This window comes from Somniosus microcephalus, chromosome 33 (assembly GCF_052327205.1).
Source record: "Somniosus microcephalus isolate GS21.2 chromosome 33, FLI_Smic_1.0, whole genome shotgun sequence".
Taxonomy (NCBI): Eukaryota; Metazoa; Chordata; class Chondrichthyes; order Squaliformes; family Somniosidae; genus Somniosus; species Somniosus microcephalus.
In genome coordinates, this window is record NC_141019.1 from 32,030,541 (window position 1) to 32,151,007 (window position 120,467).

At 49.9% G+C, this 120,467-nt stretch overlaps 2 protein-coding genes across 5 annotated transcripts; one reads left to right on the forward strand and one right to left on the reverse strand.

The window, feature by feature from the left end:
- The first annotated feature begins 15,181 nt into the window (after nt 1–15,181).
- tsfm (Ts translation elongation factor, mitochondrial) lies at nt 15,182–43,273 on the forward strand. 4 transcript variants are annotated; one of them, XM_085972942.1, is made up of 7 exons: nt 15,217–15,548; nt 16,664–16,938; nt 33,024–33,179; nt 38,523–38,651; nt 39,852–39,974; nt 41,131–41,215; nt 42,747–43,273. In XM_085972942.1, the coding sequence occupies exons 2-7, from the start codon at nt 16,720–16,722 to the stop codon at nt 43,163–43,165; spliced, it is 1,131 nt and encodes a 376-aa protein (XP_085829068.1). In that variant the 5' UTR covers nt 15,217–15,548; nt 16,664–16,719; the 3' UTR covers nt 43,166–43,273. The 4 variants fall into 4 exon arrangements, with proteins under 4 accessions (XP_085829070.1, XP_085829068.1, XP_085829069.1 ...); XM_085972943.1 differs by having other exon boundaries at nt 15,217–15,397; XM_085972945.1 differs by lacking the exons at nt 15,217–15,548; nt 16,664–16,938 and adding an exon at nt 30,249–30,411.
- An 8,419-nt stretch (nt 43,274–51,692) lies between these two features.
- Nucleotides 51,693–115,084, reverse strand: avil (advillin). The gene is made up of 24 exons (XM_085972530.1): nt 114,997–115,084; nt 114,842–114,890; nt 114,660–114,739; nt 113,437–113,555; nt 113,059–113,166; nt 112,562–112,636; nt 102,717–102,913; nt 101,335–101,430; nt 100,175–100,283; nt 95,249–95,359; nt 94,642–94,847; nt 88,415–88,493; nt 87,920–88,018; nt 81,107–81,260; nt 79,843–79,943; nt 75,921–76,058; nt 65,657–65,815; nt 61,826–62,005; nt 60,439–60,584; nt 59,211–59,355; nt 57,451–57,639; nt 56,506–56,574; nt 53,999–54,118; nt 51,693–52,436 (listed from the first exon to the last, which is right to left on the reverse strand). Exons 1-24 carry the CDS (start codon nt 115,082–115,084, stop codon nt 52,323–52,325), a joined length of 2,931 nt encoding a protein of 976 aa, XP_085828656.1. The 3' UTR covers nt 51,693–52,322.
- Between the last annotated feature and the right edge of the window lie 5,383 nt (nt 115,085–120,467).

Below are 120,467 nucleotides of genomic sequence, written 5' to 3' on the forward strand. Positions count from 1 at the left end.
TACAGTGAGGGGTGTGGGGTATATCAGAGTGTTACAGTGAGGGATGTGTGGGGTATATCAGAGTGTTGCAGTGAGGGGTGTGGGGTATATCAGAGTGTTACAGTGCAGGGTGTGGGGTATATCAGAGTGTTACAGTGAGGGGTGTGGGGTATATCAGTGTTACAGTGAGGGGTGTGGGGTATATCAGAGTGTTACAGTGAGGGGTGTGGGGTATATCAGAGTTACAGTGAGGGGTGTGGGGTCTATCAGTGTTACACTGAGGGATGTGGGGTATATCAGAGTGTTGCAGTGAGGGGTGTGGGGTATATCAGGATGTTACAGTGAGGGGTGTGGGGTATATCAGAGTGTTGCAGTGAGGGGTGTGGGGTATATCAGTGTTACAGTGAGGGGTGTGGGGTATATCAGTGTTACAGTGAGGGGTGTGGGGTATATCAGAGTGTTACAGTGAGGGGTGTGGGGTATATCAGGATGTTACAGTGAGGGGTGTGGGGTATATCAGTGTTACAGTGAGGGGTGTGGGGTATATCAGTGTTACAGTGAGGGGTGTGGGGTATATCAGAGTGTTACAGTGAGGGGTGTGGGGTATATCAGAGTGTTACAGTGAGGGGTGTGGGGTATATCAGTGTTACAGTGAGGGGTGTGGGGTATATCAGTGTTACAGTGAGGGTGTGGGGTATATCAGAGTGTTACAGTGAGGGGTGTGGGGTACAGCAGTGTTACAGTGAGGAGTGTGGGGTATATCAGAGTGTTACAGTGAGGGGTGTGGGGTATATCAGAGTGTTACAGTGAGGAATGTGGGGTATATCAGAGTGTTACAATGAGGGGTGTGGGGTATATCAGTGTTACAGTGAGGGGTGTGGGGTATATCAGAGTGTTACAGTGAGGGGTGTGGGGTATATCAGAGGGTTACAGTGAGGGGTGTGGGGTATATCAGAGTGTTACAGTGAGGGGTGTGGGGTATATCAGAGTGTTACAGTGAGGGGTGTGGGGTATATCAGAGTGTTACAGTGAGGGGTGTGGGGCATATCAGAGTGTTACAGTGAGGGGTGTGGGGTATATCAGTGTTACAGTGAGGGGTGTGGGGTATATCAGAGTGTTACAGTGAGGGGTGTGAGGTATATCAGAGGGTTACAGTGAGGGGTGTGAGGTATATCAGTGTTACAGTGAGGGGTGTGGGGTATATCAGAGTGTTGCAGTGAGGGGTGTGGGGTATATCAGGATGTTACAGTGAGGGGTGTGGGGTATATCAGAGTGTTGCAGTGAGGGGTGTGGGGTATATCAGTGTTACAGTGAGGGGTGTGGGGTATATCAGAGTGTTGCAGTGAGGGGTGTGGGGTATATCAGGATGTTACAGTGAGGGGTGTGGGGTATATCAGAGTGTTACAGTGAGGGGTGTGGGGTATATCAGTGTTACAGTGAGGGGTGTGGGGTATATCAGGATGTTACAGTGAGGGGTGTGGGATATATGAGAGTGTTACAGTGAGGGGTGTGGGGTATAACAGTGTCAGTGAGGGGTGTGGGGTATATCAGAGTGTTACAGTGAGGGGTGTGGGGTATATCAGAGGGTTACAGTGAGGGGTTTGAGGTATATCAGTGTTACAGTGAGGGGTGTGGGGTATATCAGAGTGTTACAGTGAGGGGTGTGGGGTGTATCAGAGTGTGTTACAGTGAGGGGTGTGGGGTATATCAGAGTGTTACAGTAAGGGGTGTGGGGTATATCAGAGTGTTACAGTGAGGGGTGTGGGGTATATCAGAGTGTTACAGTGAGGGGTGTGGGGTATACCAGAGTGTTACAGTGAGGGGTGTGGGGTATATCAGAGAGTTACAGTGAGGGGTGTGGGGTATATCAGGGTGTTACAGTGAGGGGTGTGGGGTATATCAGAGTGTTACAGTGAGGGGTGTGGGGTATATCAGAGTGTTACAGTGAGGGGTGTGGGGTATATCAGAGTGTTACAGTGAGGGGTGTGGGGTATATCAGAGTGTTACAGTGAGGGGTGTGGGGTATATCAGAGTGTTACAGTGAGGGGTGTGGGGTATATCAGAGTGTTACAGTGAGGGGTGTGAGGTATATCAGAGTGTTACAGTGAGGGTGTGGGGTATATCAGAGTGTTACAGTGAGGGGTGTGGGGTATATCAGAGTGTTACAGTGAGGGGTGTGGGGTATATCAGTGTGTTACAGTGAGGGTGTGGGGTATATCAGAGTGTTACAGTGAGGGGTGTGGTGTATATCAGAGGGTTACAGTGAGGGGTGTGGGGTATATCAGTGTTACAGTGAGGGGTGTGGGGTATATCAGTGTTACAGTGAGGGGTGTGGGGTATATCAGTGTGTTACAGTGAGGGTGTGGGGTATATCAGAGTGTTACAGTGAGGGGTGTGGTGTATATCAGAGTGTTACAGTGAGGGGTGTGGGGTATATCAGTGTTACAGTGAGGGGTGTGGGGTATATCAGTGTTACAGTGAGGGGTGTGGGGTATATCAGTGTGTTACAGTGAGGGGTGTGGGGTATATCAGAGTGTTACAGTGAGGGGTGTGGGGTATATCAGAGTGTGTTACAGTGAGGGGTGTGGGGTATATCAGAGTGTTACAGTAAGGGGTGTGGGGTATATCAGAGTGTTACAGTGAGGGGTGTGGGGTATATCAGAGTGTTACAGTGAGGGGTGTGGGGTATATCAGTGTTACAGTGAGGGGTGTGGGGTATATCAGTGTTACAGTGAGGGGTGTGCGGTATATCAGTGTTACAGTGAGGGGTGTGGGGTATATCAGTGTTACAGTGAGGGGTGTGGGGTATATCAGAGTGTTACAGTGAGGGGTGTGGGGTATATCAGGATGTTACAGTGAGGGGTGTGGGGTATATCAGAGTGTTACAGTGAGGGGTGTGGGGTATATCAGTGTTACAGTGAGGGGTGTGGGGTATATCAGAGTGTTACAGTGAGGGATGTGTGGGGTATATCAGAGTGTTGCAGTGAGGGGTGTGGGGTATATCAGAGTGTTACAGAGAAGGGTGTGGGGTATATCAGAGTGTTACAGTGAGGGGTGTGGGGTATATCAGTGTTACAGTGAGGGGTGTGGGGTATATCAGAGTGTTACAGTGAGGGGTGTGGGGTATATCAGAGTTACAGTGAGGGGTGTGGGGTATATCAGTGTTACACTGAGGGGTGTGGGGTATATCAGAGTGTTGCAGTGAGGGGTGTGGGGTATATCAGGATGTTACAGTGAGGGGTGTGGGGTATATCAGAGTGTTGCAGTGAGGGGTGTGGGGTATATCAGTGTTACAGTGAGGGGTGTGGGGTATATCAGGATGTTACAGTGAGGGGTGTGGGGTATATCAGAGTGTTACAGTGAGGGGTGTGGGGTATAACAGTGTCAGTGAGGGGTGTGGGGTATATCAGAGTGTTACAGTGAGGGTTGTGGGGTATATCAGAGTGTTACAGTGAGGGGTGTGGCGTATATCAGGATGTTACAGTGAGGGGTGTGGGGTATATCAGAGTGTTACAGTGAGGGGTGTGGGGTATATCAGGATGTTACAGTGAGGGGTGTGGGGTATATCAGTGTTACAGTGAGGGGTGTGGGGTATATCAGTGTTACAGTGAGGGGTGTGGGGTATATCAGAGTGTTACAGTGAGGGGTGTGGGGTATATCAGGATGTTACAGTGAGGGGTGTGGGGTATATCAGAGTGTTACAGTGAGGGGTGTGGGGTATATCAGTGTTACAGTGAGGGGTGTGGGGTATATCAGAGTGTTACAGTGAGGGATGTGTGGGGTATATCAGAGTGTTGCAGTGAGGGGTGTGGGGTATATCAGAGTGTTACAGTGCAGGGTGTGGGGTATATCAGAGTGTTACAGTGAGGGGTGTGGGGTATATCAGTGTTACAGTGAGGGGTGTGGGGTATATCAGAGTGTTACAGTGAGGGGTGTGGGGTATATCAGAGTTACAGTGAGGGGTGTGGGGTCTATCAGTGTTACACTGAGGGATGTGGGGTATATCAGAGTGTTGCAGTGAGGGGTGTGGGGTATATCAGGATGTTACAGTGAGGGGTGTGGGGTATATCAGAGTGTTGCAGTGAGGGGTGTGGGGTATATCAGTATTACAGTGAGGGGTGTGGGGTATATCAGTGTTACAGTGAGGGGTGTGGGGTATATCAGAGTGTTACAGTGAGGGGTGTGGGGTATATCAGGATGTTACAGTGAGGGGTGTGGGGTATATCAGTGTTACAGTGAGGGGTGTGGGGTATATCAGTGTTACAGTGAGGGGTGTGGGGTATATCAGAGTGTTACAGTGAGGGGTGTGGGGTATATCAGGATGTTACAGTGAGGGGTGTGGGGTATATCAGAGTGTTACAGTGAGGGGTGTGGGGTCTATCAGTGTTACACTGAGGGATGTGGGGTATATCAGAGTGTTGCAGTGAGGGGTGTGGGGTATATCAGGATGTTACAGTGAGGGGTGTGGGGTATATCAGAGTGTTGCAGTGAGGGGTGTGGGGTATATCAGTGTTACAGTGAGGGGTGTGGGGTATATCAGTGTTACAGTGAGGGGTGTGGGGTATATCAGAGTGTTACAGTGAGGGGTGTGGGGTATATCAGGATGTTACAGTGAGGGGTGTGGGGTATATCAGTGTTACAGTGAGGGGTGTGGGGTATATCAGTGTTACAGTGAGGGGTGTGGGGTATATCAGAGTGTTACAGTGAGGGGTGTGGGGTATATCAGAGTGTTACAGTGAGGGGTGTGGGGTATATCAGTGTTACAGTGAGGGGTGTGGGGTATATCAGTGTTACAGTGAGGGTGTGGGGTATATCAGAGTGTTACAGTGAGGGGTGTGGGGTACAGCAGTGTTACAGTGAGGAGTGTGGGGTATATCAGAGTGTTACAGTGAGGGGTGTGGGGTATATCAGAGTGTTACAGTGAGGAATGTGGGGTATATCAGAGTGTTACAATGAGGGGTGTGGGGTATATCAGTGTTACAGTGAGGGGTGTGGGGTATATCAGAGTGTTACAGTGAGGGGTGTGGGGTATATCAGAGGGTTACAGTGAGGGGTGTGGGGTATATCAGAGTGTTACAGTGAGGGGTGTGGGGTATATCAGAGTGTTACAGTGAGGGGTGTGGGGCATATCAGAGTGTTACAGTGAGGGGTGTGGGGTATATCAGAGTGTTACAGTGAGGGGTGTGGGGCATATCAGAGGGTTACAGTGAGGGGTGTGAGGTATATCAGTGTTACAGTGAGGGGTGTGGGGTATATCAGAGTGTTGCAGTGAGGGGTGTGGGGTATATCAGGATGTTACAGTGAGGGGTGTGGGGTATATCAGAGTGTTGCAGTGAGGGGTGTGGGGTATATCAGTGTTACAGTGAGGGGTGTGGGGTATATCAGAGTGTTGCAGTGAGGGGTGTGGGGTATATCAGGATGTTACAGTGAGGGGTGTGGGGTATATCAGAGTGTTACAGTGAGGGGTGTGGGGTATATCAGTGTTACAGTGAGGGGTGTGGGGTATATCAGGATGTTACAGTGAGGGGTGTGGGATATATGAGAGTGTTACAGTGAGGGGTGTGGGGTATAACAGTGTCAGTGAGGGGTGTGGGGTATATCAGAGTGTTACAGTGAGGGGTGTGGGGTATATCAGAGGGTTACAGTGAGGGGTTTGAGGTATATCAGTGTTACAGTGAGGGGTGTGGGGTATATCAGAGTGTTACAGTGAGGGGTGTGGGGTGTATCAGAGTGTGTTACAGTGAGGGGTGTGGGGTATATCAGAGTGTTACAGTAAGGGGTGTGGGGTATATCAGAGTGTTACAGTGAGGGGTGTGGGGTATATCAGAGTGTTACAGTGAGGGGTGTGGGGTATACCAGAGTGTTACAGTGAGGGGTGTGGGGTATATCAGAGAGTTACAGTGAGGGGTGTGGGGTATATCAGGGTGTTACAGTGAGGGGTGTGGGGTATATCAGAGTGTTACAGTGAGGGGTGTGGGGTATATCAGAGTGTTACAGTGAGGGGTGTGGGGTATATCAGAGTGTTACAGTGAGGGGTGTGGGGTATATCAGAGTGTTACAGTGAGGGGTGTGGGGTATATCAGAGTGTTACAGTGAGGGGTGTGGGGTATATCAGAGTGTTACAGTGAGGGGTGTGAGGTATATCAGAGTGTTACAGTGAGGGTGTGGGGTATATCAGAGTGTTACAGTGAGGGGTGTGGGGTATATCAGAGTGTTACAGTGAGGGGTGTGGGGTATATCAGTGTGTTACAGTGAGGGTGTGGGGTATATCAGAGTGTTACAGTGAGGGGTGTGGTGTATATCAGAGGGTTACAGTGAGGGGTGTGGGGTATATCAGTGTTACAGTGAGGGGTGTGGGGTATATCAGTGTTACAGTGAGGGGTGTGGGGTATATCAGTGTGTTACAGTGAGGGTGTGGGGTATATCAGAGTGTTACAGTGAGGGGTGTGGTGTATATCAGAGTGTTACAGTGAGGGGTGTGGGGTATATCAGTGTTACAGTGAGGGGTGTGGGGTATATCAGTGTTACAGTGAGGGGTGTGGGGTATATCAGTGTGTTACAGTGAGGGGTGTGGGGTATATCAGAGTGTTACAGTGAGGGGTGTGGGGTATATCAGAGTGTGTTACAGTGAGGGGTGTGGGGTATATCAGAGTGTTACAGTAAGGGGTGTGGGGTATATCAGAGTGTTACAGTGAGGGGTGTGGGGTATATCAGAGTGTTACAGTGAGGGGTGTGGGGTATATCAGTGTTACAGTGAGGGGTGTGGGGTATATCAGTGTTACAGTGAGGGGTGTGCGGTATATCAGTGTTACAGTGAGGGGTGTGGGGTATATCAGTGTTACAGTGAGGGGTGTGGGGTATATCAGGATGTTACAGTGAGGGGTGTGGGGTATATCAGAGTGTTACAGTGAGGGGTGTGGGGTATATCAGTGTTACAGTGAGGGGTGTGGGGTATATCAGAGTGTTACAGTGAGGGATGTGTGGGGTATATCAGAGTGTTGCAGTGAGGGGTGTGGGGTATATCAGAGTGTTACAGAGCAGGGTGTGGGGTATATCAGAGTGTTACAGTGAGGGGTGTGGGGTATATCAGTGTTACAGTGAGGGGTGTGGGGTATATCAGAGTGTTACAGTGAGGGGTGTGGGGTATATCAGAGTTACAGTGAGGGGTGTGGGGTATATCAGTGTTACACTGAGGGGTGTGGGGTATATCAGAGTGTTGCAGTGAGGGGTGTGGGGTATATCAGGATGTTACAGTGAGGGGTGTGGGGTATATCAGAGTGTTGCAGTGAGGGGTGTGGGGTATATCAGTGTTACAGTGAGGGGTGTGGGGTATATCAGGATGTTACAGTGAGGGGTGTGGGGTATATCAGAGTGTTACAGTGAGGGGTGTGGGGTATAACAGTGTCAGTGAGGGGTGTGGGGTATATCAGAGTGTTACAGTGAGGGTTGTGGGGTATATCAGAGTGTTACAGTGAGGGGTGTGGCGTATATCAGGATGTTACAGTGAGGGGTGTGGGGTATATCAGAGTGTTACAGTGAGGGGTGTGGGGTATATCAGGATGTTACAGTGAGGGGTGTGGGGTATATCAGTGTTACAGTGAGGGGTGTGGGGTATATCAGTGTTACAGTGAGGGGTGTGGGGTATATCAGAGTGTTACAGTGAGGGGTGTGGGGTATATCAGGATGTTACAGTGAGGGGTGTGGGGTATATCAGAGTGTTACAGTGAGGGGTGTGGGGTATATCAGTGTTACAGTGAGGGGTGTGGGGTATATCAGAGTGTTACAGTGAGGGATGTGTGGGGTATATCAGAGTGTTGCAGTGAGGGGTGTGGGGTATATCAGAGTGTTACAGTGCAGGGTGTGGGGTATATCAGAGTGTTACAGTGAGGGGTGTGGGGTATATCAGTGTTACAGTGAGGGGTGTGGGGTATATCAGAGTGTTACAGTGAGGGGTGTGGGGTATATCAGAGTTACAGTGAGGGGTGTGGGGTCTATCAGTGTTACACTGAGGGATGTGGGGTATATCAGAGTGTTGCAGTGAGGGGTGTGGGGTATATCAGGATGTTACAGTGAGGGGTGTGGGGTATATCAGAGTGTTGCAGTGAGGGGTGTGGGGTATATCAGTATTACAGTGAGGGGTGTGGGGTATATCAGTGTTACAGTGAGGGGTGTGGGGTATATCAGAGTGTTACAGTGAGGGGTGTGGGGTATATCAGGATGTTACAGTGAGGGGTGTGGGGTATATCAGTGTTACAGTGAGGGGTGTGGGGTATATCAGTGTTACAGTGAGGGGTGTGGGGTATATCAGAGTGTTACAGTGAGGGGTGTGGGGTATATCAGGATGTTACAGTGAGGGGTGTGGGGTATATCAGAGTGTTACAGTGAGGGGTGTGGGGTATATCAGTGTTACAGTGAGGGGTGTGGGGTATATCAGAGTGTTACAGTGAGGGATGTGTGGGGTATATCAGAGTGTTGCAGTGAGGGGTGTGGGGTATATCAGAGTGTTACAGTGCAGGGTGTGGGGTATATCAGAGTGTTACAGTGAGGGGTGTGGGGTATATCAGTGTTACAGTGAGGGGTGTGGGGTATATCAGAGTGTTACAGTGAGGGGTGTGGGGTATATTAGAGTTACAGTGAGGGGTGTGGGGTCTATCAGTGTTACACTGAGGGATGTGGGGTATATCAGAGTGTTGCAGTGAGGGGTGTGGGGTATATCAGGATGTTACAGTGAGGGGTGTGGGGTATATCAGAGTGTTGCAGTGAGGGGTGTGGGGTATATCAGTGTTACAGTGAGGGGTGTGGGGTATATCAGGATGTTACAGTGAGGGGTGTGGGGTATATCAGAGTGTTACAGTGAGGGGTGTGGGGTATAACAGTGTCAGCGAGGGGTATATCAGAGTGTTACAGTGAGGGTTGTGGGGTGTATCAGAGTGTTACAGTGAGGGGTGTGGCGTATATCAGGATGTTACAGTGAGGGGTGTGGGGTATATCAGAGTGTTACAGTGAGGGGTGTGGTGTATATCAGGATGTTACAGTGAGGGGTGTGGGGTATATCAGAGTGTTACAGTGAGGGGTGTGGGGTATATCAGAGTGTTACAGTGAGGGGTGTGGGGTATATCAGAGTGTTACAGTGAGGGGTGTGGGGTATATCAGAGTGTTACAGTGAGGGGTGTGGGGCATATCAGTGTTACAGTGAGGGGTGTGGGGTATATCAGAGTGTTACAGTGAGGGGTGTGGGGTATATCAGAGTGTTACAGTGAGGGGTGTGGGGTATATCAGAGTGTTACAGTGAGGGGTGTGGGGTATATCAGTGTTACAGTGAGGGGTGTGGGGTATATCAGGATGTTACAGTGAGGGGTGTGGGGTATATCAGAGGGTTACAGTGAGGAGTGTGGGGTATATCAGTGTTACAGTGAGGGGTGTGGCGTATATCAGAGTGTTACAGTGAGGGGTGTGGGGTATATCAGAGTGTTACAGTGAGGGGTGTGGGGTATATCAGTGTTACAGTGAGGGGTGTGGTGTATATCAGAGTGTTACAGTGAGGGGTGTGGGGTATATCAGTGTTACAGTGAGGGGTGTGGGGTATATCAGTGTTACAGTGAGGGGTGTGGGGTATATCAGTGTTACAGTGAGGGGTGTTGGGTATATCAGAGTGTTACAGTGAGGGGTGTGGGGTATATCAGAGTGTTACAGTGAGGGGTGTGGGGTATATCAGTGTTACAGTGAGGGGTGTGGGGTATATCAGGATGTTACAGTGAGGGGTATGGGGTATATCAGAGTGTTACAGTGAGGGGTGTGGGGTATATCAGAGTGTTACAGTGAGGGGTGTGGGGTATATCAGAGTGTTACAGTGAGGGGTGTGGGGTATATCAGTGTTACAGTGAGGGGTGTGGGGTATATCAGAGTGTTACAGTGAGGGGTGTGGGGTATATCAGAGTGTTACAGTGAGGGGTGTGGGGTATATCAGAGTGTTACAGTGAGGGGTGCGGGGTATATCAGAGTGTTACAGTGAGGGGTGTGGGCTATATCAGAGTGTTACAGTGAGGGGTGTGGGGTATATCAGAGTGTTACAGTGAGGCGTGTGGGGTATATCAGAGTGTTACAGTGAGGGGTGTGGGGTGTATCAGTGTTACAGTGAGGGGTGTGGGGTATATCAGAGGGTTACAGTGAGGGGTGTGGGGTATATCAGAGGGTTACAGTGAGGGGTGTGGGGTATATCAGTGTTACAGTGAGGGGTGTGGGGTATATCAGTGTTACAGTGAGGGGTGTGGGTATATCAGTGTTACAGTGAGGGGTGTGGGGTATATCAGAGTGTTACAGTGAGGGGTGTGAGGTATATCAGTGTTACAGTGAGGGGTGTGGGGTATATCAGGATGTTACAGTGAGGGGTGTGGTGTATATCAGTGTTACAGTGAGGGGTGTGGGGTATATCAGAGTGTTACAGTGAGGGGTGTGAGGTATATCAGTGTTACAGTGAGGGGTGTGGGGTATATCAGAGTGTTACAGTGAGGGGTGTGAGGTATATCAGTGTTACAGTGAGGGGTGTGGGGTATATCAGAGTGTTACAGTGAGGGGTGTGGGGTATATCAGGGTGTTACAGTGAGGGGTGTGGAGTATATCAGAGTGTTACAGTGAGGGGTGTAGGGTATATCAGTGTTACAGTGAGGGGTATGGGGTATATTAGTGTTACAGTGAGGGGTGTGGGGTATATCAGAGTGTTACAGTGAGGGGTGTGGGGTATATCAGAGTGTTACAGTGAGGGGTGTGGGGTATATCAGAGTGTTACAGTGAGGGGTGTGGAGTATATCAGAGTGTTACAGTGAGGGGTGTAGGGTATATCAGTGTTACAGTGAGGGGTATGGGGTATATTAGTGTTACAGTGAGGGGTGTGGGGTATATCAGTGTTACAGTGAGGGGTGTGGGATATATCAGAGTGTTACAGTGAGGGGTGTGGGGTATATCAGGGTGTTACAGTGAGGGGTGTGGGGTATATCAGGGTGTTACAGTGAGGGGTGTGGGGTATATCAGAGTGTTACAGTGAGGGGTGTGAGGTATATCAGTGTTACAGTGAGGGGTGTGGGGTATATCAGAGTGTTACAGTGAGGGGTGTGGGGTATATCAGAGTGTTACAGTGAGGGGTGTGGAGTATATCAGAGTGTTACAGTGAGGGGTGTAGGGTATATCAGTGTTACAGTGAGGGGTATGGGGTATATTAGTGTTACAGTGAGGGGTGTGGGGTATATCAGAGTGTTACAGTGAGGGGTGTGGGGTATATCAGAGTGTTACAGTGAGGGGTGTGGGGTATATCAGAGTGTTACAGTGAGGGGTGTGGGGTATATCAGAGTGTTACAGTGAGGGGTGTGGGGTATGTCAGAGTGTTACAGTGAGGGGTGTGGGGTATATCAGTGTTACAGTGAGGGGTGTGGGGTATATCAGGATGTTACAGTGAGGGGTGTGGGGTATATCAGAGGGTTACAGTGAGGAGTGTGGGGTATATCAGTGTTACAGTGAGGGGTGTGGGGTATATCAGTGTTACAGTGAGGGGTGTGAGGTATGTCAGTGTTACAGTGAAGGGTGTGGGGTTTCTCAGAGTGTTACAGTGAGGGGTGTGGGGTATATCAGTGTTACAGTGAGGGGTGTGGGGTATATCAGAGTGTTACAGTGAGGGGTGTGGGGTATATCAGAGTGTTACAGTGAGGGGTGTGGGGTATATCAGTGTTACAGTGAGGGGTGTGGGGTATATCAGAGTGTTACAGTGAGGGGTGTGGGGTATATCAGAGTGTTACAGTGAGGGGTGTGGGCTATATCAGAGTGTTACAGTGAGGGGTGTGGGGTATATCAGAGTGTTACAGTGAGGGGTGTGGGGTATATCAGAGTGTTACAGTGAGGGGTGTATCAGTGTTACAGTGAGGGGTGTGGGGTATATCAGAGGGTTACAGTGAGGGGTGTGGGGTATATCAGAGGGTTACAGTGAGGGGTGTGGGGTATATCAGTGTTACAGTGAGGGGTGTGGGGTATATCAGTGTTACAGTGAGGGGTGTGGGTATATCAGTGTTACAGTGAGGGGTGTGGGGTATATCAGAGTGTTACAGTGAGGGGTGTGAGGTATATCAGTGTTACAGTGAGGGGTGTGGGGTATATCAGAGTGTTACAGTGAGGGGTGTGGAGTATATCAGAGTGTTACAGTGAGGGGTGTAGGGTATATCAGTGTTACAGTGAGGGGTATGGGGTATATTAGTGTTACAGTGAGGGGTGTGGGGTATATCAGAGTGTTACAGTGAGGGGTGTGGGGTATATCAGAGTGTTACAGTGAGGGGTGTGGAGTATATCAGAGTGTTCCAGTGAGGGGTGTGGGGTATATCAGAGTGTTACAGTGAGGGGTGTGGGGTATATCAGAGTGTTACAGTGAGGGGTGTGGGGTATATCAGAGTGTTACAGTGAGGGGTGTGGGGTATATCAGTGTTACAGTGAGGGGTATGGGGTATATTCGTGTTACAGTGAGGGGTGTGGGGTATATCAGTGTTACAGTGAGGGGTGTGGGGTATATCAGAGTGTTACAGTGAGGGGTGTGGGGTATATCAGAGTGTTACAGTGAGGGGTGTGGGGTATATCAGAGTGTTACAGTGAGGGGTGTGGAGTATATCAGAGTATTACAGTGAGGGGTGTGGGGTATATCAGAGTGTTACAGTGAGGGGTATGGGGTATATCAGAGTGTTACAGTGAGGGGTGTGGTGTATATCAGTGTGTTACAGTGAGGGGTGTGGGGTATATCAGAGTGTTACAGTGAGGGGTGTGGAGTATATCAGAGTGTTACAGTGAGGGGTGTGGGGTATATCAGTGTTACAGTGAGGGGTATGGGGTATATCAGTGTTACAGTGAGGGGTGTGGGGTATATCAGTGTTACAGTGAGGGGTGTGGGGTATATCAGTGTTACAGTGAGGGGTATGGGGTATATTAGTGTTACAGTGAGGGGTGTGGGGTATATCAGTGTTACAGTGAGGGGTATGGGGTATATTAGTGTTACAGTGAGGGGTGTGGGGTATATCAGTGTTACAGTGAGGGGTGTGGGGTATATCAGGGTGTTACAGTGAGGGGTGTGGGATATGTCAGAGTGTTACAGTGAGGGGTGTGGGGTATATCGGGGTGTTACAGTGTGGGGGTCAGTGATCAAATAAGATAAGGGAAAGTTATTGTTTTGAACAATTTCTGAATAAGTTGAGAGAGAAGCTATCGGTACTAGAATGCACGATTACAAATCACCAGTCTCCGAGACTGGAACAGGAGCAGGCCATTCAGCCCCTCGGGCCAGTTCCACCATTCAAGTATTGAACACTGAATAATTACAAAGTGAAGACCCTGGCAACACAAGATAAGACTGGGTGCAAGAATACAGGAACTTCAGAAGACTGGAACAGGGAGGGCAGGGAGGGCTGTAAGAACAGGCCTTCTGCACCAAAGAACAGCAAGTACAGGAAACTCTTTTTTATCCGGCACCAACGGGACCGGCGTGGTGCCGGTTGATCAAAAAGTCCGGATTACAGAGAGGTATACTTACCAAGGTACGAGAGCCCCGTACGCGGGCACAGATCCAGGTGTCCCTTGTGCAGGAACCCCGGTTACACGGCCACAGATCCAGGCGTCCCTGTTGCATGGCAACAGGTGCAGGAACCCCGGTTACACGGCCACAGATCCAGGCGTACCTGTTGCATGGCAACAGGTGCAGGAACCCCGGTTACACGGCCACAGATCCAGGCGTCCCTGTTGCATGGCAACAGGTGCAGGAACCCCGGTTACACGGCCACAGATCCAGGCGTCCCTGTTGCATGGCAACAGGTGCAGGAACCCCGGTTACACGGCCACTAATATGAAGTAAAACTTACCTGAACCTACTCCTGAATTTTGCCGGTTAAGAGAGATTTCCGGTTATTTAGGTGCCGGTAAAAAGAGTTTCCTGTAGTTACCTTAACATACTGACATTACCCTCTGAGGGCCTCAATATCAGACACAGCATGGGAGAGTACAGAAATTACACGGCCCATGTTTAAATGATGAATATTCCTAGAAGTGATATTCTGTTTACTTTTCAACGTAATACAATTTATGTGTTAAATAAACCAACAACAATCCCATCTACGATAGTTCATTTGAGTCCCGGCCAATACTGGCAGCTGTCCCTTGAGGTGAGTGTGCTCGGCATGCAGAGAACGTGATACAATCGGGATGTTACTTAGCATGATGTTTGATCACAGTCTGTACACCACCCCCCCATGGCAAGATTCCATTATAAATGTGGACATGGGAATTTGTAATGGAAATATAATATGTGGACAGAATGTATGACTTTAAAATGGGGAGGCTGAACTGCATCTGCGCGCCCAAGAACTCACATTTATATAGCGCCTTTAATGCAGTAAAACGTCTCAAAGCGCTTCACAGGATCAATTATCAAACAAAATTCGACACCGAGCCTCATAGGATGAGATGTTAAACTGAGGCCCCGTCTGCCCTCTCAGGTGGACGTAAAAGATCCCATAGCACTATTTTGAAGAAGAGCAGGGGAGTTATCCCCAGTGTCCTGGCCAATTTATCCCTCAATCAACATCACTAAAACAGATTATCTAGTCATTATCACGTTGCTGTTTGTGGGAGCTTGCTGTGCGCAAATTGTCTGCTGCGTTTCCAACATTACAACAGTGACTACACTTCAAAAAAAGTACTACATTGGCTGTAAAGTGCTTTGGGACGTTCGGTGGTCGTGAAAGGCGCTGGAGAAATGCAAGTCTTTCTTTCATAAGGGTTTATTAGGAAAGATGACCAAAACGTTGGTCAAAGAGGTAGGTTTTAAGGAGATCTTAAAAGGAGGAAAGAGAGGTTTAGGCCTTGGACCAATTATCTGCGCTCTCTAACCCTGCTTCACCTGAAGACTACACTCCATGGGCAACGCCAGGGGGGGGGAGGAGGTCAGAAACCTGGGCGATGGGGGCAGGAACTTGTTTGGGGGGGTGGTGGGAGAAGGTCTTAACCCGCGAAGGTGAGCCCTGCTGTCTGGAGTAGGCAGTCAGAATGGCTCGATTTACACGTTGCAAAGTGACTGATTACTTAGGCAGGGAGGATCGAATTACACATTCCAGAGAAACTGCTGGGCGTGTCTTTGTCCGCTAAGGGGACCAATCAGCAATCAGGACTTGTCCTCCAAGGGGACCAACTAGAACTTTGGTGTTGCAAATACACACGACCTTCTAGTTTGAGACAGTTTTCCGTCCCTCCTTCCCTGTCAATAGCTGAGTTGAGCCAGCCGTTTAAATTCTCCCTCCCTCCCTCCTTGCGGAGTGATTCGGAGGAGCGCTTGCCGGCGCTGCGAGGTTTGGTCGAGTTGGCGCTGCGTCGGTCAGCCGGCCGGCCATGGCGGGACGGTGAGGTGAGGGGTTGTTCGGAGCGGCGAGGCCGCCCCGCGCGGGCAGAGTACAGCGAACTCCCCCGCGGAAGACTTAATTGGCCAATGCCTCCCTCCCAAAAAAACCCCAAAACAACAACTACACCTGGAATGGGCATGACGCCGAAGTTGTGAGGTAAGTCGAACTTGAGGGGGGAGGGGGAAGGCGGATGATTGGCAGCAAGGCTGGCCAATCCGAAGAGTCGTTGGTTCCCGAGCTGTCCGCTGAATGGACGGATTGGGACGTAACCCCGCCCCCCAGCCGTCAGGTTTGCTTGAGCTCTGTGCTTGGCAACAACACTTCATATTGTTCAGTGACAAAGTTCAAAACTTCTCTGTGTTGTGTTCACAGAGTGTTAGGAGTGGCATTTATGATGCACGAGTCATCCTGATCTGTTTAAAGATATGAAGTGGTGTTTACTTTTCTGAATGATGCACAGTGCATTAAATCAAAAGGATTTATGGTTCTGAGCCTTCAGTGAGCAATCCTGCAAACTTTCCAACAAAATCTACCAGTTAGTGTGCATCCATCTCACTTCAAGGTGTCCTATTTAAAAAAGAAAGCCAGTCATTTCCTGCTGTTTATCTGACATTGGTCACCTGGCTTCCCCCCCGCCCCCGCAAAGAACAGAGCCAGGAATTTACAAGCAGCTGCCAATCCATAGGACTTTTCATAGAAACATAGAAGATAGGAGCAGGAGTAGGCCATTTGGCCCCTCGAGCCTGTTCTGCCATTCAATGCGATCATGGCTGATCATCCAAATTCAGTACCCTGTCCCTGCCTTCTCCCCATACCCCTTGATCCCTTTAGCCTTAGGAAATATATCCAACTCCTTCTTGAATATATTTAATGAATTGACCTCAACTGCCTTCTGTGGTAGAGAATTCCACAGGTTCACCACTCTCTGGGTGAAGAAATTCCTCCTCATCTCAGTCCTAAATGGCTTACCCCTTATCCTTAGACTGTGACCCCTGGTTCTGGACTCCCCGGCCATCGGGAACATCCTTCCAACATCTTTTCCCTCAACACTGTAGCCTCTTAAGTGCTTCAGGATGTGCTTGCTTAGATCTCTTTCTCGCAGGCAGTACCTGAGCAGTGGCCTTAAAGGGACAGGCACCTGAGCAGTTCGACGTAAAACCCCAACAACCCCTGTGGTGTTGCACGTGGGATCAGCTCGAATATTTTAAAATGTCTTCCCCCTTTTCACATTGCAGCGTTGCAAGTTTTTTCCCCTGTTTTCTTTTTCCCAGGAGGAAACAACCGCCAGCACTTGGAAGAAATTCATCCTGTGATCACAGAGGAGCCGATGGAAAGTACCCATCGATCAGTGAAAGAAAATTCAGAGAGAGAGAGAATGATGCAAGCCCAGGTGGAAGAGCATTTGTGCAGTGTTTTCCCCAAGGATGATGGCCTTTTTTCAGACTATTACACAGAGGAGACCAGTTACGAGTTTTGTGGGCATATTTTAAAGATTACCCAGAACTTCAGCGCTGATCTGGGAGTTGCTGCTCCAGTCTGGGATGCTGTAAGTCTAGTGGGCTGCAAATGCAATGCACAGATGAAAAACAAGCCAGTCTTTCATCTGCCACGCTGATATGTTAGCTTGGCTTAGTTGGCCGTATTTTTCCCTCCAAGTGAGAAAGTTACGGGTTCAATTCCCATTCCAGGACTTGAGCACATAATCTAGGCTGACATTTCAGTGCAGTACTGAGGGAGCGCCGCACTGTCGGAGGGGCAGTACTGAGGGAGCGCCGCACTGTCGGAGGGGCAGTACTGAGGGAGCGCCGCACTGTGGGAGGGGCAGTACTGAGGGAGCGCCGCACTGTCGGAGGGGCAGTACTGAGGGAGCGCCGCACTGTCGGAGGGGCAGTACTGAGGGAGCGCCGCACTGTGGGAGGGGCAGTACTGAGGGAGCGCCGCACTGTCGGAGGGGCGGTACTGAGGGACCGCCGCACTGTCGGAGGGGCGGTACTGAGGGAGCGCCGCACTGTGGGAGGGGCAGTACTGAGGGAGCGCCGCACTGTCGGACGGGCAGTATTGAGGGAGCGCTCCACTGTCCGAAGGATGGTACTGAGGGCGCGCTCCACTGGCAAGAGGGGCAGTACTGAGGGAGTGCTGCACTGGCAGAGGGGCAGTACTGAGGGAGCGCCGCACTGGCAGAGGGGCACTACTGAGGGAGCGCCGCACTGTCGGAGGGGCATCGCTGAGGGAGCGTCGCACTGTCGGAGGGGCATCGCTGAGGGAGCGTCGCACTGTCGGAGGGGCTGTACTGAGGGAGCGACGCACTGTCGGAGAGGCAGTACTGAGGGAGCACGGCACTGTCGGAGGGGTGGTACTGAGGGAGCGCCGCACTGTCGGAGGGGCATCGCTGAGGGAGCGTCGCACTGTCGGAGGGGCAGTACTGAGGGAGCGCTGCACTGTCGGAGGGGCAGTACTGAGGGAGCACGGCACTGTCGGAGGGGTGGTACTGAGGGAGCGCCGCACTGTCGGAGGGGCATCGCTGAGGGAGCGTCGCACTGTCGGAGGGGCATCGCTGAGGGAGCGCCGCACTGTCGGAGGGGTGGTACTGAGGGGGCGCCGCACTGTCGGAGGGGCAGTACCGAGGGAGCGCCGCATTGTCGGAGCGGCAGTACTGAGGGAGCGCTGCACTGTCGGAGGGGCAGTACTGAGGGAGCACCGCACTGTCGGAGGGGCAGTACTGAGGAAGCGCCGCACTGTCGGAGGGGCAGTACTGAGGGAGCGCCGCACTGTCGGAGGGGCAGTACTGAGGGAGCGCCGCACTGTCGGAGGGGCAGTACTGAGGGAGCGCCGCACTGTCTGAGGTGCCGTCTGCTCTCTCAGATAGATGTAAAAGATCCCACGGCCACAATTTGAAAAAAGAGCAGGGGAGTTCTCATCTCCTGGCCAAAATTTCTCCTCTTTACCCCGCCCAATGCTGCATTCATCTCATTGTTGTTTGTGGGAGCTTGCTGTGTGGAAATTTGGCTGCCGCATAAGAACAGTAGCTACACTTCAAAGTAATTCATTGGCTGTGAAGCACTTTGGGACATCCTGAGGACGTGATGAGTAGTTCTTTCTTACCTGGCTGCTGGGAGAGTGGTCTGGCGATAGCTGCTCCCTCGCCAATCGTCCCTTCCCCCCATATGGCAGTGTTTGAACATAGTTCTCAGCCGTGGCTCAGTGGGCAGCACCCTCGCCTCGGAGTCAGAAGGTTGTGGGTTCAAGTCCCACTCCAGGGACTGGAGCACAAAAATCTAGGCTGACACTAGTGCTGCGGATGAGGCGTTAAACCGAGGCCACGTCTGCTCTCTCGGGTGAATGTAAAAGATCCCACAGCACTATTTCGAAGAAGAACAGCGGAGTTCTCCCTGGGGCCAATATATATCCCTCAATCAACATCACTAAAACAGATTATCCAGTCATTATCAGATTGCTGTTTGTGGGAGCTTGCTGCGTGCAAATTGGCTGCCGCGTTTCCTACATTACAGCAGTGACTGCATTTCAAAAAGTACTTCATTGGCTGTAAAGTGCTTTGGGACGTCCTGAGGTGGTGAAAGGCGCTGGAGAAATGCAAGTTCGTTCTTTCTTGTGTTCTGCCCTCCGTGGCACCACCTGTTGGTGCTGCAATGCTTCACATCACGCTCTAAATGAATTCATTCTAACGTGAATGTGTGATGTTTTCAGGGTCTTGCTCTTTGTCAGTACTTTGAAGAGCAACAGACGAGCTTCTGTGGGAGGAAGGTGATTGAACTGGGTGCAGGCACTGGCATTGTGGGGATTCTAGCTGTTCTGTTAGGTAAGTTTAAATTGTCCAAGCAACGCTAACGCTGCAAATGTAATGTGAGAGCGCAAAACCGACAGTAATGCACATGGAATAACAACAGAAAATGCTGGAAATACTCAGCAACTCAGGCAGCATCTGTGGAGAGAGAAACAGAGTTAACGGTTCAGGTCGATGACCCTTGACCTGTTTCTCTCTCCACAGATGCTGCCTGACCTGCTGAGTATCTCCAGCATTTCCTGTTTTTATTTCAGATTTCCAGCATCCGCAGTGTTTTGCTGTAGTAATGCACATGGCATGTTTTGTGTTGATTGAGCGCGGGAGGGGGGTACAGTAAAGGAAATGTTTGCTTGCTACCAGACCGTTCCCCTCAGATGAGAAGCTAATTCTACACATTATTACCATCACTCCTCTGATGCTCAGGAGGCCAGAATTAGAGGAGCGCAGTTGGGTTGTGGGGCTGGAGGAGGTTACAGAGATCGGGAGGGGCGAGGCCACGGAGGAATTTGAAAACAAGGATGAGAATTTTAAAATCGAGGCGTTGCCGGACCGGGAGCCAGTGTAGGTCAGTGAGCACAGGGGGTGATGGGTGAACGGGACTCGGTGCGAGTGAGGACACGGGGCAGTGAGCACGGGGCGATGGGTGAACGGGACTGGGTGCGAGTTAGGACACGGGGCAGTGAGCACAGGGGGTGATGGGCGAACGGGACTGGGTGCGAGTTAGGACACGGGGCAGTGAGCACAGGGGGTGATGGGTGAACGGGACTGGGTGCGAGTTAGGACACGGGGCAGTGAGCACAGGGGGTGATGGGTGAACGGGACACGGTGTGAGTTAGGACACGGGGCAGTGAGCACAGGGGGTGATGGGTGAACGGGACTCGGTGTGAGTTAGGACACGGGGCAGTGAGCACGGGGTGATGGGTGAACGGGACTGGGTGTGAGTTAGGACACGGGGCAGTGAGCACAGGGGGTGATGGGTGAACGGGACTGGGTGCGAGTGAGGACACGGGGCAGTGAGCACAGGGGTGATGGGTGAACGGGACTGGGTGCGAGTTAGGACACGGGCAGCAGAGTTTTGGATGAGCTCAAGGCAGCGAGAGTCCAGAGCAAATGTACCAAGGCGAAAGAATCCCCCTAGCAGGCATCACTCCAGCATGCCTGCTCCAATAAAGTTGGCCGAAATGGAGCCTTGCACGGAAGCCAAGTAAATGAAACTAAAACGCAAAAACATTTTTGTTGATTCAGAAATGGAGGAACTGCAAGGGTTAATACAGAACTACAAAGGGACTTGTAAGCCTCCTAGGCTTAGCTGGTTACGTTGCTGAGCCATACGGAGCAGAAGGGTCCCAGATTCGATCTGTGGTCCCTGCTGAGATTACTGATCACAGCCAGGGATGCCACGGTGCCCCTGGACTAACAAAGGAAAATCAGCGAGGATTTCTGCTCCTGGTTGCTATCCAGTGTGGGTGAGGTGAGAACAGGGTACGCCCCTCACGCTCAAATAGCCTACGACAGACTCGCTGTCTGGGCTTGTACCTGAAGAATGGCCCGTACAGGTGTGAGGTACCGTAGGTTGTTTGGATCCATGACCCAGCAAGGAGTCTGCGCCTTCAAGAAAGGAGGCTTACAAATCCCTTTGTAGTTCTGTATTAACCCTTGCAGTTCCTCTATTTCTGAATCCCAAAAAATGTTTTTGTGTTTTAGTTTAATTTACTTGGCTTCCGTGTAAGGCTCCATTTCGGCCAACTTTATTGGAGCAGGCATGCTGGAGTGATGCCTGCTAGGGGGATTCTTTCGCCTTGGCACATTTGCACTGGACTCTCGCTGCCTTGAGCTCATCCAAAACCCTGCTGCCCCCGTGTCCCAACTCTCACCGAGTCCCGTTCACCCATCACCCCTGTGCTCGCTGACCTACATTGGCTCCCGGTCCGGCAACGCCTCGATTTTAAAATTCTCATCCTTGTTTTCAAATTCCTCCGTGGCCTCGCCCCTCCCGATCTCTGTAACCTCCTCCAGCCCCACAACCCAACTGCGCTCCTCGAATTCTGGCCTCTTGAGCATCCCCGATTTTAATCGCTCCACCATTGGTGGCCGTGCCTTCAGCTGCCAAGGCCCTAAACACTGGAATTCCCTCCCTAAACCCCTCTACCTCTCTCTCCTCCTTTTAAGATGCTCCTTAAAACCTATGACCAAGTTTTTGGTCATCTGTTCTAACATCTTGTGTCAAAGTTTGTTTGATAATTGACGTAATAAAACTCACAACGCACTTGGTTTGAGTATAAAGCAAGGCTTTAATCAACTTGTTTCAGAACATGGAGGTCTAGTTGTACTTCACTAGTTTCTTGTCTTACAAAATGTCCCTGACAAGTTGGGGCCAACGCCCGAGTATTTATACTCCTTGGACGGCGCCACCAGCTGGCTGTCCAGCATTATTTCACGAGTAGTTTCTTGATGAATGATGAGATTTATAACAATAATAATCACTGCTGTGAAGCGCCTTGGGACGTTTTACTACCTTAAAGGCGCTATATAAATGTAAGTTGTTGCCTGTGATGATACTTACCCCATAGCATTACCTTCTCCTGTAGAGCATCTTACTTTCTCTTCCCCCTGTGTCCACAATGGAGGATTAGGTCACTGACCAACCAGTGACTGCTACCCTCCTGGGGAGTTGCAGGATCTCGTTGGGGTGGCGATGGCTCCAAGATGACCCAGCTGGCAATGGAAGTCTGGAACCCACTCGACCCTCCCCGTGACAGACTTGTTGATGCAACACCTGAGCCAGGGAGGTCTGTCGTACTCTGTGGCACTGCTGATGATTGGCCAGCCAGCCTAACGGAACCTGAAAAAGGTAGATCTGTCACCGGGAGCTGGGATCCTGCCCACTCCGCTCCAGATAATCCTGCAAGCCAGCTCCCTAACTGGCAGGGTAGTCCTTGCTGGAGGAGCAGGGGGAAGCCTACCTGTGGTCCGTGCTGGTAGGCTGCACAGTTTTATCAGGTTGAACAGCAGCACGTATAAGCCCGGGGGTCTCTAAGCTTTGGCTCTGCGAAACCTACACCTCCCCTTTCTGGACTTGGCTAAGTGGGTGGTGTCCCCACAGGGAGAGAGTGTGCTGGGCAAACCGGAACTAACTCTGGATTTCTCTAGAATTCTCATTCTTGTTTTCAGATCCTTCCATGGCTTCACCCCCTGCCTCTCTCTAACCTCCTCCAGCCCTCCGAGATTTCTGCGTTCCTCTAATTCTGGCCTCTTGCACATCCCCGGTTTTAATCGCTCCACCATTGGCAGCCCTTCAGCCCATCAATCCCCTAATTATTCTGTCACGGACTCCCGACCAAACTACCTGTCAATCTCCTATTTTAAGCAACACAAAGTTCCTTCCCCTATCTTCCTAGTAAAAAAATTGACAAGCACTGTTAATATCCCTTTACCCCTCAACCCCACCTTCTCAACGGATGTCCATCCAGTTCCTTTTTTAAAGACGTCAGTTGACTCCAAGTCAGCTGCTTACTCTGGGACTGTGTCCCAAACGACCACTGCCCTGTGGGGCTGGGAGCTGCTTCAAATTGAATGAACCCCGATGTGCCGTTGAAGTCAATTTGTTTTGCGCCCCTTCCTTCTTCAAGATTCTCCGACCCCCGGTGAACTGGGAACTACAGGGTTAAAAGATTGTACTGACAATGTCTTCGCCTGTCTTCTGTGTCTTCCTTTTTCCTCAACCGAGGATTCCCCTCTACCGTGGTTGACACGGCCCTCGACCGTGTCCGTTCTATCTCCTGCACTTCTGCCCTCACTCCTGCCCCTCCCTCCCGGAACCACGATAGAGTTCCCCTTGTCCTCACCTTTCACCCCACCAGCTTCCACATTCAACGGATCATCCTCCGCCATTTCTGCCACCTCCAGCGTGATCCCACCACCAAACGCATCTTCCCCTCACCTCCCCTTTCAGCATTCCGTAGGGACCGCTCCCTCCGAGACACCCTAGTCCACTCCTCTATCACCCCCCAGCACCCCTTCCCCTTCGCCCGGCACCTTCCCGTGCAAGCGCAGGAGATGCAACACCTGCCCATATACCTCCCCCCTTCCCACTGTCCAGGGCCCCAACCACCCCTTCCAGGTGAAACAGCGATTTACTTGTACTTCTCGCAATCTAGTATACTGTATTCGCTGCTCACGATGCGGTCTCCTCTACATTGGGGAGTCCAAACGCAGATTGGGTGACCGCTTTGCGGAACACCTCCGTTCAATCCGTAAAGGTGACCCCGAGCTTCCGGTCGCCTGTCGTTTCAATTCACCGCTCCATTCCCACTCGGACCTCACCGTCTGCGGCCTCTTGCATTGTTCCATGGAAGCTCACCGTAAACTCGAGGAACAGCACCTCCTCTTCCGATTAGGCACTTTACAGCCTTCCGGACTCAATATCGAGTTCAACAATTTCAGATCATAACCTCGGCCCCTATTATATTTTTATATTTTTTATCCACACTTTTGGTTTGTGACTTTTCCTTTTTCTCTCTCCCACATGGCAGCTGTCTCTCACTCTGCCAGCGCATTTCACACTTCATCTAGAGCCATTGTTTGTTTCTTTACCTGTCCTATTACCATCTCGTCTCACCTTGAATATCTCTTAATGTCTCTTCTTTCATCCCCTCCCCCATTTCCCAGCCCCCAAACTGCCTTTTGTTTCATTTCCTGCCTTTTTTCTCCGTCCTGACGAAGGGTTTCGACCCGAAACGTTAACTCTGTTTCTCTCCCCACGGATGTTGCCTGGCCTGCTGAGTTTTTCCAGCATTTTCTGTTGTTACTGCGGATGCTGGAAATCCGAAATATTTTGCTATCGTTCTGTTCTTGTTTATTAGCTAGAGGGAAAGGCAAAGTACGACCCTTGGTGGAAGGCACGTTTCGGGCCTATCCTGACCGTACACATTGCAGATCCTGCATTAATTGAACAAGTCTTGCGACAGGAAGGGAAGCATCCAATCCGTTCTGATTTATCATCATGGAAAGATTACAGGCAGCACGGTGGCATAGTGGTTAGCACTGTTGCCTCACAGCGCCAGGGACCCGGGTTCGAATCCGGCCTCGGGCGACTGTCTGTGTGGAGTTTGCACATTCTCCCCGTGTTTGCGTGGGTTTCCTCCGGGTGCTCCGGTTTCCTCCCACAGTCCAAAGATGTGCGAGTTAGGTTGATTGACTATGATAAATTGACCCTTAGTGTTAGGGGGATTAAATACATGGGGTTACGGGGATAGGGTGGGATATGTGTTGGTGTAGGGGTTACGGGGATCGGGTGGGATATGTGTCGGTGCAGGCTCGATGGGCCGAAATGGCCTCTATCTGCACTGTGGGGTTTCTGTGATTTCTGTGAATACAGAGGCGCTATATAAATGCAAGCTTGTTGTTGACTTTTAAACATGGTTGACTCCAAAAGCTTCAGAGGAAAGTGTAAATGGAGAAATGTCATTCTTTCTTTCTTGTATTCATCAGGTGGCGATGTAACCATCACAGACCTGCCGTGTGCTTTGAAGCAAATAAAGAGCAACGTCTCGGCCAACGTCCCCTCTTCCTGGACACATCGCTCACGGGTCCGTGCCCTCTCCTGGGGCCTTGACCACAGTCGGTTCCCCACCGACTACGACTTTGTTCTGGGCTCCGACATTGTGTATCTCCCCGAGACCTATTCCTCGCTCGTCCAGACGCTGCGACATCTCGGTGCGCAGCGAGCCACCATTTACCTCTCTTCCAAAATGCGGAGGGAGCACGAGACCGTCTCTTTCTACGAGGAGATCCTGCCTCAGCATTTTCAGTGCCAACTCCTTCACCGGAACAAGGAGCAAAATATCAACCTGTACAAAGTGACCAAAAAGGAACCGAGTGCCGGAGAGCAGTGACTAACTTAGAGAGGGAAATCTGTCATTTAACACGAGATTCATGAGGGAGCCCTTCTGTAGGTGACCCATGTAGTAGCCAGTTTGAAGAATTGTTTTCTATTTTACTGTAAGGACTTTTTTTCCATTTCCTTTTTGACCCCCCTGCCCCCCACTTTTTTTCACCCCTTCCAATTCCTAATGGTGGCTTATCCTGGGATACAGTTCAATGTGTGCCAGCAACCTTCTGGTACCCTGGCTGGCTCGAGGGCGCTGAGGTTAAGTTGTAGTGTTGTTACTGCCTCCCCGGCTAAGATCAACCAGTAAGACCTGGCTCAGTAGCTCACCTGCTGGTGTAGTCATTCAGTGAGATGTCGGGTGCACGTTCTCTTTTTTTAAATAAATATACTGGTTTTTAAGCAGTGAGACGTCGCTGGGGGAGAGAGTTTGAGGAGGAACTCCTGCTGGGGGTGCAGGGCAGCTGAACGAACAGTCAGACAGCTGACATAACATTGTTTGAGTTGCCTGGGTTATTGTCTGTCTAACCGATGTTTATTCAGCTTTCTGACAATCACACTTCAGCGGAGACCAACCCAGCTTCTGCCAAAGACCAACACTCGCAGTACACAGAATATTTCAGCAAAAACGAGCATAAAAATAATTATTCTTCCTGTGCTGGAGGTGCCAGCCCATGCTGGGGGACCTTTCCATGTGCACAGGTGGCCCTCCAGTACCTCAACTAACCAGACAGTCTTAATGTGTGGGTCAGGCTATTTGGCTAAGGGAGCACCAGAGTTGAGCTTGAAGCTGCCCTCACCTGACACATCATCACACACACACACACACACATATATTTCCATTGCGGATTAATGGACAGTGATCAGGAGCAGGGACTCTGGTTGTTTCCCCCTTCCCTCCGCCACCCCCCCCCCCCCCCCATCCTAACCCAGAGACGCTAAGGCCACATGTAGTGTCCCCATCACTGCCTAGGTTGACTCCGTATTGACAATATTTTTTTTGAAGTATATGACACTTAAGCAAGGTACTAACGTTGGGACTCTAAGAATAGGAGCTGTATGGAAAACTCTGGGTGCAATTGTCATACAGGAAGGGAGATGGCAATGAGTTGGAATGCCTGGGATTTGTATCAGTTGAAGCCAATTGTCGGGTGAGTTTGATCAGATCTCCGCTGGGCCACTGGATGGAGTCATCACCCGTCGCCCTGCTTGAGCCGTGCCTCTCGCTGGACAATCTGAGAGCTGGCATTGACAATAATTATGTAGGAGATGATACCATCCTACATTGAAGGAAGACACATTTTGGATGGTGAAAAACTTTGAATGAAACAGAAGAATTATGTACATTGAATTTATGCCGCAGTGATGGGTGTCAGTGCTGGGTAACAGAATATTTTTCCACATTTTGCATTGATTGGTTTTTTTTTTCCCCAACGTGTGCTATGAGCTTTGGATCTTCGCTGGCAGCTCACATTCAGAGAATCGGCCGTCCAATGTTGACGTTGCGTGCTGGGAACAGCATGGATCAAATGTAAAGTTCCCCTTACATTACACTAACAATGTGCCTTAAATTCTGCCTCAGACAAGCACTCTTAATCCACCGGCTTGACTTTTCCTCAGCTTCACATCATTCACACTGGCCTTGCACTCATTATTAACTGGGTCAAGGCAGCCAGTGGACGTAGTGTATTTAGACTTCCAAAAGGCATTTGACAAGGTGCCACACAAAAGATTATTGCTTAAGATAAAAAATCACGGGATTGGGGGTAATATTCTGGCATGGATAGAGGATTGGCTATCTAACAGAAGGCAGAGAGTTGGGATAAATGGTTCATTCTCAGACTGGCAATCAGTAACTAATGGTGTTCCGCAGGGGTCAGTGCTGGGTCCCCAACTCTTTACAATCTATATTAACGATTTGGAGGAGGGGACCGAGTGTAACATATCAAAGTTTGCAGATGATACTAAGATGGGAAGAAAAGTAGTGAGTGAGGAGGACATAAAAAACCTGCAAGGGGACATAGACAGGCTAAGTAAGTGGGCAGAGATTTGGCAGATGGAATATAACACTGGAAAGTGTGAGGTTATGCACTTTGGCAGGAAAAATCGTAGAGCAAGTTATTATCTTAATGGCAAGAAACTGGAAAGTACTGAAGTACAAAGGGATCTGGGGGTCCTGGTGCACGAAACTCAAAAGGTTAGTATGCAGGTGCAGCAAGTGATTAAGAAGGCCAATGGAATGTTGGCTTTCATTGCTAGGGGGATAGAATATAAAAATAGGGAGGTATTGCTTCAGTTGTACAAGGTATTGGTGAGACCGCACCTGGAATACTGCACACAATTTTGGTGTCCATACTTAAGAAAAGACATACTTGCTCTCGAGTCAGTACAAAGAAGGTTCACTCGGTTAATCCCGGGGATGGACATATGAGGAGAGGTTGAGTAGATTGGGACTCTACTCATTGGAGTTCAGAAGAATGAGAGGCGATCTTATTGAAACATATAAGATTGTGAAGGGGTTGGATCGGGTGGATGCGGGGAGGATGTTCCCGATGATGGGTGAAACTAGAACTAGGGGGCATAGTCTTAGAATAAGGGGCTGCTCTTTCAAAACTGAGATGAGGAACTACTTCACTCAGAGGGTGGTAGTTCCATGGAATATGCTGCCCCAAAAAGCTGTAGAAGCTACATCATTACATAAATTTAAAACAGAAATAGACAGTTTCCTAGAAGTAAAAGGAATTAAGGGTTACGGGGAGCGGGCAGGAATTTGGACATGAGTCTAGGTTCGGATCGGTCATGGCCCTGTGGGTAGCGGAGCGGGCCCAGGGGCCGTGTAGTCTGATCCTGCTCCTATTTCGTGTGTCTAATTCTGTTAGATTCAGGAGATGGTTCTGTGACAGTGGATTGGCGGTTAGGATCAGATCAGCCATGATCTTATTGAATGGCGGAGCAGGCTCGAGGGGCCGATTGGCCTACTCCTGCTCCTATTTCTTATGTAGCCCCCAAGCTCATTCCACATAGGCCTGTTGGAGGGGACTTTCATTCCACCAGTCTGGGCTGGATTCAAACCCAGGTCAGAGGTGAAAGGCCAATTTTGTAACACACTGTGCTACCCACCTAACGCCTGCCAAAAAAATTACATTTTTGATCATAGTTATAGAGATCTTTTAAAGGTTTTTTTCTTGAATATAAATTGTGCCTCAAACCTAAAAAGCTTATCAAAGCAAAAGTGCCTCCAAGCTAACTGTGCCTGTTTCTCTGGACTGTATCATCATTTCTATGTACTTGGGGTTACCAAGTTTCTGTGTGATAATCACTTTTTATTGTGTTTATTTTAACTCTCCTCCTGAACCAAGAGAATGTATTGCATTGACCAAAGAAAAACTGACCAATTGCCAACGCTTTGACACTTGTTCCATATTTTTAATCTGTAAAAAAACGACCAAATTGATCATAAAGCCAAAAACTTTCAAATCGCACGTTGTCATTTTTTTCCCCCCTGAAAGAACAAACTTTCATTTCTACAGCGCCTTCCACAATCTCAGGATGCCCCAAAGCGCTTCACAGTCAATGAAGTACTTTTGAAGGGTAGTCATTGTTGTAATGAAGGTGCCATCTCTTGCCGAGGGTGGTTCCACAGATGTCAGAAGACCTCTGGTACCTTGCCCACGTGGTCATTCATGTGTGAGATGGGACCGGCTATTTAACTGTGGAAGACATCCTGGCTGACTGTTTTTTCCCTCCTCCCTAGCCAAGGGGTGCTGAGGCCAATTATAATGCTCATAGCACCCTGGGTGAGATTGGCTAATTCAGCACAGACTGCGGATCAAACCTAGGACCATCTGGTCTTTATGGTTTATTACCACAGCACGTGCTGCAATTACAAAATAAGCCATTGGAGAGGATTTAAATGTGGAGAAGAGGAGGGTATGTCAATTAACTAGAAATTAATTTAGAATAACAGGAAGAGTTAACATCGGTCATTTTATCTTTGATTAAAAAAACTTGATCATACACAATGTTGGGAAGTGTAGAATTGTAGCTAGGGTCTCAGAATAGCTAAATTCAGAATAATTACACAAGATAATTATGGATGAAGGAGTCCATTTGGCCCATCTGAGATCATCCAGAATGACTCGAAAGGCTCCCCTTTATCCTATCATCCAATTGTTTCTTAGAAGATTCCTGGGTTTTCGCCACCACAGCTCTTCCTGGGAGTCAATTCCATGTGTTGACCACTCTGTGTGAAGAGGAATTTCCTGACATCAGTCCTAAAGCTACCATTTACTAGTTTGAATCTACGTCCCTTTGTCTTAATCAGCAAAACTGTGCAGAATACACTTAACACAAATATGAGATTGACATATGACAGTCAATCGCTATTGCTACGAGTTTAGGAGAAAGACTGTTGGATTGCAAAAATACAATGAACAAATCAGTGTTTATCTTTTACAGTAAGGCAAGTACAAGATTGTTTATTTTGCTGCCTACAATTTTCTTCCCTCCTCCCAAAGCTGCTTATTTATGTAGGCGCGCACAGCAAAGTCCCACAAACAGCAATGAGATGAATGACCAGTTAATCTGTTTTTGGTGGTATTGGTTGAGGGAGGAATCTTGGCCAGGACACCGGAGGAAGAAACTGCTCTTCAAATAGTGCTACGAGATCTTTTTCATCCACTCGAACAGACAGATGGGGACCTTCATTTAGCATCTCAACTGAAGGACAGCACCTCCGACAGTGCGGCACTCCCTCAGTACTGCGCTGAAGAGCTGAGATTATGGGCTCAAATCCATGCTGGGACTCCTGACTTCTCTACCCCAGAGAGTTGTGGAGGCTCAGTCGTTGAGTATATTCAAGACTGAGATCGATAGATTTTTGGATATTAAGGGAATCAAGGGATATGGAGATCGGGCAGGACGGTGGAGTTGAGGTAGACGATCAGCCATGATCTCATTGAATGGCGGAGCAGGCTCGAGGGGCCGTATGGCCGACTCCTGCTCCTATTTCTTATGTTTTTATATAATATATGTTCTTATGCTGCCACCCAGCCAAAAGCTTTAATAATAAAATATCCCCTTTAACATTTGACGAGAGAAAAAAGACACGTTTTATTTTCTGCTGCTGCAATATTAGGTTTCAACCAGCAGTGGGAGCCATCAGAAGCTTTGGGCTGCAGAGCCTTCTCTTGGCGTTCTCGCGAACAGCCGCCGCTGAAGTTTGTTGGTGTTGGCTCCCCGTCGTTTGCTGTCCGCCGCCCGGCACCGAGCCGTCGATCCTGCACAGCGCCATGGCCGCTCTCTGCGCTCTCCGGGCCGCGATCTCCAGGGTAAAAACGAACCCTTTCCACCCGCTACCTCATCACCCATCAGGGATTTTAAAATCCCGGCGGAAAAAATCCTTTGAAGGCACGGGCCGTGAGGCGAAACCTAACTTGCTGGGAGGCGGGCGGGCGCGGGTGATTGACAGGACGGCTGGCCAATCCACAGAGGCGGGTGTGCCAGCGGCTGTTTTCTGATTGGAGCGATTGCGGTGTGACGCCGCCCTCAGCCGGCGAGTTAGGTTGAGCGAGTGGCGGCGGCCACAGGCAGGGAGAGCGGGAGCTTGTCCAGATCATTCTTCTCAACACAGCCCTTCCAACTCGCCTTCAGCACTGAAAAGGCATCGGCATTGTTTAATATGCACTTGCCTTATTATTCAGCTAATTGAAATACAAACCGAAAATGGCAAGAGGGCCGGTAACCAGAGGATACAGAATTAAAATAATTGGCAAAAGAGTCGGGGTGGGGGCAGAGGAGAATGTTTTAGCAGCAAATTGTGATGATCTGGAAGGCGCTGCCTGAAAGGGCGGTGGAAGCAGATTCAATAGTCACTTTCAAGAGAATTGGATAGATACTTAAAAAGGAAACCATTTGCAGGGCTATGGGGAAAGAGCAGGGGGAGTGGGACTAATTGGAGAGCTCTTTCAAAGAGCTGGCACAGGCATAACTGGCTGAATGAACATAAGAATTAGGAGCAGGAGTCGGCCATTCGGCCCCTCGAGCCTGCTCCGCCATTCAATGAGATCATGGCTGATCATCGACCTCAACTCCACTTTCCCGCCCGATCCCCAAATCCCTCGATTCCCCGAGAGTCCATAAATCTATCGATCTCAGCCTTGAATATACTCAACGACTGAGCCTCCACAGCCCTCTGGGGCAGAGAATTTCAAAGATTCACCACCCTCTGAGTGAAGAAATTCCTCCTCATCTCAGTCCTAAATGGCTGACCCCTTATCCTGAGACTGTGCCCCCTGGTTCTAGACTCTCCAGCCAGGGGGAAACAACCTCTCAGCATCTACCCTGTCAATCCCCCTCAGAATCTTGTATGTTTCAATGAGATCACCTCTCATTCTTCTAAACTCCAGAGAGTATCGGCCCATTCTACACAATCTCTCCTCATAGGACAGCCCTCTCATCCCAGGAATCAATCTAGTGAACCTTCGTTGCACCGCCTCCAAGGCAAGTATATTCTTCCTTCGATAAGGAGACCAAAACTGTGCCCAGTACTCCAGGTGTGGCCTCACCAAGGCCCTGTACAATTGGAGCAAGAGTTCCTTACTCTTATACTCCAACCCCCTTGCAATAAAGGCCAACATGTCATTTGCCTTCCTTATTGCTGTCCCTGCATGCTAGCTTTCTGTGGCCTCCTTCTGTGCTGTATCATTCTATCTAAAATGCTGGGAATACACAGCAGGCCCTTAAGCTTCTGAAAAAGAAAAGGCCAGAACTGAGTAGGAGTCTGCCTTGAGACGTTACCCTGTCTTTTCTCTTTCAGAAGATGAAAGATCTGTGTATTTCCAGGATTTTCTAAATTCCAGTATTTACAGCCTCTCAGTTAACTGTTATATTTTGTATCAAATCAAATTAAACAAATGAAGGGTTTGTGACAATCCAAAGCTACTTCGGCCTGAATCCACATCCAATTTGCCTGCGCCTAGGCTGAGTTTTTACCTGTATAAAATTTGGACAGTCTGTGAATACATTTGAGAAGCCAAGTATCCCCCTGCCCCGAACTATGCCCTCATTATTATTATCTATAAAAATTTAAAAAATGTGACCATGAACTGGAGGTCCAGAAAACTTGTGGCTCTCATAGTAAGCTGAGAAATTAAAAATATATTTTTTATAGAAGGGTTTTTGACTTCCTAATCCACCATTATAATAACGGGAGGACCAATTTGGGTTGCTCAGTTTGGGGAAGGGTGCATAATGGGCATCAAACTCCTGTCAGAATGCATTTATGGTTATAAGTAGGGTTCTCTACCTGCACTGAGTTGCACTGTGGTTCCGACGATACAGTAAACCATATGAGGGAAGGTCGAGCCGGTCTGAATGCCAGCAGGAAAATGTGTACATCGCCTAAAACTTCATACCTAATTTCCTTGCTGATCTGTGTGCCGCTCAGCCTAGATTCACAGCCTGCCTGGCTGGGGGATTTTGACTGAGCTGGGATTCAGTGCTCTTCCCTCTCTTCTTGCCCCTCTTGCAGAAAAGGACAAGAGCGAGCTACTGGGCTCAAGGACCCTCCCTGCTCCCCTACAAGTGAAAGCCCTGTTAAAATGCCACTGTTTTGAACACAGTCCTGTCAGTTATTTCTCCTCTTGTGGGAAAGTGCCTGGCCTCACATGGCAGCTGCCCACTGCGGCATGATTGAAATGAGAAGCGCGCTGTGTGAATAGTAAGCACAGACCTACGCCCCTCACTACATGGTATTGAGTTGCAGCAATCCTGAGAGTGAGTCTCAGGCGAGACGTGAGTCGGGTTTGTGGCCTTTGACAGAACATTAGTGAGTAACACTGAGGCACTGATGTGTAAATGAATAGATAAAAACTGTGCAACTAAAGCCTGAAGCTTTGATCATGTTACGAAGTTCTCTGAGATTTCCGTCTGTCTTTGTTAGATCTTCTCTGCGCAACCAACCCAGTTTCTGCACTGTCCTGGGGTTAGATTGATGGCAGCTGATAAAGAGCTTCTCATGAAACTCCGGAAAAAGACGGGATACTCGTTTACAAATTGTAAGAAGGCCTTGGAAAAGTTTAACAGCAACCTTCAACAGGTAGGTGGAAATTGTAACTGTAAAGCTGAAGGGGACACCCCAGTGTTGTGTCAGCCGTGGCTCAGTGGGCAGCACCCTCGCCTTTGAGTCAGAAGGTAGTGGGTTCAAGTCCCACTCCAGAGACTTGAGCCCATAAATCTAGGCTGACACTCCAGTACAGTTGCTGAGGGAGCGCCGCACTGTCGGAGGGGCAGTACTGAGGGAGCGCCGCACTGTCGGAGGGGCAGTACTGAGGGAGCGCCGCACTGTCGGAGGGGCAGTACTGAGGGAGCGCCGCACTGTCGGAGGGGCAGTACCGAGGGAGCGCCGCACTGTCGGAGGGGCAGTACTGAGGGAGCGCCGCACTGTCGGAGGGGCAGTACTGAGGGAGCGCCGCACTGTCGGAGGGGCAGTACTGAGGGAGCGCCGCACTGTCGGAGGGGCAGTACTGAGGGAGCGCCGCACTGTCGGAGGGGCAGTACTGAGGGAGGGGCAGTACTGAGGGAGCGCCGCACTGTCGGAGGGGCAGTACTGAGGGAGCGCCGCACTGTCGGAGGGGCAGTACCGAGGGAGCGCCGCACTGTCAGAGGGGCAGTACTGAGGGAGCGCCGCACTGTCGGAGGGGCAGTACCGAGGGAGCGCCGCACTGTCGGAGGGGCAGTACTGAGGGAGCGCCGCACTGTCGGAGGGGCAGTACTGAGGGAGCGCCGCACTGTCGGAGGGGCAGTACTGAGGGAGCGCCGCACTGTCGGAGGGGCAGTACTGAGGGAGCGCCGCACTGTCGGAGGGGCAGTACTGAGGGAGCGCCGCACTGTCGGAGGGGCAGTACTGAGGGAGCGCCGCACTGTCGGAGGGGCAGTACTGAGGGAGCGCCGCACTGTCGGAGGGGCAGTACTGAGGGAGCGCCGCACTGTCGGAGGGGCAGTACTGAGGGAGCGCCGCACTCTCGGAGGGGCAGTACTCTGGGAGCGTCGCACTGTCGGAGGGGCGGTACTGAGGGAGTGCTGCACTGTCGGAGGTGCCGTCTTTCGGATGAGACGTTAAACCGAGGCCCGTCTGTCCTCTCAGGTGGACGTAAAAGATCCCATGGCACTATTTCGAAGAAGAGCAGGGGAGTTCTTCCCGGTGCCTTGTCAATATTTATCCCTCAATCAACATCACTAAAACAGATTATCCGGTCATTATCACATTACTGTTTGTGGGATCTTGCTGTGTGCAAATTGGCTGCCACGTTTCCTACATTACAACAGTGACCACACTTCAGAAAGTACTTCATTGGCTGTAAAGCGCTTTGGGACGTCCTGAGGTGGTGAAAGGCGCTATAGAAATGCAAGTCTTTTTTGCCCTTTTCCCCGTTCCCCACCCCATCCTGAAGGCTGGTTTATGGTTCCATAGGTGGCGGCAGCCCTCCGATACCTCGCTTCAAGGGAGCATTCTTCATATGTAAAGCTTGATTGTAAGTTTCAGCTGGCTGTTCGACTATGGGAGCATCACTAGCAAAACCGGGTCTATTGGATCGTGATCAGGAGCAGGGAACCCAGGCTAATTCTTTTAGCCACGCCTCCCTGACCCCGGGGTGTTGCAGCAGCCCACAGTTGCCCTGGTTGGGAGCGGGTAAGTTAGTGCAGACCAGAAAGCAAGCTGGGACCTCCTTGGTCTGTCGATCATTCCACACTGCATGGTGCATTCACCCACTGGGTCACAGGTGATGCTGTAAAAGCAAACTTTAAAAATTCTGATAAATAATGAAACCCGCATTTAAATTATTCAACGGTGAAATGCGTTAAAAAAAACTTCAAGTACACTGATACATTTATATTGTAGCCACTGCTGTTAATTGATGAGTCCACTGATGATGCCATGAGTTTCGTCTTGTGTTTCATACACAGCAGTCAGCCAATGATATATTACAGAGCAGTTCATCTGCAGTGAAGGAGCATATCATTTTAGCAACAACAACAACGTGCATTTATACAGCACCTTTAATGTAGTAAAACGTCCCAAGGCGCTTCACAGGAGCGTTATCAGTCAAAATTTGACACCGAGCCATATGAGATATTAGGATAGGTGTCCAAAAGCTTGGTCAAAGAGGTAGGTTTTAAGGAGCATCTTACATAGAAACATAGAAGATAGGAGCAGGAGTCGGCCATTCGGCCCCTCGAGCCTGCTCCGCCATTTAATGAGATCATGGCTGATCATCCAAATTCAGTACCCGGTCCCTGCCTTCTCCCCATATCCCTTGATCCCTTTAGCCTTAAGAAATATATCTAACTCCTTCTTGAATATATTTAATGAATTGGCCTCAACTGCCTTCTGTGGTAGAGAATTCCACAGGGTCACCACTCTCTGGGTGAAGAAATTCCTCCTCATCTCTGTCCTAAATGGCTTACCCCTTATCCTTAGACTGTGACCCCTGGTTCTGGACCCCCCCGCCATCGGGAACATCCTTCCTGCATCTAGTCTGTCTAGACCTGTTAGAATTTTATAAGTTTCAATGAGATCCCCTCTCATTCTTCTAAACTCCAGCGAGTATAAGCCCAATCGACCCAATCTCTCTTCATACGTCATTCCTGCCCTCCCAGGTATCAGTCTGGTGAATCTTCGCTGCACTCCCTCCATGGCAAGAACATCCTTCCTCCGATAAGGCGACCAAAACTGCACACAATACTCAAGGTGTGGTCTCACCAAGGCCCTGTACAACTGCAGCAAGACATCCTTGTTCCTGTACTCGAATCCTCTCGCTACGAAGGCCAACATACCATTTGCCTTCTTAACCACCTGCTGCACCTGCATGCTTACCTTCAGCGACTGGTGCACAAGGACACCCAGGTCTCGTTGCACTTCTCCTTTTCCCAATCTATTGCCGTTCAGATAATAATCTGCCTTCCTGTTTTTGCCACCAAAGTGGATAACCTCGCATTTATCCACATTATACTGCATCTACCCAATCACCCAACCTGTCCAAATCATCCTGGAGTTTCTCGGCATCCTCCTCACAGCACACACGCCCACCCAGCTTTGTGTCGTCTGCAAACTTGGAGATATTACATCTAGTTCCCTCGTCTAGATCATTAATATATATTGTGAACAGCTGGAGCAGTATTAAAGGAGGAGAGAGGCGGCGAGGATTAGGGAGGGAATTCCAGAGGTTTGGAAGATTCGAAATACTGGGTTTCATTAAGGGACCTATTCACTGCCAGAATTTTAAAGTACACTTATGCGATTTATTTCAAACTCGTGTATTTGTTGTAAAACAAGGCTGGTTTTACTAAGTTGTGAAATATTTACCACAGAATTATTTTGTTTTTTCAACCCAGTTTTTCCCCACCTGTCTTGATAACTGTTTTTAGGATTCTAAAGAAATTAGATAATGTCGACTCTGACAAACTATTTCACCGTGTCCAGAACAGTAGAACCAGAGGACCCGGCCTGCGCTTGAAGGGGGGGTAAATTCAAAGCGAATCTGTGGAAACAATGGCCCAGAAATTCGGGTCTTCACGGGTGAGTACGCACGGGGTACTCACCCGTAAGCCCAATGGAAGTGCCGGTTTCGTGCATGCACTGCGCATGCGCGGGAAACCGGCACTTCCGTTCCCCTGAACGAAGGGGTTCAGAGGTCGAACGCGTGCGCAGGAGAGGCAGCGCGTGCGCATCGAACTTACATTTTTTTTTACAGGTTTCTCCGGGAGGGTAAGTCTCCAGGAGTTACACTTTTAAAAAGCAGGCGTAAGGCCTGCTTTTTACAAGGTAAGTGGTGAATTAATTAAAATTAAAACATTTTTTCCACAGGTTTATTATTTTTAAATACTTTAAAGAAAGGTAAGTTTATTTTTAGCCCTGTTAGAAAATGTAATTAATTTTTTCAAAAATTTAAATTATTGTTTAAAATAGTTATTTCATGTAATTTATAGTTAATTTTAAAAATGTGATGGTTTTTTAAAATTTATTTGAAGATTTAGTGATGTTTTGGGGCTTATAGTATTTATAAGTTTGACCGGTCTTCCTGTCAATTTTATGAATGGGCATTCCCTGCTACCATTGGCTCTCCATGGCCCACGTGATCGCAGGGGACGCATCGAACTAACTGCGCCCCTGGGATACGCGAGCACTGCGCGCCGGCAGTTGGAGCAGGCCCAGGATCAGAATCCCACGCGGGCCCACAGCTCAATGGCCGGCGCGCAAGGTAAGTGCAGGTTGGGGGCTTGCACCCGCGGGAAGCCCCCAACCCGAATTTCTGGGCCATGATTTCAGTGAGCGAGTGGTCAATCCACAGGTGGAAGCAGTTAGTGTTGATTCATTCAAATGCAAATTAGATAGATTTCTTTCAGAAAAAACATTTGGGGATTCAGTATATGAGTAATTTGAGACATGAAGTGTGGTGAGTGTAGCGTGCTCGGGAGGAACAGGTAACTTTGGACCTCTGGTTCCCAAACTCTCCAGCACTGGGGGTTTTCCTCGCCTCATGTCAGGGTCTGTTGTAAACTCATTGATCGAGAGAATGGATTCACAGGGGCTAGGAGACCTCCGGTACCTCAGCCAAGCCACCATTCTTCGTGTGTGAGCCTAGATATTGAGTGCTGGTAGGCTATCCGAGGGCATCGTATATCAGCCCTATCTGTTACAATTTGGGATAATTCCCAATACATTTTACAAGCGCTCAACGCAGTCAGCTTCCACAGGCCAACCCCTGAACCGAGAGGGCATGTTCACGCAGCTTCTGGTATAGAACAGTCAAAGAAAATCAGCAAAGGATGTAATGGTAACATGCCCTGTTAATAATCAAATCTCCAGCACCTGCGGTACCCAGGAAATGCTAATGTTGACCCAAAAACAAAGACTTACATTTATATAGCGCCTTTCACGACCTCAGGACGTCCCAAAGTGCTTTACAGCCAATGAGGTACTTTTGAAGTGTGGTCACTGTTGTAATGTAGAAATACAGTGTGCATCTTTCCTAGCAAACAAATATGATATCTTCTAATCTGATCAATTAATAGATCAAACACTCTGGCCCGCTTTCTCTCAGCGAGCCTGACTCCATTTTCAGCTAGTGGTCTTGGGAGAAAAGACAGCTTTCTTGTAACACGAATACAATATTTCAGAACTTCACTCGCTGGTTCAGAAAATTCAAGTGCCTGTTCCCCATATATGTGATTCAAAAATACAGGAGAAAATGTATAATGCCACAATCAATTTTCCAGAGTTTGAAATATAAACAAAGAAAATAGCTTTGGTGGAGGGGGTGGGAGAGAGGCGTGTGGACTCCAAAGGGTTAATCAGGGAACTCTCACACCATCTTGTTCCCATGGATGTGAAAGGATTTGCTGCTGGCTAACAGGTAATCATGCTGACTTCTTTTCAAAGGCTGAAGCCTGGCTGCACGAACAGGCCCATAAGGAAGGATGGAGTAAAGCTTCTAAACTACAAGGCCGGAAGACAAAAGAGGGTCTCATTGGCCTGCTGCAAGATGGAAGTTCAGCTGTGCTGGTGGAGGTAAAGATGAGCAACTTTTGGATTGAAATGACCCTGTGTGGTACTGGTAACAAATGTGTTAAATCATTGAATCTTCTTAGGCAGTCCCTTGGAACCGAGGATGACTTGCTTCTACACTAAAAATGAGTTCTCGGGACCTACAGTCTCTGTCACAGGCAGGACAGATGGTGGTTGAAGGGGTGAGTGGGGTGCTTGGGTTGACGTGCACTCCTTGTGCTGCTTGCACTTGCTCCCAGCGAAGAGACTCGAGGTGTTTGGCGCTTTCCCGGATGCTTCTCCTCCACTTTGTGCGGTCTTGGGCCAGGGATTCCCAGGTGTCGGCACTTTTTGCAAGGAGGCTTTGAGGGTGTCCTTGAAGCGTTTCCTCTGCCCACCTGGGGCTCTCTTGCCGTGCCGGAGCTCCGAGTAGAGCGCTTGTTTTGGGAGTCTCGTATCGGGCATGCGGACGATGTGACCCGTCCATCGGAGTGGATCGAGCGTGGTCAAAGTTTCGATGCTGGGGATGTTGGCCTGAGCGAGAACACTGACGTTGGTGCGCCTATCCTGCCAATGGATTTGCAGGATCTTGCGCAGAAGGAGGCCATTCGGCCCATCGTGCCTGTGCCGGCTCTTTGAAAAAGCTCTCCAAATAGTCCCACTCCCCCCCTGCTCTTACCCCATAGCCCTGCAATTTTTTCTTTTTAAAGTATATATCCAATTCCCTTTTGAAAGTCGCTATTGAATCTGCATTCGTGTGAGTCATTGTGTATGCCATTAGAATGAATGTGTGAACCTGTTAGCAAGCTACGGTCTCTGTTAAAATAGTGGGCAGAGGAATTTCATATGAACATGTTAATATGGGAGGCACGAGGGTCGGAACCAGAGGACACAGATTTAAGATAATTGGCGAAGATCCAGAGGTGGGGGATGAGAATTTCTTTTAACGCAGCGAGTTGTTGTGATCTGGAACGCGCTGCCTGAAAGGGCGGTGGAAGCAGATTTAATAGTAACTTTCAAAAGGGAATTGGATAAATACTGGAAAAGGAGAAAATTCACAGGGCTACGGGGAAAGAGCCGAAGGAGTGGGACTAATTGGAGAGCTCGTTCAAAGAGCCGGCACAGGCACGATGGGCTGAATGGCCTCTTTCTGTGCTGTCTGATTCGATATACTTGTGTGAATAAAATGGTCTTTTTTGAAAGAAATGTTTTTCTTCCCCTCAGGTGAATTGTGAAACGGATTTTGTTGCCAGGAATGTCAAGTTCCAGCAGTTGGTGCAGCAGGCAGCCCTCGCCACGATGGCACACTATCACTCCAAGCGGGCAAACGGCATCGATTACGCCAAGGTTTGTTTGCGTTTTCTATTGAAAAAGGAAACTAGAATCTTTTCTTTGCCAGTAGATGCCCATCACCATTGTTTTGAGTCTCCAAACGAAACTACTGAGAAGTCTATATCTGCAGGGTTTCTTTTTGCGTGATATTAACACTCCCTGTCGGGGCACATCCTGCTTGCCCAAGTCCAGAGAGGTTGGCAGATCCTAGGTTTAAGGACTCCCCCCCACCCACCCCAAGTGCAAAAGGGGTACTGCTGGGGTTTAACCGGCTAAAACCCACGCAGCTTAACTGCTCAGAGCACTGGGTAAACCTCTCATTGCTGGTCCAGCCAGGACCACACTATCCATTAGGGCATTGTCTTGTAGGCTTGTTTGAAGCCAAGTTGGAAGAATCCCATCCTCCATTGACTGCTCAACCCCTTGCTGTTCCATTCGTGACTCAGACTGGCTGCGTAACCAGTTAACAGTGCCCTGGAGTGCTGGTTCAGATAGCGGATTACAGAGTCTGCCACAGCAGCTACCAGGAGCTCCTGTACACTACAACTCACCATAAGAGAATCAGCAGAGATGGTTCTTCTGTTTTCCATGCCCCATTACCGAGGACCAGTTGTCCTTCAGTCAGTGATTTCTCGCAATAACATGGCTTAGATCATGAAATCAGCAAGTGCAGCATTGCAGGAGCAGACACCCGGCTCCCCTGCCTTGTACCACCCTGTGGCACAGTGCCACCATGGAGTGGGGAGAGGTTTGCTCTCCCCTGTGAGTGCCCCAAAAGACAAGTTGCTGATATCTGCTGTACTATCAGGGTTCGACCACTTCTCCTTTTACCCCCTCCACCGGCCTTCCTTCATTTTGTATTGACGCAGAGCTTCAGATTGTTCAGTGTAATGTGTTGAAATGCCAGTGTGCTGGGCCACGGAACAACGGCGGGTGGTTTCATGCCCAGTGGAAGCCCAGCGCTGCCACCTCGGGAGAGAAGATGGGGAAATGGTGGCACAAAACATCCTGGGCTGCTGCGCTCAATAAAAAAATCCCTCCCTCCAGCGTTGTGTCTTGCAGACTCCGAATGAAATTCTTTGCCCAGAGGATGGGTTAAGAAAGTGTTTCTGATCAATAAATGGCAGCTTTATAATCGCACATATATTAAAGTTTCCCAATTACTTTGCAGAGTTCCCTTACGACTGAAGAAATAACACAGTTGAAAACCAGTTTAGACAGCTGTCCTCTTGCTGACCAGCTTGCCCTGACTATTGGTAAGATCGACAGTCCAATCCCAGACCAATGAGCTGTTTCACCTTCTTTATCTTTGGGGTGGCACGGGTATCGCTGTTCTTGGTAAAACACAAGGGCCTAGAAATTCAGTTGGCTGCGCCAGCCATTAGCGCCTTAGGAGGAGTAGATCTCGAGCGCTAGGCGCTTAGCGCCCGGGCGCAGCGCGATCTGCGCCTCGCCCCAACTTCAGTAGACATTTAGCGCCGGCGCAAAGTCTTTGCGCGCGCTCATCTGCGCGCGCAGATCATGACGTAATTTCCTCGTGCAACGCCCTTTGTGCGCCCGGAACCGGAACTTCACTCACGCCGGCCCATTGTGCGCCTGGCGGCCCGAGCGACTGTTGAGTCGAACGGTGCTCAGCCGATGCGGGCCGCGGGGAGCGCAAATTAAAGGGCACTCCTGCAGTAGAAAAGGCAGCCGTTTTGCAACACTCCTTCTTTGGGAGGAGGAGGAGGAGGAGGAGACCACATAACAAACTGCCCAAAAACACAAATACACTAGTCTCGGCCTTTCAAAAAAACAAATCCACCCTCCCCCTTTAAGAGCTCACCGGAGCCAGAGTGTCTGACGGCAATCAGCAGCTCGCCGCACCTGCCCTGCGCCCAACTTCCGGTGTTAGCGCCCCGGGCTGCCGGCTTAGCGCCTATTGATAGTCGTGCATCGCCTGTTTTAGCGCAGCAGCAACCTCTTAGGGCGATGCAACTGAATATCGGCGAAGGGGGCTCGACTTTGCGCCGGGCGCAAACTTTAGCGGCCGCCCGACTTTACCGCCCCAAAAGTGGCTATACTGAATTTCTAGGCCAGAGTTCTCCAATAAATATTTTTGATATAATCGATATGACCATCCCAGTGGTTTAGTCCAGATTATTGGAGGAAGGACTGAGGAAGGGAGAAAGAAAACACTTGCATTTCTCCAGCGCCTTTCACCACCTCAGGACGTCCCAAAGCGCTTTACAGCCAATGAAGAACTTTTGAAGCCTAGTCACTGTTGTAATGTAGGAAACGTAATGCAAGGCAGGCAAAGACTTTGGCAATTTTGAGATCCTGAGAGAAAATGAGTTGGGAGTAGGAGACTGCGATGAATCTTGATTTCGGCACAGTGCGGGTGCTGAGAGGAGGAAGAGTGTGTAGGACAGGGTGATTTGGAGTCTATGAGAAGCAAGAGAGGGAAGTTCAGAGGAGCAATGATCATAGCATCTATAAAATGGAGAGACACAATCGAGATTGTGACAGAGAGAGAGAGGCTAGAGGTAAAAGAAGGATTGTCTACGATATTGGGCTTTTTCACCTGGAAGCACTTGCTGCTGACACTGGGTACAAGAAGTGTTGAAATATCCATTGCTCAGCACTGAGCTTCAACTGGATTCACCCCTGCCCCTGCCTCTCCCCATTCACCTCAAATTATTGTATTCTAACGCTGGTCTCTAACTTACTGCACTCCAATACGTGCTCCCTTCCCAACCCTGGTTTTTGTAAACAAACTTTGACCCTCCCTTTGTTAATATTTTAAAGGTAACCTTGGTGAGAATATGGCTATAAGAAGAGCTGCCTGGGTGGCTGTGCCATCCGATTGGTACATTGGCACGTATGTTCATGGCATGCTGCCAGCGGACAACCCATCCCTCGCAAAGATGATGTTTGGAAAATATGGTGCGTTAGTGATCTATAGGCCCCTGGAACAGAATTCGAAAGTGAACCTCTCTGAGCTGGGCCGCAGGTTAGGACAGCACATTGTGGGAATGACGCCACTGTCTGTGGGCTCGATGGAGGACCCGCCTGGTGATGACACAGAGACCAAGATGCTGGCACAGCCTTTCCTACTGGACCCGGGCACGACTGTGGGGCAGTTCCTGCATACAAGTGGGGTGTCAGTGTTGGACTTTGTACGGTACGAGTGCGGGGAAGTAACTGAGGTGGCAGAGAAAGTATAGTTGCAATGTTGCAGTGCACCCTAAACAAAAAAGAATACACTGATTTTCATTGTGGAAACCCCTTTACTGATGTCAGAATAAAATAATGATCTCCAACACATTTAATAAGGGCAAATCACAGTGTCTTTCTTTCCTCCTCTGTTGAACTGTCCCTTCAAACAGGCTTATGATAAATTGGTTGTATCTTTTCCTTCTATCAGATCAATTGCTTCTGGCTAGGTTACAGTTTCACAGGTTTTATCATCACACTCGTATCTCATGCAAGTGACCATTCTTCATTGCGAGCCGCCTGGACGGGCTATTTAACTGTGGGGTGGGGTCATCACAGACAAACCCAACATCCACTTTCCAGCACAGGTCAGTGGATAGTGGCTGATTTTCCCCCACCTTAGCCCAGGGACACTTGGGTTAATTAGCAGTGCCCTCACCAGCACCCTGATTGAGATCAGCAAGCTCAGCCTGAACCAGGAATAGAAAGGACTTTCATTTATTCAGTGGCTTTTACTACATAACGACGCCCTCAAAGCACGTTACAGCCAATTAAGTTCTTTTGAGGTGTAGCCACTGTTGTAACGTGGCAGCCAATTTGTGCACAGTAAGGTCCCACAAACAGCAATGAGATAATGACCAGATCATCTGTTTTAGTGATGTTGGTTGAGGGATAAATAATGGCCAGGACACCAGGGAGAACTCCCCTGCTCTTCTTCGAAATAGTGCCACGGGATCTTTAATATCCACCTGAGAGAGCAGAAGGGGCCTCGGTTTAACGGCTTATCCGAAAGACGGCACCTCCGACACTGCAGCGCTCCCTCAGTACTGCACTGGAGTGTCAGCCTCTGGAGTGAGACTTGAACCCACAGCCTCGTGACTCAGAGATGAGAGTGCTACCCACTGAGCCACAGCGGAACCTGGGACCTTCCTGGATTGTATTCTTCAATTCCACACTGGACAATGTATTTACCAATTAAGTGATCAAACAAAGTATGGCTAACTGCCTTTATCTGTTTCAGTTGAGCAGTGTGCAAATATTTACATTTATATTACCAGCCTTCGAGTACAGTACTGGGCTATGGATCATGCAGCTGTGTCAAACCTGTGTTACCAGCACAGTTTATTATCTAATAGAAAATGAGTCTCAATGACAACAATCATGAGCCAAGCTTCTCAGGAAACAATAGGCAGCCAAATAAAGTCTGATAACAGGTGCACGCTTCAGACTCACTGTGGTTAACGCTGTATTAATTGGTCAAAGCCACTGTGTAAAAAGATGAATTATTTCGAGGGCTTGTCCATTCAATGCAGGGAATGGGTTGTTAATCCAGTCAAGACTGATGCGGTGAACGTCTCCTCGCTGCAGTGCAATCACAAGATGATACAACAGGTTCAGATGAAGAAGGCCCTGTCGCCAGGGCACAAACCCGATTGCCTTCGCATCCCGCTTTTTAAACGTCCACTCGAACAGGCGGAAAGCCACTTGATTTGAGTAAATGTCTCTTTATCTGTTAGTCTTCAGCTCTGCTGGAGCGTACACACCTAAAACGCTGCAGTCTGTCTTTTCTCTACAGATGCTGACTGACCTGCTGGTTTCATGTCTGATTTGCAGCTTTTTCTTTTTCCTTTTCATCGGTAGTTTCAACCCAGTTTCACTGTCGGAGGGGGAAGAGTCCACAGCGCAAAGCTGCCCATAATTGGCCACTAATTAGTAGTCACACTCAGAGAGCGTAGGGATGGCTGAGAAATGGAATCACCCTGGTGCAATCAGTCATTGTCGAGGGAGCCTGTACCCAACCCTGACCTCATGGTGCTTGGTACTGACACTGGGTGCAAAAACTGAGGCAAAATGTTCAATTTCCCAGGAAGGACATTCCCTGCTTTAATGAACAAGGCAGTTCTCTCTTTCTTCTTCCCCCCACCCCCTCCCAACTAAAGAAGCACCTGGAGCATGGTCACCAACCATTCTTTTGTTAATTATTAATACTTTACCATTACAGTGACAATTAAATATTCAACTACAATAACTTGTGCTGCATAGAACAGGATCAGAAGAACAGTCAAGTGTATGGTACTGACCACACCTGGCTCACTCAACTAGTCATTCATTTCCGCCCCCCCACTGAACTTTCTCTCCTGAAGGTATTGACTCCTTGTTGGGTTACGGGTTATAAGAACATGAGTAGAAGGAGCAGGAGTCGGCCATTTGGCCCCTCGAGCCTGCTCCGCCATTCACTAAGATCATGGCTGATCTTCGACCTCAACTCCATTTTCCCGCCCGATCTCCATATCCCTTGATTCCCTTAGAGCCCAAAAATCTATCGATCTCAGCCTTGAATATACTCAATGACTGAGCCTCCACAGCCCTCTGGGGCAGAGAATTCCAAAGATTCACCGCCCTCTGAGTGAAGAAATTCCTCCTCATCTCAGTCCTAAATGGCCGACCCCTTATCCTGAGACTGTGACCCCTGGTTCTAGACTCTCCAGCCGGGGGAAACAGCCTCTCAGCATCTACCCTGTCAACCCCCCTCAGAATCTTGTATGTTTCAATGAGATCACCTCTCATTCTTCTAAACTCCAGAGAGTATCGGCCCATTCTACACAATCTCTCCTCATAGGACAACCATCTCATCCCAGGCATCAATCTAGTGAACCTTCGTTGCACCGCCTCCAAGGCAAGTACATCCTTCCTTAGGTCCATGGTAGCAAGTCGCCCTCCTGTACCTACTTGCCCCAAAGGGCATTACCCATGTGTTATGTCTAAGCAGCAAGGGTCAGCTGGCCATTCAAGCGCTTAAGATATCGCAACCATGCCCAACTCTATCCTCACCCAACAGTTGCTTATAGTCAAGTTAATGACTATCCCTCCTTAGCACAGAGGTACTCGGGCCATTTGTACTCCCCCACCCGAGATTCATTAATGACACAGACCAGGGATGGAACCCTTCCCTAGAAGAATTTGGTGCAACTGTGTAAAGTGTTCATATAACATTCCACTGAGTAATTTCCAGGCTCCCCACTCATACCCTCCCCAACCCCAGAGCTCTGTACATATACCTTCAGATTTACATATATTTGCCTGAGGGGATATTGCAGAACAGAAAAGCATTAGAAAGAAAGATCTCTCACCACCTCAGGACGTCCCAAAGCGCTTTACAGCCAATGAAGTACTTTTGAAGTGTAGTCACTGTTGTAATGTAGGAAACGCAGCAGCCAATTTGCGCACAGCAAGCTCCCACTATCAGCAAGATAAATGACCAGATAACCTGTTTTAAGTGTTGGTTGAGGGATAACTATTGGCCCCAACTGTGGCAAACATCCCAGCTCTTCTTCAAATAGTGCCATGGGATCTTTTATATCCACATGAGAGAGCAGACAGGGCCTTGGGTTATTATCTCATCTGAAAGACAGCACCTCCAACAGTGCAGCACTCCCTCAGTACTGCATTGGAGTGTCAGCTGAGATTTTTGTGCTTAAATCTGTGGAGTGGGATTTGAACCCACGACCTTCTGACTCAAAGGCAAAGAGTGCTACCCACTGAGCCACAGGCTGACACTGAGCCACCAGGAAATGCTGACAGTCACACCAGGCCTCTTGTGCAACTACCAGGATCAATGTTGGGAGATGACATCCTTGTAACATTCACCTGTAGATGCTCTCTAGGCATTTGATAGAGAAACAACAGTTTAGAGGCGAGAGTTTGTGTGTTAGGCGGAGGGAAAGCATAAAGAACACATTTATGATTTTGCTGCATGTTGCGCAGAGGAGCTGGCCGTCACTCTGGGACCTCGTCCAAGTGGGCATGCTTCAGGTGCGAGCCCAGTCGGCGAGTGGTGGCAACGGTCGGAGGGAGGGTGAATGGGAGCCCAATCCGGCACCTCCCCTGCCATCCACACACATTCATTCTCCAGCAGGGGGAAATCATTGGCTCGCGATCAGGAGCAGGAACACGTGCGAGTATGGTTCAGCGCACTGGGCGGAGTTTACCCACTAAGCCAGCAGCTCTATGTAACGTGAACCTCAGTTTTTCCTTTTCTGACCTGCAGAAACTCTCGAGTGTCCCATGTCCAAGAGTGGGGTTTGAACCCACAATCTCCTGCCGCAGAGGTGAAGGTGCCTCTACACCAACTGAACTACTCTACAATGATACTTAATCTAGTTTAGTTATCAATGTGTTTCTTCTCTTGTAAAAGGCAGACCTGAGAGTGCTAGAGGAGACTGCTCTCTATCATGAGAAAGCAAACCCAACAGCTGGGCTGCGGAGAGAGAGAGAGAGAACTGTGAGTGCGCCGTCCATGCCCTCTTAGCCGCTTTAAATTGTGCTTATGCTTAGCGCCAAGTTGACACCTCAGGCGTATAACTTGTGACCGCAAATCTTACAGCTTGGACTTGGACAGCTCTGCTAAAAAATCTTAACCAGTAAGTTCAACTTAAGACAGGTCGCAACGAAGTGAACACAAAGACTAATCGGTGGCTTTGAAACAACTTTTATTTGTGACCGTTTGAGCGCAGCCTCAGTGGAAAGCGTTTCTGAAATCCCGCTCCCCAGTCGCTGTGGTGCGAGCTGCGCGTCACTGAATCAGCGCCCAGTTGATTCCTGAGAAACACGCCAGTTGCTTTAGCAAGAAATGAGATGCTTAGAGCAGTAATTTTGTAAGAGAATTCAAAAAAAAAGTCACAGCAGTTTGCGCACAACCCACCAAACTCACCCACATATCGAACTGAACACAACATATTTAACAAAAAATAAGGGGCTGGGTTACATAGGCGAAGGGATAGAGTACAAATCTGAAGAGGTTCCACTGTTGCTGCTCAGACTCCATTGTGTGCAGTTCAAGAAGAATGTTACTGTACAAACCACTTCTAACAAAATAAGAACATAGAAAATAGGAGCAGGAGTCGGCCATTCGGCCCCTCGAGTCTGCTCCGCCATTCAATAAGATCATGGCTGATCTTCGACCTCATCTCCACCTTCCCGCCCGATCCCCATAGCTCTTGATTCCCCTAAAGTCCAAAAATTTATCGATCTCAGCCTTGAATCTAAAATCTAACGGAAAATCCTTTATTGTAGAGTTGCTCCCTTGTACAAGCTGTTTCCCTGTTTTAACAGGATAAAAAAAAACCTTTGAATTAAATTGGTTAAGGCGAAGAATCCGATACTAGACTAAGTTTACCACACGGACTGCAGCGGTTCAAGACGGCGGCTCACCACCACCTTCTCGAGGGCGATTAGGGATGGGCAATAAATGCCGACCTTGCCAGCGACGCCCAGATCCCATAAACGAATTTAAAAAAAGAAAATCGAGGTGACTCATGCCCGATATAACCGTTTACTGCTCTCAGAGACTTGTTTTAAAGCGTGTTCAAATGTCCAGTGACTGGAGTGTATGTTTATTGTACAGCAGCTGCTGACTTCCTCCAACCAATGAGGGGCACAGGCAGCATCAGGCGGGTGGGTCTGAGGCAACAGTAAGACACTGGCAACTAATGAAAAATAAAGTAAGCTGGATTAAAGAAAACTCACATCCGTGTCCCTGGTTACAGGAATTTTGTTGAGTAGTTTACACTGCTTCCAGGTATCAGGAATTGAGGGATGGTCGAGGAAGAATGGCTTGTTTTCTCTAGAAAGGTGATTTAATTGAAATTTTCCAGATTTTGAATTAAATTGATCAAAATCTCTATGGCCTGAGCTGTGCTGCCAATTTCCTCCCCCAGATCTTGGGACAATAACACACATGCTAAAATATCGGCAGACCATTGAATTTTGAATTTGGTCTCAGAATTGGGAGCAGGAGTGTGACGGGATCAGCTTCTCAGTTAATGCGGAAGTCTCGGGGAGCAAAAGTGCGAGGATTCTGCCAGAAATCAGAATCTGACTGAGCTACCCCCACTCCTGCTGCCTGGGCCTGTTCTGCCATTACTCCTGATCCCACTGCTCCTGCCCTCCACAACCCGGGGATCTCAGCTCCATGTTCTGCTGCTGGTGGTTGCCTGACTGCGGGCTGACTGTAGGCTCATTGTGGGTTCACTAGCTGGCAAAGGGCTGCAGGGACTGGCTGGCTGCAGGCTTACTGGCTGGCTAACTGCGGACCGCCTGCGAGCTGTCTACTGTCTGCGTGCGAGCTGGCTGTGGACTATCTCCGAGCTTACTGGCTGGCTAACTGTGGACCGTCTGCGAGCTGCCTACTGTCTGCATGCGAGCTGGCTGTGGACTATCTCCAAGCTTACTGGCAGGCTAACTGTGGACCGTCTGCGAGCTGTCTACTGTCTGCGTGCGAGCTGGCTGCGGACCATCTACGAGGTGGCTGCGGACCATCTGCGTGCTGGCTGCGGACCGTCTGCGAGGTGGCTGAGGACTGTCTGCGAGCTGGCTGCTGCCTGCGTGCAAGGTGGCTGCAGACTGGCTGTATGCAAGCTGGCTGCGGACTGTCTGCGAGCTATCTGCGGGTTGTCTGCGTGCGAGCTATCTGTGGACTTTCTATGAGCTGGCTTAATGGTGACTGGCTGTCTGTGAGCAGGCTGACTGCTGCAGGTCTCTGTTCCGTGGTCTGTTGCTGGCTGCTCCAGGTCTGTGTTCCATCTATTGCTCCCCTCATCAGATGCTTTTTATAGTTCCAGGGCCTCTCTCGAAACTTGTGCTTTTTTTTTAAATCTAGAAATTGCTGTTTTCCACTTTTCTAAAGATATACATGTCCAGACAAATAGCAAAAGCGGTCAAACAATAAGGGACACAAGTTAAAATTAGGAAGATATAAGTAAGAACTTGCATTTCTCTAGCGCCCTTCATGACCACTGGATGTGCCAAAGCGCTTTACAGCCAATGATGTGCTTTTGAAGTGTGGTCTCTGTTGTAATGTAGGAAACGCAGCAGCCAATTTGCGCACAGCAAGCTCCCACAAACAGCAATGTGATAACCAGATAATCTGTTTTAGTGATGTTGGTTGAGGGATAAATATTGACCAGGACACCGGGGAGAACTCCCCTGCTCTTCTTCGAAATAGTGCCATGGGATCTTTTACATCCACCTGAGAGGTTTAACATCTCATTTAAAAGACGGCACCTCCAACAGGGCAGCATTCCCTCAGCACTGCACTGGAGTGTCAGCCTAGATTATTGGGCTCAAGTCTCTGGAGTGGGACTTGAACCCACAACCTTCTGACTCGGAGGCGAGGGTGCTGCCCACTGAGCCACGGCTGACAACTTGTAAGTAATAAGGGAAATTAGGTGGAACTGTCTTCACCCAAAGAGTAACGATAGACTTCCTGGAATCTGTTACCAGAAAAGGCAGTTGAAGCAGAGTATGACGAGGTAACTAGACCATTGAGTTCATTCAGGAGATGGTGAGGAGCTGTGATACAGCAACCCAGATACCAGTCAGGAAAAGCCTCTGTCACGTAGATTGCTTAACATAGAGCTTGAACGTTCTGAACTAGGTACTAGACTAGACTTGTACAGACTGCAGTTGCTTCCTGTCTGATCCACCTCCATCCCTTGTGTCTCTGAGATCCTTCTGGCCTCTCTGTGTCTCAGGTCTCTCTATCTGCTCCTTGCCTGTGAGGTCTCCCTCCTATCTTTGTATCTCAGAGGGACCCCAGATGACTCTGCTGGAAGCTAAATAGCCTGTGATTAATGGTACAGACTGTTTGCACATACAGTATGCCTTCAGTCCTTGGAGATTCTGGAACAAATGATATTTTATTATATTGCTCCCCCCCCCCCCCCCCCACCCATCTTCCTGTGTCCACATCATCCTAAGCCAGGATGACAGGCTGGAGACCTGCTGTATGGCCACAGTCACAGCCACTAAGAGATACACAACAGTGGCTCTAAGGATAGGACAGAGAGGGAAACTCCACCTTGTTTTCCCCTTTCCCTTCCTGTGAGGAGCTCCCTGGCATCTGTTTGGTGACAAAAACTCATCAAATGGGGCATCAGAGGAGCCAAACCGCACCTTACCAGCAGGAGGCCAGGGTTGAATTGTGGAGCCGGATAAATATTCAGGAATAACAACAGAAAATGCTGGAGAAACTCAGCGGGCTAGGCAACATCCGTGGAGAGAAAGTAGAGTCAACGTTTTGGGTGAAAACCCTTTATCAAGACTAAAGAGGCACAGGGAATTAAATAGATTAAGAGGCCAGGCTGGGAGAGAACAAAAGAGAAGAGACATTAAGAGGTATTCAAAACGAGACGAGATGGTGATAGGACTAGTGGAGACAAAAGACAGCTCTAGATTAGGTGTGAAATGCGCTGGCAGAATGGGAGACAGCTGGTTTTGTTTGATTACCAGTTAGATTAAAAGGGTGGGGTAGAGTCCATGGCACGTGTATGGTCTGTGGAATGAGCGGGGCTGATGGGCTGAAGGCCCTTTTATTGCTCCATGATTTCTTATGAGCTGGAGAGAGAAGGGATTGTGGGATATGAAGAGAATGCAGGGGAGGTGTGGTCAATGTATCAAAAAGACAACCTGGGCCTAAAGTGCTTCTCTACACCTACATTTTTTAATTTTATATAATTAGTTATGAAAATGTCTTTCTCTCTGGATACAAAAAAAATCAGACAAAACGGTAATTGTGTCGATCAGGGTTTTGTACTGAAATGTTAGGTTTGGATTAGGAATTTTATGGGATGGAGGGCTTGTCACAGATATGTATTTATCTGACATCAATGGCATTTTGTGTCATAATTTAAGTGGAATGCACTGCTGTGGAAGACCTTAGATAGAAATACTGAGGAAGTTAAAAGGGAGATAGATACTTGGGAAGAAAGGGTGTACATGGATATGGAGCAAGATAGAGCTGCCGTGACTAACAGAATGGTGAAACAAGCCCAATGGGCTGAATGGCCTACTCCTGTTTCTACGTTCTATGGTCCTCCCCCATGGCCATTGTAGTCTTTGCAATACAATGGCTCAGTTAATTTTAAGTAATTAAATGGAGATGTTTAATGTTTACCCTTTTTAATAATTGTGAGTAGTTGAGTGGTTGGGTTTCTGTTCGACCTTTTGCAGAATAGATGGCGCTGGTGTGTTTTCCTTTCCTGGAGGGTGGGGTTGTTTGGAGGCATTCCCTAAACAATAGCGGCAGGAAGGCGCGATGCAGCAGCGTAACTGATGCAGGCGGCAGATTCTCGATTGGCAGAGGAATGATATCCGGTTCTCCGTCACCTTTTAGAACATCCCTTTCGACTTCTTCATGCTTATCTGTTTCCAGATGGGCAGCGCAGTGAACACGCCTCTCGACAGGCCGAAAACCACTTTGAAATCCTGGTCTGTCAGGGCGTTCTGTGAAGGAAGTTCACCGGTTCAGTTTTAATCCTCGCCACAATTCTAGAACCTGCTCAGCTTTCACGCTGCAGCACCAGCCCGCTTGTAGGAATGGACTCAAATCTTTTTGGGTCCCTTCATGACCCGAATTTGACGGCCTCCACCGCCCCTCCCCTACCATGATTGAATTTGTTTTCCAGAAGCCCAAAGCCCCCCCCACCCCCCCCCCCCCCCATCAGCACCGAGTGTGAATCCCGCAGGACGATCCCTACCTACCACTTCCTTCAGATGAAGTACTTGTTGTTGGATCCCTGGACTCTGCTGAGTTGGCTGACCTCAGGCAGGGTGGCAATTGGGATGTTACTATTGGCCTCAGCACCTCTGGGCCAGGGTTCCCACTCCGGATTCCCAACAACCAGTGGTTCCCCCCTCTCCCCTCCGCTGGAAAATGTGCCTGTGTCAGCGCCAGGTGTGGACACCCACCAAGTATATCACTCCCTTTGTGTAACATGTACAGAATATTAGCTGTAAGAAACATGCAGCGTAGGGCGCGGGGTTACAGCATCAACACCACAGATTAGAAGGCCCCAGGCTCGTGCAGTGAACACTGGTTCGCTATAGATCTTCGAGAGAGAGATGGACCTGTTTTTGGCTGAGGAGATCACTTGGTACAAGAAGTAGGTGTCCTGCCATTTTAAGTCAGGGTCAATGTGATCTCCTGGATTAGTTTGGATCGCCTAAGGGTTGGAGAGGAATTTTCCAGACTTTTCCCGCTAATTGGCCTGGGTTTTTAATCTGTTTCTTCCGCCTCTCCCAGGAGATCACATGGTTCTGGCTGGGTGGGGAGTTTCTGTATCATGAGGCATCCCGACTATATGGGGCAGACTGGATGGACCAGTTGGTCTTTTCCTGTCCGACACTTTCCTATGTTCGTTTGCTTGTGTCTGCAATCTTCCACCAGCTGTTACGTTCTCAGCCTTGTACAGAGGCACTAAACAAGGGCCAAGCACCAAGGGTAGAGAGGCAATAATCAGAGGGAGCGCCAACACTGGGCTACACTCTTATGCCTCTTAGTGGCCAAGTTCATAGATCAGGGAGCAACTCTCCTCCCACCACACCCCCTCCCTGCTCTGGGCTGGGGATAGTCTGTGGGGTGGAGACCCAACGAGAGTACTCACCCCCCAAAACTCACTCTCTTAAGTCTCCGGCCCCCGTGGTTCAGTTAGGAAGTGCACTGTCCAACGTGGTACTAAGAGGTGTTGAACGATTCGTAGTCCGAGATTTCTGCGGGGCTATAATGCTACCAGTTCCTTAATCATTGGGTTTTTCACACTGCAGAATGCAGCTAATGGAAGGAGAGCCCCATGTGAGCTGTCAGCTGCTATTTGGATGATCAGCCATTATCGCATTGAATGGCGGAGCAGGCTCGAGGGGCCGAATGGCCTACTCCTGCTCCTATCTTCTATGTTTCTATCCTCCCATGTAAAAGGGCCCTCAGTCTCTTACAGTCCCATGGTTTCCATCCCAAGATCTGCATTAGCAGCTCAAAGTTACAAGAGGAATGGAAGAGCAGGACTAACCTCCCTTCTGACCAGGTCGACACCTTCAGGCAATTGATGTCTTTGTTTATTAATCAGTGCCTCTGGAGGGTAGCACTTGCAGGAGCACGCCTCGCTGTCCGACTCGATCCCATTCAAATCCTGCGTTAAATAAGATGTTATTAATCACTGGATTTGGATTTTTTTTAATGATACCGTATCATTAAAGACTTTTTTCTCCTTGTGTGCGTTTCCTAAGGCGGGTCTCTTCTCTTCACTTGAGGTGGCCCTGTCACATAATGTTAGGCTCACTGTGCCACCTACAGGTGCAATACCTTTGGCACACAGTGCCCGCGCACAATAGATTATACCGCGGAATTGGCAAAGTTGAGCTGGGCAAATTGTTCACTGTGATGAAGGGTTCAATTACCAGGGGACACAGGAAGTAAGAAAAGGAGAACTTTCTCACACAAAGGGTAATCGAGATGTGAAAAGAAAGACTTGCATTTCTATAGCACCTTTCACCACCTCAGGATGTCCCAAAGCGCTTTACAGCCAATGAAGTACATTTTGAAATGCAGTCACTGTTGTAATGTAGGAAACACGGCAGCCAATTTGCGCACAGCAAGATCCCACAAACAGCAATGTGAAAATGACCAGATAATCTGTTTTAATGATGTTGATTGAGGGATAAACATTGGCCCCAGGACACCGGGGAGAACTCACCTGCTCTGTCAGCTGGGGATCAGTGGGTAGCACACTCGCCTCTGAGTCAGAAGGTTGTGGGTTTAAGTCCCACTCCAGGGACTGAGCATATAAAGCTAGGCTGACACTCCAGTGCAGTGCTGAGGGAGTGCTGCACTGTTGGAGGTGCTGTCTTTCGGATGAGACGTTAAACCGAAGCCCAGTCTGCTCTCTCAGGTGGATGTAAAAGATTCCATGGCACTATTTTGAAGAAGAGCAGGGGAGTTGTCCCCGGTGTCCTGCCAATATTTATCCCTCAATCAACATAAACAGATTATCTGGTCATTATCACATTGCTGTTTGTGTGAGCTTGCTGTGTGCAAACTGGCTGCTGCATTTCCTACATTACAACAGTGACTACACTTCAAAAGTACTTCATTGGCTGTAAAGCACTTTGAGACGTCTGGTGGTCGTAAAAGGCGCTACAGAAATGCAAGTCTTCTTCGAAATAGTGCCATGGAATCTTTTACATACACCCAAGAGAGCAGACGGGGCCTCGGTTTAACGTCTCATCCAAAAGACAGCATCTCCAACAGTGCGGCGCTCCCTCAGTACTGCATTTCCAACAGTGCGGCGCTTCCTCAGTACTGCCCCTCCGACAGTGTGGCGCTCGCTCAGTACTGCCCCTCCGACAGTGCGGCGCTCCCTCAGTACTGCCCCTCCGACAGTGCGGCGCTCCCTCAGTACCGCCCCTCCGACAGTGCGGCGCTCCCTCAGTACTGCCCCTCCGACAGTGCGGCGCTCCCTCAGTACTGCCCCTCCGACAGTGCGGCGCTCCCTCAGTACTGCCCCTCCGACAGTGCGGCGCTCCCTCAGTACTGCCCCTCTGACAGTGCAGCGCTCCCTCAGTACCGCCCCTCCGACAGTGCGGCGCTCCCTCGGTACCGCCCCTCCGACAGTGCGGCGCTCCCTCAGTACTGCCCCTCTGACAGTGCGGCGCTACCTCAGTACTGCCCCTCTGACAGTGCGGCGCTCCCTCAGTACTGCCCCTCCGACAGTGCGGCGCTCCCTCAGTACTGCCCCTCCGACAGTGCGGCACTCCCTCAGTACCGCCCCTCCGACAGTGCGGCGCTCCCCTCAGTACTGCCCCTCCGACAGTGCGGCGCTCCCTCAGTACTGCACTGGAGTGTCAGCCTAGATTTTGAGCTGAAGTCTCTGGAGTGTGACTTGAACCCACAACCTTCTGACTCAGAGGTGAGAGTGCTGCCCACTGAGCCACAGCTGACGTAGAATAAATTACCTGGGAAAGGGATTGAAGTATTAATGGGTTCACGAGGCAAATGGACGGAGAGAAAAGGGATAGAGAGATGTGGTGAGAAGGCGGGAAAGGTGAGGTTAATCTATGGGGGGAAAAAGGTTTTTTTTTAGCCTAATTACCATTTCTGATCCTAAAAATTATTATCTACAACTCAGAAGTGGCTTGGGGCATTTTATAGTAACATACATCATGATAGAGAACAAGTCACAGGCAGAGGAGCGCACCGTAGCTCATTCTGTTTCACTAATACAGTTTGTGATTTGCAAAGACCCAGGTACGATTAGAAGTTCCCCATGTGGACCAGGCCCAGAGGGCAGGACATCACAGAGGGTGAAAGGAGTACGAGAGAAGATGAGGTCAATCAACAAGCAGATGAAAGTAAGTTTAAGTTTTAAAAGCCAGGAGATTGTAAGAGGAAGCAAAACGGAGGGAGGTCCATCGGGTTGAGGTATTGGGAAAGAATGGTTTCGAATAGAAGACGGTGAGAGTGCAGGGACGGAGAAGGTGGGGTGTCTGCAGACTAGGAGCTGTATAAAATGATACTTACAGTTGTGATTTGGACAATTGCTGTAGTGTCTCCAAGCTCTTTTTTCAACTGTTCATAAGTTTTACCTCCCTAGGGCAGACAAAAAGAATCAGTGAGTTGTATTATGGGCTGGGCGAGTTTGATTTTGAGCTGGGTAAGTTAGCGTTCTAGGGGGAGAAGCTTAATGGGCTGAAATGACCTTTTCCTGTCCTTGATTCTTTCTCATGTTTTTGAAATTGACCAACAGCTAGGCATTTATATAGCGCCTTTAACATAGTAAAGCATAATGAACGCAGTATGGTGAGGTCTGGTCAGCACACTATAGAGCCTTAGTATTACTTCTGTAGACTTCTATTCTCCTGTTCTGGTTATAGAGCCCAGCATTCTGTAGCTTTTGTAACTGCTCCACCACATTGTCTAGACACTCGACCTGACGTGTCCACTATTACTCCCAGGTCCCTTTCCAAGCTCCGCTGTGCTAATGCAATTCCATTCATCGTATACTTGCGTCTCTCAGTTTCTTTGGACAAATATACAACACTTTACATCAGTTTCATTTACCTGCTCAATGATATAACTGATCCAAATATTTTTGGAAACCTTTTACTGCCTCCTCTGTCTCTAATGCTCTCCCTGTGAGTTAGTTATTACCCTCCGCAGTGAACACTATAGAAAATATCCATTTAATATTTCAACCATTTAATCTTTAACCACCACCAGTTTTACTCCTGCAGCTTGCTCTCGAACTGTTCTTTCCCTGTTCTAATACTGAAAGGATGGTTTAGTATTCTGCCTAATGTCTCTCGGACACTGTACCTCCACCATCATTTTTATTCTGTTTAGTGCATCCCTACACTCTCACAGAACTCTCTCCTTTCGAACCCCTGGAGGCGTTGCACAGAGTGTTGCTCTCCCTATACCGCTGGGAGTCTACTATACAGAGGTCAAAGTTCAGAGGTTGCTTACACTCCATTTGTTTATGTCCCATGCCACAAACCAGCCGGTGAAAGTTGGTGGCTCGAAGCCCTGTTTGATGATGATTATGGGTGTGCCGATGTCCCGGTTGCTGGGGTGTGTCTTCAGATAGTCCTGCACTGTGATCAGCGACTCCTTCCTTTCCACCTCATTTGCCTCTTTGCCGATCCACATGAAAATCTGGAACAACACAAGGAACAACGAGGAGGAGGAGGAAGACAAGGAGGATGATGATGAAAGAGATGTAGTCGGACTCAAGTCCACGCGAGTTCCTGCAGGGAGCTCCAGCTTCGTACTCCTCTGCCCCAAATCCCCCCCCCCCCCCAGCTCACTCCGTGTGCCACTTGCTCCCTCCCTCCCTCCCACGCACCAGCTCAGATAGCGGTGGTGAGGACACAGCACTGGGTGACTCACAGAGCACGAGGGAGCAGGGGGAGGGCCAAGTGGGTGAAGGAAAAGGGGATGAAGGGATATGGGAACACGTGGAGGGTAAACGCCGGCATGGACTGGTTGGGCCAAATGGCCTGTTTCCGTGTGTTAACTTCTGTATATAAAAGAAAGATCAAAGCACTTGAGAAAATGTAAAATTGCAGATTTTTTCTGTTAACTCATTTGGTTGTTATTCTAAATAGTTCTTCCTCAGTTGGTGAATGGACTGCCTGGTGAAACAAGTGGACAAGGAAGGTCCCAGTTTATGCTGAATGAGTTAATCTCAGTCGGTGAGGTCATTGGGGCTACAGTTACTCTCGGAGATGGTGGGGGAAAAAAAAAAAGGGTCAGGCTTCTCGCTATCCAGTGACTCCCCCTCGAGAGGTGCGAGTGCGTGGGTGCCGGAGGGCGGTAGAATGGGGCTTGACTGTGGCGGCTCACACAGTTAAATAGCCACGGCTGCTCATTGTTTGCATTTGAAGATTGGCCACTTGGGGCGAGGTATTGGAGGCCCATTGCTGCACGAGGGTCTGTAACCCCAGGAATGAGTCTGTATCAGGAGGAGAGAGGGTAAAGGGAGAAAATCAAAGAGAAAAACTAGGGGGTGGGGGGAAATCGATCAGTCATGATCGGGGAGGGCAATTTGAACATCACACTGGATAATCAGTCTATAATTCAACCCTGGAATGGAAGACTTTTCTTTGACAGTCACTAATAGTTCCTTAGGGAATAACACTGGGAGGGCACCAAGCCAGCTTGCTGTGTCCCTGCTTACAGCACAATCGTTGATGGTTTCCATAAATACATTATTTAAAAAAATAAAATAATTTCTGTGCCTGAAGTGCCCACAGTGTGAGCATCGAGCACTCCCCTTGCAGTGACTGGTACCCTTCTTAACTTGTGTTAGGGTGCATTGTTGGTGCAGACGGGAGGGAGCTTTACTCTAAACTGGGAGCGTTGGATGCGGACACTGGGCGTTTTCTATTCCTCACCTGGATCAGCACAGAATTCCCACAAAAGCATTTTAAAAAGATGGTGAGGGAGGGAGGTGTTTAGTAAACAGCCAAGCGAGCGTGAGCGGCTCAGATGCTTGGTTCATACAGTGTGGACATTTGAATTCATTGCTGAGACTGGCACCTTTAACCAGCCCTGAGCCTCAAAGTGGGACAAGCTCAGGAAGAAGACTCTCGCCTCAGTGGGGAAAAACTGGCCCTCCATCCCTCTCATACTGCAATAAGCCGATCCCTGATTGGTTGAGACCAGCAAATTCATCTTCAGGTCATCACTTGACAACTGCGTTTCCATTGGCTGATTGTTTTTACCTGATCCCATGTGTCCAGGAGCATGATGTCATCTTCGCTGAGGTCATCCTGGGTGAAGTTTGTGATCTCGTTTACAATGAATCGCCCTGTTTTATTGGAGCACTCGAACAGACGAGACTGAAAATCCACATCTTCCTCTTGCAGCCTGCACAGGAATGGAAGAACTCTTCATCAGGGACAGAAACAACTTGTAGAGCAAGAGCACTGTCTATTTTCTTCCCCCAATTGTTTCCCTTCCTCTCCTGACAGCCCAGAAAATCTTCCACTGGCTGGGGGCTGCTACAAAGCCAGGTTAGTGTGTATTCCCAGGGTCTCATTGACTAGCCATTCCAAAGTGCCAGCCAATAAAATGAAAGAGCTCCCGTCACTGATATCGTGAAGCAGCCAGGAAGGAGGAAGAGCTGAAATGGGTGCCCACGAAATCTTGGGAAAAATGCTGGTGGCGATGACTCCTGCTGGTCTCCTGACCCAAATCCCTGACTCCTGCTGGTCTCCTGACCCCAAAGTCCTGACTCCTGCTGGTCTCCTGACCCCCACTAATCTCCTGACCCAAAGCACTGTCTCCTATTATTCTCCTAACCCAAAGCCCATACCCCTGCTGGTCTCCTGACCTGAAGCCCTGACTCCATTGGTCTCCTATCTAATGGCTTCACTCCTGCTGGCCAAGGCGCCCACTCCTTACCACTATGCATGACCCATTCTGCAAAGGGTCAAGTGTGGACAGTAGATAGGGACAGGATAGGACTTGGCAACGATGCCCACCCCATGGATGAACAGCCCATTAACACTCACTGTCTAGGTGGAGAATAGACACTTGGGCAAGGTAGCAGAGGACAGCCCCTAGAAACATAGAAGATAGGAGCAGGAGTAGGCCATGCGGCCCCTCGAGCCTGCTCCGCCATTCAATGCGATCATGGCTGATCATCCAAATTCAGTACCCGGTCCCTGCTTTCTCCCCATACCCCTTGATCCCTTTAGCCTTAAGAAATATATCCAACTCCTTCTTGAATATATTTAATGTATTGGCCTCTACTACCTTCTGTGGTAGAGAATTCCACAGGTTCACCACTCTCTGGGTGAAGAAATTCCTCCTCATTTCTGTCCTAAATGGCCTACCCCTTATCCTTAGACTGTGACCCCTGGTTCTGGACTCCCCAACCTGAAGAACTTTAGCTCAGCTTTGAAGAAGGGGTGTAAGGGGAAAATAGTTGGGGGAAATGGCCGTTACCTTTTGTCATTTGCATACGGTGCCTTTCCACCAAGTGTTTCCCAGAATTCCAGTGGTTCCTGGCCCTCAGCAATGAAGGTCTCATTTCCGTTAGCAACAATGACAGCCAATTCTCTTCCCATTGCACGTTCATCCCCACTGGATCCCTACATTACAGGAAGAAAGAGGAATATCAGAACTACGTCCCTTAAAGAACTTCCAGTGGCAACATTCCACCTCTCTGGCATTGTTTCATATAACAATGTCTGTTTACCTCTGAGAGATTGTGTTTGAATCTGGTCCAAAATATAGGACGAAGGCCTTTCCTCCTCCTGTGGCTGTTTGCTGTACAAAAGGAGATTTGCCCACCGTTCCAGCATAAAAATAGCCCCAACACTGAGCACCAATCAATAGTAATTCAACGAATCTCATTCAGTAAGGTCATGAGGATAGAGAGTACGGGAGATGGAAATGTTCTACTTGGGGAAGGTGGGGCAAGGGGACAGTTTGGTTGTTTATTATCTGGCAGGATTTGAATAAAAGTTGTTTTAGGGTAAACCCCACTCTCTTGTGCTCGCTGTGGGTATCCATACTTAAAAGGAGTCTGGGTTGAAGACAGGGCTACAACACGGTATCGATGTTTCTCTGACCTGCTCTCCCTTCGAGTACAGCTCCCGGCTGGGATTGCAGGATCGGTGAATATACCCTATTCACCCCGCCAATCCTCTCCTCTCCTCTCTTCAAGGAATTGGCTCTTTTTGGGGTACAGTCACCCTCCATTACCTCACCCTCCTCGGGTTTCCAACCCTCCAGGAATGCCCTGGAGTCTCCAGGAATTGAAGATTAATCTCCAAGGACACTGCTTCATTTTCGTTGAACACTTTCAACTTTTGGTTATAAAAATATTGGAGGGGGGGGAAAAAAGCTGTTTGACTGACAGTCAAGAATCATTCAATCGGATAACAAAGAGTCTTTTCACTGTCCAATTGGCGCGGGAAGTGGGTGTGCCCCGAAGATGAACATGTTGGGCGACCAATGGCGGGAGTGTGGGGGCGGAGAGGTGGGGAAGTCATGTGATCAAACCTCCAGGAATATGACCAACCAGAGTTGGCGACTCTGCCCCCACCCATGTGTGAATGAGTGTCAGCAGGCTAACACTTTTGTGAAAGGCATCACGGAAGGGCCTGCCCTCTTAAGAACTGACATCTCCAGCAGGATTCACTGGCTAGCGAATGCCCAGGGATGCTGCAGCCAATGACTCCAGCTGGGAACAGCCAACAGCACAGACCAGGGATTGAACGTCCAAACCAGGCTGTGCAAATGCCAACTGCGCCAACAGGGGGAGCGCTGAATATTCCCCATCTATACCTGACTGGTAGTGTGTCACTTGTGGTTTAAAGTCTTTTACCTTCCCACACCACAGGTAGCAATTTATATCGGTCTTCAGAAGAAAGACATCATTTGAGTTCAAGGATGAAGCGTAGGCCGGGACCTCGATTGCCTTGGTATTAGACTTATCGGAGCCGTGAACCTGAAAGAGTCTGATGGGCGGCTCGAGCTGGTTGCTGCTCTTCCTCGAAGTGCCACCCTAACAAACAAACAAAAGATACACTTTAAATAAGATACCCTGCATATTTATAAAGGGGCAGTCCCTCCATGCAAAAAGTGGCTGACAAACATTTAGTAACACGAGGCGCAGTTCAGCACCGTTTCCATTAGGGCATCACAGGCTTGAAGAAAAGATTCGCCAAATTTTTTTTGCGAAGACAATGTCCCTTTAAAAACCAGTGAGGTGAAATCACACCGTGTATGTTAATATCACACAGTGAGAATTCAACTCACAAATAAAACCATATAGCACAGATTGAGGCCATTTGGCCCATCGTGTCTGTGCCGGCTCATTGCTAGGGCAATCCAAAACTAATCCCACTGCCCTACACTCTTCCTGTAGCTCTGTATGTGAGAAAATAGAATTAGTGGGCATTCTACCCCACAAAGTAAACTTTCTTTCCTCCCATTTACTGTGAACAGCATTCTATCCAAATATTATCACATTAAACTGTAGGTTAAGATGAAAAGTTTAAATCATAGGATTACATCGGATATACGGCACAGAAACAGGCCATTCGGCCCAACCAGTCCATGCCGGTGTTTATGCTCCACTCGAGCCTCCTCCCGTCTTTCCTTATCTAACTCTATCAGCATAACCCTCTATTCCCCTCTCCCTCAGATGCTTGTCCGACCTCCCCTTAAATGCATCTATACTATTCGCCTCAACCACTCCCTGTGGGAGCGAGTTCCACATTCTCACCACTCTCTGGGTAAAGAAGTTTCTTCTGAATTCCCTATTGGATTTCTTGGTGACTATCTTATATTGACGGCCTCTAGTTATGCTCTTCCCCACAAGTGGAAACATTCTCTCTGTATCCACTCTATCAAAACCTTTCATAATTTTAAAGACCTCTATTAGGTCACCCCTCAGCCTTCTTTTTTCAAGAGAAAAGAGACCCAGCCTGTTCATCCTTTCCTGATATGTATACCCTCGCATTTCTGGTACCATCCTTGTAAATCTTCTCTGCACCCTCTCCAGTGCCTCTATATCCTTTTTATAATATGGTGACCAGAACTATACGCAGTACTCTAAGTGTGGTCTAACCAAGGTTCAATACAGGTTTAGCATAACTTCCCTACTTTTTAATTCTATCCCTCTCGAAATAAACCCTAGTGCTTGGTTTGCTTTTTTTATGGCCTTGCTAACCTGTGTCGCAACTTTTAGTGATTTGTGTATTTGTACTCCGAGATCCCTTTGTTCCTCTACCCCACCTAGACTCGACCCTCCAAGTGATAAGTGACCTCCCTATTCTTCCTACCAAAATGTAATACCTCACATTTATCTGTGTTGAACTTCATTTGCCAATTATTTGCCCATTCTGCAAGTTTATTAATGTCCTCCTGTAACTTGTTGCAGTCCTCCTCAGTATTGACTATCCCCCCCAATTTGGTGTCATCCGCAAATTTAGAAATTGTGTTTTTGATTCCAAAGTCTAAATCATTAATGTAAATTGTGAACAACAGTGGTCCCAGCACTGATCCTTGTGGAACACCACTACCCACCTTCTGTCACTCTGAATAGCTGCCCTTTACTCATACGCTCTGCTTTCTGTCCTGAAGCCAGCCAGCAATCCATTCTGCTACTTGTCCCCTGACTCCACATTCTCTGACCTTGTTCATCAGTCTATTATGGGGTACCTTATCGAAGGCCTTTTGAAAATCTAGATAAATTACATTTACTGCATTACCCTTGTCTATTCTTTCTGTTACCTCTTCAAAAAATTCAATGAGGTTGGTCAAGCAAGACTTTCCCTTTTGAAATCCATGCTGACTATTCATTATTATACTTTTCGTTTCTAGATGTTCTTCTATTTTCTCCTTTAGTAGGGATTCCATTATTTTTCCTACCACCGATGTTAAGCGGACTGGTCTATAATTCCCTGGACATGTTCTATCCCCCTTCTTAAATATTGGTATTATGTTAGCTATCCGCCAGTCCTCTGGTACTACACATTTTTCTAACAAATTATTAAATATGTGTAGTAATGCCTCTGCTATCTCTTCCCTAGATTCTTTTAAAATGCGTGGATGCAATCCATCTGGACATGGGGTTTTATCCTCTTTGAGTTTGATTAGTTTATTTAATATATCCCTTTTTTATTTTAAATGCACTTATCTCATTACTAATCTCATCATCCAATGTCATGTCCACCTGTTCTATCCCCCTGGTAAATAATGAAGCAAAAATAATTATTTAATATTTCTGCCATCTCTCTATCATTACCTGTGCTATTACCCTGTCTATCCCTTAATGGCCCTATTCCCATCCCAACCTTCCTTTTTTTATTGATGTGCCTATAAAATATTTTACTATTTTGTTTTATGTTCCTTGATAATTTAATTTCATATTTCCTCTTTGCCTCTCTAATTGTTTTTTTGACTTCTCTCCTAATCTTTTCGTATTCTCCCTTATCATGCACTCCCCTGCTGTCTATGTACTTAATGTATGCCTCTTTCCTTACCCTCAGTTGTTCTCTTATGTCTTTATTCATCCATGGAGTCTCATTGTTGTTTAGTTTGTTCTTTCCTTTTAGCGGAATTTATTTTTCCTGCACTCTGAACACTGTTTTAAATGTTTCCCATTGCTGTTCTACATCGTTGTTTGCCAATATTGTTGCCCATTTTATTTTCCCAAGTTCTATTCTCAGCCCCTCAATTGCTTATATCCAGTTTTATGTACACATCTGCGGCTACTGGTAGTTGGCCACCTAAGGCGGATGTAGTGATACAAATCAGTCAGAAGGTTAAAACTTTACAGTTGACCAACTGAGGTAGGTGAAAGTATACAATTCAGGCAATGGCAGGAGAAGGTAATAGTGGCAATCTGGAGATCTCTTTTGTGTCTTGTCTCTTTCAATTTTGTTCCCTTTTTTGCGCCTCCTCTGAAAGTGCTGGCACATGGGTCTATGGGCACCAGCAGGTCCTTCACTGTTTTGCCTATGTGTGCATTCTTCACGTGTGAACCTAAACAGTGTCAGTAGGCTAGTTGACCTTGAGGGGCATTACAGCCAAGTCTGACATCCACATACATGCCCTATTACCTAATTGCGATCGGGAGTGGAAACCTTGGCTGATTTTTCCATCAAAATTACAACACGGAAACAGGCCACCTCCCTAGCCCAAGGCCACTGAGAAAGGAAGACTTGCATTTATATAGCACCTTATGACTTCTCTCAGAAATATCTCCAAGTGCTTCACAAACAGTGAATTATTTTGAAATGTTTTTGTTGGGGATTCCCACAGCCAATCTGCATACGACAAGGTCCATCAAATGGCAAGGAGAAGAATGGCCAAGTAACCTGTTTTTGGTGGTGTTAGTCGAGAGAAGAACACTGGGAGAACTCTCTGCTCATCCTGTCGTGGGATCCTTAACACCCACCTGAACCACTGGAAGAGGTAGACAGGGCCTTGGTTTAGCATCTCATCTGACAATGCGGCACTCTCTCAATTGAGGCCAGTTATAGCACTGCAAACGAGATCAACTAATTTAGCACAGACTAGGGATCAAACCAGGGACACCTTCCTGTCCAGCCCCATGCCAGGTAGTGCATTTACCCACCGAGCTTCTGGGGGCACTGGTAATCTAAGGTATAATCCCATATTAGTCCACATTATACCAGAGACTTACTTCAAAGATGATCACTTTGCCCTTGAAGATGGTCATGAAGTGTCGTGGCTCCTTGCCCATGGTGACTCGAATCTGCACCGGTTCATCACCAAACTTCTGGTCCATCTGGACCGCATGAAGGGCTGAGGCAGCCAATTCATCTTGGGTGGCATGACGACCCTAGGAATGGAGGCACTAACCTGGTTAAGATACCAATAACCCAACTCATTCCCCCATGTGTCTAAGTCCTCAGTTAAAAAAAAACGCTCGATTTTCAGTGACAAGTAGCTCATGTCTCACAATATTCTTAACCTTCTCAGTGAGGTTGGCATAGTAACCATAGCCCCACTGACTCTAGTCATGCAACAGATGTTACAGATACTGTGATATTGGCCACTTCTTCCCATGAGGAGGTGGCTCCACGGGTGCCCTCAGACTTCTGGTACCTCAGCCAAGTGGCCGTTCGTCATGCGTGGGTCCAGACAGCGAATGCCTCAGGATATTTGACCATGGGGTACATGACAGCCAAGCCCAATCCTGTTGTTACCCGATCTCCAAGCACACCTTCCAGAATGAGTCGCTGGGAAGGAACCAGGAGCAGGAACCTCACTAGCACAGTTTCTGGTTTGACTTGGGAAATTGCTGAATTAACTCACGTTTAGAGCACACTTTTTGTAAAAGCAAAAATCACTTTGAGTTGGCAGTTTGGTTGCTATGCAAGGTAATAATTACTTTTCTCCCTAGTGTTTAAGATGCGGCCTACATGTTGGGGCAGCCTATACACATATCAATACAGTAGCTCACACTACAATCTGCTGGGAATAAAAGAAAAAAAGAAAAGACTTTTACAACCTCAGGACGCCTCAAAGTGCTTTACAGTCAATGAAGCACTTTAGAAGTGTAGTCACTGTTGTAATGTAGGAAATGTGGCAGCCAATTTGTGCACAGCAAGCTCCCACAAGCAGCAGTGTCATAATGACCAGATCATCTGTTTTAGTGATGTTGGTTGAGGGATAAATATTGGCAGGAAACCGGGGATAACTCCCCGGCTCTTCTTTGAGTAGTGTCGTGGGATGTTTTGCATCCACCCAAGAGGGAAGAGGGGGCCTCATTTTAACGTCTTATCTGAAAGACGGCACGTCCAACAGTGCGGCACTCCCTCAGTACTGCCCCTCCGACAGTGCGGCGCTCCCTCAGTGCTGCCCCTCCGACAGTGTGGCACTCCCTCAGTACTACCCCTCCGACAGTGCGGCGCTCCCTCAGTGCTGCCCCTCCGACAGTGTGGCACTCCCTCAGTACTACCCCTCCGACAGTGCAGTGGTCCCTCAGTGCTGCCCCTCCGACAGTGCAGCGTTCCCTCAGTACTGCCCCTCCGACAGTGCAGCGCTCCCTCAGTACTGCCCCTCCGACAGTGCAGCGTTCCCTCAGTACTGCTCCTCCAACAGTGCGGCGCTCCCTCAGTACTGCCCCTCCGACAGTGCGGCGCTCCCTCAGTACTGCCCCTCCCACAGTGCGGCGCTCCCTCAGTACCGCCCCTCCGACAGTGCGGCGCTCCCTCAGTACTGCCCTTCCGACAGTGCGGCGCTCCCTCAGTATTGCCCCTCTGACAGTGCTGCGCTCCCTCAGTACTACACTGGTAGTGTCAGCCTGGATTTTTGTGCTCCAGTCTCTGGAGTGGGACTTGAACCCACAACCTTCTGACTCAGAGGCGAGAGTGCTGCCCACTGAGCCACGGCTGACACCTTGAACATTCCTTCTACATATGATAGTTATTGGTTCAAATGATGGCAACAGCTCACACATGGGTATCTCTTCAGATGCGTGATATTCCATTGGTTCAAATCACTACAGTGATTTACATATACTTCGCCGAGCTACTCGTTTCTATTCAATTTCCTCAGACAATCTCCCACACCTCAGATAGAATGCAAAAGCCTAGCGCCTTGACAATGTGTGGCTTGCAAATCAGAAATCGACGGTGTAGCCAAATTGCCCACTTGCCCACGTGTAACCTGTGGTAAACCACTTTTATCGTTCACTATCGTTACACTATGGTTATCACTGTTTATATCGTTACACTATGGTTATCACTGTTTACACTGTTGTATCACTACACAAGGTCCCCTCTTGCCACGCTGTTATACCTGGGCTGACCACAGCTGACTCCGCCCATGGCTCCGCCTGCTTGCCCAGGTATAAAGGTGGTCGACTGGCTGGTATTCCTCCTTGTTGGATCCGATCACCCACGAGGGTGGGCTCTGTTATTTAGCCAATAAAAACCTATAGTTACTAACTTAACTCGTCGCTTTTCATGGACTGAATTGATAGGTATATCAATTTTATTGGCTAAATTTTGAAATGTCTACAACGGAGCAGCCAAACGACCAGTCAGACGTACAGCCCCAGCCAAACGGCCATCTACAACAGCCCCAGCAGCCAGCCTGGCTACGAGCCCTCCGGCCGCCGTACCTGGATCTAAACCCACAGGCTGCGAATTCAGCCCTCGACTTCGAACACTGGCTGAGCTGCTTCGAAGCCTACCTGAGAGAATCCGGCGTGCCTCCGGCATCCAAACTAAGAGTTCTGACCGCTCAGGTGAGCCCTAAAGTATTTGCACTCATCCGGGACATTGCCACATCCGAGGACGCCCTCAACCTGCTAAAAGAACAGTATCGGAGCCCTGTAAACTCAATGTACACCAGGCATCTCCTAAGATCCCGCTCGCAACAGCCAGGAGAGTCGGTTGATGATTTCTTACGGGCGCTGCAAATATTCGGCAGGGACTGTGACTTTAAAGCCGTAACAGCTGCAGAACATACAGATGGAAACATCCGAGATGCCTTCGTGAAAGGCCTTCGGTCAGACTACTCACGGCAAAGACTGCTGGAATCAAAGGACCTCGACCTGAAAACAGCTGCTATCCTCGCTCGCTCCTTGGAAGTGGCCCATCGGGACCTCGAGGCGTACTCCAGGTACTGTGCTGCGCGACCCTGGGACTCGGGCCCGACCCCGGCCGCAATACCCCTCGCACCGCCGCCTCTGGGACCTACCACAGCGTCGGTGTCCCGGAACCGATCGGGACCGCCACCCCCGGTACCGGCTGCGACATCGGAGCCCCGCGATCGGGCCGCCGGCTGCTTCTTCTGTGGCCAGGCGAAACACCTGAGGGCGCGCTGCCCTGCAAGAAACGCGACCTGCTCCGACTGCCACAAGAAAGGCCACTTCGCGAAGGCCTGCAGGGGGAAAGCCACAGACGCCAGCAGTGCCTCATGCGAGTTGTGGGGGCGGCCATCTTTCATCAAGGCCACAGATGCCAGTATCCCCTCGTGTGAGTCGTGGGGGTGGCCATCTTTGATCAAGGCCACCGACGCCGGCAGTGCCTCATGTGAGTTGTGGGGGCGGCCATCTTCTCCGCCATTTTATTCAACGTCGTGGGCGCCGCCATTTTGTTCACCACACTCGACCGCCACCTTGTCTCCAGACCTGACCACCGCCTCACCCGCAGACTACAGCAGCTCGCTCAGCCATACACTAGCCTCCGTCACACTTGACCAAGCTCGCCCGCATCACCTGTCCAAGTCCATGATGGACATCAAAGTAAACGGCCACGCCACGACCTGCCTGTTCGACAGCGGAAGCACGGAGAGCTTCATCCATCCAGACACAGTGAGCCACTACTCCCTCACTGTCCGGCCAACGCGCAACCGGATCTCGATGGCATCGAGGTCCCATTCTACAGACATCAGCGGCTACTTTGTTGTGACCCTGTCGGTTAGGGGCACGGAGTATAAAAATTTTAAACTTCTCGTCCTGCCCCAGCTCTGTGCTGCCATCCTACTAGGGCTGGATTTCCAATCCCACCTTCAAAGTGTCACTTTGGCATACGGTGGACCCCTCCCCCCACTCACAGTCTACAACCAGCAGCTTTTAAACCGCCCACCGCGTACCACCTGCGGTCTATCCACCCTCAAGGTCCCGCCCCCCTCCCTGTTTGCTAACCTCACCCGCGACTGTAAACCCGTCGCTACCAAGAGCAGGCGGTACAGCGCCAGGGACAGAGCTTTTATTAGCTCCGAGGTGCAGCGACTCCTGAAGGAGGGCATCATCGAGGGAAGCAACAGCCCCTGGCGTGCCCAGGTCGTAGTCGTTAAGACCGGCGATAAACACCGCCTGGTCATCGACTACAGCCAAACCATAAACCGGTACACCCAGCTGGACGCATACCCCCTTCCCCGCATATCTGATATGGTCAATCAGATTGCACAGTACCGGGTATTCTCTACCATCGACCTTAAGTCGGCCTATCACCAACTCCCTATCCGCCCTGAGGACCGCCAGTATACCGCCTTCGAGGCGAATGGCCGCCTCTACCACTTCCTTAGGGTTCCCTTCGGCGTCACCAACGGGGTTTCGGTCTTCCAAAGGGAGATGGACCGGATGGTTGACCAGAACGGGCTGCATGCCACGTTCCCTTATCTAGATAACGTCACCATCTGCGGCCGCGACCGGCAGGACCATGATGTTAATCTGGAGAAATTCCTCCGTACGGCCCAACGGCTGAACCTCACCTACAATAAGGAGAAATGTGTGTTTAACACCTCGCGCCTTGCCATCCTCGGCTGCGTAGTAGAGAACGGAGTCATCGGCCCCGGCCCCGAAAGAATGCGCCCCCTCATGGAGCTCCCCCACTGTCCAAAGGCGCTGAAGAGAACCCTGGGGCTCTTCGCCTACTATGCCCAGTGGGTGCCCAATTATGCGGACAAAGCCAGACCCCTCATGAAGTCCACCTCCTTCCCCCTGATGGCAGAAGCATGCGCAGCCTTCTCCCTCATAAAGGGAGACATTGCTAAGGCCACAATGCACGCGGTGGATGAGTCTATCCCTTTCCAAGTGGAGAGCGATGCATCCGACTTCGCCCTAGCTGCAACCCTTAACCAGGCGGGGAGACCTGTGGCCTTCTTCTCAAGGACCCTCCAGGGCCCTGAGATCCGACACTCTTCGGTCGAGAAGGAGGCCCAGGCGATCGTGGAGGCAGTACGACGCTGGAGGCATTACCTGGCAGGCAAACGATTTACCCTCCTCACCGACCAGCGCTCGGTCGCTTTTATGTTTAATAACAAGCTGAGGGGCAAAATCAAGAACGACAAGATCTTGAGGTGGAGAATCGAGCTCTCCACCTACGATTATGATATCTTGTACCGGCCTGGTAAACTGAACGAACCCCCAGATGCTCTATCACGAAGTACATGCGCCAACGCGCAAATTGATAGACTGCAGACCCTCCACAACGACCTCTGCCACCCCGGGGTTGTTAAGTCTGTGAATTATTTAGTTAATTAAGACACAGACTAATGAGTAACAATAAAAACAGGTCTTTACTGGTTGGAGGTAGGGACTATACTGAATACAAGATTACTGCACAGTGCTTATATACCGGTGTGTTCACCCCCGGTATTACGTCTACAGCAGCCTGAGAAAGTAGTACATCTCTTAAGGTGGAACAGGCTTAAGCTCTCTTAAGGTGGAACAGGTTACATACACAACACTCCTCCCTTCTTAGCTTTATAGTCATCCCCCCATTTAACATAACGTAATAACATATATACATATATAACTTCATGTTTAACGTAACATATCACAGATTCAGTCTCTGCGGAAAACAGTTCACAGATTCAATCTCTGTGGTGTAGTCGGTTCACGTTACTCATTCAATAGTCCTTTCATGGATTTAACAGCTTGAACTTCCGAACTGATTTGGCTCCGTTCGGAGGGACCACGTGTGTGATCTGGTAGAGGTGATAATGGTTCAGATGGGTCATCTTCTGTTTTTACTTTTCCTTTTCTGCTTCTTGGAGACTCTCTGGGCTCCATTGTCAGCTGCCACAGCTGCCAGCTGCATGCGCAGTTCCTCCTTCTCTTCCTCCCGTTTCCGTCGTAGAGCCAGCTTCTCCCGATGTTCCGTAGACTTTTGGTGCTCCTCCATGATTTCTGCACTTTGGGAGTCGAAGTTACAAGCTGGGCAGGACAGGACATCGTAATATTCGGTGTCGTCCACCAGGTCATAGTAATATTCGGTGTCGTCCTGAGCTAGACCAGTGAGAGGGTCGTCTATTTCCTCCATACCCAGCTGGACGTTAGCCAGCTCTTGTTCCAAATCCAGACATCTTTCCTGAAGAGACTTCTTCATGTGTACCTCTGCATCCAGCTTTTTCTGGGCTTTCAGCAAGTCGTTTACTAGTGACCTCATTTGTGATTTTAATACTTCAACTTCCTTTGGAGATTGATTGATCGGACTATGCAATCCCTCTACCGGAGCAGCTGTTTCAGCAGTCTGTTGTTCTACATTGACGTGAGTCAGCGTACTTTTGGCATCCAATGGCTGCTCTGTTGCAGTCGTTTCAGTCTGTGTCGTCACATCAGCCATCTCAATGACTTTTGAGAGCTCCGAACCCTTTTCCTTTGAAGATCGCAGCTCGTGTTCAAGTTTTTCCCATTTCAGAGTCTTGTCCCTCAGCATATGAAGGAGTTGGCTGACCGTTAACTCTTCTGACACCAGATTATGGCACGCACCTTCAGAACCTGAATCAGCTTTGATTCGTTCGGCCTCCTCGCGCAGATGGTTGGTGTGCTCCTGCTCCATTTTCTCCATCAGTTGCTTCTGTTGCCTTTCCAGATTCTCCCACTCTGTAACAAAAAACTTTTTTATTTCATTCACCTCTTGCTCAAAACGGCGAATCATTTGTTCTAATTGCTGTTGTAGTTTGAAATGGAGTTGAGTTCGAGCCCAGTGTCCCTCAAAAATGTGCATATCAGTAGACTTGACAGACTCAGAATTCTCTGTTAAACTATGTTGTTGTTGCTCAGTGGAATTCTGTGCTGAAACTTTGTCTTTTGCACATGGGTTGGTCTTACCATCATCAGTTCTAGAGTCTGGGCTGGTTATCTGCACTGAGTTCTCACTCTTTATGGCTTTTAGCGAATGCCAGTCCATATTTATGTTTCTAAACCACTCCCGGCCTAGTAGTGGTGGACCTCCCTCCGGTAGCACATATAAGTCCATTATTTGACTTCCTTCGCCCTTGTTGGCCACTGCAACCTTTATTGTCCCGATGGGGTACACTCTCTGCCCCGTGTAGGTTGTCAATATAATCTCCGTATCCTGTAGGGGAATATGTTGGAATAACCTTCTGTAATCTTTCTTATTCATGACCGACAATGCCGATCCAGTGTCCAATTCCATTTTTACTTGGACTCCTTCTATCTGAAGAGTAACCCAAATTGTCTGGAGGTCTGCACCCTTACCAACGTTGAGTACCCTTAAGCTAGCCAGTTCAATACTGCTTAAGCCAGCCAGTTCATTACTGCTAGCGTCTGAATCGGACTCCTGTTCGGCCACCTTGTGTACCTTTGCGTATTTCCCTTGCGGTGACTTCTTGTTGCTGGTCTTCTTCCCTGACCTGCATACTCTAGCTATATGTCCAAGCTTACCACATGTTCTGCATTCTTGGTTTTTAAACCAACACTGGTTCTGATCATGCGTTGTCTTTCCACAACGATAACATTTAACAGAACTCACACCCAATTTGTGTGCACTGAGCTCCGGTGACCGTAGCTGCATTACTGCCGTGCCTCTCGCTGCGGCTTCGTGTGCTGCTGCCATAGTGACCGCCTTCTCAAGCGTCAGCTCATTCTCCTCGAGCAGTCGCTTTTGTGTATCCTGTTTAAATAAACCACACACAAATTTGTCTCGTAGTGCATCTGTCAGTCCCGTTCCAAACTGGCAATATTTCGCTAATTTACGCAATTCCAGCAAATATCCAGCATTGCTTTCATGCTGTAGCTGCCTTCTGTCGTAAAATTTAAATCGTTCCGCTAGCATCAGCGGCGTGGGGTTTAGATGATCTTTCAGGACAGTAACAATCTCATCGAACGTCTTATCCGCCGGTTCATCTGGTGATAACAGGTGTTTCAATTGCCCGTATGTCTTCGCACCCGTTAAATTTAATAATGTTAGAGCTTTATCTTGGTCACGAATTTTATTGGCCTTACAATAATTTTTTACTCTTTCAACATATATGGCCCAATCTTCGAGGTCACTATCAAAGGTGCTAATATTCCCGTGTTTAGGCATTGTAGATTTGCAATTTCTCAGATTTTATTTTCTTTACTTGTTATCAAAGATGGCGGCTTCCCGCTCTTGCCGTCGTCCTCCGCCCACAAAATGGCGGTTTTCCCGCGCTTGGCGGTCTTCACCCGTCCCCCGACGCCGTCTCCCTTCAGCCCCCGAGTGCGGCCCTTATCTTCGCCGCGATCGCCCGAGTGCGGCCCTTATCAGCGGATGCGATCGATGGCCCGGCTGCGCCTCGCACTTGAAAGTGGCCCGGCCCTTATCTGCCGATCGCTATCGCCCTGTACCTCTCTTCCCCAGTCCTGTCTTCCACTCCGGTTCACAAGCTGATGGAGGCTTCAGGGTCCTAATGCCTGTCGCTTCCAGTGGGGTGGTGAGTGGTGAGGTTTGAAACCTCTCTTCAACCGCCGTGGAATAACTGCCGCAGGGTAAGAACCTGACTCGTCGCCAGTGTTAAGTCTGTGAATTATTTAGTTAATTAAGACACAGACTAATGAGTAACAATAAAAACAGGTCTTTACTGGTTGGAGGTAGGGACTATACTGAATACAAGATTACTGCACAGTGCTTATATACCGGTGTGTTCACCCCCGGTATTACGTCTACAGCAGCCTGAGAAAGTAGTACATCTCTTAAGGTGGAACAGGCTTAAGCTCTCTTAAGGTGGAACAGGTTACATACACAACAGGGGTCACCAGACTTTACCACTTCATTAAGGCCCGCAACCTGCCCTACTCCATCGAGGAGGTCAGGACCATGACCAGGAACTGCCAAACCTGTGCCGAATGCAAACCGCATTTCTTTAGGCCGGACAGAGCAAGCCTGATCAAGGCCACCCGCCCCTTCGAGCGCTTGAGCATCGATTTTAAGGGGCCCCTCCCGTCCTCTGACCGTAATGTGTACTTCCTCAACATTATTGATGCGTACTCCCGTTTCCCCTTTGCCTTCCCCTGCCCAGACATGACCAGTACCACGGTCATCAAATGCCTGAACGACCTCTTCGCCTTGTTCGGGTTCCCGAACTATATACATAGCGACCGGGGCTCATCCTTCATGAGCGAGGAACTTCGCCAGTTCCTACTAGCGAGAGGTATTGCTGCAAGCAGGACCACCAGCTACAACCCCCGAGGGAACGGCCAGGTGGAAAGAGAGAACGCGACTGTCTGGAAGGCCGTTCTCTTAGCCTTAAAGTCTAAGGGCCTCCCAACCTCTTGCTGGCAGGAAGTCCTCCCGGCAGCGCTGCATTCCATCCGGTCACTGCTTTGCACTGCCATTAACGCCACCCCCCATGAACGAATGTTTGTTTTCCCCAGGAAGTCGACTACGGGAACCTCGCTACCAACATGGCTGACTTCTCCGGGGCCCGTCTTGCTGCGAAAGCACGTGAGGGCCCATAAAACGGACCCCCTGGTCGAGAGGGTGGACCTCCTGCACGCCAACCCCCAGTACGCCTATGTGGCATACCCAGACGGGCGGGAGGACACAGTCTCCTTACGAGACCTCGCACCCTCGGGCATCCCTGAGACACCACCGTTACCCCCCACCACCCCCCCAAATCCAGCCCAGGTAGACGGCATGCCGGAACCCCACGATCCTTCGCCGACCACGCAGACACCAGCATTAATATCGGATACTGCACCACCGCTGCCGCTGCTGCGCCGATCAGAAAGGCTTACGAGGCCTCCGGACAGACTGACATACCCGAACTGGTAGTACACTTCACCCCGCCGGACTCAAATTTAAACAAGGGGTGAATGTGGTAAACCACTTTTATCGTTCACTATCGTTACACTATGGTTATCACTGTTTATATCGTTACACTATGGTTATCACTGTTTACACTGTTGTATCACTACACAAGGTCACCTCTTGCCACGCTGTTATACCTGGGCTGACCACAGCTGACTCCGCCCATGGCTCCGCCTGCTTGCCCAGGTATAAAGGTGGTCGACTGGCTGGTATTCCTCCTTGTTGGATCCGATCACCCACGAGGGTGGGCTCTGTTATTTAGCCAATAAAAACCTATAGTTACTAACTTAACTCGTCGCTTTTCATGGACTGAATTGATAGGTATATCATAACCGGAGGTCTGAATGGGAAGTCTGCCACAGTGTAGTTTATGATGCATTTGGTTGTGTCCTCTTCAGACAGCTTTACCTGCCAAATATAGAGGATAAAATGTTGCTTCCTGTTCACTTGGTATGTGTACAGAATCAGGTAGCAGTCACCGCCATAGAAGAAGCCATGCCTCTCGGGGTCCACGGGAGCCAGTTCAAGGTTCTCTATTCTCCAAACCTGCAAAGACAATACGGATTTACGGTCATATGAAGAGCAAGGCGGAGTTTAATGCCAGCTTCATGGCCAGAGAAAATGGAGGGCATTCAAATGGGGCTCTCTGCTCGTATCAAAAATATTCAAAATGGAGTTTAAAAAGTTAGAGCGCAGCTGGTACAAAATCAAAATGGTGTCAGATTACGTCTCCTCACAATGCTTGTCAAATTCAATTGCGGTAACTTCACTCCTGAATTACACTCCACAGTTTGTTTTGGAACAAATCCACTTTGCAGCATTTGGCTACTGGTCTAATGAACTGGAAGCAGGTGCAACAAGGCAGCGGTACAGCACTGGATTAAAGATCTGATGCCCCGCACGCACCCCAACCACCCTCCTCAAAAGAAGCATCAACTGGTGTAATTGGGTGATACAAAACTAGCTTTGCCGAGACTTGAAGAGGGTCTTAAGAAACAGGAGGGAGACATTGGGAAGACACCGGTTTTGATTCCCCATTAAACAAGTTTCCATTTAACTAGAAGTAGGAGAAAAAGGATTGCCAAACAATTTTCTTGTCTTCAATCTGATCCAACCATTCATCCACCTGTCCAATCGTCCATCCACCTCTCCATCCATCCATCTGTCTGTCCATCCATCCACCTCACCACGCAGCCACCTCGTCCATCCACCTCTCCATCCATCCATCTGTCTGTCCATCCACCTCACCACGCAGCCACCTCGTCCATCCACCTCTCCATCCATCCGTTTGTCTGTCCATCCATCCACCTCACCACGCAGCCACCTCGTCCATCCACCTCTCCATCCATCCGTTTGTCTGTCTATCCATCCACCTCACCACACAGCCACCTCGTCCATCCACCTCTCCATCCATCCGTTTGTCTGTCTATCCATCCACCTCACCACGCAGCCACCTCGTCCATCCACCTCTCCATCTATCCATCTGTCTGTCCATCCATCCACCTCACCACGCAGCCACCTCGTCCATCCACCTCTCCATCCATCCATCTGTCTGTCCATCCATCCACCTCACCACGCAGCCACCTCGTCCATCCACCTCTCCATCCATCCGTTTGTCTGTCCATCCATCCACCTCACCACGCAGCCACCTCGTCCATCCACCTCTCCATCCATCCATCTGTCTGTCCATCCACCTCACCACGCAGCCACCTCACCAATCCACCTCTCCATCCATCCATCTGTCTGTCTGTCCATCCACCTCACCACGCAGCCACCTCACCAATCCACCTCTCCATCCATCCATCTGTCTGTCTATCCATCCACCTCACCACGCAGCCACCTCGTCCATCCACCTCTCCATCCATCCATCTGTCTGTCCATCCACCTCACCACGCAGCCACCTCGTCCATCCACCTCTCCATCCATCCATCTGTCTGTCCATCCACCTCACCATGCAGCCACCTCGTCCATCCACCTCTCCGTCCATCCATCTGTCTGTCCATCCATCCACCTCACCACGCAGCCACCTCGTCCATCCACCTCTCCATCCATCCATCTGTCTGTCTATCCATCCACCTCACCACGCAGCCACCTCGTCCATCCACCTCTCCATCCATCCATCTGTCTGTCCATCCATCCACCTCACCACGCAGCCACCTCGTCCATCCACCTCTCCATCCATCCATCTGTCTGTCCATCCATCCACCTCACCACGCAGCCACCTCGTCCATCCACCTCTCCATCTATCCATCTGTCTGTCCATCCATCCACCTCACCACGCAGCCACCTCGTCCATCCACCTCTCCATCCATCCATCTGTCTGTCCATCCATCCACCTCACCACGCAGCCACCTCGTCCATCCACCTCTCCATCCATCTGTCTGTCCATCCATCCACCTCACCACGCAGCCACCTCGTCCATCCACCTCTCCATCCATCCATCTGTCTGTCCATCCACCTCACCACGCAGCCACCTCGTCCATCCACCTCTCCGTCCATCCATCTGTCTGTCCATCCATCCACCTCACCACGCAGCCACCTCGTCCATCCACCTCTCCATCTATCCATCTGTCTGTCCATCCATCCACCTCACCACGCAGCCACCTCGTCCATCCACCTCTCCGTCCATCCATCTGTCTGTCCATCCATCCACCTCACCACGCAGCCACCTCGTCCATCCACCTCTCCATCTATCCATCTGTCTGTCCATCCATCCACCTCACCACGCAGCCACCTCGTCCATCCACCTCTCCATCCATCCATCTGTCTGTCCATCCACCTCACCACGCAGCCACCTCGTCCATCCACCTCTCCATCCATCCATCTGTCTGTCCATCCATCCACCTCACCACGCAGCCACCTCGTCCATCCACCTCTCCATCTATCCATCTGTCTGTCCATCCATCCACCTCACCACGCAGCCACCTCGTCCATCCACCTCTCCATCTATCCATCTGTCTGTCCATCCATCCACCTCACCACGCAGCCACCTCGTCCATCCACCTCTCCATCCATCCATCCATCTGTCTGTCCATCCACCTCACCACGCAGCCACCTCGTCCATCCACCTCTCCATCCATCCATCTGTCTGTCCATCCATCCACCTCACCACGCAGCCACCTCGTCCATCCACCTCTCCATCCATCCATCTGTCTGTCTATCCATCCACCTCACCACGCAGCCACCTCATCCATCCACCTCTCCATCCATCCATCTGTCTGTCCATCCATCCACCTCACCACGCAGCCACCTCGTCCATCCACCTCTCCATCCATCCGTCTGTCTATCCATCCATCCACCTCACCACGCAGCCACCTCGTCCATCCACCTCTCCATCCATCCATCTGTCTGTCCATCCATCCACCTCACCACACAGCCACCTCGTCCATCCACCTCTCCATCCATCCATCTGTCTGTCTATCCATCCACCTCACCACGCAGCCACCTCGTCCATCCACCTCTCCATCTATCCATCTGTCTGTCCATCCATCCACCTCACCACGCAGCCACCTCGTCCATCCACCTCTCCATCCATCCATCTGTCTGTCCATCCACCTCACCACGCAGCCACCTCGTCCATCCACCTCTCCATCCATCCATCTGTCTGTCCATCCATCCACCTCACCACACAGCCACCTCGTCCATCCACCTCTCCATCCATCCATCTGTCTGTCTATCCATCCACCTCACCACGCAGCCACCTCGTCCATCCACCTCTCCATCTATCCATCTGTCTGTCCATCCATCCACCTCACCACGCAGCCACCTCGTCCATCCACCTCTCCATCTATCCATCTGTCTGTCCATCCATCCACCTCACCACGCAGCCACCTCGTCCATCCACCTCTCCATCCATCCATCTGTCTGTCCATCCATCCACCTCACCACGCAGCCACCTCGTCCATCCACCTCTCCATCCATCCATCTGTCTGTCCATCCATCCACCTCACCACGCAGCCACCTCGTCCATCCACCTCTCCATCCATCCATCTGTCTGTCCATCCATCCACCTCACCACGCAGCCACCTCATCAATCCACCTCTCCATCCATCCGTCTGTCTATCCATCCACCTCACCACGCAGCCACCTCATCCATCCACCTCTCCATCCATCCATCTGTCCATCCATCCACCTCACCACGCAGCCACCTCATCAATCCATTTCTCCATCCATTTGTTTGTCTATCTACATCTGCATCCATCTCATCACCTGTCCCCCATCCGTCCATCGGTCTCTCTATCCATCCACCCAACGACCTCTCCAATCTTCCATCCATCTGTATATTTTATATCTCTCTCAATACCAGTATCAAGTAATAATAGTACTGTACCTCTGTTTTTCCTGTGCCATCGTCAACCATCCTCTCTTGAGCTGCCATCTCTGGGACGGCATGCATTAGGGTGGCATCAAACTTCTGTTGGCTAACTTTGGCTGGAAAGGGAATAAAAGGTCAAAGTGAAAGTGAAAGATCATCAATATCATTAACTCTTAGAATAAGGGGCTGCCCTTTCAAAACTGAGATGAGGAGAAACTTCTTCACTTAGAGGGTAGTAAATCTATGGAATTTGCTACCCCAGAGAGCTGTGGAAGCTGCGACATTAAATAAATTTAAAATGGAGATAAACAGTTTCCTAGCTGATAAGGGAATTAGGGGTTACGGGGAGAGGGCAGGGAAGTGGACGTGAGTCTAGGTTCGGATCAGCCATGATCCTATTGAATGGCAGAGCAGGCCCGAGGGGCCGTATGGCCTACTCCTGCTCCTACTTCTTATGTTCTTATGTTCTAACTCATAAGGAGTACGTTGTACTTAGGAACATAGGAACAGGAGGAGGCCATTCAGCCCCTTGAGCTTGTTCCGACATTCAATGAGATCATGGCTGATATGCATCTTAACTCCATCCACCTGCCTTGGCGCCATATCCTTTATACCCTTGTTTAGCAAAAGTCTATAGCTCTCGGATTTAAAATATTCATTGAGTGAGCATCGACTGCTTTTTGTGGGAGCGAATTCCACATTTCTACCACCCTTTGCATAAAAAAATGTTTCCTAACTTCTCTCCAGAATGGCCTGGCTCTGATTTTGAGGTTATGTCCCCTTGTCCTAGACTCCCCCACCACCAGAAACAGTTTCTCTCGATCTTCCCTAACAATTCCTTTCAAAATCCTAAAAACCTCCATCAAATCACCCCTTAACCTTCTATATTCCAGGGAACACAAGCCTAGTTCATGCAATCTCTCCTCATAATCTAACCCTTGGAGTCCGGGTATCATTCTGGTGAATCTGCACTGCACTCTTTCCAAGGCCACTATATCCTTTCTAAGGTGAGGTGCTCAATACTCCAGGTGTGGTCTAACCAGGGCTTTGTATAGTTGTAGGAAAACCTCCTCCCCTTTATATTCTAGCCCTCTAGCTATAAAGGCTAACATTCCATTAGCCTTTTTGATTATTTTTTGTACCTGACCACTACATTTTAGTGATCTGTGTACATTGACCTCTAAATCTCTTTGGACCTCCACTTGGATTAAAATAGAAAACCCCACCTCTCCACACATTCCTGCCCAACATCTGAAAGGTTACTACTGTACATACTTACCAACTTTACCAACTGTGTGTATTTTCCCTAAACCCATTGTCTGCTCCTTCACCACCCATTTCTTGAAAAGCTGTTTGAACATGGCTGATTCAGCTCCATCATTCACAGTCTCAATGTTAGTGGTGTTTGAGTAGCCCTCCATCTTAATAAAGTCCTGCATTAGAAAAAAGAATCCATCAAGATAAAAGCATTTGGCCTAGAAATTCAGTTGCGTTCGCCAGCCGTTAGCGCCTTAGGAGGGGTAGATCTCGAGCGCTAGGCACTTAGCGCCCGGGCGCAGGACGATCTGCGCCTACGCCCAACTTCAGTAGACATTTAGCGCCGGCGCAAAGTGTTTGCGCGCGCTCAGCTGCGCGCGCAACTTATGACGTCATTTCGTCGTGCAACGCCCTTTGTGCGCCCCAAACCGGAACTTCAGTTGCGCCCGCCCAATGTGGGCGTGGCGGTGTTAAGAACTGTGAAGTGGAACGCAGCAGAGGCCCTGCGGGCCTCGGGGAGCGCTAATTAAAGGGCACTTACACTGAACTATAAAGGCCAGCCATTTTGCTGCAATGACTTTTCTGCAACGGATTTCTGGACAGAGACCAAGGAAGAGACCTTACTGATTTGGCCCAACATAGGAGAGGTATTTTTGGCTTCTGGCCAGAGCTTGGAAATTTGCCTCATTGTGATTTCATTGTTTGCAAGTATATTATGGGGGCTGCATGGGGTTCCAACCCTCAGTTCCAGCATTATGTGCGAAGGGCTCGCAGACGCTGTGTGAGAGGGGCAGCCATGCCTAGACGCAGAGGGGGCATCAGGCGTCGGCAACGTAGGCCTTACCCACTCAGGGAATACCGCCAGCAGGTGTCCTATCTCACCATGACTGCCGCGCAGTGTGTTAAGAGGCTGCGCTTCAGAAGGGAGGTGGTTGCAGAGATCTGCCAGCTGCTTCACAGAGATCTGCGTCCACAGCTGATGTGCAGGACGTCTCTGTCGGTGGAAGTGAAGGTCACGGTGGCTCTGAACTTTTATGCAAGCGGCTCCTTCCAAGCCGCTGCTGGGGACATAGCTAACATCTCCCAGTTCGCCGTGCATCGCTGCATCCGGCAGGTCACCGATGCCCTTTTCACAAGGAGACACCAATTCATCTCCTTCCCCATGACCCTAGAGAGGCAGGAGCAGCGTGCAGTCGGATTTGCGAGGATCGCCGACTTCCCCATGGTGCAGGGCGCCATTGACTGCACGCATGTGGCTTTGCGGGCACCTATCGACAATGCCGAGGATTACCGCAACCGGAAGGGCTACCATTCCCTCAATGTACAACTGGTGTGTGACCACAGGCAGCGCATCCTAGCTGTCAATGCCCGCTTTCCAGGCAGCAGCCACGATGCATTTATCCTGCGCCAGACTACTGTGGCTGACATGTTCCAGGCACAGCCTCCCCCAAGAGGATGGCTTATCGGGGACAAAGGCTATCCTTTGTGTACATGGCTCATGACCCCGCTCCGTGCGCCCAGGACCCCTGCTGAGGAGGCATACAACGAAAGCCATCAAGCCACAAGGAACATCATAGAGCAAACGATTGGCATCCTCAAGCAACGGTTCCGCTGCCTGGATCGCTCCGGCGGATCTCTGCAGTATTCGCCGGATAGAGTCTCCCAGTTTGTCGTCGTTTGCTGCATGCTGCACAACCTGGCTATCCGCAGGACTCAGGCACTGCCACCTCACGTTGGACCACCACCTCAGGAGGACGAGCAGGAGGACCATGAGGAGGAGGAGGAGGAGGAGGAGGAGTACCAGCCCAGGAGGGAGCCACAAGGTCCAAGGGCTGTCCGTCGGCGGCTTATTGAACGACACTTCTAGGCCCCCTGTCAGGGAATGGCTTGTGGCAATGAAGGCACATGAATGCAGCCGCTCCGCAAGCCCTCAGCCGGTTAACGCAACAACCACTTGAAACATCACACATGGACAAGCTGAATAAAGAAAAAGCTTTATTGAACAAACTCAGGGCCCTTCCCACATGAAACCCAAAAACAGACAACACCCCCAAAAAACAGTCAAAAACATATCTCACTCCCACAACCTGGGGAGGAATAACAAAACTTGTCCATCCAAATGGCCTTCATCCTCGGCCTTACCAAAAGAACCCCCCCCATAGACAACACAACCACCCCCATATAAAAAAACATTTGCCAACACACTCTACTTTGTGTGCCGAGAGGGCGAGTCCTTGTCCAGGCTTTTCCGGCCCCTGGCTGACCTGCTGCTCCGCCTCAACCTGGGCCCTGTGGGTGCTGCAAGGCTGGGGGAAGGCTCCTGAGGGGCACATTGCGTGACGGCAGATGCCCTTGGGGGTCGGCCTAGACGAGCTCTGGCCCTCGAGGGGCCGGCTGCTGACTGCTGCAGCTGTGGCTGGGCAGCATCAGTCCCTCCAGCAGCTCGTCGCAGCTTCGCTGGGGGAGTGGCAGTGGCGGCTGCAGCAATGGGGGCAAGCTGGCTGATGCCAGGCGCTCGCTGCTCGCCTGAGACACTGGCACTCGGCCGGGCTGGCACTGCAGCAAGCGCAGCAATCTGGTGAAGGCCAGACCGCTGTGCTGCTGCAGCGCGGCGGGTGCCCTGGCGATGCCTGCCTGACACAGCGAGTGTGGCAGCAGTGAGTGCCCGTACTGCCCTGGTCTGTGCCCGCATCAGACCAGCCAGTGACTGCATGGCACCACTGATCAACTGTCCACTCGCTGCCTGTGCTGCCCTGAATTCGTCCCGACTCGCGTCCTGTGCTGCCCTGAATTCGGCCCGACTCGCGTCCTGTGATGCCCCGAATTCGGCCCGACTCGCGTCCTGTGATGCCCCGAATTGTTCGAGACCCCTGGCCTGTGCTGCCGCGAGTTGTTCGAAACCCCTGGCCTGTGAGGCCCCGAAATCGGACACACTATGAGCCAGGGACTCAATGGCCTCAGGCAACCGTGCCACAACCCCCATGAACTCGGTGTGCCGACGATCCGAGTCCGCGGACATTTGATCAAGGAGGCGCACCTCCTGGGCGAGGACCGTCTCCGGACTGGAGGCCGGACTCTCCCTCTGGGGAGAAGGCAGCCGAGCTGCCCGACCCTTCCCGCGTGGCTGCACGCCACTGGGCCCAGCAACTACACTCCCCTGCAACACTTCCCCCCTCTGGGGAGAAGGCAGCCGAGCTGCCCGACCCTTCCCGCGTGGCTGGACGCCACTGGGCACAGGAGCTACACTCCCCTGCAACACTTCCCCCCTCTGGGGAGAAGGCAGCCGTGCTGCCCGACCCTTCCCGCGTGGCTGGACGCCACTGGGCACAGGAGCTACACCCCCCTGCAACACTTCCCCCTGGCTCTCCTCCAGGGAAGACGTGTCCCCTCCATTGCCATCCCCTGGCGCAGATGAGGGTTCCCCCGATGGGCCGCCTTCCTCTTGCTCCTCCTCGTCCTCCTCTTCCGAGGGACTGACACTCGCAGCTTCAGGGACCTCCTCCTCACCAGCTGAAAGCAGGAAGGCACAAGAGTAGCTTTAGAGTGAGGACAGGGCGTCAGCGAGGGAGGCATGAGTGGTGGCATTCTGCGCATTGGTCGGACAGTGGCAAAGGATGTAGATCTGAAGCGCAAGGGGAATGAGAGAGGTCCAAAAGGTCATGTCCTTACCATTGGGGCCCAGCACAGGGTCGGCATCTCCAATTGCAACGGGGCCAATCACCCGGGCACCCATGAGTCGACCCACGCGCTCCTCCAGGTCACTGAGCTGCTGGAACTGGGGACGGCCTCCCCCGGTGACAGTCCGGCTCTTCAGATTCTGGGCCAGCTTGGCCTGCAAGAGAAAGGACGGCCTCTAAGTACAGTGTGGTGCCCTGTTGTTGTGTGCACTGCCTCCCATGGTCGAATAGCTTGGCCAGTGTGTAAAGTGCAGAAAGTGCAATTGATGTTCATGCCAGTGCCATAGCTGCTGGATGAGGGCTGGCCATTCGGCCTTTGAGGTCCCTTTGCCCATAATGTGAGGTGCACATGCAAGGATGAGGAGGACACTGGAAAGGGTACTCACCCTGACAATCCGAGTGAGGTCGTTAAACTTTTTCCGGCATTGGACAACAGTCCGGGGGACATCGCAGGTGGCTGTGACCCTCTGGGCGATATCCCTCCAGGCTCTCCTGTACACCCTGTTGGGAGGCTTCTTGCCACTGTCCAGGAACAAGATATGGCTTCTCTTCTCCAAAGCCCTAACCAGCACCTTTAAATCATGGCCAGAGAAGCGCTGCGCTCGCTCACGGGCCCTCTGCATCCTTCCTGGCGCTATTTCTCTCCAGCAGCAGTGTTTAGGCCTAGCTGGAGGGCTGCAGTATCCAGGGCGTGGCAGCAGACCAAGTCGACCCTTCCCCCTTTAAGAGCTGGCCGGCGCCAGGGTGTCTGCTGTCAATCAAAACATGACCGCACCTGCGCTGCGCCCGGCTTCGGCGGTATCAGTCTGCACCGCCGGCTTAGCGCCTAAAGATAGCCGTGCATCGCCAGTTTTAGCGCTCGAGCAAACTCCTTGGCCAAAGCTACTGAATTTCGGCGAACTGCCCTCCACTTTCCGGCGGGCGCAAACTTTAGCGGCTGCCCGACTTTACCGCCCCAAAAGTGGCTATACTGAATTTCTAGGCCTTTGTGTTTAGAAACTAACCGAACATCTGCCCGCAGGTCAATTTGGTTTAGTTCATAAATTCAAACCAGTGATAGATAAGGTAGAAGCAGCTCAAGAGCTGGAACCAGGCTGATTGTTCAGCTTTCGCGCTCAGCAGGCACCGAGGCCAATAGTTTTCTCTCAGTTGAGATACGTTAACTCAGCACAGACCAGTGATGAACTGGACACCTTGCTGATCTCAATGAGACACCAAGGCAACTGCAGACACATTTTTAGGGCTAGAGAAAACGTAGCTAAGGTTGCGGCTCCTGATCACTAACCAGAACTGGAAAGTGAGCATACCAGCAGCGGTCTAGACATTGCAGCCTGTTAGATTGTACATACTAGCAGTCTAGACATTGCAACCTGTTGCACTGTACTTACCAGCAGTCTAGACATTGCAGCCTGTTGCACTGTACTTACCAGCAGTCTAGACATTGCAGCCTGTTGCACTGTACTTACCAGCAGTCTAGACATTGCAGCCTGTTGCACTGTACTTACCAGCGGTCTAGACATTGCAGCCTGTTGCACTGTACTTACCAGCAGTCTAGACATTGCAGCCTGTTGCACTGTACTTACCAGCGGTCTAGACATTGCAGCCTGTTGCACTGTACTTACCAGCAGTCTAGACATTGCAGCCTGTTGCACTGTACTTACCAGCAGTCTAGACATTGCAGCCTGTTGCACTGTACTTACCAGCAGTCTAGACATTGCAGCCTGTTGCACTGTACTTACCAGCAGTCTAGACATTGCAGCCTGTTGCACTGTACTTACCAGCAGCCTAGACATTGCAGCCTGTTAGATTGTACATACCAGCAGTCTAGACATTGCAGCCTGTTAGATTGTACATACCAGCGGTCTAGACATTGCAGCCTATTAGACTGTACTTACCAGCAGTCTAGACATTGCAGCCTGTTAGATTGTACATACTAGCGGTCTAGACATTGCAGCCTGTTAGACTGTACATACCAGTGGTCTAGACATTGCAGCCTATTAGACTGTACTTACCAGCAGTCTAGACATTGCAGCCTGTTAGATTGTACATACCAGCAGTCTAGACATTGCAGCCTGTTAGATTGTACATACCAGCGGTCTAGACATTGCAGCCTATTAGACTGTACTTACCAGCAGTCTAGACATTGCAGCCTGTTAGATTGTACATACTAGCGGTCTAGACATTGCAGCCTGTTAGATTGTACATACCAGTGGTCTAGACATTGCAGCCTATTAGACTGTACTTACCAGCGGTCTAGACATTGCAGCCTGTTAGATTGTACATACCAGCAGTCTAGACATTGCAGCCTGTTAGATTGTACATACCAGCGGTCTAGACATTGCAGCCTGTTAGATTGTACATACCAGCGGTCTAGACATTGCAGCCTATTAGACTGTACTTACCAGCAGTCTAGACATTGCAGCCTGTTAGATTGTACATACCAGCAGTCTAGACATTGCAGCCTGTTAGATTGTGCATACCAGCGGTCTAGACATTGCAGCCTGTACTTACCAGAGCTCTAGACATTGCAGCCTGTTAGACTGTACATACCAGCGGTCTAGACATTGCAGCCTGTTAGTCTGTACATACCAGCGGTCTAGACATTGCAGCCTGTTAGTCTGTATATACCAGCGATCTAGACATTGCAGCCTGTTAGTCTGTATATACCAGCGGTCTAGACATTGCAGCCTGTTAGTCTGTACATACCAGCGGTCTAGACATTGCAGCCTATTAGACTGTACTTACCAGCAGTCTAGACATTGCAGCCTGTTAGAGTGTACATACCAGCAGTCTAGACATTGCAGCCTGTTAGATTGTGCATACCAGCGGTCTAGACATTGCAGCCTGTACTTACCAGAGCTCTAGACATTGCAGCCTGTTAGACTGTACATACCAGCGGTCTAGACATTGCAGCCTGTTAGTCTGTACATACCAGCGGTCTAGACATTGCAGCCTGTTAGTCTGTACATACCAGCGGTCTAGACATTGCAGCCTGTTAGTCTGTACATACCAGCGGTCTAGACATTGCAGCCTGTTAGTCTGTACATACCAGCGGTCTAGACATTGCAGCCTGTTAGTCTGTACATATCAGCGGTCTAGACATTGCAGCCTGTTAGTCTGTACATATCAGCGGTCTAGACATTGCAGCCTGTACTTACCAGAGCTCGAGACATTGCAGCCTGTTTCTCCTCCTTTGTAGCCCGTTTTCCCTTCCAGACATATATCTTAGTTCCACTCTGATCTAGTATGTAGCAATCCTGGAAGATATTGAACAATTTCACATTATTAAATGCAAGAACCCAGTTGCAAGTCATATGTCGATCAGTACGTAGGGTGCACGTTTCATTGAAAACCCCTGTATAAACCAGGTCTTATGGGAAAACCCATTATAAAAGTGTCCACAGTTTTTGCGATTAACTATGGTCCCTGCAGGTGTCGCTGTGATAGAAGTTTCAATGTTGGAGGTGTCAAACTGTGGCCGTCACACAACACACACTGTTTTAGTGAATGTCCTACAATGGCCAGAGTTTGTGACTAGTGGTTTAATGTGTCAGTGTCACTAATAAACAGGGGAGGAGAAAAAGACGTGTCCTGCCCATGTCCTGACAATGCTGAATGCCTAAAGAAGGACGAAGGCTGTGCCGGGTACTCACATCGTGATTCAGCATGTCCTGGATGAGAGGCCGTGCAGCAACTTTGGTCACCTTCATTTTTCCACCAGCATCTGAAACACTGAGTGATAAAGGAAGCGTGTTTTTGTTTGTTTCTAACTCTTTGCCTGTTTGTAGCCATTGCTTTCCTTGAATGTTATACAGTATGTCGTACAAAATAATGCGGCAGTGCACTAACTCGCTTTGCCATAGAATGATATACAGAGCCCACCACTTGCTGTATGATATCTACAGCATCTCCTATTCCCCTGCCATTTGTCACTGTCTGCCCCGACACCCATCACCGCTGCAGAAAATGGCAAAATCTTACACCCAGAATGGAATAATATCACCACAAGCTCCATCTCCACATATTATAATGAGCACCAAAGGCTGCAGTGTGTTTAAGGATGTGACATGTCTCAGGGATGAGATGGTGTTGATTAAACAGCTCAACATTTGCCCATGTGGTTTATGACATTTTCTGAACCCCGATTTATAACACACTCCACAGGTGCTACTCTGTACGTAATCATCTCCATGTGTGCTATCATATATAACACATTCCACATGTGCTTTATTACATGTAACATGCTCCACATATTCACTATCCTATATATAAAACATATACTCCATGTGATATTGTATATTTAACATGCTCCATATATGTGCTATCCTATATATAACATGCTCCATATATGTGCTATCCTATATATAACATGCTCCATATGCGCTATCCTATATATAACATTCTCCATATGTGCTATCCCATATATAACATGCTCTGTACATATGCTATCCTATATATAACATGCTCCATATGTGCTATCCTAAATGTAACATGCTCCATATGTGCTATCCTATATAGAACATGCTCCACATGTGCTATCCCATATATAACATGCTCAATATATGTGCTATCCCATATATAACATGCTCCATATGCGCTATCCCATATATAACATTCTCCATATGTGCTATCTCATATATAACATTCTCCATATGTGCTATCTCATATATAACATGCTCTGTATATGTGCCATCCCATATATAACATGTTCCACATATGCTATCCTATATATAACATGCTCCATATATGTGCTATCTTATATATAACACGCTCCATATGTGCTATCCTATATATATAACACGCTCCATATATGTGCTATCCTATATATAACATGCTCCATGTGTGCTATCTATTATATAACATGCTCCATATATGTGCTATCCTATATATAACATGCTCCATATATGTGCTATCCTATATATAACATGCTCCACATATGTGTTATCCTATATATAACATGCTACACACGTGATATTCTATATATAACATGCTCCACATATGCACCATTCTATATATGACATGCTCCATATGTGCTATCCTATATATAACATGCTCTGCATGTGCTATCCTATATATAACATGCTCCATATATGCGCTGTCCTATATATAACATGCTCCATATGTGCTATCCTAAATGTAACATGCTCCATGTGCTATCCCATATATAACATGTTCCACATGTGCTATCCTATATATAACATGCTCCATATGTGCTATCCTATATATAACATGCTCCATATATGTGCTATCCCATATATAACATGAACCGCATATGTGCTATCCCATATATAACATGCTCCATATATGTGCTTCCTATATATAACATGCTCCACATATGTGTTATCCTATATATAACATGCTACACACATGATATTCTATATATAACATGCTCCACATATGCACCATTCTATATATTACACGCTCCATATGTGCTATCCTATATATAACATGCTCCGCATGTGCTATCCTATATATAACATGCTCCATATATGCGCTGTCCTATATATAACATGCTCCATATATGTGCTATCCCATATATAACATGAACCACATATGTGCTATCCCATATATATAACATGCTCCATATATGTGCTTCCTATATATAACATGCTCCATATATGTGCTATCCTATATATAACATGATCAATATGTGTGCTATCCCATACATAACATGCTCCATATAGGTGCTATCCTATATATAACATGCTCCATATATGTGCTATCCCATATATAACATGCTCCATATAGGTGCTATCCTATATATAACATGCTCCATATATGTGCTATCCCATATATAACATGCTCCATATAGGTGCTATCCTATATATAACATGCTCCATATAGGCGCTATCCTATATATAACATGCTCCATATATGTGCTATCCTATATATAAAATGCTCCTTATATGTGCTATCCTATATATAACATGCTCCATATAGGTGCTATCCCATATATAACATGCTCCATATGTGTGCTATTGTTGAGATACCGCAGCAAACGTGGGAGTCGAGACCAGAGTTGATGGAACACAACTGCTTTAATTTACATCATGGCAAAACAAGTGAAGTTAAAAAGCCCGCGCAACCACTTAAATACTCCCCAGACAGGAAGTGCTCCCGGCAGCCTGTCCCTGCGGGAAACAAGTTGCCGGAGGAAAGGGCCCACGGCTGGGGGCGGCTGCTGCCGGCAGTGCGCCTGCGTAATCTGTCCGTGCCGCCGTGAGCGGATTATGTCCAATGGTGGCGTGTCGCCACAGAGCTCCCCCCAGAATCCGCTTAGGAGGAGTGGACGAGTCGTGACGGTGGTCTAATGGTTCCGCCGGAGCGGCTCTGAGTGGCCGCCGGTCTAGTTGGTGGGGCCGGGCGGTTCACCGCCGGCTGTGCTGGCTTGCTGGCGGGACGGCCTCTAGTTGGAGGTCGGGCCACGGGGACCTGTTCCCCTGGTTCTGTGTGTGCTGGTTTGAGTCGGTCGATGGAGACCGTTTCGACCCTGTCGCCGAGTCGCAGCTTGAAGACCTTGTCCCCGGTTTGTAGTACCTCGTACGGTCCGTCGTACGGGGGTCGCAGGGGTCCGCGGTGTGCGTCGTGTAGCACGAAGACGAAGCGTGCCTGCTGTAAGTTTGGCAGGACGTGAGGTGCGTGTTCGCCGTGTCGGTTAACCGGAAGTGGGGCGAACTGTTGAGCGGAAGAGAAAGAGTTGAGCCGCTGCTGTTCGGCCGACCAAGGCGTGGTAGCCTCCGGGAGGAATTCGCCTGGTACGCGCAGCGGTTGTCCGTAGACTAACTCCGCTGCTGAGGACTGGAGGTCTTCCTTGACCGCGGTGCGTAGGCCTAGTAGCACCCACGGTAGGCGGTCAGTCCAGGTACTGTCCTGCAGGCTGGCGCGGAGTGAGGCCTTGAGTGACCTGTGGAAGCGTTCACACAGCCCGTTGGCCTGCGGGTGGTACGCCGTGGTTCGGTGGAGCGTCACCCCGAGGTTGCGTGCTGTGGCCGTCCAGAGTTCGGAGGTGAACTGGGCGCCTCTGTCGGAGGTTATGTCGGCCGGTACGCCGAACCTCGCGACCCAGGTGTTAACGAACGCCCTGGCGATGTCGGCTGTGGTGGTGGAGGTCAGCGGCACTGCCTCAGGCCAGCGTGTGTAGCGGTCGACCATCGTGTGGAGATAAGTTTGGCCTTGCGATGGCGGCAGAGGACCGACGATGTCGACGTGTACGTGGTCGAAGCGGCGGCTGGGTACCTCGAAGTCTCCCAGGGGTGGTTTTGTGTGCCGCTGCACCTTAGCCCGTTGGCAGGAGTTGGCCCAAGTCCGAACATCTTTGCTGAGGCCGCGCCAGACGAAGCGCTGGGAGAGGAGTTTGACGGATGCGCGGGAACCCGGATGGAAGAGCCCGTGGAGCGCGTCGAAGATGCGGCAGCGCCAGGTTGCAGGGACAACCGGCCTGGGTTGGCCGAGTGAGACGTCGCAAGTGACTGCCGTGGCTTCGGGCCCGTGCGCGACCTTGGCTAGGCGTAGCCCTGGCAGGCTGGTAGCCGCCGAGAGGAGGTCTGGGTCCGTGAGCTGGGCCGCTGCTAGTTGCGCATAGTCGACCGCTAGGTGATTCGCGCAGATGGCGGGACGGGAAAGGCGGTCGGCGACAACGTTGTCTCTACCGGAGATGTGCTGGATGTCCGTAGTAAACTCGGACACGGCCGCGAGCTGGCGTTGCTGCCTAGCGGACCAGGGGTCGGTGTTCTTGGCCATCGCGTATGTGAGCGGCTTGTGGTCCACGTACGCGGTAAAGGGGCGGCCCTCCAGGAGGAACCTGAAATGGCGGACCGACAGGTGGAGCGCGAGGAGCTCGCGGTCGAAAGTAGAGTATTTGACCTCCGGGGGGGCGCAGTTGGCGGCTGTAGAAGGCAAGTGGCTGCCACGCGCCATTGACCCACTGCTCGAACACGGCTCCGACCGCATGGTCGGAGGCGTCGGTGGTGAGCGCGACCCGGGCATCGGCCCTCGGGTGCGCGAGCAGGGTGGCGTCGGCGAGCGCGTTTTTGGTGGCGTCGAAGGCGGCTGACGTGTCAGCGGTCCAGGCTATGGCCATCTTGCCGGATTTACCTCGGAGGGAGTCGTATAGGGGCTTCATGAGGGCTGCAGCTCTGGGGATGAACCTGTTGTAGAAGTGAATGCTCCAGGGATGGGGGCCATAGTGTTGATGTCGATGAGGCGGTGCCTCGGAATGTCGACAAGGAGGCCGTGGGCGCATAGGAAGTCGGCGCCGATGAGTGGGCAGAGGACCTTGGCTGTGAGGAACTCCCAGCAGTAGCGGCGGCCTGCGAGGTCGAGCGTGACCATGCGGGTGCTGTATGTGCGGATGTCAGAGCCATTGGCTGCGGCCAGCGTGATACCCCGTGCGCCGCGTTGGATTTCGAGGGCAGAGGCGGGGGTGATGCTGTGCTGGGCTCCTGTGTCGCACAGAAATCGGCGGTTGGTGCTGTTGTCGGTGACGTACAGTAGGGGCCCCTTTTGCCCCGCAGCCATCGTGGGGGCCGGTGCGGGGGGGGGGTTTGAAAGTGCACGGCGGCGTGCAGCGTTGGGCCCTAGTGCCAAAACGGGTGTGGTAGTAGCAGTGACCCGGAGTGGAACGGCGGTCGGGCCTAGTGGGCCGGGGGGACCGCGTGGTCGTTGCCGTGAGGTCGGGTGCGACGTCGCGGGCAGTCTGCGCGGAGAGCAGCCGGTCGGCCTTTTCGGCTATCTCGTTCAGGTCATAGAGCCAGACTCCACAATGAGCGGGCGGATGCTGGCAGGGAGCTGCCGAATGAAAAGCGTGCGAAAGAGGGCGCCGGGTTTTTTGTCGTCCGAGAGGGACAGCATGTGGGAAAGCAGGTCTGATGGTGAAGCGTCACCAAGGCCTGGGAGGTCGAGGAGTTGGCAGTTGCGCTGGTAGGAGGACGCCTGAAATGTTTTGAGGAGCGCGGCCTTCAGATGTTCGTACTTGCCTTCCTCTGGTGGATCCTGCAGCGCTGCCCAAACCTTGGGGACTGTGACGCAGGTGAGAGAGGCGACGAGGTAGTCGTACTTCGTGGCGTCGACTGTAATGCTTCTCAGCCGGAATCTGGACTCGGCTTGAACGAACCAGGCCTCGGCCAGGTTCTCCCAAAAGTCCGGTAGTTTAACCGTGACTGCGTTTGTATCCGCCATGCTAGCTTAGGATTCGTCCTGAGCGTCGGGGTCACCAGTGTTGAGATACCGCGGCAAACGTGGGAGTCAAGACCAGAGTTGATGGAACACAACTGCTTTAATTTACATCATGGCAAAACAAGTGAAGTTAAAAAGCCCGCGCAACCACTTAAATACTCCCCAGACAGGAAGTGCTCCTGGCAGCCTGTCCCTGCGGGAAACAAGTTGCCGGAGGAAAGGGCCCACGGCTGGGGGCGGCTGCTGCCGGCAGTGTGCCTGCGTAAACTGTCCGTGCCGCCGTGAGCAGATTATGTCCAATGGTGGCGTGTCGCCACACTATCCCATATATAACATGCTCCATATAGGTGCTATCCTATATATAACATGCTCCATATATGTGCTATCCTATATATAAAATGCTCCTTATATGTGCTATCCTATATATAACATGCTCCATATAGGTGCTATCCCATATATAACATGCTCCATATGTGTGCTATCCCATATATAACATGCTCCATATAGGTGCTATCCCATATATAACATGCTCCATACATATGCTATCCTATATATAACATGCTCCATATAGGTGCTATCCTATATATAACATGCCCCACACATGATATTCTATATTTAAAACACTGCACACATTTGCTATTTTATCTGTAACCCACTTCCAGCAATTCCACATATAAAATGGAGCTGAGTTTACTTATACTCTTACTGGCAGAGGCTAATGTTGGCTTTCTGCTGTTGATCTGCTTTTTCATCGGATGTCGATGACTTTATTTTCTTGGTCCTTTCCCCAAGAAAGTCATTTACAACCTTCATCAGCGCAGGAGAATTCTGTTCCTGGTCGCCTTCGATCACTCCGATCTCTGCTCGCCCACCTCGCTCCCGATCTCGAATGTCCTTCGCGAGTTGCATACCCTATAGAGCGGACAAATGGAGTTCAAACAAATATTAACTCAACCACTCATTGTGAGGGGGATCCGATAAAGAAAGACTTGCATTTCTATAGCGCCTTTCATGACCACTGGACGTCTCAAAGCGCTTTACAGCCAATGAAGTACTTTTTGAAGTGTAGTCACTGTTGTAATGTGGGAAACGCGGCAGCCAATTTGCGCACAGCAAGCTCCCACAAACAGCAATGTGATAAATGACCAGATAATCTGTTTTAGTGATGTTGGTTGAGGGATAAATATTGGCCCAGGTCACTGGGGAGAACTCCCCTGCAAAATGGTGCCGTGGGATCTTTTACATCCACCTGAGGTGCTTAAAGGTTCATTCATAAAAGCATAGGAAGCATTGACTGCCAAATAACACTGTACCTTCAGTCGTTCCATTCGATTGCTGTCTGGCCCATTCCACTGAATTATGACTTTGCCAATATCCAGTAGAAATACGTCACCCAAGCTGTAACTGTTCCAACTCATTTCAACCTGTAAAACACATCACGCACGTTAGAACAGTCTCCACCCAGTGACTGGTCGGTGGTTGATCTTCTCTAAAAGGTTGGGCAGCTCGGTCGGTTGAGCTTTGGAGTCAGAGCCTGAATGTGTTCACTCAGCCTTCCACCTTTCTGGGGTGGATAAAATGAGCACCACAGGGAGTGTGGAGAAACAGGAGACTGCAGGGACCCAGCTCCTGCTGTATGATAATATAAGGGATAAGCACCACACCCAATGGGCAGCTCACACTTAATGGAGACCCACCTCTGTGGTTCTTTCTCAATCAATCTTCTGTGGCAATGCCCTACGGCTCTCTGGATCTGGAGAGTGCTAATGAGATTTCTGCAATTGTTATTGTCAAATACACATTCCCTGCTCCCAGCACTTGGTCTGTTAGATAATCCAATGTGTGTGTTTCACTCTGTGTCTTGTGTTTCTATATCTGTATGCGTTTCTGTTTATCTGTGTCTGTGTGTTTCTCTGCACATCTGAATTGGAAGCTTTGCCTCTTGATACAGAGAAAGCACAGTAAGATGTAGCCTCTGCTCTATTCACAGTGATCAGAACAGGTGGTTGTCCCCGAATGGTCAACCTGTAAAAAAGGAGATATTCTGGGTGTCATACAGTGACACACACAGCCATCCTGCCATCCCTTTACCAGAATGTACTTACTTAGAGAGTTAAATTAGGAGGACAGGTTGCATAAACTTGGCTTGTATTCCCTCAAGTATAGAAGGTTGAGGGGTGATCTGATCGAGGTATTTAAAATCTTTAGAGGATTTGATAGGGTTTCCTCTGGTGGGGGAATCCAGAACAAGGGGACATAATCTTAAAATTAGAGCCAGGCCGTTCAGGGCTGATGTCAGGAAGCATTTCTTCACACAAAGGGGAGTGGAAATCTGGAACTCTCCCCAAAAAGGCTGTGGATGATGGGGGTGGGGTGGGGGGGGAGTCAAGTGGAGCTTTCAGGATTGAGATTGATGGATTTTTGTTGAGTAAGGGTATCAAGAAGGGATATGGAGCAAAGGCGGGTAAATGGGGTTGAGGTACAGTTCAGCCATGATCTAACTGAATGGCCGGAGGGGCTGAATGGCCTCCTCCTGTTCCTAATGTAACAGGCTCGAGGGGCTGAATGGCCTCCTCCTGTTCCTAATGTAACAGGCTCGAGGGGCTGAATGGCCTCCTCCTGTTCCTAATGTAACAGGCTCGAGGGGGCTGAATGGGCTCCTCCTGTTCCTAATGTAACAGGCTCGAGGGGCTGAATGGCCTCCTCCTGTTCCTAATGTAACAGGCTCGAGGGGCTGAATGGCCTCTTCCTGTTCCTAATGTAACAGGCTCGAGGGGGCTGAATGGGCTCCTCCTGTTCCTAATGTAACAGACTCGAGGGGGCTGAATGGCCTCCTCCTGTTCCTAATGTAACAGGCTCGAGGGGCTGAATGGCCTCCTCCTGTTCCTAATGTAACAGGCTCGAGGGGGCTGAATGGGCTCCTCCTGTTCCTAATGTAACAGGCTCGAGGGGCTGAATGGCCTCCTCCTGTTCCTAATGTAACAGGCTCGAGGGGCTGAATGGCCTCCTCCTGTTCCTAATGTAACAGGCTCGAGGGGCTGAATGGCCTCCTCCTGTTCCTAATGTAACAGGCTCGAGGGGGCTGAATGGGCTCCTCCTGTTCCTAATGTAACAGACTCGAGGGGGCTGAATGGCCTCCTCCTGTTCCTAATGTAACAGGCTCGAGGGGGGCTGAATGGCCTCCTCCTGTTCTTAATGTAACAGGCTCGAGGGGCTGAATGGCCTCCTCCTATTCCTAATGTAACAGGCTCAAGGGGGGCTGAATGGCCTCCTCCTGTTCCTAATGTAACAGGCTCGAGGGGCTGAATGGCCTCCTCCTATTCCTAATGTAACAGGCTCAAGGGGGCTGAATGGCCTCCTCCTGTTCCTAATGTAACAGGCTCGAGGGGGCTGAATGGCCTCCTCCTGTTCCTAATGTAACAGGCTCGAGGGGGGCTGACTGGCCTCCTCCTGTTCCTAATGTAACAGGCTCGAGGGGCTGAATGGCCTCCTCCTGTTCCTAATGTAACAGGCTCGAGGGGGGCTGACTGGCCTCCTCCTGTTCCTAATGTAACAGGCTCGAGGGGTTGAATGGCCTCTTCCTGTTCCTAATGTAACAATCTCGAGGAGGCTGAATGGCCTCCTTCTGTTCCTAATGTAACAGGCTCGAGGGGGCTGAATGGCCTCCTCCTGTTCCTAATGTAACAGGCTCGAGGGGCTGAATGGCCTCCTCCTGTTCCTAATGTAACAGGCTCGAGGGGCTGAATGGCCTCCTCCTGTTCCTGTGTAACAGGCTCGAGGAGGCTGAATGGCCTCCTCCTGTTCCTGTGTAACAGGCTCGAGGGGGGCTGAATGGTCTCCTCCTGTTCCTAATGTAACAGGCTCGAGGAGGCTGAATGGCCTCCTCCTATTCCTAATGTAACAGGCTCGAGGGGCTGAATGGCCTCCTCCTGTTCCTGTGTAACAGGCTCGAGGGGGGCTGAATGGTCTCCTCCTGTTCCTAATGTAACAGGCTCGAGGAGGCTGAATGGCCTCCTCCTATTCCTAATGTAACAGGCTCGAGAGGCTGAATGGCCTCCTCCTGTTCCTGTGTAACAGGCTCGAGGGGGGCTGAATGGCCTCCTCCTGTTCCTAATGTAACAGGCTCGAGGGGCTGAATGGCCTCTTCCTGTTCCTAATGTAACAATCTCGAGGAGGCTGAATGGCCTCCTCCTGTTCCTAATGTAACAGGCTCGAGGGGCTGAATGGCCTCTTCCTGTTCCTAATGTAACAATCTCGAGGAGGCTGAATGGCCTCCTCCTGTTCCTAATGTAACAGGCTCGAGGAGGCTGAATGGCCTCCTCATGTTCCTAATGTAACATGCTCGAGGGGCTGAATGGCCTCTTCCTGTTCCTAATGTAACAATCTCGAGGAGGCAGAATGGCCTCCTCCTGTTCCTGTGTAATAGGCTCGAGGGGGGCTGAATGGCCTCCTCCTGTTCCTAATGCAACAGGCTCGAGGGGCTGAATGGCCTCCTCCTGTTCCTGTGTAACAGGCTCGAGGGGGGCTGAATGGTCTCCTCCTGTTCCGAATGTAACAGGCTCGAGGGGGCTGAATGGTCTCCTCCTGTTCCTAATGTAACAGGTTTGAGGGGCTGAATGGCCTCCTCCTGTTCCTAATGTAACAGACTCGAGTGGCTTAATGGCCTCCTCCTATTCCTATGTAACAGGCTCGAGGGGCTGAATGGCCTCCTCCTGTTCCTAATGTAACAGGCTGGAGGGGGGCTGAATGGCCTCCTCCTGTTCCTAATGTAACAGGCTCGAGGGGCTGAATGGTCTCCTCCTGTTCCTAATGTAACAGGCTCGAGGGGCTGAATGGTCTCCTCCTGTTCCTAATGTAACAGGCTCGAGGGGCTGAATGGCCTCCTCCTGTTCCTAATGTAACAGGCTCGAGGGGCTGAATGGCCTCCTCCTGTTCCTGTGTAACAGGCTTGAGGGGGGCTGAATGGTCTCCTCCTGTTCCTAATGTAACAGGCTCGAGGGGCTGAATGGGCTCCTCCTGTTCCTAATGTAACAGGCTCGAGGGGGCTGAATGGCCTCCTCCTGTTCCTAATGTAATAGGCTCGAGGGGCTGAATGGCCTCCTCCTATTCCTAATGTAACAGGCTCGAGGGCGGCTGAATGGCCTCCTCCTGTTCCTAATGTAACAGGCTCGAGGGGCTGAATGGTCTCCTCCTGTTCCTAATGTAACAGGCTCGAGGGGCTGAATGGCCTCCTCCTGTTCCTAATGTAACAGGCTCGAGGGGGGCTGAATGGCCTCCTCCTGTTCCTAATGTAACAGGCTCGAGGGGGCTGAATGGCCTCCTCCTGTTCCTAATGTAATAGGCTCGAGGGGCTGAATGGCCTCCTCCTGTTCCTAATGTAACAGGCTCGAGGGGCTGAATGGCCTCCTCCTGTTCCTGTGTAACAGGCTCGAGGGGGGCTGAATGTCCTCCTCCTGTTCCTAATGTAATAGGCTCGAGGGGCTGAATGGCCTCCTCCTGTTCCTAATGTAACAGGCTCGAGGGGGCTGAATGGCCTCCTCCTGTTCCTAATATAACAGGCTCGAGGGGCTGAATGGCCTCCTCCTGTTCCTAATATAACAGGCTCGAGGGGCTGAATGGCCTCCTCCTGTTCCTAATGTAACAGGCTCGAGGGGCTGAATGGCCTCCTCCTATTCCTATGTTGCTACCTTTCATCCTTAGCAGCCAATCTGACAGTGAGACACTCCCTCTTACATAGTTACTTCGAGTCTGCAGCACAGAAACAGGCCATTCGGCCCAACTGGTCCGTGCCGGTGTTTATGCTCCACGCTCTTCATCTCACCCTAACACCATATCCTTCTATTCCTTTCTCCCTCGTGTGTTTATCCTTAAATACATCTATACTAGTCACCTCCACCACTCCCTGTGGCAGCGAGTTCCACATTCTCACCACTCTCTGGGTAAAGATGTTTCTCCTGAATTCCCCATTGGATTTATTAGTGACCGTCTTATATTGACGGCCCCTAGTTCTGGTCTCCCCCACAAGTGGAAACATTTTCTCTACGTCGACCCTTTCATTATCTTAAAGACCTCGATCAGATCACCCCCCAGTCTTCTCTTTTCTAGAGAAAAGAGCCCCGGCCTGTTCAGTCTTAGTGAGGTTGAGAAAACGCCATGTGGTGAGACCGGCCCATGCCCACGATTCGGTGGGTAAGGGCAGGCCCACCTGGCTGCAGGCGCTGCTCCGAGGACAGTCTTACCTCGGTAGCCGTGACACTCTTCTTTCCTTTCACATGGAGGAGGCGCCGCACGTTGTAAATGTTAGTTTCCACATGCTGCATTCCAGAGGCCACGCCCCCTTTCTTGTAGCTGCAAGAAACAGACACGAGGCACGTTGTCAGGGAAATGTCGGGGGGGGGGGCAGGGAGCTCGACAGTGCCCCTGCCCAGTGCTACAGCCAAAGAACTTGCATTTATATAGCGCCTTTCACGTCCTCAGGACGTCCCAAAACTAGTTGGTCAGCATGGTGGTGGAGTACATGGAGCAGTGCTGTAGAGTGGAGGGGGTGGGGGGAGGTTCAAAGCACCCTCCCATTCTACTGAGCTGTCAATCTCACTGTTCTAAGTGGGATCGATCTAGCAGGCTATCCATGAGGTGCTGTGGGCCATCAGAAGCAGCAGAGTTGTACTCCACCAGCACTATCTGTAACCTCATGGCCTTCATACATCCCTCAGTCCTTGATCACCATCAAGCTAGGAGACCAACCTTGGTTCAGTGTGGAGTGCAGAAGGGTATATCAGGAGCAGCACCAGGCATACCTTAGAATGAGGCTACAGCACTGGGCTACCTTTATGCTAAACAGCAAAAGCTACAGGCTATAGACAGAGAAAATCAGACCCGCAACCAAAGAATGAGAGCAAAGGACAAGAGAAGCCATGTCGTGGGAACGCCATCACCTCCAGGTTGCCCACCATCCTGACTTGGACATCACAGAATCACAGAATCACAGAAGCCATTCCTTCATCGTCAACGGGTCAATATACTGGAACTCCCCAACTAACACCATCGTGAGAGGACCTTCACACGGACTGTAGTGGTTCAAGAAAAAGGCCCATCACCACCTTCTCAGTGTAACTAGGGATGGGCAATAAATGCGGCCTTGCCAACAACGCACACATCCTGAGAACATTTTTTAAAAACCTGCAGGGAGGTAACACAGAGCCCGGAGGCCTCCTCAATTAGAGCTCGTGCTCCAGGACTTCTCCCAGGGGCCTCCTGGTGACTAACTCAGAGCAGCATCGGCAGAGGCCTGGGAGCAGGTTGGTCGCTCAGCCAGTCTCACCTTGTGGCCCAAGAGAAACTACCAATGAGAATGGGGAAGGACAGGGATATTTTTAAAAAAGCTCCCATGAACAAATACCTTTCACTCGCCTGATAGCACAGTGAATTTACCCAGTGAATACATGGAGCACGAGCTCTCAGATTCAATCCCCGGTCTGTGCTGTTAGCTGATCCCAGTCAGGTTGGTGGAAGAGGTGCTGTAATTGCCCAGAGATCCTGCTCCTGAGCGCCCTCCACTGACCCCTGTTGGAAAGTGCACACACATGTGGACATCTTGGTGGGGGAACAGGATCGGACTCAGTTGGGATGGCCTCCGTGGTTGAATAGTCTCTCACTACTCATAGTTAAGGCTTACGTGTGAAGAATGGCTGCTTGGGTGAGGTACTCGAGGTCAACCAGTGCCTGAGGCACTGTAGCCCAGCGAGCAGTGAATGCCTGTTGGGGTGCGGGGGGGGGGGGTGGGGGGGGGTAGTGAGGAGGGTGAGGGAGAGAATAGTGTGAAAAAATGATAAATGAAGGAAAAATATGGGGAAAGAACAGGGGGAGAGGGACTAATTGGACAGCTCTACCAAAGAGCCGGCACAGGCACGATGGGCCAAATGGCCTCCTTCTGTGCTGTATCATTCTATGAATGAAAATAAAAGTTTGATGCAGTCACAGTTATTTGTGGATATATTTTCAGATGTAACCGTCACCAGATGACAATTCGTTCCCCATGAAAGTTTCACAAACTCTGTCCCCTGAATATCGAGCCCCAAGCTCTGTGTCCCCTGAATATCGAGCCCCAAGCTCTGTGTCCCCTGAATATCGAGCCCCAAACTCGGTGTCCCCTGAATATCGAGCCCCAAGCTCTGTGTCCCCTGAATATCGAGCCCCAAGCTCTGTGTCCCCTGAATATCGAGCCCCAAGCTTTGTGTCCCCTGAATATCGAGCCCCAAGCTCTGTGTCCCCTGAATATCGAGCCCCAAGCTCTGTGTCCCCTGAATATCGAGCCCCAAGCTCTGTGTCCCCTGAATATCGAGCCCCAAACTCGGTGTCCCCTGAATATCGAGCCCCAAACTCGGTGTCCCCTGAATATCGAGCCCCAAGCTCTGTGTCCCCTGAATATCGAGCCCCAAGCTTTGTGTCCCCTGAATATCGAGCCCCAAGCTCGGTGTCCCCTGAATATCGAGCCCCAAGCTCTGTGTCCCCTGAATATCGAGCCCCAAGCTCTGTGTCCCCTGAATATCGAGCCCCAAGCTCTGTGTCCCCTGAATATCGAGCCCCAAACTCGGTGTCCTCTGAATATCGAGCCCCAAGCTCTGTGTCCCCTGAATATCGAGCCCCAAGCTCTGTGTCCCCTGAATATCGAGCCCCAACCTCTGTATACCCTGAATATCGCGCCCCAAGCTCTGTGTCCCCTGAATATCGAGCCCCAAACTCTGTCTGTCCTCCCATTCACAGACAAGGGAAAGGACTCACATGATCCCATTTTTGAAGTAACCCTTGAAGGTCTCTGACTCGTGTCCCTGCACTTCTCGATGCTGCACTGGACCGCCCTCGAGGTAATCGTCCAGCTGTGTGGTGTAGATCGCAGCTGCACCCTGCTCATCCTGTGACGAGTCTATCCCAATCCAGTAATGGATGTCGCGCTTGAGGCCACTGCCGACTTTCTGGGTCTGCATGATGGAGGAAGAGAAAAGATCTTTCACAACAATTTGTATTTATACCGCGCCTTTAATGTAAAACGCCCCAAGGCGCTTCACAGGAGCGTAAATCAGTCAAAAATTTGAAACCGAGCCACAAAGGGAGATATTAGGACAGGCGACCAAAAGCTTGGTCAAAGAGGTCGGTTTTAAGGAGCGTCTTAAAAGGAGGAGAGAGAGAGAGGCGGAGAGGTTTAGGGAGGGAATTCCAGAGCTCGGGGCCCAGGCAGCTGAAGGCACGGCCGCCAATGGTGGAACGATTAGAATCGGGGATGGGCAAGAGGCCAGAATTAGAGGAGTGCAGAGATCTCGGAGGGTTGTGGGGCTGGATGAGATAGGGAGGGGCGAGGGCCACGGAGGGATTTGAAAACAAGGATGAGAATTTTAAAATTGAGGCATTGTCGGACTGGGAGCCATTGTAGGTCAGCGAGCACAGAAGGGCTGGTACCGACAATACTGTAACCACACGGCTAGAATAAGGATGTAGGAGCGAGCTTAGCCCACCCAGCCTGAGCCTGCCCCTAAACTTCATTACATACAATGTACAGCACAGAAACAGGCCATTCGGCCCAACAGGTCTGTACTGGCGTTTATGCTCCACACGAGCCTCCTCCCACCCTACGTCATCTCACCCCATCAGCATAACCTTCTATTTCTTTCTCCCTCGTGTTTATTTAGCTTCTCCTTAAATGTATCTATGCTATTCACCTCAACCACTCCCTGTGGTAGCGAGTTGCACATTCCCGCCACCCTGTCATTCACACACAAGGTCAGTTGATAAGGGTCAGAAGCAGGAACCCTGGCTGATTCCCCTTTCTAATCCAGGGGCACAGAGGCCATTGTAGTCTTCCAACCACTGCCCCGGCTGAGAAAATTAAACACCAAAAATTTCTTCCGTTTTTAAAATGTCAATTTTAGCCCTCACACGGAGACTCTAGAGCAGAAACCCCTCTCCGCACCACCACCAGGCCATTCTGAAAATCTCAATGCATCTCAGAGTGACTCCATTTTAAACAGCCTACAATTTGAGATCAATTGGCACTGAATTGGTCATCGCATCAGAGAAGCCACAAGGACACCTGTGTGGGTAATAGAAATGCCATCTGAGTGATATCCAAGAGGGAGCTTTACTCTGTATCTAACCCGTGCTGTACCTGCCCTGGGAGTGTTTGATGGGGACAGTGTAGAGGGAGCTTTACTCTGTATCTAACCCGTGCTGTACCTGCCCTGGGAGTGTTTGATGGGACAGTGTAGAGGGAGCTTTACTCTGTATCTAACCCCCTGCTGTACCTGTCCTGGGAGTGTTTGATGGGACAGTGTAGAGGGAGCTTTACTCTGTATCTAACCCGTGCTGTACCTGTCCTGGGAGTGTTTGATGGGACAGTGTAGAGGGAGCTTTACTCTATATCTAACCCGTGTTGTACCTGCCCTGGGAGTGTGTGATGGGACAGTGTAGAGGGAGCTTTACTCTATATCTAACCCCCTGCTGTACCTGTCCTGGGAGTGTTTGATGGGACAGTGTAGAGGGAGCTTTACTCTGTATCTAACCCCCCTGCTGTACCTGCCCTGGGAGTGTTTGATGGGGTCAGTGTAGAGGGAGCTTTACTCTGTATCTAGCCCGTGCTGTACCTGCCCTGGGAGTGTTTGATGGGACATTGTAGAGGGAGCTTTACTCTGTATCTAACCCATGCTGTACCTGCCCTGGGAGTGTTTGATGGGGCAGTGTAGAGCATAGAACATAGAAAAATAGGAGCAGGAGTAGGCCATTCGGCCCTTTGAGCCTGCTCCGCCATTCAATATGATCATGGCTGATCCTCTATCTCAATACCATATTCCTGCTCTCTCCCCATACCCCTTGATGCCTTTTGTGTCTAGAAATCTATCTATCTCCTTCTTAAGTATATTCAGTGACTTGGCCTCCACAGCCTTCTGTGGTAGAGAATTCCACAGGTTCACCACCCTCTGAGTGAAGACATTTCTCCTCATCTCAGTCCTAAATGTCCTACCCCGTATCCTGAGACTGTGACCCCTCGTTCTAGACCCCCCAGCCAGGGGAAACATCCTCCCTGCATCCAGTCTGTCTAGTCCTGTCAGAGTTTTATACGTTTCAATGAGATCCCCTCTCATTCTTCTAAACTCTAGTGAATACAGGCCTAGTCGACCCAATCTCTCCTCATACGACAGTCCTGCCATCCCAGGAATCAGTCTGGTGAACCTTCGCTGCACTCCCTCTATGGCAAGTATATCCTTTCTTCGGTAAGGAGACCCAAACTGCACACAGTACTCCAAGTGTGGTCTCACCAAGGCCCTGTACAACTGTAGTAAGACATCCTTGCTCCTGTACTCAAATCCTCTTGCAATGAAGGCCAACATACCATTTGCCTTCCTAACTGCTTGCTGCACCTGCATGTTTGCTTTCAGTGACTGGTGTACAAGGACACCCAGGTCCCTTTGTACATCAACATTTCCCAATCTAACACCATTTAAATAATACTCTGTCTTTCTGTTTTTCCTACCGAAGTGGATAACTTCACATTTATCCACGTTATACTGCATCTGCCATGTATTTGCCCACTCACTCAACTTGTCTAAATCGCCTTGAAGCCTCTTTGCATCCTCCTCACAACTCACAATCCCACCTAGTTTCGTGTCGTCAGCAAACTTGGAAATATTACATTTGGTTCCCTCATCCAAATCATTGATATATATTGTGAATAGCTGGGGCCCAAGCACTGATCCCTGCGGTACCCCGCTAGTCACCACCGGCTACCCCGAAAAAGACCCATTTATTCCTACTCTCCGTTTCCTGTCTGTTAACCAATTTTCAATCCATGCCAGTATATTACCCCCAATCCCATGTGCTTTAATTTTGCACACTAACCTCTTATGTGGGACTTTATCAAAGGCCTTCTGAAAATCCAAATACACCACATCCACCGGTTCTCCCTTATCTAGTCTACCAGTTACATCCTCAAAAAACTCCATTAGGTCTGTCAAACATGATTTCCCTTTCATAAATCCATGTTGACTTTGTCTAATCCCGTTGATATTTTCTAAGTGTCCTGTTATCACATCCTTTATAATAGACTCTAGCATTTTCCCTACTACTGATGTTAGGCTAACCGGTCTGTACTTCACTGTTTTCTCTCTCCCTCCATTTTTACTAATACTAATTTCCTTTAATTCCTCCTTCTCACTAGACCCTTGATTCCCTAGCATTTCTAGGAAGTTATTTGTGTCCTCTTCCGTGAAGACAGAACCAAAGTATTTGTTTAACAGCTCTGCCATTTCCTTTTTCCTCATTATAAATTCTCCCGTTTCTGACTGTAAGGGACCTACATTTGTCTTCACTAATAATTTTCTTTTTACATACTTGTAGAAGCATTTACAATCTGCTTTTATGTTCCTTGCTAGAGGGAACTTTACTCTGTATCTAACCCCGTGCTGTACCTGCCCTGGGAGTGTTTGATGGGACAGTGTAGAGGGAGCTTTACTCTGTATCTAACCTGTGCTGTACCTGCCCTGGGAGTGTTTGATGGGACAGTGTAGAGGGGGCTTTACTCTGTATCTAACCCAGTGCTGTACCTGGCCTGGGAGTGTTTGATGGGACAGTGTAGAGGGAGCTTTACTCTGTATCTAACCTGTGCTGTACCTGCCCTGGGAGTGTTTGATGGGACATTGTAGAGGGAGCTTTACTCTGTATCGGACCCGTGCTGTACCTGCCCTGGGAGTGTTTGATGGGACAGTGTAGAGGGAGCTTTACTCTGTATCTAACCCGTGCTGTACCTGCCCTGGGAGTGTTTGATGGGACAGTGTAGATGGAGCTTTACTCTGTACATAACCCGTGCTGTACTTGCCCTGGGAGTGTGTGATGGGACAGTGTAGAGGGAGCTTTACCCTGTATCTAACCCTGTGCTGAACCTGCCCTGGGAGTGTTTGATGGGACAGTGTAGAGGGAGCTTTACTCTGTATCTAACCCGTGCTGTACCTGCCCTGGGAGTGTTTGATGGGACAGTGTAGAGGGAGCTTTACTCTGTATCTAACCCGTGCTGTACCTGCCCTGGGAGTGTTTGATGGGGCAGTGTAGAGGGAGCTTTACTCTGTATCTAACCCTGTGCTGTACCTGCCCTGGGAGTGTTTGATGGGACAGTGTAGAGGGAGCTTTACTCTGTATCTAACCCGTGCTGTACCTGCCCTGGGAGTGTTTGATGGGGCAGTGTAGAGGGAGCTTTACTCTGTATCTATCCCGTGCTGTACCTGCCCTGGGAGTGTTTGATGGGACAGTGTAGAGGGTGCTTTACTCTGTATCTAACCCGTGCTGTACCTGCCCTGGGAGTGTTTGATGGGACAGTGTAGAGGGAGCTTCACTCTGTATCTAACCCGTGCTGTACCTGCCCTGGGAGTGTTTGATGGGACAGTGTAGAGGGAGCTTTACTCTGTATCTAACCCCGTGCTGTACCTGCCCTGGGAGTGTTTGATGGGACAGTGTAGAGGGAGCTTTACTCTGTATCTAACCCCGTGCTGTACCTGCCCTGGGAGTGTTTGATGGGACAGTGTAGAGGGAGCTTTACTCTGTGTCCAACCCATGCCATACTGACCTGGGTGATGTTGGGTACAAAAAATTGAAACATTTTCCATTCCCCATCACTTTAATGACCACAAGAAGCCAACACCTAAAACTGGTTTAATGGGCTTTAGTTCCATTACCAATGCTGTAAATGTAAAGTCTGTGGGTTGTTTAGTTAATTAATACACAGACTACCAGAGTAACTTAAAACAGGACTTTACTATTCGAAGGTCAGGGCGAATCTGCCAAATAAATCCTGACACAGCACTTATATACCGGTGTGGTCACCGTCGGTATTACAGTATACAGAAGCCAACAAAGTAGTGCCACACCTAAAATAGTTCTCTTAAAGGTGAACGGTTACATACAATGGTTTTCTTAAAGGTAGACGGATACATACACTACAATCCTCCCTTTTTAGCTTACAACATACTTAGTCCCCCATTAAACATAACATATATTCAACTTCATGTAAAACAATTCACAGGTATAATCTATGCGGGAAACAGTTTACAGATTCAGTCTCTGCGGGAACAGTTCACAGATTCAGTCTCTGGTCTTGACTCGGTCCGAACAACATCTCTGTGGTGTAGCCGGTTCACATTGCTAGCGTGACTCATCCAATAGTCTTTCCCTTGACTTAACAGCTTGAACTTCCGTCCTGCTGAACCAGCAGTGCTGACTTTTACAAACAGCTGGACTGCCTTGGTAATTTTTCCTACTTGCCAACTGATTTGGCTCCCTTCGTAGGGCCCACGTACATGATCTGGTAGAAGTGATAATGATTTAGATGGTTATCACCTTCTGCTTCGTCTTTTTCTTTTCTGCTTCTTGGAGACTCTCGGGGCTCCCTTATCAGCTGCCAGCTGCAGCGCCACCATCTCCCTATGTTCCTTAGACTTTAAGTGCTTCATCCTGATTTCTGCACTTTGGGAGTTTTCATCACAAGCTGGGCAGACCAAGTCCTCGTAATATTCCGTGTCACTCAACAGGTCATGGTAATATTCGGTGTCGTCCTGAACTAGTCTAGCGAGAGGGCCTGCTACTTCTTCCTTACCCAACTGGACGTTAGCCGACTGTTGTTCCCTCCCTAGACATCTTTCCTGAAGAGACTTCTTCATGCGTTCATATTCATCCCGCTCTTCCTGGGTTTCCTGCAAATCCTTCACTAATGACCTCATTTGTGATTTCAACACTTCCCCTTCCATCAGGGATTGATTGATCGGGCTATTCAATCCTTCTACTGGAGCAGCTGTTTCAACATTCTGTTGTTCACATAGATGTGATTCAGCGTACTTTTGGCATCCCAGTAAAATCTGTGTTGCAACCTCAGCTATTTCCATAACTTTTGAGAGCTCCGAACTCCTTCCCTTTGAAGATTGAAGCTCGTGTTCAGATTGTTCCCATTGCAGAGTCTTGTCCCTCAGCATATGAAGGAGTTGGCTGACCGTTAACTCTTCCACGGGAACACTGTGGATCAGAGTCTTCTCCATTTCATCCACCTTTTCCTCCAATGCTTTCACCTTCTTTTCCTCTTGTACTTTGGCTTCCAGCGCTCGGAGAAGTTGCGCCTTGATGCTCTCTAGCTCATGTTCAGGGGCCATTCTTACAGTCTCTGTGTTTCTTACAGTTTCCTTTTCTTCCACTGAAAGGATTCCCAGTTGAATCTGTTCTTCAAGTTGTTGAACCTCGGTCATTGCCGCCTCATATTTGTCTTGGGTTTCCTTCAATATTTTTATGAGTTCTTGGACATCTTGTCTTTCATGTTCTGCCATGTCTTTCACCTCTAATTTCTCATCTATGGATGGAACTTCTACCGATGAGTCTGTCTTGGCCTTGAGCTCATCAAGAATTTCCTGCAGCCTTTGGACTTCTTGCTCATGTTCAACCTTTAGTTGCTCATATGCTTCTACTGAAACTAGCTTTTCGGAGGTTGCCGAGTTAATCCCCTCCAGGATTGTAGCCTGGGCCTGTTCATACTGTTCCTTCAACTTCTCAAACTCTGCTTGTAAGGAGTCGTAGAGAAGAACGGGAATAAAATCCTGGCTTCCTGAAGATTCCTCTTCATTTGCTCCTTCCTGCAAATATTCTAACTCCTGAACAGCATAAGGGAGATGTGATCGGTAATTGGTCACAATGGCTCTATGGTCGCTCTCTGCTTGAGCTAGCTGCTTCTGTTGTCTTTCCAGATTCTCCCATTCGGTGTCATAGAACTTTTTCATTGTTTTCATCTCTTGTTCGAGACGGTAACTCACTTGTTCTACTTGCTGTCGTAATTTGAAATAAAGTTGAGTCCGAGCTCGGTGTTCGTCAGTCATGGATATGTCCGTAAACTGAACAGACTCAGAATTCTCTGTCAAACTATGTTGTCGTTGTTCGGTGGAGTTCTGTTCTGAAACTTTGTTCTTCTCGGGAGCATAAGCCTTTATGCATGCCTTCGTTCTTCCAACCTTAGTCGGCAAGTCCATTTTAGCCTTGTCTTTCATATTTGGGTTGGTCTTATCGTCATCCGTTTCAGAATCTGAGCTGATTGTCTGCACCGAGTCCTCACTCGTTATGGCTTTTAGATAGTGCCATTCCATGTCTATTTTCTTGATCCACTCCCGTCCCAGAAGTGGTGGTCCTCCCTCAGGTAGTACGTATAAGTTCATTCTTGGGTGTTCTTTACCCCCATCTCTCACCTTGACTCTTATCTTCCCCATGGGGTATACTTTATGCCCCGTGTATGTCTGCAATACGAACTTGGTATCTCTTAAGGGTATATGTGAGAATAGCTGGTGGTAATCCCTTCGATTTATGACTGATAGAGCTGATCCAGTGTCCAACTCCATTTTCACTTGGACTCCAGCTATTTTTAGCATGACCCAGATAGTTTGTAGGTCAGCTTCCTTACTCACATTGTGAATTCTCAGACTGCCCAGCTCCTGGCCGTTTGGGTCTGAGTCCGAATTCTGTTTGTCTGAACTCTTCTCAGCCACCTTGTGTACCTTGTTGTACTTTTCCTGTGATGGCTTCCTTTGGTTGTTGGTCTTCTTCCCTGACTGGCATACCTTAGCTATGTGACCCAGTTTGCCACATTTCCTACATTCCTGGTTCTTAAACCAGCATTGGTTCTGGTCGTGTGTTGTCTTCCCACAACGATAGCATTTTGTTGTACTCGAGGTAATTTGATCCACACTGAGTGCCGCTGCCTTTAGCTGCATTTCCGCAGTTCCCTTCGCTGCGGCTTCGTGCGATGCTGCAATAAGGACAGCCCTGTCAAGTGTAAGGTCGTTCTCTTCGAGTAGTCGCTTTTGCGTTCCTTCCTTTGACAACCCGCACACGAACTTGTCTCGCAATGCCTCTGTCAGATTCCCTCCAAACTGGCAGTGTTTCGCTAGTCTACGCAGTTCGACCAAGTATTCTGCGTTGCTTTCGTCTTTCCTTTGCGTTCTCGCATAGAATTTGAATCGTTCCGCCAACATCAACGGTGTGGGGTTCAAGTGATCCTTCAGAACAGTCACAATATCCTCGAAAGTCTGATCCGCCGGTTTAGCTGGTGCTAGTAGATGCTTCAAGAGCCCGTATGTCTTCGCGCCCATCGAGTTTAGCAAGGTTATAGCTTTGTCATCTTCTTCTATTTTATTGGCCTCACAATAGATCTCAATGCGTTCCACATACGTGGCCCAGTCTTCTACCTCGGAATTAAAATCGTTGATGTTACCACGCTTAGGCACCTTCCTCTCTTCCTGATAACACCACGAATTACTTCTTTAAATTTTCCTTTATTTTATTATTTTTTTCCAAGATGGCGGTTCCCGCGAAAATGGCGGTTTCCCGCACTTATCTTCTCTCCCCGCCCACTTCAATGGCGGTTTCCCGCTTCTGTCTTCTTCCCCGCCTAATGGCGGCTTCCCGCGTTTCTTCCCTAGCGGGAGGGGTACACTTTCCCCACGGGCGACGGCCGCTGGCTTTCAGGTTCACAGCCTGCGCGTCGGCTTCAGGGCTTTCCCTTTTCTCGGCAGGGCAACCGGCGCTGGGTACACCCCGTTGACGGCGAACAGTTTCAGCCACTGGGCTGGCTCTCGCTCGGTTCCCCTTGCTCGGGCTCTGTCTCTCTCCCGCTCGCTCGGCTCTACCGGCGCTGGGTACACCCCGTTGATGGAGAACAGTTTCAGCCGCTGGACTGGCTCTCGCTCAGTTCCCCCTTGGTCGGCTCTGCCTCTCCCGCTCACTCGGCTCCCAATCGCGCCTCCCAGCCCTCTCGCAGTCCGGTGCTTCCCTCCCCGGCTGCGGCTGAGTTTATCTCTTCCCGCGCCTACGCTCCCGGTCGCAGCGCTTCGTGGCTTCGGTCGCTGCCTGGCCTTTTTCGCCGGTCGCGGTCTAGCTGTCTCACGACGCCGTTGCGTCCCCCAGCCTGTCTGTACTGCGGCTTCCTTGCTCCACGCTGCCCCAGTCTCAGCGCCTCTGGACCCGACTTCTGTCCGGCTCCTTTCCCCCTCGACCGTGGTCGAGTGCACCGCCCTTATCCTCCGGTTATTCTTTTTACTTTCCCTTACTCACAGTCACCGTGGCCGCTTTGCTTCTCGTGCTGATCGGCTCACTCCTCACCGTGGCAGAAGGGACAGTCAGTGCCTGTTGCTGATGGAAGTCTTTGTCTCTAACTTCTTCTTCCTTTCTAGTTCTGCAGCCTCGAGTTTTCTCCCAGCAGAACGACGAGGGCGGTTGCCTCTTCTCGACGCTCGTTAACTGCTTCGGAAGTATTGTTGCCGCAGGGTACGATCGGACTCGTCGCCACTGTAAAGTCTGTGGGTTGTTTAGTTAATTAATACACAGACTACCAGAGTAACTTAAAACAGGACTTTACTATTCGAAGGTCAGGGCGAATCTGCCAAATAAATCCTGACACAGCACTTATATACCGGTGTGGTCACCGTCGGTATTACAGTATACAGAAGCCAACAAAGTAGTGCCACACCTAAAATAGTTCTCTTAAAGGTGAACGGTTACATACAATGGTTTTCTTAAAGGTAGACGGGTACATACACTACAGTAAAGCCAGGTCTTTAACTTACCGCTAGGAGGATGTAGCAGTCACCATCAAAAAAGCTACCATAGGTCTTCGGAGGGGTAGGCACCAACTCCAGTTTCTGATAAAAATAGATCACATATAACAAAGAGTGATAAAACCTAGTGACGTAAAAGAAAGCACAAAAATCAAATGTTTTCTTCCACTATTTAGTGAGGCCTGAAAGGAGTAGGCTGCTCGTGGTTTGAAATGTGTCGGTGAGCCACTGATGAAGAACTTTACTCTTGTTTATGATGCCATCTGTCACCCTTTGGATTACTGTCTCTTGATCGCCCAAGAAGACCTCACTGCGCACAAAATCTCTACACCTCCGAGTGAATTATTCTTCAGGAAAGCCTGATTGACAGCTGTAAATTTGACACAAACCCCGTCTACTCCTATCTGGGGTTTCCGTCAATCTTACGCCAGAGTTATGGCAGCTGATTGGGGAAAATTCCCGCCGTCTATTTATTAATAAGTGTGCGGCTCGGTGTGCCGACTCACCTCAATTCTCCAGATCAGTAGTCCGGGGGTGTTGTTAACAGCACTGAAGACCATTTCCGCTGACATTATGGCTCGGATTGTAACTTCCCACAAATCAACAGTATGTTGCTACAAAAGGAAGGGTAGAGGGTGAGTGAAGGGACTCTTGCGGGTGAAGACTGGGGGTGGGGGGTGTGGAAAGGGCACTGGGCACCTCCCTACACCGATGGTAAGGAGCTCGAGTCGCCAACTCTAGTTGGACGTATGCCTGGCGCTTTCATCACATGACCTCCTGCCGCCAACGGCCCCGCCCCCACACTCCCGCCATTGGTCGCCCAACACGTCCATCCTCGCGGTGCCCCGCCTTCCTGATCGGAAAACAAACAGACTCCTCGTTACCAATGTTCCCTTTAAGTTGTGCGGCTGCACGGCAGCGCTCTGGAGGTCCCGCACAGCCGGTGAGCCGGCCTTTAAATGAAAAACCGCGCACGCCTGGAAGTTTGAATGGGCCGCGCAGCCTAAAAAATTACAGGGAGCATTACTCGTTACCCAATTGGATGATTCTTGGCTCTCAGTCAAACAGCCTTTTTCTCCCATCTCCAATAGTTTTATAACTAATAAACAGAAATGTTAGAATCATAGAATAGAATCATAGAATGGTCACAGCACAGAAGGAGGCCATTCGGCCATTCGGCCCGTCGAGCCCGTGCCGGCTCGCTGCAAGAGCACTTCAGCTAGTCCCACTCTCCCGCCCTTTCCCCGTAGCCCTGCAAAAAATTTTTGCTTCAGGTACTTATCCCTTTTGAAAGCCACGATTGAATCTGCCTCCACCGCCCTTTCAGGCAGTGAATTCCAGATCACTACCACTCGCTGAGTAAAAAAGTTTTTTATTACGTCGCCTTTGGTTCGTCTGCCAATCACCTTAAATCTGTGTCCTCTGGTTCTCGACCCTTCCGCCAATGGGAACAGTTTCTCTCTATCTACTCTGTCCAGACATTTCATGATTTTGAACACCTCGATCAAATCTCCTCTCAACCTTCTCTGCTCTGCTCAAAGAAAATTTTTAAAAATCACATTTTTTTTTCGTGCCCCTATGATTTTTCTCCCGGGTGTTGCTTGTAGCCGTGTCCAGGAAATTAACCTTCAATTCCTGGAGACTCCAGGGCAATCCTGGAGGGTTGGCACCCCGAAAAGGAACTGAAGCAGTTTAAGAGAGTGCCAGGGGCGCTCGGTGTAGGTGGCAGATATACTTCGGTATACACTGTACTTACACCGCAGGTTTTCAGGAAATTCTGGGCCACGGTATTTGAACGGGAGACATATTGCTCCTTTTGGAAAGGTGAATGCCCCCCTTCCGTCACTCCCAACATTGCCAGGATTAGAAACAGAACCCCCTTCCTCATCCCAGACACTAGAATATTTAAACAATTTCACTGGGAGCACGGACCAGAGCAAATCTTCACGAGGCGTTTCCAACACCGCTACGAAGAAACGGACGCAGGAAACAGGACTGGACGAGACGGAGAACCATCCTGGTGAAAATACGGAACCCTCTCCATAAACTTACCCCCGCAGTCCTCAGGACCTCACCCAGCGACACTCTTTAACCTGGCGTTACTGACCTTTCATGAGGACGAGAAAGCGAAACATTGGCACCTCTCGTTTCTCAATAAAATCAGCTGCCCCACTCCGAATCGGCTGCCTGTGAATTCGAGACGTTTTCCTCATCTGAATGAGACTTGTGCAGTGTCCCAGTTCCCAGTGGAAATGAGAAATGAATGATTTTATAGTAAATTTACATTACCTCGGTGCTTTGGTCGATGCGAGGCTGTAGGCTGGGGACGAGAGGACAGCTGAGATGAGGAAAAGGCACACATACACTCGCAGGCAACCGCACGCCAGGATCTGACAGGTATCAGGTGGTGCTGATCCAGCAGTTCTAGCCTCTGTGGGCGTTACCTATATTTGCATGGCACAGGCTTTCATCTCTGTTTGGATCCAAAAGGAGAGAACAAAAGGAGCCATTAATTCGAACTCTCAGCGACATGATTGTCCACAAAGCCATTCATTTCTCCTGCTCGCTGATCTCCTGTGGCATTGCTCACAGGTAGTCAGAAGCCCGGTTGGGGTGTTTAATCACAGCTGTCTCTCAGAGGCTAAGCTGGCCTGTCCCTTTAAGACCACTGCTCAGGGATTCCCTGTTGGGGATTGGGTGAAGCAGTCAATATCCTGAGGTCAATGAGAGGGTAATTGCCAATAATCAGAGGATGCTTGTGCAGGAAGAGGCTAGGTAATCTAGGTCAGAAAAACCAACAGGAAAATAACTGGCTTTCTTTCTTTTATTGTTTTATTGTTCAGACATTTTGAAGTGCGACAGGTGAGTGCTCGATGTAAGATTTTATATCTATCAAGAATATTCCTCTCGGATTCTTAAAAGTGAAAGGCTTAAGCCTAATCTGGTGGCTCACTGGTTGAGTGGACTGCCTGGTGCGAACTGAGCCGCGCTGGGGCTGGTGGTCAGGCTGGGGCTGGGACTGGGGTCGGGGGTCAGGCTGGTGTTGGGACCGAGGGTCAGGCTGGGGTTGGGACCAGAACTGAGACTGGGACTGGGGTCGGGGGTCAGGCCGGTGTTGGGACCGAGGGTCAGGCTGGGGCCAGGAGTCAGGCTGGGGCTGGGGCTGGGACCAGGACTGGGACTGGGGTCGGGGGTCAGGCCGGTGTTGGGACCGAGGGTCAGGCTGGGGCTGGGACCAGGACTGAGACTGGGACTGGGGTCGGGGGTCAGGCCGGTGTTGGGACCAGAACTGAGACTGGGACTGGGGTCGGGGGTCAGGCCGGTGTTGGGACCGAGGGTCAGGCTGGGGCCGGGAGTCAGGCAGGGGCTAGGACCAGAACTGAGACTGGGACTGGGGTCGGGGGTCAGGCCGGTGTTGGGACCGAGGGTCAGGCTGGGGCCGGGAGTCAGGCAGGGGCTGGGACCAGGACTGAGACTGGGACTGGGGTCGGGGGTCAGGCCGGTGTTGGGACCGAGGGTCAGGCTGGGGCCGGGAGTCAGGCTGGGACCAGGACTGGGACTGGGGTCGGGGGTCAGGCCGGTGTTGGGACCGAGGGTCAGGCTGGGGCCGGGAGTCAGGCAGGGGCTGGGACCAGGACTGAGACTGGGACTGGGGTCGGGGGTCAGGCCGGTGTTGAGACCGAGGGTCAGGCTGGGGCCGGGAGTCAGGCTGGGACCAGGACTGGGACTGGGGTCGGGGGTCAGGCCGGTGTTGGGACCGAGGGTCAGGCTGGGGCCAGGAGTCAAGCTGATGGTCAGGCTGGGGCTGGAACTAGGACTGAGACGGAGATGGAGACGGAGACTGGGACGTCAGGCTGGTGTTGGGGCCAAGGATCAGGCTGGGGCCAGGGACATTTCCTCTGATTGTAATCTCCAGTGAAATCATAAACCTGTTCTTTCAGACACTAGGAGTTTTCCTAGAAATAGAGAGCACACCGCAGAAACCTTCCCCAGGGGTTCCGTTTTCCTCTGTGAGCCATGGTTCTCTCTCCTCAGGTACTGTCCCCCTCTCCCTCAAATCTGCGGTCATCACCCCTCTCATTTAAAAAAAACCCTTGACCCCTCCGTCCTTGCAAACTACCGCCCCATCTCCAACCTCCCTTTCCTCTCCAAAGTCCTTGAACATGTTGTCGCCTCCCAAATCCGTGCCCATCTTTCCCGCAACTCCATGTTTGAATCCCTCCAATCAGGTTTCCGCCCCGCCACAGTACTGAAACGGCTCTCATCAAAGTCACAAATGACATCCTTTGTGACTGTGACAAAGGTAAACTGTCCCCCCTCGTCCTTCTTGACTTGTCTGCAGCCTTTGACACGGTTGACCACTCCATCCTTCTCCAACGCCTCTCCACCGTCGTCCAGCTGGGTGAGACTGCACTCGCCTGGTTCCGTTCTTATCTATCTAATCGTAGCCAGAGAATCACCTGCAACAGCTTCTCTTCTCGCTCCCGCATCGTTACCTTTGGTGTCCCCCAAGGATCTATCCTTGGCCCCCTCCTATTTCTCATCTACATGCTGCCCCTTGGCAACATCATCCGAGAGCACAGTGTCAGTTTCCACACCCAGCTCTACCTCACCACCACTTCTCTCGACCCCTCCACGGTCTCTAAATTGTCAGACTGCTTGTCCGACATCCAGTTCTGGATGAGCAGAAATTTTCTCCAATTAAATATTGGGAAGACCGAAGCCATTGTTTTCGGTCCCCGCCACAAACTCCGTTCCCTCGCCACTGACCCCGTCTCTCTCCCTAACATCTGTCTGAGGCTGAACCACACTGTTTGCAACCTTAGTGTCATATTTGACCCTGAAATGAGCTTCCAACCACATCTCCGCGGCATAACCAAGACCGCCCACTTCCATCTCCGTAACATCGCCCGTCTCCGCCCCTGCCTCAGCTCATCCGCTGCTGAAACCCTCATCCATGCCTTTGTTACCTCTAGACTTGACCATTCCAACGCACTCCTGGCTGGCCTCCCACATTCTACCCTACGTAAACTTGAGGTCATCCAAAGCTCTGCTGCCCGTGTCCTAACTCGCACCAAGTCCCGTTCACCCATCACCCCTGTGCTCGCTGACCTACACTGGCTCCCGGTTAAGCAATGCCTCGATTTGAAAACTGTCATCCTGGTTTTCAAATCCCTCCATGGCCTCGCCCCCCCTCCCTATCTCTGTAATCTCCTCCTGCCCCACCCCGAGATATCTGAGCTCCTCTAATTCTGCCCTCTTGAGCATCCCTGATTATAATCGCTCCACCATTGGTGGCCGTGCCTTCTGTTGTCTAGGCCCTAAGCTCTAGGATTCCCTCCCTAAACCTCTCTACCTCTCTTTCCTGCTTTAAGACGCTCCTTAAAACCTACCTCTTTGACCAAGCTTTTGGTCACCCGCCCTAATTTCTCCTTATGTGGCTCAGTGTCAAATTTGTTTGTCTTATAATACTCCTGTGAAGCGCCTTGGGACCTTTTACTTATGTTAAAGGCGCTATATAAATACAAGTTGTTGTTGCCAAGTTAAAGAAGAATGTGTTTACTAAACTGGGAAGGTATCTAACACCACTTTCCACAGAGAAAAATATGCTCTCAGGTACAGGAAGGGCCCAGGTTCCCTCCCCGGCCTGTGTTGAAGTAAGCTGATCACACCCGGTGTGGTACTGAGCCCCACACACAGCAGGAAAGGCCTAGGCTCCATCCCCGGCCTGCGATGAGTTAGCTGATATCCAAATTTCCTCTACCCTTTGTGAAGAAGTGCTTCCTGATTTCCCTCCTAAATGGCCGAGCTCTAATTTTAAGGTTATGCCCCCTTGTTCTGGATTCCCCCACCAGAGAAAATAGTTTCTCCATATCTACCCTATCGAATCCCTTTAAACACAATTGTCACGTAACCTTCGATGTCTACAAGGAGCTATCACTGTTCCCTGTCGCGTTTCCTTTGTTTCTGTGTTCTAGGATTTGTAAACAGAGTCAGCCTAAAAGCTGGGCATTTTCAGATTTATGGACAGTGGCAGAAGGCAGTATGGAAGGTGGCCGTGCCAACTTGTGATGGTACTGGAGCAGACCTGTCTAAAATTGGGGAATGGGAAGGGGAAAACAGGCCAGTAAGATGTCCATCCGCCGAACAATCCAAGTGTGTGTTGTATAGACGCGGATTGCCTGGCTGGGCTGTGATCTAACCATCTTACTCCTACATGGAACCCGCTGCATCATTCATTCCAACCACTGGTAAATATAAAGTCTCACGCACCTGCTGTTATTTGTATGTGTCAACAGAGAACAGATAACACTGAATCCCAGGGTGAGTCAGTATGTGGAGAAATGGAGGAATTTTCATATATATTACCTCTGTACACTCTACTCTGTAGCACAAAGATAACATTCAAATTTATGTATTTCAATGCTTAGAATTTTGAGTTAGACCCCAGCAGGTAGCATCACCCCCCACCCCTCTAATTTTCTCTCCTCCTCTCTGAAGGCACTGGTTCGTGCTGGCTCAATTCCCAAGGACCTCAGCCACTATCCAGTATGTTGCCCAAGTGGCTAACCTGCATGCGAGAGCCAAGGTGGTGAGTGTCACCTGACTATTTGACTACAGGGGCATCACAGTCCCACCTGAAATAACAACAGAAAATGCTGGAAAAACTCAGCAGGCCAGGCAACATCCACGGAGAGAAAATAGAGTCAACATTTCGGGTCAAACCCTTTGTCAAGACTGAAAAAGCACAGGAAATGAAATAGATTAAAAGGCCAGGCTGGAAGAGAACAAAAGAGAAGAGACATTAAGAGGTATTCAAAATGAGACGAGATGGTGATAGGACTAGTGGAGACAAAAGACGGCTCGAGAGTCTCTCCACTCTATTTTCTCTCCACGGATGTTGCCTGGCCTGCTGAGTTTTTCCAGCATATTCTGTTGTTATTTCGGATTTCCAGCATCTGCAGTATTTTGCTATCGTACAGTCCCACCCGATCCTGTCCTCAACCAACTTCCACACATGTCCAGTCACTCCTGTTGGAAAGTACATGAATTGGGGCAGGGCTCGTGGCCGATCATTTCCATTCACCCTCCCTCCCTCAGAGAGTGAGGACAATTAACATGGATAAATGCCCACTTGCAGGCCACTTGGATCCTAACGTTTGATAAATTACTGAACCCACATTCCGGATGTAGTTGAGTCTGATCCTAGTGCCCCAAACCATCTCCACATCAATGGCTACAGTACACACTGTTCCACAGTAGAGCTGGGGGATTTAGACCTTTAGGAAGCTGCAGCAGACTTTCACCATAGCCATATTAACCATGATCAGGCTAAATTTATATTTTATTTACATTTAATGTCTTGTTTGTCATAGTGACATTATTTCCATTCTCTCTAACTCCTGCAACAGGGTGTAATACAGACTGGACCGTAGTCAAGAAACAGGGCTGCATGCTATGCTCTGCAATGCACAATGGCTGTGTCAGAAATAATTTGCATCAAACTTTGTTTGTAACCAACTCCAAAGCGATTCATGTGTTAACCCTTTGTGTCTTGGTGCTAGGAGTAGAATGTTGTTCTAGCAAAGGTATCAGCCATGGCTCAGTGGGTAGCACTCTCGCCTCAGTCAGAAAGTTGTGTACCGCTTCAGAGTTTGAGCATAAAATCTAGGCTGACACTCTCAGTGCGGCACTCCCTCAGTATTGATGCTGTCGGAGGGGCAGTACTGAGGGAGCACAGCACTGTCGGAGGGGCAGTACTGAGGGAGCGCCGCACTGTCGGAGAGGCGGTACTGAGGGAGCGCTGCACTGTCGGAGGGGCAGTACTGAGGGAGCGCCGCACTGTCGGAGGGGCAGTACTGAGGGAGCGCTGCACTGTCGGAGGGGCAGTACTGAGGGAGCGCCGCACTGTCGG

What these genes read in the sequence shown, in the direction of transcription:
- tsfm (XM_085972942.1), top strand. Translation starts at nt 16,720, where the DNA reads ATGGAAAGTACCCATCGATCAGTGAAAGAAAATTCAGAGAGAGAGAGA. An exon ending in CTGCTCCAGTCTGGGATGCT is followed by an intron (nt 16,939 to 33,023) that starts GTAAGTCTAGTG and finishes TGTCTTTGTTAG; the next exon opens with ATCTTCTCTGCGCAACCAAC. An exon ending in ACGGCATCGATTACGCCAAG is followed by an intron (nt 39,975 to 41,130) that starts GTTTGTTTGCGT and finishes ATTACTTTGCAG; the next exon opens with AGTTCCCTTACGACTGAAGA.
- avil (XM_085972530.1), bottom strand. Translation starts at nt 115,084, where the DNA reads ATGTCGCTGAGAGTTCGAATTAATGGCTCCTTTTGTTCTCTCCTTTTG. An exon ending in CCGTATGCAAATGACAAAAG is followed by an intron (nt 59,356 to 60,438) that starts GTAACGGCCATT and finishes ATTCCTGTGCAG; the next exon opens with GCTGCAAGAGGAAGATGTGG. An exon ending in TCCTGGACACATGGGATCAG is followed by an intron (nt 57,640 to 59,210) that starts GTAAAAACAATC and finishes GTGTTGTTCCAG; the next exon opens with ATTTTCATGTGGATCGGCAA.